Consider the following 144,179-nt stretch of genomic DNA (forward strand, 5'->3'; position numbering starts at 1 on the left):
GATGTTAATATGATCCAGACTGTCCACACACCCTATCCAAGAATCAACTTCCACAAAGCCCCTTTCTTTAGTGAACACTAATGCAAAATATTCATTTAAACCTCGCCCATTTCCTCTGGCTCAACACATAGATTCCCACCATTGTCCTTAGATGGTCCAATCATTTCCCTGGCCTCCCTCTTGCTTTTTACATATGAATAAAAAGCTTGGGGATTCACCTTAATCCTACTTGCCAAGGACTTTTCATGACCCCTCCTCGCCCTCCTAATTTCCCGTTTCAGTACACCCCTACTTTCTTTATACTCCTTCAAGGTTTTGACTGTTCCCACCCTTTTGGACCGTACAAAAGTCTCCTTTTTTTTTGACAAGGTTCACAATCTCCCTCGTTATCCAAGGCTCCCTAAACTTCCCATACCTATCCTTCATTCTCTCAGGAATGAGACTTTCCTGAATCCAAATCAACTGTCGCTTGAAAGACTCCCACATGTCCGCTGTTGATTTATTATCCAACAGCTGCACCCAATCCAAATCCTTCAATTCCTGTCCAATGTTATTGTAATTTGCCTTTCCTCAGTTTAGCATCTTAACGTGAGGGTTACCCTCATCCCTATCCAGAAGTACCCTAAAACGTACGGAATTGTGGTCACTCCTCCCAAAATGTTCCCCTACTGAAACTGCAACCACCTGTCCAGGCTTATTCCCCAATACCAGATCCAGAACTGCCCCTTCCTTAATTAGACTATCTACATATTGCATCAAAAAGGCTTCCTGGATACACCATCCAAACCCCGAGCACTAAGTGAGTCCCAGTCAATAGAGGGGAAATTAAAATCCCCGACCACAACAACCCTGTTACTTTTACACCTATCCAAAATCTCTCTACCTATCTGCTCCTCTACCTCTCGCTGGCACTTCGGGGGCCTATAATAAATGCCCAACATTGTGATTGCCCCCTTCCTGTTCCTAAGCTCTACCTAGATTGCCTCATTGTATGAGCCCTCCAAGGTATCCTCCCGCAGTACGGCTATAATATTCTCCTTAACCAGTAATGCTACTCCCCCACCCCTTTTACATATAGATACATAGAAGATAGGAGGAGGAGGAGGCCTTTTGGCCCTTCGAGCCTGCTCCGCCATTCATCCCGATCATGACTGATCATCCAACTCAATAGCCTAATCCTGCTTTCTCCCTATAGTCTTTGATCCCATTCTCCCCAAGTGCTATATCCAGCCGTCTCTTGAATATATTCAAAGTTTTAGCATCAACTACTTCCTGTGGTAATGAATTCCACAGGCTCACCACTCGTTGTTTGAAGATATGTCTCCTTATCTCTGTCAGAAATGGTTTACCCTGAATCCTCAGACTGTGACCCCTGGTTCTGGACACACCCATCATTGGTAACATCTTCCCTGCATCTACCCTGTCTAGTCCTGTTAGAATTTTATAAGTCTCTATGAGATCCCCCCTCATTCTTCTGAACTCCAGCGAGAACAATACCAACCTAGTCAATCTCTCCTCAGATGACAGTCCCGCCATCCCTGGAATCAGTCTGGTAAACCTTCGCTGCACTTCCTCGAGAGCAAGAACATCCTTCCTCAGAGAAGAAGACCAAAACTGCACACAATACTCCAAGTGTGGCCTCACCAAGACCCTGTACAATTGCAGCAACACATCCCTGCTTCGATACTCGAAACCTCTTGCAATAAAGGCCAATATACCATTAGCCTTCTTTACCGCCTGCTGCACCTGCATGCTTACCTTCAGCGAATGGTGCACAAGGACACCCAGGTCCCGCTGCACACTCCCCTCTCCCAATTTACAACCATTCAGGTAGTAATCTGCCTTCCTGTTTTTCTTCCAAAATGGTTCTGGTCACCGCATTATAGGAAGGACGTGGAGGCTTTGGAGCGGGTGCAGAGGAGATTTACCAGGATGTTGCCTGGTATGGAGGGAAAATCTTATGAGGAAAGGCTGATGGACTTGAGGTTGTTTTCGTTGGAGAGAAGAAGGTTAAGAGGAGACTTGATAGAGGCATACAAAATGATCAGGGGGTTGGATAGGGTGGACAGTGAGAGCCTTCTCCCGCGGATGGATATGGCTGGCACGAGGGGACATAACTTTAAACTGAGGGGTAATAGATATAGGACAGAGGTCAGAGGTAGGTTCTTTACGCAAAGAGTAGTGAGGCCGTGGAATGCCCTACCTGCTACAGTAGTGAACTCGCCAACATTGAGGGCATTTAAAAGTTTATTGGATAAACATATGGATGATAATGGCATAGTGTAGGTTAGATGGCTTTTGTTTCGGTGCAACATCGTGGGCCGAAGGGCCTGTACTGCGCTGTATTGTTAAAAAAAAAAAATAACCTCACACTTATCCAAATTATGCTGCATCTGCCATTGGTTTGCCCACTTGCCCAACCTGTCTAGATCTGGCTGTAGGATCGCTGCATCCTCGTCACAATTCACCCTCCCACCTAATTTGGTATCATCTGCAAACTTTGAGATGTTACAATTTGCTCCCTCATCCAAATCATTCATATATATTGTGAATAGCTGGGGTCTCAGCACCGATCCCTGTGGCACCGCAATAGTTGCTGCCTGCCAGTTTGAAAAGGACTCATTAATCCCTACTCTTTGTTTCCTCTCTCCCAACCAGTTTTCTATCCACCTCTATACATTTCCCCCAAACCCATGCACTTCAATTTTGCACAATAATCTCTTATGTGGGACTTTGTCAAACGCCTTCTGTAAGTCCAAATATACCACATCGACTGGCTCCCCCTTGTCGACTGTACTGGTTACCTCTTCAAAGAATTCCAACAAATTTGGCAAGCATGATTTTCCCTTCATAAATCCATGTTGAATGACTGATCCTGCCACTGCTTTCTAAATGTTCTGCTATAAAGTCCTTGATAATGGATTCAAGCATTTTCTCCACTACCGATGTTAGGCTCACTGGTCTATAATTCCCTGCTTTCTCTCAACCTCCGTTTTTGAATATCGGAGTGACGTCAGCTGCCCTCCAATCTGCAGGGACAGTTCCATAGTCTATAGAATCCTGGAAGGTGCATCCACTAGTGCATCCACTAGTTCCAGAGCCACCTCCTTAAGCACTCTGGAATGCAGATTATCAGGCCCTGGGCTTTTATCCGCCTTCAGTCCCATCAGTTTTCCCAGCACCATTTCTCTACTCATGTTGATCTCCTTCAGTTCTTCATCCCCCTGTATCTCACCTGAACCATCCATATCCTCCAACGTTCAGCTGCCAATCCTTCCCTTCCTTTAACCATGTTTCTGTGATAGCCACACCATCGTAATTCCAAGTACTAATAAGTGCTCTGAGTTCATCTGCTTACCTGCTGTACTTCTGCTATACTCAGCCAAGGTCTCTCCACATTTTTCTCCAACTTCTCAGTATCCAACTACAAACCATTTTGTATTCTCTGCCCTTGTTTGCCCTCCCAAATAGTTTACCTCATACTTCCCCCAACTGAATTCCATTTGCTACTTTTCTGTCAACCTGACATGACCATCAATGTCTTTCCAAAGCTTTTGAAACAAATACACTTCAAACCACTGTGTTTGAGCAGACAGGGTGATGTTGTTCTCTTATTTTTGTTCTCTATTTCCCCTTCAGTTATTACACCTTCTAAGCTAGCCCTCTGGTTCCCCCTGCCATACTAGTTTAAATCCTCCTAAGTGACTCTAACACACCTCCCAGCCAAGATATCAGTGCCCCTCCAGTTTAGATGCAACCCATCCTTCTTGTACATATCACATCTGCCCCGGAAGAGATCGCAGTGGCCCAAAAATCTGAAACCCTCCCTCCTGCACCACCAGCTCAGCCACGTATTTAGCTGCACTATCCTCCTATTTTTAGCCTCTCTGGCACGTGGTACAGGGAGTATTCAATTCAAGGACATTTAGGGATTGGCGACAAAGACTGGCCTTACCAGTGATACCCACATCCCATGAAAGAAGAAAGAAAAAAAATACAGCCAAGATCCCTCCACATTTTTCTTCAACCTCTCAGAACATCAATGTGTTTCCAAAGCTTTTTCCCTCATTATCAAACACAGGACCAATTTTGATGTGTCCACGACCGAGATTAGACTGACTGGATTGTAAATACTCACTCCATAATCCCTTTCTCCCTTTATAAGCACTGATTTAGCATTAGGGTTCCTCCAGTTCTCCAGCACAATCAGGTCCTTTGGCCCGATGCTCTGGAATTCCTCTCTGCCTCTCTTCCTCTGTCTCTCTTCTTGATCTGATTGGCCAGGAGCTCCAGCAATCCTGACAGTGCCAGGGCTCAGTGTTGGGCACTGCCAGGACTGCAAGGAGGTGCAGGAAAGGGAGAGGTAACTCACGGAGCTTTAGGACAGAGAGGGATCACAGAGCCTAGGGAGGGGAGAGAGCAGGCTTGGAGGGATGTTTTTTTTCCTGTCAACTTAGACCCGGTCACCATGCGTCATCAAAATGAATTGGGGGCTGACATTAGCGCTGATGTACAATGTCCTTCCTTCCCGCATATTCAAAGGAGCTTTTCAAAAATGGCGTTCGCACAATGGCACCTGCCACTGCCTAGTAAAGGATCTTTATGGCAGTGGATGCATAGTGGATTGGATTTGTTTATTGTCACGTGTACCGAGGCACAGTGAAAAGTATTTTTCTGCGAGCAGCTCAACAGATCGTTTAGTCCATGAAAATAAAAGAAATTTAAAAAAAAATACACAATAGGGCAACACAAGGTACACAATGTAAATACATAGGCACCGGCATCGGGTGAAGCATACAGGAGTGTAGTATTAATCAGGTCAGTCCATAAGAGGGTCGTTTAGGAGTCTGGTAATAGCGGGGATAATAGAGGCCTCTGATTGCCAATTAATTGGGCAGTTAAGGTCTTCAATAGACCGAAGGATCGGTGGACTAGTTGGTGACTTTCTGTGCTTCTCCCCACCCACCAGAAACACGCCTCGTGGAGGTATTTAAAACCCAACTCTGCATCCGATTTTAAAATGCCCAAATTCCCAAACTCTGAGCTTGACAGAGATATCGCAGGCATCTTCTGATACTCAACAAAGCAGAGGCTTGTTTAGGTAATGTTATCAGACAATTTTACAAAGGAGCACCGAGCAGAGCTTGATCCTTTATTTTGTTCAGACCCTTTGTGCACACGTGAGCACTCCCATATATATATCAGTTTGCAATAGTGATGGCAAAGCATACGTTGACAATATCTGCGAAAGCAACCCATCCATTCATTTTTCAGCCTTCTGTGTGTAATGCGGGAGGAGTTCAATTTTGTTGGAGTTAAATTCACCCTGAAGGCAGCATTTTTCAAAGGATAATATCTTCTTCCGGAATTCATTACGATGCTGAAGAACTCGATGTGAAATTTGGGAAATCCCACTTCCCTTTCTCGTTACATGAAGGAAGATAAGAAAAGATTTTACATGTTACACACGGAGAATCTTAATACTTTAGAATTGCCTGATGGTGATGTGTTGTTTTATTTATACATTACATGAGACCTGCTTCCTTTAACTTCAGAGTCAGTAGTTACCTTACTGCCCGTGACAGTATCTTTGACACGGTTGATCACTCTGTTCTCTGAGCCCTCTCCCCTGTAGGGTGAGACAGTGTTATGGGCCAGGGTTTAGAGAACCCCAAAGAGTATCATGGAGTTCACCTGACCCACAATTTTTAATAGATTGTGGTGTGGGGAGCACACGGCCCACTCTACAGGTGTGGTACAGCAGAAATGGAAAAGTAATTTTTAAAGCAAAACAATGTTTATTCTATGAACTCAAGTTAACCTTTTTAAAACAGTGAACATCTTAGCAACCATTAATTCAAATACAACCCCCAAATAATACAACGCTAAGTAATCCGTAAGCTGTCCTTTTAACATCCAGAAGACTTAAACAAAACTTTTAAACAGAAGAACATCAGATTAAAGTCACTACTGAAAACATTTATAATTCTGAATTCACCAAATGATCAAGATATAGGGCGAAATTCTCCCCCAACGGCGCGATGTCCGCCGACTGGCGCCCAAAACGGCGCCAATCAGACGGGCATCGCGCCGCCCCAAAGGTGCGGAATGCTCCGCATCTTTGGGGGCCGAGCCCCGACATTGAGGGGCTAGGCCGGCGCCAGAGGGATTTCCGCCCCACCAGCTGGCAGAAACGGTGTTTGTTGCCCCGCCAGCTGGCGCGGAAATGACATCCCCGGGCGGCGCATGCAGGGGAGTGTCAGCGGCCGCTGACAGTTTCCCGCGCATGCGCAGTGGGGAGAGTCTCTTCCGCCTCCACCATGGTGGAGGCCGTTGCGGAGGCGGAAGGGAAAGAGTGCCCCCACGGCACAGGCCGTCCCGTGGGTGGGACCCGATCGCGGGCCAGGCCACCGTGGGGGTACCCCCTGGGGCGAGATCGCCCCGCGCCCCCCCCCAGGACTCCGGAGCCCGCCCACGCCGCCTTGTCCTGCCGCTAAATACCTACTTTAATTTACGCCGGCGCGACAGGCAATTTCTCGGCGGGACTTCGGCCCATAAGGGCCGGAGACTTGAGCGGGGGGGCCCACCAACCGGCGCGGCCCGATTCCCGCCCCCGCCCAATCTCCGGTACCGGAGACTTCGGCAACCGGCGGGGGCGGGATTCACGGCGGCCAACGGCCATTCTCCGACCCGCTGGGGGGTCGGAGAATGACGCCCATATTCTTTTCATGGCAGAGGGATCAACAGTACACCTGCTCTGTCTGGCTTCAGCTCCAACACGGAAAATGAAACTAAAACATACCCTGCAGCCTGCTCAAAAACAAAAGTAAAAAGCTGACAGACAGCCCAGCTCCACCCACTCTCTGACATCACTGCAGTAGTAAACACCCATTTCTTAAAGGTACTCTCACTACAGATATTTATAGACACACCAATTTATAAACACCCATTTCTGAAAGGTACTCTCACATGACAACTGCTTTTTCTTTATCCATTTAATTACAGCTAGAGAATCAGCTGAAATAGCTTCACTTCCTGCTCCCACACCGTTATCCCTGCTGCCCCTGAAGGATCTAACCTTATCCCTCCTATTTGTCATCTGCATGTTGTCCCTTAATGAAAACACAGCGTTAGTTTTCTCATACATGCTGATACACCAATTTCTACCTCACCACCTTCCCTCTCTGAAACCCTCCATTGTTGCTAAATTATCAGATTATTTACCTGACATCCAGTGCTGGGTGAAAAACAATTCCTCCCATTAAATATTGGGAAGACCAACGCCATTTTCTAGAGGTGGTCCCCACTACAGAGTTCATTCCCTCGTCAATCGCTCCATTCCACTACCTGTTAACTGTGTAAGGCTAAACCAGACTGTTCATGACCTTGCTGTCGTAGTAGACCTTGAGATGGGTTTCTGGCACATATCTGGATCAACCCTCAGGCTATTGTTTCCACCAATATTATTAACTGGCCTGTGTCAGTGCATCTACAGATGAAAACTACCTCCATACCTTTGTTACCTCGTGATTGACTATTCTAATGCAATCCTACCAGCCTCCCATGTTCCGCCCTCCATGAACTGGAGGTTATCCAAAACTCTGCTGTCTTTGGCCTATGTCACATTGGTCCTGTTCACCTTGTTTGCTGACCAACACTGGCTCCCAGTTAGGAAGTGCCTCAGTTTTAAAATTCCCATACTCGTTTTCAAATTCCTCCATGTGCTTGCCCCTCCCAATATCCGTCACCTCCTCCAATCCTCCAACCTTCTGAAAGACCTGCGCTCCTCCAATTGCAGCCTCTCGAACATCTCCAAATTTAATTGTTCCACTTTAATCGGTTGCCTCGGCCTTAAGCTCTGGAATTCCCTCACTAAAACTCTCTGTTTTGCTCCCTCTCTTTTCACATTTAAGAGGCTCCTTAAAATTATCACTTAGTTCAAACTCTTAGCCACCCACCCTAATATCGCATCATAATAAATAATCAAAGCAAATTGCTGCGGATGCTTGAATCTGAAACAAAAGAGAAAATGCTGGAAAATCTCAGCAGGTCTGGCAGCATCTGTAGGGAGAGAAAAGACCGAATGTTTTGAGTCCGATGACTCTTTTTCAAAGCCCAAACTGAGCCCAGAAGGAGCTTTGATAAAGAGCCATCGGACTCGAAATGTTAACTCTTTTCTCTCCCTACAGATGCTGCCAGACTTGCTGAGGTTTTCCAGCATTTTCTCTTTCGTTTCTAATATCGCATCATGTGGCCTAACGTCAAACTTTGCTTATTATTGCTCCTTGACATGCTTTGGAAAATTTGATTGGATAAAAGACGCTATGCAAATCCAAGTTGTTGTCGGTGATGTTGCGATAATGCATGGGTTTAAGTTAACAGGAAATTAATACTATCAATAAGTCAGTCTGACAGATCTCATTAAACATCACAGACCTGAAAGGTTATAATATAATAATCTTTATTGTCACAAGTAGGCTTACATAAATACTGCAATGAAATTACGGTGAAAATCCCCGAGCCGCCACATTCCGGCGCCTGTTCGGGTACACAGAGGGAGAATTCAGAATGTCCATTTCACCTAACAAGCACGTCTTTCGGGACTTGTGGGGGGAAACCGGAGCACCCAGAGGAAACCCACGCAGACACGGGGAGAACGTGCGGACTCCGCACAGACAGTGGCCCAAGCCGGGAATTGAACCTGGGACCCTGGTGCTGGAAAGAAATTGTGCTAACCATTGTGCTACCATGCCGTCCACAGTTTACTCTGATTTTCTCTCAGTTTGGATGAGGTTCCACCTACTCGATGATGGACTTGAGGCAGTCAATATTTAGTTTTAGTGGTATTTGAGTCTCTTGTGTCATTTGACTCTGATGCCATACTGCACTGTTGCTTCACAGTGCCAGACAGAAGTCCACAAGTCCCGACAGATAATAATAATCTTTATTGTCACAAATAGGCTTACATTAACACTGCAATGAAGTTACTGTGAAAAACCCCTAGCCGCCACATTTTGGCGCTTGTTCGGGTACACAGAGGGAGAATTCAAAATGTCCAATTCACTTAACAGCACGTCTTTCAGGACTTGCGGGAGGAAACCGGAGCACCCGGAGGAAACCCACGCAGACACGAGGAGAACGTGCAGACTCCACGCACACAGTGACACAAGCCAGGAATTGAACCTGGGACCCTGGCGCTGTAAAGCACCAGGGCTCACCACTGTGCTGCCGTGCTTTTTAGGTGAATTGGACATTCTGAAATCTCCCTCAGTGTACCCGAACAGGCGCCGGAGTGTGGTGACGAGGGAATTTTCACGGTAACTTCATGCAGTGTTAATGTAAGCCTATTTGTGACAACAATAAAAATTATTCTTATTAACACACGCATTGATGCTTTACTCACCACTCTCCACAATGCTGCCTGACCTTTTGTGTATTCCCACATTTTCAGGTTTTATTTCAGATTTCCAACATATTATATAATCTTTATTATTGTCACAAGTAGGCTTACAATGAAGTTACTGTGAAAATTCCATAGTCGCCATACTTCGCCGCCTGTTTGGGTACACTGAGGCAGAATATCCAATTCACCTAACAAGTGAATTGTTATGCCCACATGTCTGTTCTTGGCCTGCTGCAATGTTCCAGTAAAGCGCAACGCAAACTGGAGGAACAACATCTCATCTTCCGGTTAGCACGCTACAGCCTTCCAGCCTGAACATCGAATTCAACATCTTCAGATGATCAGCTCTACCCCATCTTGACCCATTTGTTTTCATTTCATTTTAACTGTCTTTTACCATTTCTCTCTTTCTTAATATACATTTAATTTTCCCCCCCCCCCCAATCTTATCCACCTTTCCTTCACCTTTCTCCTCTTTGCTTTCCCCTTTCCCTCCCCCCACATCTACAGTTCATCCTCTGATGTCAGTTTCCCTGCTGTTTGACCTTTCACATTTTTGTTCTCTCTGGGAACTGCCATTAGCACTCTTTCCCCTTGGTTTCTGTGGCCATTAGTGTGGTGATATACATCACTGTAAGTACACAAATGGTTAATGTACATACACTACACCGAGCTAGACACTAGAGGGAACACCAGAGACATGACACACAGACAGTCAACCAATAGATCAGTAAGATAGGACATGACCAATGGAGATTCACGATACACACAGAGGTGACACTACCACAGGGGGGCATTACACCAACCCATATAAAAGGTCACATCACACATGCTCAGTCTCTTTCCAGTGGAGACACTCAGTGAGTGGAGACATTCAGTGAGTACAGACACAGGGTTGATTAAACATCACACCCACCACATGGATTGTAGCAGACTGGTTCATCAGTCTGAGTAGCTATAGCAGGATTAACAGTAGCGTTGAATCCAAGTAGGAGAATTGTTAATAGTTTAATAAACGTGTTAAAGCTATCTCCAAGTCTGAACCTTCCTTTGTCAGAGTGCACATCAAGGAAGCAGCTTATGCTACATCAAGAGCATAACAAAATAATTAGCACCTGGTTTCCCTGGGTTTCTGTGACTATGACTCATCTTTCATTCTCACTCCAGTGTAAATATTTCCCACTTTCTCTGTCTGTTAGCTTTGACAAAGAGTCATCGGACTCGAAACATTAGCTCTTTTCTCTCCCTACAGATGCTGCCAGACTTGCTGAGATTTTCCAGCATTTTCTCTTTCGTTTCAGATTGCAACATCCGCAGTAATTTGCTTTTATCACCGAACAAGTACGTCTTCTGAGACTTGTGCAGTATTTTGCTTTGCAACAAAACAGCTCAGTTCCATTCCGGAACTGAATCTAAGCTCTTTAATAATTGACCCCGTGTGAGAGTAAAGGGGTGACAATGAATCAGTGGGCATTTTAAATCTCTGCTAATTTTTCCTTCCATTTTCTGCAGTCAGACAAAATTAAGATTCGACGTGTTTTAAGCTGCGTTTAATTTGAACACTGGAAAGGAAACATGCTTGGAAATGTGCTTAAGGTTAAATTAGATATTTTGATTATAAACGATTAGGAGTTGGGTATCTTGACATCAGACTGGAAGAAGGGAAGAAACAAAGGAAGTACTTACTTCCTCGGTGTTTTGCCTCAACATACTGCACTGTATCCTGGCATGAGAATTGAAGTACGTGAAGAAAATATGTCGGCAATAAATATATTAACACTCACTAGTTCAAGATATTTAATGTTTGCTGAAGGGTATATTCAAATTTAAAATGGGTTTTAAAATACGTGCAAATTGAACTTACCAAGAAACATATTAAATGAACAGATTTAGCATCTTAATTCACAAATAGTTGATGAGTAACTGAAGGCTTCATAGACATGAACTAATCAGTCAAGGAACACTGAACTCATTCAAAATAAGATTTTTCATAAATGACTTGAACAAATCTTCAGGTAAAAGATGAAACTCTTACGCGAATCGTGCAGATGGAGGCCATTCAGCCCATTATGCCTGTGTCGGTTATTTGGAAGAATCATATCGAGCACAAAGGAGGAGGGTTGCAGTTGCTGGAGGTTCAGCATCTCAGCCCCAGGACATTGCTGCAAGGGTATCTCAGTTTTTCAATTGCTTCATTAATGGCCTTCCTTCCATTATAAGGACAGAAATGTAGATGTTTGCTGATGAATTCCATTTGAAAGCTCTCAGATACCGAAGCAGAATATGTCCACATGCAGCAAGATCTGGACAACATTCAGGCATGGGCTGATAATACTCTTTATTACTGTCACAAATAGGCTTACATTAACACTTCAATGATGTTACTGTGAAAATCCCATAGTCGCCACACTCCGGTGCCTGTTCAGGTACACTGAGGGAAAATTCAAAATGTCCAATTCACCCAACAAGCACGTCTTTCGGGACTTGTTGGAGGAAACCAGAGCACACGGAGGAAACCCACGCAGACATGGGGAGAAATTGCAGACTCCGCACAGACAGTGACCCAAGCCGGGAATCAAACCCGGGTCTCTGGAGCTGTGAAGCAACACTGCTAACCACTGTGCTATCGTGATAAGTGACCAGTGTTGCACTAGTGCTGGGCAATGACAATATCCAACAAGAGAGAATCTAACCACATCCCCTTGACATCAATAACATCAATGGGTCCCCCACCATCAACACCCCTAGTTATTATTGACTAGAAACTTTACTGGACCATTGATATAAATGTTGTATCTACAAAAGGAGGTCACAGGCTGGGAATTCTGTGGTGCGTGACTCACCTTCTGACTCCTATCAATAAATGACATGCTGGCAATGAGATGAAACACATGCCACATGCCAGGATGAATGCAGCTTCAACAATACTCAAGAAGCTCGGCACCATCTAAGAAAAAGCAGCCCGCTTGATTTCCATCCCAGTGGCCGTCACCTTGAACATTAAATCCCTCAAACACCAATGCACAGTAGCAGCAGTGCGTACCATCTGAAAGATACAACACAGCAGTGTTTCTGTGATAACACCTCCCATCGGGAAGAACAAAGGCAGCATATGCATGGAAAACCCACCACATTCAGGCTGTGCTCCAAGTGGTACATAATCCTGACATGGAAATATATCGCTGTAACAGAATCCTGGAATTCCCATCCCAACCGCAAACGACAATTGATGCCAAATCTGATTGATCTTCAATTGCTAGCTACAGTTATCAAAGAGATATGGGGCAAAGGCGTGAGATGTTGTTCGGTCACATTTCAGCCATGATCTCATTGAATGGCACAGAACAGGCTCAATGCGTTTAATGAACCAGCCCTGACTGCATGACATTCCTATGTTGCTGTCGCAATAGTCTCTTTGCTAGTATGTTGGCCAACTTTTGTTAGACATTCTGGTAAATGTGGGGTCTGCTGACTGGCGCCAATCAGAAATTAGTTATTTATAAGCAGGGCAGATGAAAGGACCCCATGGCAGCCAATGAAAACTCAGTTCATTTGTTTTCTCCTTCTAAGAAAATTTCATGTGGGGCGCGATTCAACGGGAAGAAAACGAGTCGGTTTCGGGCACATTGAGTGGGGTGTTTCTTCTCAGCGCTGAGAAAGACCCCACTATTCAATTGCTGGTTTTTTGGGGTTTTGGCGAGGATTGTCCTGTCAAGGCCGCTCTTAGCTCGTTGCTGAAACCCCACAATCGTCAACCTCATCACAGAGCGGTAATCACACGCTTGAGTGATTAGAATGCACTTAGTGATTAGAGTGCACTTACCTCTCTTTGGTATGGTTGATGATTGTAAACATTGGGGTTTCAGCACTTCCAAACACTCATTCATAAAGGGAGATAAATGAATCAAGGCTGCAATTGGTTTGTGGAAGCTGTCAATCACAGCCCACCACCAGAAATGAATGAATGGCTTGCAGCTAATGGGGTTTAAAAACAGGTCACAGCTGTTCTCCTTCCAGGTACGTGTTACAGCTGTCATGTTGTTGCCTGCTCTTGTCTGGACTGCTCTCTAGCTTCAAGGGGGGTGCGTGGGTCCCGGGTGGGTGGGTCCCTCTGGTTAGGGGGTCTATGTAAGGGGGTGTTCCATTAGTTAGGGAGTCTTCTTGGCGGTCCTTCTAGTTAGGGGGTCTCCGTGAGGGGGTTCCTTCAGTTAGGGTGACCCGGGGGGTGTCTCATTATTAAGGGCAAGGGGCTCACTGGGGGGAGGTCCTCTCGAGTTAAGGAGTCCCGGGTGGAGGATTAATTATGTCACCCTCTGTACTTGTGGGGAGGGGCACCCAGGCAATGTTGAGGTGGGGGGCTGTTTTGCGTTGCAGGAGGGGTAGTGGGGGGGTTGGTTTGTTGCACAAGGGGTGGCCTACTGCAGGACATCGCTATCAGGCCAGCCGCTCGAAATGGCCGCCCAATAGCTAATTCCCTCGGAAATCCCTTATATTCCTCGGCATGCATAAATTTGCCATGCGGAATTACCAACAGCGAAGTTCACTTATGTTATTAAAATTGCGAAGCAGGCGCAGTGGCTGCTGATGGAGAGAGAGGAGGTAGGCCCTGTTCCAAGAAGTATGACCATGGGCTGCCGGTTCCCGCTGCCATGGCTGGCTGGGGGATTAGGTGGCTGCCAGGGCAGGCGTTGAGTAGTGGTGGGGTGGGGTGACCAGGAAATGGGCCGTGCCATCAAGATGACCCCTGGGACCGGGGTTATCAGGCATGGATTGCCAGCTGCGCACCCCACTGACCACCCACCATGGGACGTGGTTGCACAGAGCGACACCAGGCGTATGAGCACACCCACCCAACCCAGCCCCCCCACCATCCACCCCAGCAGCCCCACCCCCCCAACCCACAAACGGGTGCCACTCACCAGCGGGGCATCACATGGCCCACCCACAGGCAATGCCCATGGTAGCCCCTCAAGGGTGTCAGACGGGGGCTGCAGAGTGTATCTCTTGCATGGGCTGTCTGTCGGGCGTCCCAGGTGGCATGGTGCCAGGGACAGGAGGGGGGAGTCCGAGATGCTGCGGTGTTCCAGGACCTCCCTTGCGGGAGTCAGCAGCAGGGGCACCATCATCTCCTCCTCCCTCGTGGTGCCCGATGGCCCCGGGCTACTACTTGGGGCGTGGGTGTAGCCGGAACGAGCTCCAGGGGCTACCTCGCCACCTGGTGCTGCCAGTCATGGAGGGCAAGTCTCGTCTTAACCAGGGCCTCAATGCTCGTGGCCATGGAGCACAGGGACTGTGCCTCGTCTCTCTGTGGCTGACACAGGCCAGCCAGCACTTGGGCAATACCGTTGACGCCCACAGCCATGACTCGTTGCGAATGAGCTAAGCTCTGCAGAGCTGCTGCAATGTCTGGTTTGCCCTGTTACATAGCTGCCTGTGACAGGACAGCCCTGCCCTGTTCCTCAACCCTCACAGAGTACCCCAGGCCTTGGACATATTGACCCATGGCCAATACCTTCGCCCCCAAGGTCTCCACCGCGGATGCCATCCGTGAGGTTTTGGCATGAGTAGCACAAATGGCCAGCCTTCTGCCCCTCTAGGCAGTTGGACTCCTCCAAGTACACTTGCTGATGCTGGATGGTTGCAGACAACTCCTCATGTAGTCCATGCCTCTGCGCCTGCATCTCCAGTATTGATAGGACGGCCGTTTCCAGAAGCCTGAGACCCTTCTGGACGGGACTGACTGTCCACCCACTCAGCGTTCCTACTTCCACCTGATGTATGTGATGCATGTGTGTGGTGCGCACCAAATAGTGCTCCAGGAGCCTCTTCACGAACATGCCCAATGAGGTGAGTGTCTCTGGGATGGTGGAGGGTGCTGGAGATAGATGTGATGAGATGACGGTGTCTTCCCCAGATTGGTGCTCCGGGGTGTTGTGGCTGATGTTTGGGGGCTCACGTCGCTGTCTAGTGCTGCTTCATCGCTGGGCATGTTATGGGGTTGTGGCCAGAGGTGGAGGCACCAGATTGGCCTGCCTCATTGCCAGGTGATCCTGAAAGACACAAGACATAACGTATGTTGGATTTCGGGTTGGAGCGGCATGGGGAGGTGGTGTGGGGGAGGTGGTGTACTGGATTTGGGGTGGTGTATGGAGGTGGGGGAGGCGCGGTGCTGGGGTTGGGGAGGCAGGGTGGGTGGGGTTTGTGGCAACTCAGCGGGGGCTCACATGGTTCCCCAATGCCGACAACCAACTCAGCGACTGCCTTCTCCCAGGCCCATCGACCAGATCCAGTGCCCACTGCTCCACGACGGTGAGGGGTCACAGGCCCCCTCCAGTCTCTCCCTCTCGTTGCAATATTGCACCACCTTCTCCTGGGGGGGTGAAACAGAAAATGCAGAGTGTTAGGCAGTCAGACACGGGCAACACAGGCGGTGGGCAGCTGGTGGCCTTTGTGAACAGGGCATTATGGGTGCTGTCATGTGGCGCAGGGTGGGGTGAGAGCAGACTGCCGGAGGCTGGGGTTCAGTCACCCTCCGGGTTGAAGGGGTGTGGAATGGGGATTGCTAGGAGCAGGGTGCTGACAACTCAGCCTGACCACCCTGAGGAGTATCTGCAGCTTCTTGTGACACTGCTGGCCTGGACTGGCATATGGCAGCAGGTGGCAACCTCCTTCCCACCCCGGGGAACAGGGTTCCCTGCCTCTCCTCCATGGCAACCAGCAGGGTCTCGAGCTCCGCATCTGCGGTGCGCTCTTTGGGCTGCCATCTTGTTCATTGGGATGAGTGCGTGTGGGGAGTGGAGCGCTCATACACGGCTGCAACTTCTCAGCATCTCGAGTATCAATCCCGACCCCGGCGAATCGGAGACCGTTTTTCATTGGAATTGTGCTAGTTCCACGTGGCGCTGGAACTAGCCCATTAACGGTTCCGGAATTGCACGGGACCGCTGCCAATTTCGTGGTCATAGAACACCACCGATCTCAATTTTGCTGCTATGTCTAGAGGAAGAGTCTGGTCTTATGACCAAAATGTTGCGCACCGATTCTCCGCCCGGTGGGGGTCTGCCAGTCACGGCACGTGGCTTTACCTGCAGATACGAACGGAGAATAGCCGGGTCCGTGGACGCCGAGGCGCACGGCGGCGACCTGCGGTGGTCGCCGCCACGCGCGGACCCGGCCTGCCAGTTAGTGTCCTCCTGTAACCCCTCTTGCAATCCCTGGACCACCCCGCAGCAGTCCCCCCAGCCCGCGCTGAAGACCCGCCTGCCAGCGGAATGGTCCCACCCCGCGACTGTGGCGGTGCAGGACACAGTCCGCAGCCGCCACGTGAGGTCCCCGAAAAATGAGAGGACACGCGACCGACACTGTTGGGAAGTTAGCCCATCGGGGGGGGAGCATCTGGGAGGGTCTCTGGTGACGTCCTGAGGCCGTCCCGACAGCGTACGGCGTACTCAGCAATTACTCTGTTTTTGAGAGGGCGGAGCATGCGAAAAACGTCGCTGCCCCCGATTTTGGCATAAAAACAGATTCTCCGACCAATCGCCAAATGCGATTTTGCCGTCGGCAATCGGAGAATCCAGTCTCCCAAATGGAGAATCTCGTCCTATGTCATTCCTATGAAGACCAAGGTCTGATTGCTATTCGGGTTCGGACAATAATGTGCATCTCGAGCACTTTCTGTTGTCATCTCAGCTGCTACAATACTTGCTGGAAGATTGACATGAGGCAGACAACTGTGTGAGCTTGCAGAGGGAAGAAGTTGGTGCCTGTCGTCTTGAAGATTCCATAATCAGTTTTTCTCCAACAAATTGATTGAAGTGCCGGACTGATTTCCGTCCCGCCAGCTGGCAGAAAAGGCCTTTGGTGCCCCAGCCAGCTGGCGTGGAAATGACATTGCCGGGCAGCGCATGCGCGGGAGCGTTAGCGGCCGCTCACGGCATCCCCGCGCATGCGCTGTGGAGGGAGTCTCTTCCGCCTCTGCCATGGTGGAGACCGTGGCGAAGGCGGAAGGGAAAGAGTGCCCCCGCGGCACAGGCCCGCCCGCGGATCGGTGGGCCCCGATCACGGGGCAGGCCACCGCGGGGGCACCCCCCGGGACCAGATCACCCTGCGCCCCCCCAGGACCCCGGAGCCCGCCCGCGCTGCCTTGTCCCGCCGGTAAGAGAGGTGGTTTAATCCACGCTGGCGGGACAGGCATTCTAGCATCGGGACTTTGGCCGATTTGGGCCGGAGAATCGCGGGGGGGGGCCGCTAACCGGCGCGATTCCCGCCCCCGCTGAATCGGCGGGGGTAGGATTCACGCCAGCCCCCGGCGATTCTCCGACCCGGCGGGTGGTCGGAGAATCTCGCTCCAGCTCTTTTTTCGTGGTTAGGCAAAAAACTATTGACCACAACACCATGGAAAACCTTTTGAAAAAGTGTGCTGGAATGTTTAACATCCATCTGAAAGAACAGATGGAGCATTGGTATAGCGTCTCATCCAAAAGAGGAACATTAATCGCTGGTTGGTTGGGAAGTTTTAATCGCCATGTAAAAAACTAATTTTGTTTGTATTGAGCATTTAACTGAAATTTAGGGCGCAATCGAATGGCCTCGCCGTGCCCAACCCGGTGACAAGAGTGTTGTGTTATGCTTCTTGACAAGTACCATAAGCTGCTTCCGTGATGTACACTCTGACAAAGGAAGGTTCAGACTTGGAGATAGGTTTAACACATTTATTGAACCTACATTAAGTTCGACTATCTTGCTAATCTAACTGTAATAACTATATCTAACGAACCAGTCTGCTCTAATCCATGCAGTGGGTGTGATGCTTTCCTGATCTGCCCCTGTCTCTCTGAGTGTCACCTGTGGAAAGAGAAAGAGCATGTGTGCCCTGTCCTTTTATATGGGTAGCCCCCTTGTGGTAATGTCACCTCTGGCTGTGTCGTGACTGCCCATTGGTCGTGTCGTATCTTACTGGCCTATTGGTTGAATGTCTGTGTGTCATGATGTCTCTGGTGCTCCCTCCAGTGTTTACCTAGTCTAAGTGTATTTACATTAACCCCTTGTGTATTTACAGTGTCCTAGTGTATCCACATTAACCCCTTGTATATTTACAGTGATGCATATCACCACAGAGAGGAGGCCATTAAATCTTGCGAGCCGCCTCTCGCGGGATTTGCGACACTCACTGAGCAAGATCCAGATTTACATATTTACGTGAGCAGTTAGGCTCATTTAAATATCTCAGCGGTGGATTTGCCCAAGGCCCGGGTGCTAATGCCCGCACCTGGGGGACTTCACCATGGCGCAATCGTCCACACAAATGTGGACAAGGTGTAATGGCACCTGGGGGGGTCTCCCAGGCCATGGTCCAGCTCTGAGCAGGATGGTGGCCTGGTACTCCCGCTGCCACCTGGGAACCTTGGCACTATCAGCCACAATCCCTTGACACTGCCACCCGGGCACTCGGGCAGTGTCACCTGAGCACTGTCTTGGTGCCATGGTGACACTGAGAGGCTGGCAAGACAACTGCCAGGCTGGCAGTGCCAAGGTGCCAGGTTGCCCATGGATCGGGCCCGGAGGTCCTTATGGAGGTGGGATGAGGGGTGCTCGAGGATCCCTTAACTGGTTAGTTGAGGCCTTAGGGATGTCCGGAGGCAGCGGGGGCGGGGATAGGGGGTGGGGGTGTGGGTGCCATCGAGAGATCGGGGCAGCATTAAAAAATTTAAAGCTGTTCAGTGCAGGAAACAAAGGTATGATCTATAATAATCTTTATTAGTGTCACAAGTAGGCTTACATTAACACTGCAATGAAGTTACTGTGAAAATCCCCCAGTCGCCACATTCCAGCGCCTGTTCGGGTACACTGAAAGGTGATATGGGGAATGGTAAGCAGACTGAGACAGGAAGGCAGAAAGAGTGCCAGCTAAGAGTACATCAGCAGGTAAGACCTTAGGTTACAAAATTAATTAAAAAGACAAAACTTAAATCTCTGTAGCTAAGTGCACATTGCCTACGTCGCAAAACAGATGAACTGAGAGTGCAAATAGAAATAAATAAGTACGTTGGGTTAGCCATTACCGAAATATAGCTGCAGGATGACATTGCTCTGAACCTGAATATTGAAGGGTACATAACATTGAGGAAGGACAGGAAGCAAAGCAAAGTTGGATGCTGGCTCTGTTAATTAATGATGGTATTAACAAAATAGAGAGGGATGATCCAAGTTCACAAAAGCAGGGTGTAGACATGGTTTGGTTGGAGATGAGGAATAGAACATAGAACATAGAACAATACAGCGCAGTACAGGCCCTTCGGCCCACGATGTTGCACCGAAACAAAAGCCATCTAACCTACACTATACCATTATCATCCATATGTTTATCCAATAAACTTTTAAATGCCCTCAATGTTGGCGAGTTCACTACTGTAGCAGGTAGGGCATTCCACGGCCTCACTACTCTTTGCGTAAAGAACCTACCTCTGACCTCTGTCCTATATCTATTACCCCTCAGTTTAAAGTTATGTCCCCTCGTGCCAGCCATTTCCATCTGCGGGAGAAGGCTCTCACTGTCCACCCTATCCAACCCCCTGATCATTTTGTATGCCTCTATTCAGTCTCCTCTTAACCTTCTTCTCTCCAACGAAAACAACCTCAAGTCCATCAGCCTTTCCTCATAAGATTTTCCCTCCATACCAGGCAACATCCTGGTAAATCTCCTCTGCACCCGCTCCAAAGCCTCCACGTCCTTCCTATAATGCGGTGACCAGAACTGTACGCAATACTCCAAATGCGGCCATACCAGAGTTCTGTACAGCTGCAACATGACCTCCTGACTCCGGAACTCAATCCCTCTACCAATAAAGGCCAACACTCCATAGGACTTCTTCACCACCCTATCAACCTGGGTGGCAACTTTCAGGGATCTATGTACATGGACACCTAGATCCCTCTGCTCATCCACACTTCCAAGAACTTTACCATTAGCCAAATATTTCGCATTCCTGTTATTCCTTCCAAAGTGAATCACCTCACACTTCTCTATATTAAACTCCATTTGCCACATCTCAGCCCAGCTCTGCAGCTTATCGATATCCCTCTGTAACCTGCTACTTCCTTCCACACTATCGACAACACCACCGACTTTAGTATCGTCTGCAAATTTACTCACCCACCCTTCTGCGCCTTCCTCTAGGTCATTGATAAAAATGACAAACAAGCAACGGCCCCAGAACAGATCCTTGTGGTACTCCACTTGTGACTGAACTCCATTCTGAACATTTCCCATCAACCACCACCCTCTGTCTTCTTTCAGCTAGCCAATTTCTGATCCACATCTCTAAATCACCCTCAATCCCCAGCCTCCGTATTTTCTGCAATAGCCTACCGTGGGGAACCTTATCAAACGCTTTGCTGAAATCCATATACACCACATCAACTGCTCTACCCTCGTCTACCTGTTCAGTCACCTTCTCAAAGAAGGTTCTCAGCGCTGGCATATCCAATGTCTCCCTCCCTTCCCGTTCCCTCCCATCCTATCTGGCTGCATCACAGCCTGGCATCACAGCATCACATCACTGCTCGGTCCAAGACCGCAAGAAACTACAGAGAGTTGTGAACACTGCCCAGTCCGTCACACAAACCTGCCCCCCATCCATTGACTCCATCTACAGCTCCCATTGCCTGGGGAAAGCGGGGAGTATAATCAAAGACCCCTCCCACCCGGCTTACTCACTCTTCCAACTTCTTCCATCGGGCAGGAGATACAAAAGTCTGAGAACACAAACGAACAGATTCAAAAATAGCTTCTTCCCCGCTGTTACCAGGATCCTAACCGACCTGGATTCACCTGATTAATATTACATTCCTGTATGCTTCACCCGATGCCTGTGTCTATGTATTTACATTGTGTACCTTGTGTTGTGTTGCCCGATTACGCATTTTCTTTTCATGTACTAAATGATCTGTTTGAGCTACTCGCAGAAAAATACTTTTCACTGTACCTCTGTACACGTGACAATAAAGGCAAGACGTCACTTGTGGAAATAGTGCACAGGTCCCTGACCAGTAACCATATGTTATGGCAAAGTGTAAAAGAAGAAATAATGAGAGTTTGTCGTAAAGATACAGCAATAATCATGGGAACTTAAATCTATATATGGGACAAAATCTTACTATAAAATGGCAAAGCGTCAGTCCCGGAGAGGAAAACGGAATGAAATTTCTCACGGAATCTTGAACCTCTTAGAAAAGAAAGTGTGTGGGCATTGTTAATGCCATCACTCTTGTCAGGTGGGGCACGGACAGCCCATAACCATCTTCAAACAGATCGGGGGCCAATCTTAAAGGATGTCCTGACCAGCACTACAGCCGAACGGCCTACAGGCCACATCACAGAGGTCTCGGGGCACATTGCGTCGCTCGCCCCCAACAGTCAGCGCTGGCATATCCAATGTCTCCCTCCCTTCCCGCTCAATGACCACGCAACCCACACCCACCATACATACATGCACTCCCTGCCATGGGGTTCCCATTAGGGTTCTGCCCTGGTGCTGCCCTGGCAGAAGTTGGCGCTTGCAGTGCAAACCTAGCAGTGCCATCCTGTGCTAGGGGGCAATGCCCTCCATGTTACTCTACCGCCAGGGGCTACATCTGTGCCTCCTGAGGGATCGCCTCGGCTGCCTCACGCCTGGTTAGAATTGGTGCAAGTTCACCACGCTGGCGTCGGGTCCAGATTCCGTGAGGCGGGAAGCTCAGGAGCAGGCTCTCGCTAATGACATGGTAATGTATTAAAATGGGGTTCCCGGCCTAAGTCATTACACCCATCTGTATTGAACTTTCCAAAATGCATTACGTCCCATTTGTCTGGGTTGAACTCCATCTGCCTCCTCTCTGCCCAAGTCTCCAACCGATCTATGACCTACTATATCATCTGACAGTCCTCATCATTATCCTCAATTTCACCAACCTTTATGTCATCCGCAAACTTACTGATCAAACCAGTTACATTTTGCTCCAAGTCATTTATTTATATTACAAACAGCAAAGGTATCAACACTGATCCCTTTTGTTCATGTGTCCTTGTTTTGTCCCAAGTCAAGCAACCCCCCACGCCCCACAGTACCATGTGTCCCTTGTTCTTGTGTTTTGCTTTCACTGAGCTTTGCTCTCCTACTAATGCATTCTGCTATCTTACCTTTATGCCACTATCAACACCTTCTTCAGTCCTTAATGCAACTATTAACACTACATTATCCTGTATTCATGACATCTTTGTCAATTCTTCCTGAACTCTGACCAGTTCATGACATTCTTTTCTGCCCCTTTCCAAATACAATCTCTGACATTTATGCTCCTCTTTAGTTCTGAAGAACCCGTACGGACTTGACTCCACAGGAGCGGCACGGTGGCTAGCGCAGTGGTTAGCACTGCTGCCTGACAGCACCAGAGACCCGGTTTGATTCCGACCTCGGTGACTGTCTGTGTGGAGTTTGAACTTTCTCCCGTGTCTCTGCAGGTTAGGTGGATTGACAATGCTAAATTGGCCCCAGGTGGGGTTACGGGGATAGTATCGAGCTTGGGCCAAGATAGTTTCAGAATGTCGGTGCAGATACGATGGGCAAATGACCTCCTTCTGCACTGTAGGGATTCTATGACTCTATGCTGCCAGAGTGATAGTTTATCTGCTGCTCCATAACTTTGATGGGATCCCTTCTGATCTTAAGGCTGAATGACGTTGCAAGCCAGACAGGCCATTCAGTCTGTGAGTCTCAGTGTATTACTTTAAAGTACCATCCATCCAGTCTAATTACTATGAATACCTCCCTAAGGGGCTTATTAAAAACTGTTCTGAACATCCATCAACTCCGACACATTGTTCATCATGTGAGTTTTTATTCTGGTGAATTTGATTGGTGAACTATTTATCACCAGAAAAGGAAGACCTATTATAGAGTGTGATAAAATGAACAGGTCTAATTCAGAAGAATATTTTAACCTAATCAGGTAATTTATGTATTTAAATATGTGATGACAATATCACCAAACTGTTTATCGCTGAAGAAGAGGGTGTTTTTCAGTAATGTTTTCAGGCTCTAAAGATCCTCTTGAGGTGGCCAAGCCATCTTTTTAAAGGAGATGAAACCTGCACTGGGAAAGGTTACTGTTTGTGAAGATTGAGACTTAATATACCTATTGACACTCAGTAACACGCATGGCATTTTGGTGGTTAACGTTTGTCCTAATTCCATCTCCTGGTATAGATTTCAAGCACTGCTTAAAGAGATACTTGCTGCTTGTGCTGTTGAGAGAAGTCTCTTTAATGCACATTGGAAGACTTTCTGGGACACTTTGTTGAGGCTTCACCAACACTTATTCTGAAAATCCTCAGAGGACCTCACCACTTCGCTAAGAAAGAGTAAATGCAGTATTACCCCATAAGACATAGGAGCAGAATTAGGCCACTTAGAGGTTTTCTAGAATTTACAGTGCAGAAGAGGCCATTCGGCACATCGGGTCTGCACCGGCCCGTGGAAAGAACTCCCTACTTAAGCCCACACCATCATATCCCCTTAACCCAGTTACCCCACCTAACCTTTTTGGACACGAAGGGCAATTTAGCATGGCCAATCTACGTAACCTGCTCACCTTTGGACTGTGGGAGGAAACTAGAGCACCCGGAGGAATTCCATCCAGACAAGAGGAGAATGTGCAAACTCCGCACAGACAGTGACCCAAGCCGGGAATCGAACCTGGGACCCTGGTGCTGTGAAGCAACACTGTGAAGCTAACCACTGTGCTACCGTGCCACCCTATCTGCACTCGGCCCATCGAGTCTGCTCCTCCATTCAATCATGGATGATATTTTCTAGTTCCCATTCTCCTGCCTTCTCCCCATAACCCCTGATCCCCGTATTAATCAAGAACCTATCTATCTCTGTTTTAAAGACACTAAGTGATTTGGCCCCAGCCTCATGGAGGTTGCCAGGAGAGAGGGGAATGCTTTGTCACAAGCATCTTGCTCGGCATCCCCATCAGGTCCAGGGTAAAGAGTACAAAGCCGGACAGAGCAGCTGCTGCAAGGGAGAGGAAGGGGAAGTGGGCAACCATGTGGCCTTCCAGATTCCCGACAACCAAGTGGCCTTCCAGGGAGCAGATAAGCCCTATGTCTTGCAATTGGGCATCCATTCTTCTGAGGACATCTACCACCAGGGTTTCCAATATCATGTCCGTCCTCTTCCTCTGCCACTAAGCTATCTTGCAAATTGAGGGAGCGCAGCCTGAACCTCAGTAGAAGTGATGTGGAGATGCCGGCGTTGGACTGGGGTGAGCACAGTATGAAGTCTTACAACACCAGGTTAAAGTTCAACAGGTTTGTTTCGATGTCACTAGCTTTCGGAGCGCTGCTCCTTCCTCAGGTGAATGAACAGACCTCTTCATTCACCTGAGGAAGGAGCAGCGCTCCGAAAGCTAGTGACATCGAAACAAACCTGTTGGACTTTAACCTGGTGTTGTAAGACTTCGTACTGTGCTCAGTAGAAGTGGGTGTGGAGATTCCCACATGTATTGTTCCGCAAATATTGCATCTAATCTTCACTGGAGTGCTCTGCTTGCAGGTGCCTGAGTAAGAATCTCTTGCTGAGGTTAAAATTATGGTCATCAGCAAATAGGACCTTAATCCACTTTCAGACAAGCATGCCTTGTTAACACCAATTTAGCACCTGTTTTCACCCTTCAGCCAATATAACTCCCATACTTTTCACCATTTGATTCCTGATGTTACCTGATTCGCCAATCCAACTTGCACCTATCATTGATGCTTTTCTGAGAATGTTCAAGGAGAACATCTAAACAGGACTGGAAATACTAATGACTCAGTTCAAATAGCATATTTTACCATGCTCCCTTTGGTTAGTAGAGCCAAGCCCTCAGAACCCCGTCAGAACAGAAGGAGGCTTTTCAGCACGTTGAGTTGGGCAGCACGGTAGCATTGTGGTTAGCACAATTGCTTTACAGCTTCAGGGTCCCAGGTTCGATTCCCGGCTTGGGTCACTGTCTGTGCGGAGTCTGCACATTCTCCCCCGTGTGTGCGTGGGTTTTCTCCGGGTGCTCCGGTTTCCTCCCACAGTCCAAAGATGTGCAGGTTAGGTGGATTGGCAATGCTAAATTGCCCTTAGTGTCCAAAATTGCCCTTAGTGTTGGGTGGGGTTACTGGGTTATGGGGATAGGGTGGAAGTGTGGACCTTGGGTAGGGTGCTCTTTCCCAGAGCCGGTGCAGACTCTATGGGCCCAATGACCTCCTTCTGCACTGTAAATTCTATGATTCTATGAGTCTGCACCAACCCTCTGAAAGACCCGAACGAGGCCCACTCCCTGCACTATTCCCGTAACCCCACCGAACATTCACATCTTTGGACACAAAGGGACAATGTAGCATGACCAATCCACCCAAAGCACACAACTTTGGACTGTGGGAGGAAACTAGAGCACTCAAAGGAAACCCACACAGTGGTTCAGCCTCCTTCAGTATTCTGGGGTAGATCCCATCAGGCCCTGGGGACTTATCTACCTTAATATTTTTCAAGACACCCAACACCTCGTCTTTTTGGATCACAATGTGACCCAGGCTATCTACACACCCTTCTCCAGACTCAACATCTACCAATTCCTTCTCTTTGGTGAATACTGATGCAAAGTATTCATTTAGTACCTCGCCCATTTCCTCTGGCTCCACACATAGATTCCCTTGCCTATCCTTCAGTGGGCCAACCCTTTCCCTGGCTACCCTCTTGCTTTTTATGTACGTGTAAAAAGCCTTGGGATTTTCCTTAACCCTATTTGCCAATGACTTTTCATGACCCCTTCTAGCCCTCCTGACTCCTTGCTTAAGTTCCTTCCTACTTTCCTTATATTCCACGCAGGCTTCGTCTGTTCCCAGCCTTTTAGCCCTGACAAATGCTTCCTTTTTCTTTTTGACGAGGCCTACAATATCACTCGTCATCCAAGGTTCCCGAAAATTGCCGTATTTATCTTTCTTCCTCACAGGAACATGCCGGTCCTGTATTCCTTTCAACTGCCACTTGAAAGCCTCCCACATGTCAGATGTTGATTTACCCTCAAACATCCGCCCCCAATCTATGTTCTTCAGTTCCCACCTAATATTGTCATAATTAGCCTTCCCCCAATTTAGCACATTCATCCTCGGACCACTCTTATCCTTGTCCACCAGTACTTTAAAACTTACTGAATTGTGGTCACTGTTACCGAAATGCTCCCCTACTGAAACATCTACCACCTGGCCGGGCTCATTCCCCAATACCAGGTCCAGTACAGCCCCTTCCCTAGTTGGACTGTCTACATATTGTTTTAAGAAGCCCTCCTGGATGCTCCTTACAAACTCCGCCCCGTCTAAGCCCCTGGCACTAAGTGAGTCCCAGTCAATATTGGGGAAGTTGAAGTCTCCCATCACCACAACCCTGTTGTTTTTACTCTTTTCCAAAATCGGTCTACCTATCTGCTCCTCTATCTCCCGCTGGCTGTTGGGAGGCCTGTAGTATACCCCCAACATTGTGACTGCACCCTTCTTATTCCTGATCTCTACCCATATAGCCTCACTGCCCTCTGAGGTGTCCTCTCGCAGTACAGCTGTGATATTCTCCCGAACAAGTAGCGCAACTCCACCACCCCTTTTACATCCCCCTCTATCCCTCCTGAAACATCTAAATCCTGGAACGTTTAGCTGCCAATCCTGCCCTTCCCTCAACCAGGTCTCTGTAATGGCAACAACATTATAGTTCCAAGTACTAATCCAAGCTCTAAGTTCATCTGCCTTACCCGTAATGCTCCTTGCATTAAAACATATGCACTTCAGGCCACCAGACCCGCTGTGTTCAGCAACTTCTCCCTGTCTGCTCTGCCTCAGAGCCACACTGTCCCTATTCCCTAGTTCTCCCTCAATGCTCTCACCTTCTGACCTATTGCTCCCGTGCCCACCCCCCTGCCATACAAGTTTAAACCCTCCCGTGTGACACTAGCAAACCTCGCAGCCAGGATATTTATGCCTCTCCGGTTTAGATGCAACCCGTCCTTCTTATACAGGTCACACCTGCCCCGGAAGGGCTCCCAGTGGTCCAGGTAATGGAAACCCTCCCTCCTACACGAGCTGTTTAGCCACGTGTTTATCTGCTCTATCTTCCTATTTCTAGCCTCACTGGCACGTGGCACAGGGAGTAATCCCGAGATTACAACCCTCGAAGTCCTGTCTTTTAACTTTCTGCCTAGCTCCCTGAACTCCTGCTGCAGGACCTCATGCCCCTTCCTGCCTATGTCGTTAGTACCAATATGTACAACGACCTCTGCCTGTTTGCCCTCCCCCTTCAGGATTCCCTCTACCCGTTCGGAGACATCCTGGACCCTGGCACCAGGGAGGCAACATACCATCCTGGAGTCTCTTTCACGTCCACAGAAGCGCCTATCTGTGCCCCTGACTATAGAGTCCCCTATTACTATTACTCTTCTGCGCTTTGACCCTCCCTTCTGAACATCAGAGCCAGCCGTGGTGCCACTGCTCTGGCTGCTGCTGTTTTCCCCTGATAGGCTATCCCCCCCGACAGTATCCAAAGTGGTATATCTGTTCGAGAGGGGGACAACCACTGGGGATTCCTGCACTGACTGCCTGCCCTTTCTGGTGGTCACCCATTTCTCTGCCTGCACCTTGGGTGTGACACATTTACATAACTGCGATCTATGACGCTTTCCGCCACCTGCATGCTCCTAAGTGCATCCAATTGCTGCTCCAACCGAACCATGCGGTCTGTGAGGAGCTGCAGTTGGGTGCACTTTCTGCAGATGAAGCCATCCGGGACGCTGGAAGCCTCCCGGACCTGCCACATCTCACAGTCAGAGCACAGCACCCCTCTAACTGACATTGCATCAATTAATTAAAATTAAAATTAGTCTTTTTTTTTATTTTAAAAAAAATTTCAAAGTTACTGTCAACTATCTGTTTCCTAGCACTAGATTTCTAATAGAAATGCGATAGCTAACTATAGTACTCTCCGATCTCTGGCTTAGATATCCCTCTAAATTTTAATTAAGTTATTATGTTTAATTAGTTGCCAAATACTAGCCACTCTGGCCACAGCTTTTCTGTGATGTCACTTCAGTTTCCCCCCGACACACACAATTTGAAAAAAGGAATAAAAGTAAAAATAAGTAAAAATCACTTATTTACCTTCTTACCTTCTGAGTGTCTTAGATGTTCTCAGGTTCTCTCGCTGACAGAGACTGCTCCTCCACCTCCGAACCTTGACCTGCACAATGCTAATAATATAATAATAATATAATATGGCACTTACCTCACACCAATGGGACTTATTATTAGGTTAGAGGAGGAGGGCGGGTGGGAGACACTACACGTGTAGTGTCTCGGGTTTCCTCTCCACCAGAATTTATTGGTTGGGGGGGGGGACTTCCCAGAGGTCCGCGGGTCGAACTTCCGGTTCCCGCCTTATATAAAAACAAATAAAACAGAAAAGAAGAACAGACACGGGACCAGGTAAGGCTTTTTAAATTCACTACTCACCTCCCAGAAGGCCCCTCCCAGAAGGCCGCTGCCGCCGAAATCCAAAGGGCTGCTCCTGTAAAGGTAAGTGGTTTTAAAGTCTCTACTCACCTCCCAGAAGGCCCCTGCGCACCGCTGCCGCCGAAATCCAAAGGGCTGCTCCTGTAAAGGTAAGTGGTTTTAAAGTCGCTACTCACCTCCCAGAAGGCCCCTGCGCACCGCTGCCGCCGAAATCCAAAGGGCTGCTCCTGTAAAGGTAAGTGGTTTTAAAGTCTCTACTCACCCCCCAGAAGGCCCCTGCGCACCGCTGCCGTCGAAATCCAAAGGGCTGCTCCTGTAAAGGTAAGTGGTTTTAAAGTCTCTACTCACCTCCCAGAAGGCCCCTGCGCACCGCTGCCGCCGAAATCCAAAGGGCTGCTCCTGTAAAGGTAAGTGGTTTTAAAGTCGCTACTCACCTCCCAGAAGGCCCCTGCGCACCGCTGCCGCCAAAATCCAAAGGGCTGCTCCTGTAAAGGTAAGTGGTTTTAAAGTTGCTTCTCACCTCCCAGAAGGCCCCTGCGCACCGCTGCCGCCAAAATCCAAAGGGCTGCTCCTGTAAAGGTAAGTGGTTTTAAAGTCGCTACTCACCTCCCAGAAGGCCCCTGCGCACCGCTGCCGCCGAAATCCAAAGGATACAAAGAAAGTGAGGGAGCAAGACATTGAGAAGCAAAAGGGGGCGGCACAATGGTTAGCACGGCTACCTCGCAACGCCAGGACCCAGTTTCAGTTCCCGTGTCTGCGTGGGTTTCCTCCGGGTGCCCCGGTTTCCTCCCACAGTCCAGAGATGTGCAGATTAGGTGGGGTTATGGGGATAGGGAGGCGGTATGGGCCTAGGTCGGGTGCTCTTTCAGAGGGTCGGTGCAGACTCGATGGGCCTCCTTCTGCACTGTAGGGCTTCTAGATGGAAAGCAGGACATAAATTAAAGTGATGAGCACTGCGCCTGAATGATTATGTACAAACACTGAACTAGGAGTAGTACATTGTGCCCTTGAACCTATTCCACCATTTAATTACATTGTCGCTGACCTGTACCTTAACTCTAGCTTCTTGTTCTGCTCCCACAATCCTTATAAATTTGCCTGGCAAAGCTTGCTCAATCTCAGCTTTAAAATTTTCAATTGACTCCCCCCTGCCCCCCAGCTTTTTGGGGGGGGAGCTAGTTCCTGATTCCAATTACCCTTTGTGTGAAGAAGTGCTTCCTGACATCTTGAACAGCCTACTATAAGAAGAATTTTAAGCATCTTTCACAATAACTCTTGTATCGGACTGCCCCACCAGAGGAAATAGATTCTCTCTGTCTACCCCATCAACTCCCATCGACATCATTAACACCTCAGTCATGTTACTACTGAATCTTTTAGACACAAACCAGGTCTAAACAACCCATCTTCATGCTTCAACCCTTTTTGCCTCTGCATCATGCTGGTGACCCGTGCTGCATCCTTCCCAGAGCTGATATATCCTTTGTGAGGTTTAGTGCCTGGCATTCAATGCAATACTCTAACTCTGCGGAGCTTTACTTAACTACAGCATAACGTCTAAATCTGCATAGAACAGAGAGAGGAACATTCAACAGGGATGACCACTCATAATACCTAAACCATTGTGACTTGGAACAGAAGGAAACTGAATAGGGGGCCTGGTTCTGTAACAGACACTTAAATTTGCTGTCTGACCTCCTGATCTGTTGGGATGACCCGGTGAAGTCAAAACTCTGCCCGGCAGCTCGAAACAAAAAAATGCACAAGTCTTTTAAAATGGGACGAGAAATTAAGTAACCATTAAACCCAGGAGCCAGAACTTCCTGGCCGTCCTTGCCGGCGGGATCATCCTGTCCCGCTGAGGGCGCACCCCTGTCGTGGGTTTTCCGGCAGCGAAGGGTGCATTCAACAGGAAACCCCTGTTGACAACAGCGGGGCCGGAAGATCCAGCCGCCAGCCAATGGCGGGCTGCCTCTGCTGCCGCAAACACGCGGCGGGACGTGAGGAGCATCCAGCAGAAGGTCTTTGCAGCAATAAAAATGACTTGCATTTGCATAGCACCTTTCATGACCACAGGACATCCTAATGCATTTGCAGTCAATGAAGTACGTTTTTACAGAGCCCTCACTGCTGTCATGTAGCAAATGCATGCGGCAATTTGCATACATCAAACTCCCACAACGAGCAACGCGATCCGAATCAGATAAATCTCTTTTTGGTGATGTTGATTGAGGGATAACTGTTGAGCAGAAATCTGTGATAACTCCCCTATTCCATTTGAAATGAAATGAAATGAAAATCGCTTATTGTCACAAGTAGGCTTCAATGAAGTTACTGTGAAAAGCCCCTAGTCGCCACATTCCGGTGCCTGTTCGGGGAGGCTGTTACGGGATAATAATAGTGACTTGAGATCTTTTTACACCCACCTGATTGAGCAGCTGGGACCTCGGGGTAATGTCTCATTCAGGAGATAGCACCTCTGACAGCCAGCACTGCCTCGTCACTGCACTGCAGTGTCAGTTTTGCGCTGAGGCCCTGGAGCGGGATTTGAACCCACGCCTTGTGACTCAGAGGTGAGAGTGCTACCAATCAAAAAGAAAACTGAAGAACAAGAAGCAAAGTCTTTATTCTGCATTTTTTCTTTTGCCTCACTTGCTTTCCTTTTTTTAAGATTGCACAACAACAGGTAAATTACCCTGCTCTTCACACATATCAGTGATGGATACTGGCACCTCCACTTACCCACTACAATACTTAATAGCAGCGCACAATGAAACATCACTTAATTTTTGTCTCACTTACACTATACAAGAATGTCCTGTGCACAAAAGGGCAATAACAAACAACAAGGCTGTGAATATGTAATTTTATTCACTGAGAACAGGGCCGGGATTCTCCCCTACTTGGCGGGGCGGGGGAATCCGGCGTAATGGAGTGGCGGGAACCACTCCGGCGTCGGGCCGCCCCAAAGGTGCGGAACTCTCCGCACCTTTAGGGGCCAAGCCGTCACCTTGAGGGGCTAGGCTCGCGCCGGAGTGATTTCCGCTCCGCCGGCTGGCGGGAAAGGCATTTGGCGTCACGCCAGCCGGCGCCGAAAGGACTTCGCCGGGCGACGCATGCGCGGGAGCATCAGCGGATGCTCACGGTATCCCCGCGCATGCGCAGTGGAGGGGGTCTCTTCTCCCTCCGCCATAGTGGAGACCATGGCAAAGGCGGAAGAAAAAGAGTGCCCCCACGGCACAGGCCCGCCCGCCGATCGGTGGGCCCCGATCGCGGGCCAGGCTACCGTGGGGGCACCCCCCGGGGCCAGATCGTCCCGCGCCCCCCTCAGGACCCCGGAGCCCGCCCGCGCCGTCTGCCCCTGCCGGTAAGGTAGGTGGTTCAATCCACGCCGGTTGGCGAGGGTTGACAGCGGCGGGACTTCGGCCCATCGCGGGCCGGAGAATCGCCGGGGGGGGAAGCCCGCCGACCGGCGCGGCGCGATTCCCGCCCCCGCCGATTCTCTGGTGGCGGAGAATTCGGGACACGGCGGGGGCAGGATTCACGCCAGCCCCCGCCGATTCTCCAACCCAGTGTGGGGTCGGAGAATCGTGCCCCAGGAGTTGATCATTCTGACTAATGCACACTAATGTCCTTTAGGGAAGGAAATCTGCCATCCTTACGTGGTCTGGCCTACATGTGACTTCAGACACACGGCAATGTGGTTGATGCTTAAATGCCCTCTGAAATGGCCTAGCCAGCCACTCAGTTATATTCAACTGCTACAAAAACACAAAAAATAAATGAAACTGGACGGACCACCCGACATCGAACCAGGCAGTGGAAATGAGAACGGCAAACCCAGCCCTGTCGACGCTCCAATGTCCTCCTTAATAACATCTGGGGGCTTGTGCCAAAGTTGGGAGAGCTGCCTCACAGACTAGTTAAGCAACAGCCTGACATAGGTATAATCAGAATCATACCTTACAGACAATGTCCCAGACACCACTATCACCATTCCTGGGTATGGCCTGTCTCACCGGCAAGACAGACCCAGCAGAGGTGGTGGCACAGTGGTATACAGTCGAGAGGGAGTTGCCCTGGGAGTCCTCAACATCGACTCTGGACCCCATGAAGTCTCATGGCTTCAGGTTAAACATGGACAAATAAACCTCCTGCTAATTACTACATACCGGGCCACACTGGGCTAAATCGCTGGCTTTTAAAGAAGACCAAGGCAGGCCAGCAGCACGGTTCGATTCCCATACTAGCCTCCCCGAACAGGTGCCGGAATGTGGCGACTAGGGGCTTTTCACAGTAACTTCATTGAAGCCTACTCGTGACAATAAGCGATTTTCATTTTTTTTTTTCATTTCATTTCATTTTTCATTAGCTGGTGAATCAGTACTCCTCCATATTGAACAGCACTTGGAGGAAACACTGAGGGTGGCAACAGCACAGAATATGCTCTGGGTGGGGGATTTCAATGTTCATCTCCAAGAGTGGCTCGGTAGTACCACCACAGACTGAGCTGGCCGGGCCCTAAAGGACATAGCTTCTAGACTGGGATTGCAGCAGGTGGTGAGGGAAGCAACAAGAGGGAAAAACATACTTGACCTCATTCTCACCAATCTGCTGCAGATGTATCTGTCCATGACCATATCGGTAGAAGTGACCACCGCACAGTCCTTGTGGAGACAAAGTCCCGTCTTCACATTGAAAGAATATCTCCATCGTTTTGTGTGGCACTACCACTGTGCTAAATGGGATAAACTTCGAACAGATCTAGCAACTCAAGATTGGGCATCCATGAGGCGCTGTGGGCCATCATCAGCAGCAGAATTTTATTCAACCACATTCTGCAAACTCATGGCCCGGCATATTGTGATGCATTTTGGAAGGTCTAAGAAAAGGGAGGGATTATACAGTGAATGGTAGAACCGTCAAGAGTATTGACAGTCAGAGTGATCTCGATGTACAGATCCACAGGTCACTGAAAGGGGCAACACAGGTGGAGAAGGTAGTCAAGAAGGCAAATGGCATGCTTGCCTTCATTGGCCGGGGCATTGAGTATAAAAATTGGCCAGTCATGTTGCAGCTGTATAGAACCTTAGTTAGGCCACACTTGGAGTACAGTGTTCAGTTCTGGTCGCCACACTACCAGGAGGATGTGGAGGCTTTAGAGAGGGTGCAGAAGAGATTTACCAGGATATTGCCTGTTATGGAGGGCATTAGCTATGATGAGAGTTTGAATAAACTCGGTTTGTTCTCACTGGAACGACGGAGGTTGAGGGGTGACCTGATAGAGGCCTACAAAATTATGAAGGGCATAGACAGAGTGGATAGTCAGAGACTTTTCCATAGGGTAGAGGGATCTATTACTAGGAGACATAGGTTTAAGGTGTGAGGGGCAAGGTTTAGAGTAGATGTACGAGGCAAGTTTTTTACACAGAGGGTAGTGGGTGCCTGGAACTCGCTGCCGGAGGAGGTGGTGGAAGCAGGGATGATAGTGATGTTTAAGGGGCATCTTGACAAATACATGAATAGGATGGGAATAGAGGGATACGGACCCAGGAAGTGTTGGAGATTTTAGTTTAGACGGGCAGCATGGTCGGCGCAGGCTTGGAGGGCCGAAGGGCCTGTTCCTGAGCTGTACTTTTCTTTTGTTCTTTGTTATTTGTTCTTTGTTCTTATATCCCCCACTCTACCATTACCACCAGGCCAGGGGATCAATCCTGGTTCAATGAAGAGTGCAGGAGAGCATGCCAGGAGCAACACCAGGCATTACGAAAAATGAGGTGTGGACCTGGTGAAGCTACAACACAGGACTACTTCTGTGCCAAACAGCATAAGCAACAAATAATAGACAGAGGTAAGCGATTCCACAACCAATTCATCAGATGTAAGCTCTGCAGTCCTGCCACACCCAACCGTGAATGGTGGTGTACTATTAAACAACTTACTGGAGGAGGAGACTCCACAAATATCCCCATTCTCAATGATGGAGGAGTCCAGCACACATGTGTAAAGGACAAGGTTGAGGCATTTGCAACAATCTTCAGCCAGAAGTGCTGAATGTTTAATCCATCTCGGTCTCTTCCAGAGGTCCCCAGCATCACAGATGTCAGTCTTCAGCCAATACGATTCACCCCACGTGATATCAAGAATTGGCTAAAGGCACTGGATACAGCAAAGGCTATGGGTCCTGATAATATTCCAGTAATAGTTGTACAGAACTTGCTGCAACCCTCGTCAAGCTGTTATAGTACAGCTACAACATTGACCATCTACCCGGCAATGTGGAAAATTGCCCAGGTGTGTCCTGTACACAAGAAACAGGACAAGTCCAACCCAGTCAATTACCATCCTATCAGTCTACTATCCATCATTTCATTCATTTTTTTTCATTCATCAGCAAAGTGATAGAAGGAGTCATCAACAGTGCTATCAAGTGGCACTTACTCAGCAATAACCTGCTCATGGATGCTCAGTTTGGGGTCCGCCAGAGTCACTCAGCTCCTGACCTCATTAAAGCCTTGGTTCAAACATAGACAAAAGAGCTGAATGCCAGAGGTAAGGTGAAAGTGACTGCTCTTTACATCAAGGCAGCATTTGATCAAGTATGGCATCAAGGAGCCCTAGCTAAACTGGAATCAATGGGTATCAAGAGAAAACCTCTCCGCTGGTTCTGGTGGCTGGACGTCAATCATCTCAGCTCCAGGACATCACTGGAGGAGTTCCTCAGGGTAATGTACTCAGCCCAACCATCTTCAGCTGCTTCATCAATGACCTCCCTTCCATCATAAGGTCAGAGGTGGGGATGTTTGTAGATGACTGCACAATGTTCAGCACCATTTGCGACTCCTCAGATGATGAAGCAGTCCGTGTCCAAATGCAGCAAGACCTGGGCAATATCCAGGCTTGGGCTGACAAGTGGAAAGTTACAGTCACGCCACACAACTGTCAGGCAATGACCATCTTCTACAAGAGAGGATCTAACGATCGCCCCTTGACATTCAATGGCATTATCATCGCTAAATCCCACCACAATCAACATCCTGGGGGGTTACCATTGATCAGAAAGTGAACTGAATTAGCCACATTAATACTGTGGCTACCAGGGAAGGTCAAAGGCTAGGAACCCTACAGCCAGTAACTCACCTGCTGACCCCCCCCAAAGCCTGTCAACCATCTACACGGCACAAGTCAGGAGTGTAATGCAATACACTCCGCTTGCCTGGATAGGTGTAGCTCCAACAACACTCAAGAAGCTGGACACCATACAGGACAAACAGCCCGCTTGATTGCTCCTCCTTGCACAAATATTCATACCCTCCATCATCGATGAACAGTGGCAGTTTTGTGTATCATCTACAAGATACACTGCAGTAACTCACAAAGGTTCCTTAGTCAGCATCTTCCAAACCCACGGCCACTACCATCTAGAAGGACAAGAGCAGCAGGTATCTGGGAACCCCACCAACTGGAGGTTCCCCTCCAAGTCACTCACCATCCTGACTTAGCAATATATTGCCGTTCCTTCGCTGTCGCTGGGACAAAATCTTGGCACTCTCTCCCTAACAGCACAGTGTGTGTGCCTGCACTTGAAGGACTGCAGCGGTTCAAGAAGGCAACTCACCACCACCTTCTGAAGGGCAACTAGGGATGAGCAATAAATGCAGCCTAACCAGCGTCGATCACATCCCGTAAATGGATTTTATAAAAACATGACCATTCAATATCAGTTCTGGACACCACGCTTTAAGATGGACACCAGGGCCACAGAGAGGGAGGAGAAGAGATTTGCCAGAACGGTATCTGGTTTGAAGGAGTGACTGGAGGAGGTGGGATTATTCTCCTTATGGCACACAAAGTTAAAGGGTGATTGAGTTTCCTCAAAATGATGATGGGTTTTGATCGAGTGAAGAAGGAGAGACCAGTTCCAGTGGCAGATGGGTTAGTAACCAAAGGACAATGATTGATAAGATAGACAATTGAACCAGAGGTGACATGAGGCAAACACAATTTATGCAGCAAATCTTTGTGAACTAGAATGAATTTGTACGAAGAAGATTCAATACTAATTTTTAAAATGGAATTGGATAAATATTTGAATAGCATAGATTAGCAGGACTATGGGAAAGTAGCAGTGCGGAAGTGTAGTATAAGGGTCTGGCACATGTAGGGTTAATGTGGGACTGAGTACAGTGCTGCCCACACAGTGATGTAAGAAAATACCTCACCCATATCTAGGAATCAGTGTAGTGTTGGACAGAGCCACGTGCAAAAGTATGGAGTCCAGAGGCTGTAACGTGCCTAATCAGAAGATGAGGTGTTGTTCTTCCACATTATGTTGGATCACAGCTATACCTGTCTTTTTGTTGGGTATGTGGAACATTCTTTATTCTAGTCCTACTCAAGCCCCTCCCACAACTCGTTTCTGTTACATCGACGACGGTATCTCTCTCCACAGATGCTGCCCGACCTGCTGGATTTTTCCAGCATTGTATGTTTCTATTTCAGAGTAGCATATATTTGTACTCATTCGGTAAACTTGTTAAGAAAGTAATCCGAATACAATATGTTGATGAAGCCTCAGCCAGCTTCAATGGAACATTAAAAGCCTTTGACAAATACTTCAACCTTCAAATTGTGAAGCACACAGTATAAAAAGAGGGACAGAAAACCCTCAGTAAAACTTTGAAAGGGTGAAAGTTACTATCTAAGTCAACCATGTAAGGGCACTAGAGAGGCAGGGAAACTTCTAGAAGTCTTAAAAATTCAATGATGCAAGATGATACTTTGAATGCGAGTCTCATTACATTCACCCCCCACCATCTGGCCTGGGGTTGCGAAATCCTACCAACTGTCCTGGCTTGAGACAATTCACACCTCTTTAACTTGTGTTTATCCCTCTCACCAGTCGTACCGTTTGGACCTGTAAAGAATAAATTACCCACAAAGACTCGCATTCAAAGTATCATCTTATATCATTGAATTTGTCTATATATGTGTTCATGGAACCCACCTCTTCATTCACTTGATGAAGGAGCTGCGCTTCAAAAGCTAGTGATTCAAAACAAATCTGTTGGACTTTAACCTGGTGTTGTAAGACGTCTTACTATAGAAATAAAGGTGAGGGTTAGGGTTAGTTATGCACAGCATTAGTGAGGACACATCTAGAATACTGTGCACAGATCCTGAACAGTATTGACAAGGTGGACGTGGGAAGAATGTTGCTTCTTGTGGATGAATCTAGAACCAGGGGACACTGTTTCAGAATTCGTGGTCACCCGTTTAGGGCAGAGGTGAGGACAATCTTTTTCTCTCAGAAAGTTGTGTGATTTTGGAACTCCCTGCCTCAGAAGGCAGTGGAGGCAGGATCATTGAATATTTTCAAGGTGGAGGTAAATAGATTCTTGTTAGGAAAGGGAATCACAGGTTACTGGGGGTAGACGGGAATGTGGAAGTAGAAAAACAAACATCAGTCATGATCTTAAATGAAATGAAAATCTTTTATTGTCACGTGTAGGCTTCAATGAAGTTACCATGAAAAGCCCCTAGTCGCCACATTCCAGCGCCTGTTCGGGGAGGCTGGTACGGGAATGGAACCATGCTGTTGGCCTGTCTTGGTCTGCTTTAAAAGCCAGTGATTTAGCCCAGTGTGCTAAACCAGCCCCTGGATGGTGGAGAAAGCTTGAGGGGCCAAATTGCCTTGGTTTGCATCTATTTCATATGCTCATATGCATGAATACAATTTAAAAGTTAAATGACTCATTGCGGTGTGGATATATTGCTCTTTTACATCAGTGTAAGCCAGCCCCATGTACACGTCAATGCAAAAGTGGCAGCATAATTTGTGACTCAGTTCAACAATGTGAGTCCCGTCCCGAACACACAAAGGTAAGAGCAGTGATATCACCTCTCAAATGCAATCTGACCCGATTTGGTGAGTATACCATGTGTGGCATAACTCCTGCTTCATCCAAATTGCAATTTAAAAGTGGCTCATACAGTTCTTTGAATCTCTTTGGGAATTTCCACAACTTACTTTTGGCTGTTGCGAATGTTCTAATATAAGGGTTGTTCTTATCAAAGTTCTCATAACCTCACAAATTAGTTGCCAAGGGAGTGACCCTCTGCCACAGGCAGAGAGTTCATTCATCATTGACCTCAGTTAGCAGTAGCATTCAAGTTTGCCAACAGAGAATCATCCTGTACAGATGAGCATGGTAACTGACCTGGATGTTTTACGATCATGATTGTGGCAAGATGGTGTTGTAGTGGTAATATTATTGGATTAATAATCCAGGGGCCCAGGCTATTTTTCAGGGTGAAATAATCTAGCCAACCACTCAGTTCTAGATTACTTAAGGATGCACAACATACACTGGCATTGCCAATGATGCCCATCACCCATGAAAGGAAGGAAAACTCTGTGACCGGATTCTCCGTTCTTGAGACTAATTGTTGACGCTGTGGAGCATCGTGGAATTCTGGTGCTGCACCTGGACCCGTTCAACGATGCTTAAGGGGTTGGCACCGGTGCCCGCGTTGCAATCATGCATCTTGTCTTGTGTCTTGCAGGAGCTGCTAGTGATGGGGAGGGCCCTACTGGTGTCCCCTGTCCCCGACACCAGCCACAGCCAGAACCCTAGGTGCTGAGCAGCGATGAGGACAACACTGACACGAACGGGAGCACTCGACTCACATCCCAAGACACCCTGGAGCTTGAGTCCAGGGATGACACTGATTTCCGTCACAACTGTCTCCAACAACCTCCACCATCCCAGAGACAGTTACCTCGGTTGGGCACCTTAGTGAAGAGGCTCCTGATCTGGTGAGAACCACACAGCTGCTTCGGTACGGTAGGTGGATGGAGGAACCCCCGAGGGGGCAGACGGTTGGAGGGGCGGCCGGCCCCAGGGACTAACTGCCATCTGGACACATTTCGGGCTTCAAGAATGGACGGTCCCATTGATTGTGGACATGCAGTCGCAGAGCCAAGGACAACATGAGGGGTTGTCGGCAAGCATCCAGAACCTACGGGTGCAGTTGGAGGAATCGAAACGCTTGCAGGAGTAGGAGGTGGTGCCAACCATGCATGACACAGACACAGAGGGAGGTGGCACCTCACTGGCTAATGTGACACACATCCAAAAGGTAGTGGCACAGTCCTAAGCGGAGGTGGTGCATTTGTTGTGCTCCAGGCCACTGGGCATCCCGGGAGAGGAGAAGGTGATAGGGCCTGTGCAGATAACTCCCGCAGGCGAGATGCCGGATCACAACAGCAACTCGGACTCTTCCCTCCAATCACTTGAGCAGTGGGCGGGCGGAACAAGGCAGTATGATGCCACCTGGGACACCCGAGCAGCAGTCGGGCCCATACAGTACCGGTCGGACCGGAAGATGGCTACCAAAGGTACCCAGGTCACAGGGCGGGAATCACAGCAGGCCACCTCCACTCCTGATGAACCATAGGGACATCCACCTTGGCGTAGCATCAGGGTCTGAAAAGTAGACACCAGTTAAGTTGTCATGAATGCAGGGGGTAAGCTTGGCTAAAGGACCGCAGTTCAGCCAGCACTCACCCTGCCCCCACCTCCGCCGCCCCAGGGAATCGGTGGGACCATCTGATGGAATTGTCAGGGTGGTCAGCTCGCATGCAGGTATCACCCAGCTGGACGATGGGATGTGCTACCGTGGGCAGGAGTGAGACGTTGTCTATTAATGCGGGGCACCAGAGCTCATCGCAGTGGGGGTTGTCATTATCCTCCATCCCATGGACCATACCCGCTGCTACTGCCAACCCAGGGCTTGTACCCATGGTCAGTGAACCTGCCTCTGGCCAGTCCCTGCCCTCCCAGTTGGTGAACCTGGAGGCGATCAGCTTGTCCCATTTGGTTTGGCCCTGGCACACGCATTGTGTGGCCTCCTATGCCTACCCAGGCTCCATGTCCTTGCCATCATCGCACTTCCCCGCACCCTCCTCATCAGATGAGGACTGGCAATCATCCTCCTCCTCCAGCACGTCACCCCTCTGCTGCATGATATTATGGAAGGCGCAGCAGGCCATCTCGATGTGGGCCACCCTCCCAGCATCATACTGGAGGCCCCTTCCAGAGCGGTGCAGGCACCTGAACCTCACATCTTCAGGATGCCCGTGCACTGCTCGAGCACATCCCTGCTCGCAGCCTGGGCTTTGTTGTAGTGTGTCTCCGCATTGGTCTGCGGCCTCCGGATAGGTGTCATAAACCACAACCTCAGTGGATAACCCTTGTCACCCAGGAGCCAACACCCCAGCCGAAGAGGCCAGGAAACGTCGAGTGTGTTAGGGTGAAGTCGTCGTGCACACTGCCCGGGTATCGGGCGCAGACATCATGATGCACATCTCATGGTCACACGCCAGCTGCACATTCATTGAGTGAACCCCTTTCGGCTTGTGATGGACACTGGGTTTGGGTGTCCTCCCCCATTCCTTCGCAGTGCCAGGGGTTCCATGATCTGGCAGATATGTTGAAATTATCTCCTGCTCATCCGGAGGCTTTGGTGGTTTGCCCGATCCGCCAAGTCCTCGAATGAAAGGCGCTGCCTCATGCTGCACCTCCTTTGCACCTCCTCCTCCTCCTCAGCCTGTTGGCGGCTGGCTCTCCATCCTCACCATCTGCCTCCTGTTCATCTGGGACAAGGTCAGTTGCTGCAGCGTCGTCTTTGAGCAGCTCCAGCTCGTACAGCCACAGTGCACACCCCAGGGCCGTGGTGCCTAGGAGGACGGTCACCATTGGATTGGATCTGCATTTGTTTTATTGTCACGTTTACCAACGTACAGAGAAAAGTATTGTTCTGCGTTCAGTCCAGGCAGATCATTCCATACATGAAAACAACGTAGGGTATATATAAATACACAATGTAAATACATAGACATATACATCGGGTGAAGAGTACAGATTAACTTGCTTACCTTGCAGGTCAGCTGTTGAGTTCGGGAGTGAGAGCTGGGACCTTAGAATCAGCGCGGGAATTTTGAAAAAGCGCGGGGGCTGCGAGGCAGAGGGGGCCATTTAAAAGGTCGCTGTCTGTGGTGAGGTGAGTACAGATTAACTTGCTTACCTTGCAGGTCAGCTGTTGAGTTCGGGAGTGAGAGCTGGGACCTTAGAATCAGCGCGGGAATTTTGAAAAAGCGCGGGGGCTGCGAGGCAGAGGGGACCATTTAAAAGGTCGCTGTCTGTGGTGAGGTGAGTACAGATTAACAACTTACTTACCTTGCAGGCCAAGTCGATTTCAGCCGGAGCGGAGCAGGCTAGTCCATTTCAGCGGGGGCTGTGCGGAAGTGATTTCTGGGAGGTAAGTTTCTCCTTTAAATTTTTTTTTAAAAATTCTAGTGATTAAGGTGGGAACAGGAAGTCGACCCGCGGACTTCTGGGAAGACCCTCACCAATAAATTCTGGTGGAGAGGAAACCCGAGACACTACACGTGTAGTGTCTCCCACCCGCCCTCCTCCTCTCATCTAATAATAAAACCCTTTGGTGTGAGGTAAGTACCATATTTTATTATTGTTATTAATAATTTTTTTTTTATATATAAAATTTTTTAATTTAGTTGTTAGCCAGATCTTGGTAGAAAGTTAGAGGAATGGCAGGGAAGGGAGTGCAATGTTCCTCCTGCAGGATGTTTGAGGTGAGGGATGCCGTTAGTGTCCCTGCTGATTTTACCTGCAGGAAGTGCTGCCATCTCCAGCTCCTCCAAGACCGAGTTAGGGAACTGGAGCTGGAGTTGGAAGAACTTTGGATCATTCGGGAGGCAGAGGGGGTCATAGATAGCAGCTTCAGGGAATTAGTTACACCAAAGATTGGAGATAGATGGGTAACTGTAAGAGGGACGGGAAAAAACAGTCAGTGCAGGGATCCCCTGCGGTCGTTCCCCTGAGAAACAAGTATACCGCTTTGGATACTTGTGGGGGGGGGGACTTACCAGGGGTAAGCCATGGGGTACGGGCATCTGGCACAGAGTCTGTCCCTGTTGCTCAGAAGGGAAGGGGGAGAGGAGCAGAGCATTAGTAATTGGGGACTCTATAGTCAGGGGCACAGATAGGAGATTTTGTGGGAGCGTGAGAGACTCACGTTTGGTATGTTGCCTCCCAGGTGCAAGGGTACGTGATGTCTCGGATCGTGTTTTCCGGGTCCTTAAGGGGAGGGGGAGCAGCCCCAAGTCGTGGTCCACATTGGCACTAACGACATAGGTAGGAAAGGGGATAAGGATGTCAGGCAGGCTTTCAGGGAGCTAGGATGGAAGCTCAGAACTAGAACAAACAGAGTTGTTATCTCTGGGTTGTTGCCCGTGCCACGTGATAGTGAGATGAGGAATAGGGAGAGAGAGCAATTAAACACGTGGCTACAGGGATGGTGCAGGCGGGAGGGATTCCGATTTCTGGATAACTGGGGCTCTTTCTGGGGAAGGTGGGACCTCTACAGATAGGATGGTCTACATCTGAACCTGCGGGGAACAAATATCCTGGGGGGGAGATTTGTTAGTGCTCTTTGGGGGGGTTTAAACTAATGCAGCAGGGGCATGGGAACCTGGATTGTAGTTTTAGGGTAATGGAGAATGAGAGTATAGAGGTCAGGAGCTCAGATTTGACGTCGCAGGAGGGGGCCAGTGTTCAGGTAGGTGGTTTGAAGTGTGTCTACTTCAATGCCAGGAGTATACGAAACAAGGTAGGGGAACTGGCAGCATGGGTTGGTACCTGGGACTTCGATGTTGTGGCCATTTCGGAGACATGGATAGAGCAGGGACAGGAATGGATGTTGCAGGTTCCGGGGTTTAGGTGTTTTAGTAAGCTCAGAGAAGGAGGCAAAAGAGGGGGAGGTGTGGCGCTGCTAGTCAAGAGCAGTATTACGGTGGCGGAGAGGATGCTAGATGGGGACTCATCTTCCGAGGTAGTATGGGCTGAGGTTAGAAACAGGAAAGGAGAGGTCACCCTGTTGGGAGTTTTCTATAGGCCTCCAAATAGTTCTAGGGATGTAGAGGAAAGGATGGCGAGGATGATCCTGGATAAGAGCGAAAGTAATAGGGTAGTTATTATGGGAGACTTTAACTTTCCAAATATTGACTGGAAAAGATATAGTTCGAGTACATTAGATGGGTCGTTTTTTGTACAGTGTGTGCAGGAGGGTACCCTGACACAGTTTGTTGACAGGCCAACAAGAGGCGAGGCCACATTGGATTTGGTTTTGGGTAATGAACCAGGCCAGGTGTTGGATTTGGAGGTAGGTGAGCACTTTGGGGACAGTGACCACAATTCGGTGACGTTTACGTTAAGGATGGAAAGGGATAAGTATACACCGCAGGGCAAGAGTTATAGCTGGGGGAAGGGAAATTATGATGCCATTAGACGTGACTTGGGGGGGATAAGGTGGAGAAGTAGGCTGCAAGTGTTGGACACACTGGATAAGTGGAGCTTGTTCAAGGATCAGCTACTGCGTGTTCTTGATAAGTATGTACCGGTCAGGCAGGGAGGAAGGTGCCGAGCGAGGGAACCGTGGTTTACCAAAGAAGTGGAATCTCTTGTTAAGAGGAAGAAGGAGGCCTATGTGAAGATGAGGTGTGAAGTTTCAGTTGGGGCGATGGATAGTTACAAGGTAGCGAGGAAGGATCTAAAGAGAGAGCTAAGACGAGCAAGGAGGGGACATGAGAAGTATTTGGCAGGAAGGATCAAGGAAAACCCAAAAGCTTTCTATAGGTATGTCAGGAATAAGCGAATGACTAGGGACAGAGTAGGACCAGTCAAGGACAGGGATGGGAAGTTGTGTGTAGAGTCTGAAGAGATAGGCGAGATACTAAATGAATATTTTTCGTCAGTATTCACTCAGGAAAAAGATAATGTTGTGGAGGAGAATGCTGAGCTCCAGGTAAATAGATTAGATGGCATTGAGGTACGTAGGGAAGAGGTGTTGGCAATTCTGGACAGGCTGAAAATAGATAAGTCCCCGGGACCTGATGGGATTTATCCTAGGATTCTCTGGGAGGCGCAGAAGGGTGGGTGAGTAAATTTGCAGACGATACTAAAGTCGGTGGTGTTGTCGATAGTGTGGAAGGAAGTAGCAGGTTACAGAGGGATATAGATAAGCTGCAGTGCTGGGCTGAGAGGTGGCAAATGGAGTTAAATGTAGAGAAGTGTGAGGTGATTCACTTTGGAAGGAAAAACAGGAATGTGGAATATTTGGCTAATGGAAAAGTTCTTGAAAGTGTGGATGAGCAGAGGGATCTAGGTGTCCATGTACATAGATCCCTGAAAGTTGCCACCCAGGTTGATAGGGTGGTGAAGAAGGCCTATGGAGTGTTGGCCTTTATTGGTAGAGGGATTGAGTTCCGGAGTCAGGAGGTCATGTTGCAGCTGTACAGAACTCTGGTACGGCCGCATTTGGAGTATTGCGTACAGTTCTGGTCACCGCATTATAGGAAGGATGTGGAGGCTTTGGAACGGGTGCAGAGGAGATTTACCAGGATGTTGCCTGGTATGGAGGGAAAATCTTATGAGGAAAGGCTGATGGACTTGAGGTTGTTTTCGTTAGAGAGAAGAAGGTTAAGAGGAGACTTAATAGAGGCATACAAAATGATCAGAGGGTTAGATAGGGTGGACAGTGAGAGCCTTCTCCCGCGGATGGAAATGGCTAGCACGAGGGGACATAGCCTTAAACTGAGGGGTAATAGATATAGGACAGAGGTCAGGGGTAGGTTCTTTATGCAAAGAGTAGTGAGGCCGTGGAATGCCCTACCTGCTACAGTAGTGAACTCGCCAACATTGAGGGCATTTAAAAGTTTATTGGATAAACTATGGATGATAATGGTATAGTGTAGGTTAGATGGCTTTTGTTTCGGTGCAACATCGTGGGCCGAAGGGCCTGTATTGCGCTGTATTGTTCTATGTTCTATGTTCTAATACAGGAGTGTAGTACTACTCAGTAGAGAAGATGTTTGAAGAGATCAGATCAGTCCATAAGTCCATCAGTCCATAAGAGGGTCGTTTAGGCTCTGGTAACAGCGGGGAAGAAGCTGTTTTTGAAATGAAAATGAAAATCACTTATTGTAAAATCAATACAGGCCCTTCGGCCCACGATGTTGCACCGAAACAAAAGCCATCTAACCTACACCATTATCATCCATATGTTTATCCAATAAACTTTCAAATGAAGTTACTGTGAAAAGCCCCAGTCGCCACATTCCAGTGCCTGTTCGGGGAGGCTGTTACGGGAATTGAACCGTGCTGCCAGCCTGCCTTGGTTTGCTTGCAAAGCCAGCGATTTTGCTCTGTGCTAAACAGCCCCTGGTTTTTGAATCGGTTTGTGCGTGTTCTCAGACTTTTGTGCCTCCTGCCCGATGGAAGAAGTTGGAACAGTGAGCAAGCCGGGTGGGAGGGGTCTTTGATTATGCTTCCCGCTTTCCCAAAGCAGCGGGAGATGTAGATGGAGTCAGTCGATGGGAGGCAGGTTCATGTGATGGACTGGGCTGTGTTCACGACTCTGGAGCTTTTTACAGTCTCAAACCGAACAGTTGCTTTACCAGGCTGTGATGCAGCCAGATAGGATGATTTCTATGGTGCATCTGTAAATATTGGTTAGAGTCAATGTGGGCATGCCAAATTTCCTTAGTTTCCTGAGGCGCTGTTGTGCTTTCTTGGTTGTCACACCAATGTGGGTGGACCAGGACAGATTGTTGGTGATGTGCACATCTAGGACTTTGAAGCTGTCAACCATCTCCACCTCGGCACCATTGATGCATACAGGGGTGTGTACGATACTTTGCTTCCTGAAGTTAATGACTAGCTGTGGAAGGGAAATTAATGAGTTGCCCACTTAGAAGCATGCTGGGAATATTGTCTATATTTTAACACTGCTTTTGAACGAAAATAAGTAGGTCAGGTAACGTAAACAAAATACTGCTTATTATTTTGGACTCGGCCTTATGTTGATAAGAAATTGTTCTTCCGAAGGACAACAAAATGCGCACTCGAGTTGTTTTAAAACCAAGGGCAAAACATTTGTATTTCCTCTTGCGTATATTCTAAGGTTTTATCTCTTTAAAGATGTTTATTTCACACGATAAATATAATGGTTTTTAACTGTATAATTCAGAGTGTTGTGGATTGGCTATGCAGTCACACCACTCCCCTCTCCGCAAATATTTGTGTAAATAAATTTCCTTAAATCGAACCTCAAAGAATTTGTCATTATTATAATTTCCACGACACCAGCTCTTTAGTTTTTTCTTGACAGGAGGGAGCGATTGTGGTCGTTACACCACTCCACCAAGTTCTCTATCGCCCTCTCGTTCGAGATCCGACCCACTACGGTGATGTCATCAGCAAACTTGTCGATGATGTTGGAGCCAGATATTTGCCACGCAGTCGCGTGTGTACAGGGATTATAGTAGGGGGCTAAGTACGCAGCCTTGCGGGGCTCCAGTATTGAGGACTAATGTAAGGGGGTGTTGTTGTTTATCTTTACTCACTGTGGTCTATAGGTCAGACAGTCAAAGATCCAGTTGCAGAGGGAGGAGCCAAGTCCTGGGTTTGGGAGCTATGAAATGACCTTGGCTGGTATTATGGTGTTGAAGGCGGAGCTGTAGTCAATGAATAGAAGTCCACCATTGCTGCTTGTATTCCAATCTCCATTGTCTGCAAGGGGTGAAAGGCCCATATGTTAGTATGGTGCTTACCCCCATGCCCAACCAGGACTACACGGTGGCCCCAGTTGGCATTGTGGTCCCTGCCCCTGCATGCCCCCCTCTCCCTCCAATCACCGCACACATGGCAATGCCTCTAGCACTGGCGCACTTCCCTGTTGCCAAGGGTTCTGATACCTGAAGACAGGGAGTGAGGACCTTGCCGGTGGTACGCTTCACTGCACCCATCCGGCGCAGACCTGTAGGAGACTACCGTGGGCATTGTCGTTGGGTAAACCGCATGATGACCCGGTGGCAGGTAACGGTCAGATGGGGGGGTGGTGGTATAGCGGATGACGGGGTGTTATGGCGAAGGTTGATGTGAGGGGGTGGGGGCTGGGGTGCAGGTGTGGTGGGGTGGAGGGTGAGGGATAGTGTGCGAGGGTGGGGGCACCCACATGGCCGGTTGCACTCTGCAGGACCACGGGCCATGAAGGCTGGTCAGTGAGGTGTGCAGCATGATGGTTGCCTTGCAGGCTGTGGCAAAAGGTGGTCCGTACTGGACACCACCCCAGTCCCCCCATCACCAACCCCCCCCCCCACACCTGGCCCTGCCAGGGCCCCCCCCCCCACCCCCCCAGCCAGCCTGGCCAGATTCAGGACCGGCAGCACACGATCGCACCTCTGCATGTCCTACCTCCTCTCTCCCTCATTAGCCACGGTGCCTGTTTCCTGATTCTTAAAAGAACAAATGAACCTCACCGTCCAAAATTGCCCCCAGTGGAGATGAAGAATCGCGGAGGCCCTGGAAAATATGGGGTCAGGCCAGCTAATGATATGCAAACAGCATTTACTGTACGTGCACACCTGGAATGTTCTGGGCAGTTTTGGTCTCCTTAGCTGAGGAAGGATCTAGCTATGGCGGGAATGCAGCGAAGGTATACCAGGCTGATTCATGGGATGGCGGGACTGACGGACAAGGAGAGATTGAATCGGTTAGTATTGTATTCGCTGCCGTTCAGAAGGATGAGGGGGAGAAGGATCTCATAGAAATCTAGAAAATTCTAACTGGACTGGACAGGGTAGATGCAGGAAGGATGTTCTCGATGGAGGGTGTGTCCAGAACCAGGGACAACAGTCTGAGGATACAGATGAGACCATTTAGGACATAATGAGGAGACATTTCTTCACCTATAGAGTGGTGAGCCTGTGGAATTCGATACCACAGAAAGTAGTTAAGTCCAAAACATTGTATCATTTCAAGGAAAATTAGATATAGCACTTAGGGCGAAGGGTCAAAGATAGGGAGGAAAGTGGGATTAGGCTATAGAGTTGGATGATCAGCCATGGTCATAATGAATGGCGGAGCGGGCTTGAACGGCTCAATGGCCTCCTCCTGCTCCTGGTTTTTCTGTTTCTGTGCTGATTGGAAGCCGCTATTGAGGCACCAGGGAATCGCGATTTGTTGTGAACCCGACACCGGCCGCAATTTAGCGTCAAAGCCGATTCTCCGACCAATCGTCTTTCCTGATTTTGGGACGGCCGATGGAGAATCCCGGGCTGGATTCTGCGGGAATCGACGGGTCGGGTAACTTTGGCGCGAAGGAGTGGCGTGAACCACTCTGGCGTCGGGCCGCCTGAAAGGTGCGGAATCCTCTGCACCTTCAGGGACTAGGCCGGCGCCGGAGTGGTTTGCGCTGCGCCGGTCAGCGGGGAAAGGGGCTTGGTGCCACGCCAACCGGCGCCGAAGGGCCTCCACTGGCCGGCGCGAGTTGGTGCATGCGCGGGAGCACCAGCGTGTGCTGGCGTCATCCCAGCGCATGCGCAGGGGCGGTTCATATCCACGTCGGCCATCGCGGAAAACCACAGCGGCCGATGCGAAAGAACAGAGTGCCCCCATGGCACAAGCCCGCCCGTGGATCGGTGGTCCCCGATCACGGGCCAGGACACCGTGGGGGCACCTCCCGGGGCCAGATCCCCCTCCGCCCCCTCTCAGACACCCGAGGCTGCCCGCGCAGCCAGGTCCCGCCAGCAAATACCTGCTGTAATGTACACTGGCGGGACTGCCCGAAAACGGGCGGCCACTCGGCCCATCGCGGGCCGCAGAATCACCGGGGGGGGCCACTGCCAGCGGCCGCCGACCGGCGGGTCGCGATTCCCGCCCCCGCCAAATCCCCGGCGCCAGAGAATTCGGCAGCCGGCGGGGGCGGGATTCACGCCGCCCCCCGGCGATTCTCCGACCCAACGTGGGGTAGGAGAATTGTTCCCCCCATCTCAGGGGCGTCATTCTCCGACCTCCAGCCGGGTCGGAGAATGGCCGTTGGCCGCCGTGAATCCCGCCCCCGCCGAAGTCTCCGGTACCGGAGATTGGGCGGGGGCGGGAATCGGGCCGCACCGGTTGGCGGGACCCCCCGCTCAATTCTCCGGCCCGGATGGGCCGAAGTCCCGCCCAGAAATTGCCTGTCCCGCCGGCGTAAATCAAACCTGGTATTTACCGGCGGGACCAGGCGGCGTGGGCGGGCTCCAGGGTCCTGGGGGGTGGCGCGGGGCGATCTGACCCCGGGGGGTGCCCCCACGGTGGCCTGGCCCGCGATCGGGGCCCACCGATCCGCGGGCGGGCCTGTGCCGTGGGGGCACTCTTTCCCTTCTGCCTCCGCCATGGCCTCCACCATGGCAGAGGCAGAAGAGACTCTCCCCACTGCGCATGCGCAGGAAACTGTCGGCGCCCGCTGATGCTCCCGCGCATGCGCCGCATTTCCGCGCCAGCTGGCGGGGCACCAAACGCCATTTCCGCCAGCTGGCGGGGCGGAAATCCCTCTGGCGTCAGCCTAGCCCCTCAATGTTGGGGCTAGGCCGCCAAAGATGCGGAGCATTCCACACCTTTGGGCAGGCGCGATGCCCGTCTGATTGGTGCCGTTTTTGGCGCCAGTCGGCGGACATCGCGCCGTTGGTGGAGAATTTTGCCCCTGATGTTTCAGAACAGGTGAAAAAGCAGCAACTTACTGTGAGATCGCAAAATAAAATTAATACCTGGGAGTCAAAATTGTCTCTTGCCTACTAAATATTACATTGTATTAGTTTTTCAACTACTTAACTCATGGAGCCTGATAAAGTGCAGTGAAAAAAAATGTAGTCTGTCAGCATTATTTGTACTTATTAATACAATGGATTATTGATAGGAGCAAATTATTATGACTCAAGTCTGATCTCCTCCCAAATTACATATATATTCAAATTTACATGCAAGCACATGAGATATTAACTGGTTCATATCTAAATCTGAGAACTCGATAGCAGAAGGTCCTATATCTATGCAATGATTATCAATATCCAATATTTATTATTAATCATTGGCGGCCTCCTCTGGTCTTACTTGCAAATATTCCCCTCTCAGATTGGCGAACAGCAAGATTTGCAATGTCCGATTCCCAACAGCATGTTCACAACTCAGAGAAACCATTTGATTTTAATGTAATTGGGCACGACTCAATGGGTGTACATTCATTTTGCCTCTTGGCTGCATGATTTTGTTCAGAATTGACATCGAGAGGCTTGGATCAAAATAGCCTGAATGGTATTATAATAAACTGAGCAAAGGTTTGGGCTGAGTTTCCTGATACCCCTGGGCATTGGTAATGCCCATTTTCTACAGGTCAGCTGGCGAGGTGAGTGTTCTTTTTACCAGATCTGCACCACTTTGAGACTTTCTCTGTATTGCTGCTGCTTTTTTCGAGGGGCACACCGAGAACTGCAGTCAGGACAGGTAAAACTAAGCCATGTGAATGAGGACGAATATTCCTGGTCGTCTATCAAATTGCCTGCTGCCCAACATTCACGCTCCAAATGTTCCACGGTGATCCATGCTGAAGTTAGTAACTCCTGTCCAGCCACTGTTTCATGGGCGAAAGCACCATGGCTCAGAAGAGCTACTTTCACACCGTGCAGACCCAGTTTCTGATACCCAAGGACTGTGCAGCAATCTGTAGACAGTCCTGGTATAATCGACATGCAGCGGCCTATGCAAGAATTAGAAAAAAAAAATCTATCGGTATGTGTTCTGTGTAGCCACGACAGGGAACTCTGAAGGTTGTGCATTGCCAGGGTTAGAGACATCTCGCCGCCAGAGAGGAACAGGGAGTGTGAGGGGGAGGATCCAGCTGTTGTGATCCACATGGGAGCCAAAGACAACGTTGTCTACCTCATACGCTGCAGGAAAGGATGTCCCGAAGCGTGGTACATTGGCGAGACCATGCAGACGCTGCGACAACGAATGAACGGACATCGCGCAACAATCACCAGGCAGGAATGTTCCCTTCCAGTCGGGGAACACTTCAGCAGTCAAGGGCATTCAGCCTCTGATCTCCGGGTAAGCGTTCTCCAAGGCGGCCTTCAGGACCCGCGACAACGCAGAATCGCCGAGCAGAAACTTATAGCCAAGTTCCGCACACATGAGTGCGGCCTCAACCGGGACCTGGGATTCATGTCACATTACATTCATCCCCCACCATCTGGCCTGCAAAATCCTACCAACTGTCCTGGCTTGATACAATTCACACCTCTTTAACCTGGGGTTACCCCATCTCTGGATCTATAAAGATTTAATCACCTGCTAATGCTCGCATTCCTAGCATTGTTTGGCATCTTTGAATTTGTCTATATATGTGTTTCTGGAACAGACCTCTTCATTCACCTGAGGAAGGAGCTGCGCTCCGAAAGCTAGTGACATCGAAACAAACCTGTTGGACTTTAACCTGGTGTTGTAAGACTTCGTACTGTGATCAGTACTCAGGGAAGAGTAAGCTATTCCATTGGTATGGCCTCCATTTGAACCGAGTTGACACCAGTATCCTGACCAATCATATAACTAGAGCTGCGGACAGGTCTTTAGACGAATAATGGCGGGGTGGGCATAGTGGTTGATGGGGGGGGTGAGGGTGGGAGGGTTTGGATAATGGGAGATTTAGAAATCTAAATAGAAAGGTTGAGGTATTGAAACAATATGGTGCTGTGGGTAAAATAAAGCAGAATGGTGTAGAAAGCATCAGAGTTCAATGGAAAATATACATCAGCAGCGTCAGGAAATACAGATAGTTTTACGTCAGTTATATTTGTGTTGTCGGTGTGAACGATCGGCTACAGTTTTCAGTTAACTTTGTATTTCTGTGCTTTTATGTTGAGAAAAGACGAACCTGAGTATTGGTTTCACTTGAAAAATTGCCCATATGTCTGTTTTTCTTTGTATACCTGCACATTAATGTGGGGCTGTATTCCCCGCCCCACCGCGGCACATTTCTGCCTCGACCCGCCGGCGGGATTCTCCGTTACCCCGGCTGGTCAATGGGGTTTCCCACTGTGGGGGCAGCCCCATGCCATTGGGAAACCCCTGGGCGCTGGCAAAACGGAGAATCCCGCCCATGGTTTCTATGACCCAGTGGTGGGTCACTTAGAAAAGCATGGTAGGAGGTATGTTGATTCCATGTTTTTTCCTTTCTGTATTTTTGCTGTTTTCATTTTGGTCCACGGATGCTTCACGGATCTCCATCTTTAGGTCGAGCAGGGGAAGTGAGGAATTGAAAAATTACAATTGGCTGGTGGCAATGAATTGGCCAAAAGGCCATATTGTGCCCGGTAACAGGTGGTGATTTGGGCATGCTTGAGTGGGATGATTTTCAGAGAGCCAGGGGAAGACCAGTTGGAGTCCTGGACAGATGAAAGAAGGCTCTCTCCCTCCATCGTGTTTTCTCCAGTAAAGCTGCATGGCTCTACACAGGATGTGCATGAATCTACAGTGGAAACCTCGCACTGAAAGCCCAAATTGAAGGAAGGTGTGCTATAAGACAATGATCTAAAATAAAAAAAGCTCATTCCTTTTCCTTATTATTTTACACCCCTCTTCTCCCCTTTGTGTTTGACTGTCTTATGTGTGTGTGTGTAGAGGGTGGGATAAGGTTAAGTGAGGGGGGTTTAGGAATTGGATAATATTTAACCGGTTGTATTTGCTGCATATTTAATTATACTTACTGTTGTCAATAAAATTAATTGTGTTTAAACTTACAAACCTGGTGACTGTAGTTATTGGGCAGTTAAGGGCCAAAAACATTGGGGGCGGGATTCTCCGTGAGCCGACGCTGAAATCGGGAAAGGGGATTGGGCAGAAAATCGGTTCTGACGCCAAAATCGCAGCAGGCGCCGATTTGACATCAAACCCCAATGCTACAGCACCTCGACAGCAACGTCAATGCATGTACAGTAGTCGCCATTTGCATATCATGAGCGGGCCCGACCTGGTATTCTCCGGGGCGCCCGCTATTCTCCGCCTCTGATGGGCCGAGTTCCCGACGGCGTGGTTCGCTTGTACTTTTAACATTTGTGAAACCGGCGTGGCGGCTGCTAAGGGGGGGAGAGGGTGTACGGAACATGTCCAACATCGCCATAGTGTGCTGACAGTAGTGCCGCTGGCCGGGGCGGGGCTTCTGTCAGGGCCGGAGGGAGTAAACATTCTCCAAACTGCTTCCAATGCATTTGCATCTTCCCTTGAAAAGGTGACCAATACTGTGCACATTACTCCAAATGTGATCTCAATGGTGTTCTGTATAAACATAACCTGCCTACTTCTGTGTTCAATTCTCCTCGCAATAGGTGATAACATTCTGTTAGCTTTCCTAATTACAGACTGTGCCTGCACACTAGCCCTTTTGGGATTCATGCACTAGGAGACCCAGATTCCTCTCTACCCTCTGCACCTCAGAGCTCTCAAACCATGTTGACTTGTTTTAATTGTGTTTTGCTTTTCTGTGCATTGTTAAGACTCCCGTAATAGTAGATTCCAGTATTTTTCCAACAACTGACATCAGGCTAATTGACCTGCAATTCACCGGTTTCTCTCTCCCTCATTTTTTGAAATGCAGTGTCACACGGCCAAGTTCCAATCTAGTGGGACAATTCCTGAGTCTAAAGAAGTTCGGAAAATCATAGCTGGCACATCCACGATCTCTGCAGCTATCTCTTTCAGAATCCGAGAATGGAGGTCTCGGGGATTTGCCGGATTTCACTCCCAGTACATACTGTGTCAGGATTTTGTTATGGTATTTCATCGCCCCTGTAACACCTTACTCATGGACATTATGGCCTCACTACTCCTGACAAGATGTGATGCAGAGTTGACGTCAACAATCTCAAGCCGTATCATGCCATGTCTGAACTCCATTATCAGATCAGCATGTGCCTGGCCAAAACCTGTACTCAAGCGTTGGAAGGTCATATGCCAACCACTTGCCATTTAGAACCATAGAACCATAGAATTCCTACAGTGCCGAAAGAGGCCATTCGGCCCATCGGGTCTGCACTGACCCTCTGAAAGAGCACCCTACCTTGGCCCAGTCCCCCGCCCTATCCTTGTAACCACTTAACCCCACCTAACTTGCCCAGATTTGGGCACTAAGGGACAATTTAGCATGGTCAATCTACGTAACTTGAGTATCTTACATTTATAACTGCTTGGGGTGCACAATGGCATGGTTAAGAACAGCTGTGCATTGTGCAAACATGCAACTTTGGACGAGGAGATAATCTCAAACACCTGCTACATTCGCTTGCTACACCTGCCTCACACTGGACCTAATATTGCTCATTGTCCTACGTTTTTCATGTATGGAGCGATCTGTCTGGGCTGTACACGGAACAATACTTTTCACTTTACCTCAGTACACGTGACAATAAATCTAAATCTAAATCATTCTGATGCCATGCTCACCCATGACGATTTCATGAGGTCATTGTACCTTTGGTGGCACTGCGGACCAGGTCATCCTCTCCACATCCACACAACACACCTCAGCCACCTCCTCCAACACAGCCTGGCGTCCCTCCTATTCCCACAACTCAGAACGATTGGATGGTGTTTCCTCTCCAACTACATAGTGGAGGGCATTAAGTTCAGCCTTGATGAAGCTGGGGCCATCTTTTCCCCTTCTGGACCACCTCTCCCCATGCTCTGATGCACAGTAAGAAGTCTTACAACACCAGGGTAAAGTCCAACAGAATTATTTGAAATCACTAGCTTCTGGAGCATAGCTCCTTCCTCACCTGACAAAGGAGCTACACTCCGAAAGCTAGTTGGATTGGATTGGATTTGTTTATTGTCACGTGTACCGAGGTACAGTGAAAAGTATTTTTCTGCGAGCAGCTCAACAGATCATTAAGTACATGAGAAGAAAAGGGAATAAAAGAAAATACATAATAGTTCTAGGGATGTAGAGGAAAGGGTGGCGAAGATGATTCTGGATATGAGCGAAAGTAACAGGGTAGTTATTATGGGAGATTTTAACTTTCCAAATATTGACTGGAAAAGATATAGTTCGAGTACAATAGATGGGTCGTTTTTTGTACAGTGTGTGCAGGAGGGTTTCCTGAAACAATATGTTGACAGGCCAACAAGAGGCGAGGCCACGTTGGATTTGGTTTTGGGTAATGAACCAGGCCAGGTGTTGGATTTGGAGGTAGGAGAGCACTTTGGGGACAGTGACCACAATTCGGTGACGTTTACGTTAATGATGGAAAGGGATAAGTATACACCGCAGGGCAAGAGTTATAGCTGGGGGAAGGGCAATTATGATGCCATTAGACGTGACTTGGGGGGGATAAGGTGGAGAAGTAGGCTGCAAGTGTTGGGCACACTGGATAAGTGGGGCTTGTTCAAGGATCAGCTACTGCGTGTTCTTGATAAGTATGTACCGGTCAGACAGGGAGGAAGGCGTCGAGCAAGGGAACCGTGGTTTACCAAGGAAGTGGAATCTCTTGTTAAGAGGAAGAAGGAGGCCTATGTGAAGATGAAGTGTGAAGTTTCGGTTGGGGCGATGGATAGTTACAAGGTAGCGAGGAAGGATCTAAAGAGAGAGCTAAGACGAGCAAGGAGGGGACATGAGAAGTATTTGGCAGGAAGGATCAAGGAAAACCCAAAAGCTTTCTATAGGTATGTCAGGAATAAGCGAATGACTAGGGAAAGAGTAGGACCAGTCAAGGACAGGGATGGGAAATTGTGTGTGGAGTCTGAAGAGATAGGCGAGATACTAAATGAATATTTTTCGTCAGTATTCACTCAGGAAAAAGATAATGTTGTGGAGGAGAATGCTGAGCCCCAGGCTAATAGAATAGATGGCATTGAGGTACGTAGGGAAGAGGTGTTGGCAATTCTGGACAGGCTGAAAATAGATAAGTCCCCGGGACCTGATGGGATTTATCCTAGGATTCTATGGGAGGCCAGGGAAGAGATTGCTGGACCTTTGGCTTTGATTTTTATGTCATCATTGGCTACAGGAATAGTGCCAGAGGACTGGAGGACAGCAAATGTGGTCCCTTTGTTCAAAAAGGGGAGCAGAGACAACCCCGGCAACTATAGGCCGGTGAGCCTCACGTCTGTAGTGGGTAAAGTCTTGGAGGGGATTATAAGAGACAAGATTTATAATCATCTAGATAGGAATAATATGATCAGGGATAGTCAGCATGGCTTTGTGAAGGGTAGGTCATGCCTCACAAACCTTATTGAGTTATTTGAGAAGGTGACTGAACAGGTAGACGAGGGTAGAGCAGTTGATGTGGTGTATATGGATTTCAGCAAAGCGTTTGATAAGGTTCCCCACGGTAGGCTATTGCAAAAAATACGGAGGCTGGGGATTGAGGGTGATTTAGAGATGTGGATCAGAAATTGGCTAGCTGAAAGAAGACAGAGGGTGGTGGTTGATGGGAAATGTTCAGAATGGAGTACAGTCACAGGTGGAGTACCACAAGGATCTGTTCTGGGGCCGTTGCTGTTTGTCATTTTTATGAATGACCTAGAGGAAGGCGCAGAAGGGTGGGTGAGTAAATTTGCAGACGATACTAAAGTTGGTGGTGTTGTCGATAGTGTGGAAGGATGTAGCAGATTACAGAGGGATATAGATAAGCTGCAGAGCTGGGCCGAGAGGTGGCAAATGGAGTTTAATGTAGAGAAGTGTGAGGTGATTCACTTTGGAAGGAATAACAGGAATGCGGAATATTTGGCTAATGGTAAAGTTCTTGAAAGTGTGGATGAGCAGAGGGATCTAGGTGTCCATGTACATAGATCCCTGAAAGTTGCCACCCAGGTTGATAGGGTTGTGAAGAAGGCCTATGGAGTGTTGGCCTTTATTGGTAGAGGGATTGAGTTCCGGAGTCGGGAGGTCGTGTTGCAGCTGTACAGAACTCTGGTACGGCCGCATTTGGAGTATTGTGTACAGTTCTGGTCACCGCATTATAGGAAGGACGTGGAGGCTTTGGAGCGGGTGCAGAGGAGATTTACCAGGATGTTGCCTGGTATGGAGGGAAAATCTTATGAGGAAAGGCTGATGGACTTGAGGTTGTTTTCGTTGGAGAGAAGAAGGTTAAGAGGAGACTTAATAGATGCATACAAAATGATCAGGGGGTTGGATAGGGTGGACAGTGAGAGCCTTCTCCCGCGGATGGATATGGCTGGCACGAGGGGACATAACTTTAAACTGAGGGGTAATAGATATAGGACAGAGGTCAGAGGTAGGTTCTTTACGCAAAGAGTAGTGAGGCCGTGGAATGCCCTACCTGCTACAGTGGTGAACTCGCCAACATTGAGGGCATTTAAAAGTTTATTGGATAAACATATGGATGATAATGGCATAGTGTAGGTTGGATGGCTTTTGTTTCGGTGCAACATCGTGGGCCGAAGGGCCTGTACTGCGCTGTATTGTTCTATGTTCTATGTTCTATAATAGGGCAACACAACATAGTGATTCCAAATAAACCTGTTGGACTTTAACCTGGTGTTGTAAGACTTCTTACTGTGCCTACCCCAGTCCAACGCCGGCATCTCCACGTCATGCTCTGATCGGTGCAGTCATCTATGCATGGAAATAGAAAAACAATGTGCAACTTCTCAATGTCTAAAGCTGGTCGAGTTGCTGATTTATTAAAGTTTGGGTTACATTTAATCTTTAGATGGTGTCAGACATTAGCACTAATTAAAGTTGACTTATCTAGGGTGGCATGGTGGTGCAATGGTTAGCACTGCTGCCTCACGGCGCTGAGGACCCGGGTTCTATGCTGGCTCCGAGTCACTGTACATGAGGAGTTTGCGCATTCACCCTGTGTCTACGTGGATATCACCCCCACAACCCAAAGACCAAAGATGTGGCGGGTAGGTGGATTGGCCACACTAAATTGCCCGTTAATTGGAGAAAAAAAAATGGACTCACCTGGATAGACTACAAAAGAGAGATTCCTCACAGCAGAAAGCTTCCTGCTCCTTGAGTATCATACAGTCAGTCACCTGACATTGTCCCATGTCAGGGGCCCTTTAAAGGGCTGGCCGTAACTTGGTTCCAGGTTGCGAACTCCAGCCTCAGAGCGGATACCCCGGCACATACTGGATGGAAAGTATGTCAATAACCCGCCATTGCCGCTAATTTGTGTGTTACCAGGGGGGTGCCGATAGCAGGCCCAGAGGCCAGAAAGCCCTTGACTTGTGGAACATTATTATTCAGCCCAATATCCAGCCTTGAGCGAAGTTGGAATTGAGCATTTGTTGTCTGCCCTCCATGACTGAAAAGCCTGCTAATATTCTCTTTCGAGGCTCAGGGATGAAGAAATGGCCGAGGGCAATGTCCCAGCAGGTGGCAAACGCCATTGGAAACTTTCCCCATTGGGAGCCAGCCTTTTCAGGAGGACAAACGATTGGGCAGGGAATGCCACGAGTATATCTCCTGCTTGCCGCCTGTAGGGACACAATTATTCATATCACTTGCAAGTGATAATGGATTTTTCTCTTCTCTGGTCCTCGCTAAATCTCATGCTGCATTAATGTGCTCTTCAAAACCACCCATGGAGCTGTTATTAGCCCCAAAGCAACACATCAAACTATCTAAGTTAAGCCAATATATTGTATAATATGGGAATTAAAAGTGCGAGTACTCCAAATCTAGCTGATTTTTTAAAAAAATGCTCAGAAAAAAGCAGATTCTACCTTATTGTTTTCCTCGTGTAAAAAATTGGAACTCAAAGACTCTTTAAATAATTCTGCCAATGGCCTCGCAATGTTAAGAAAGAAAAGTAACATATAAATCACAGAAATCCATTAGCAGTTTCTAATTTGCATACTTTGATGGTAGGAAAGACTGACACACTAATACCTGATGTTATGTTACAAGACACCAGTTTGGACCTTTGCCCCATTCACGATCCTCTCTGGTCGAAATGATTCTTCTCATCAATTAAACAGTTAACACAAAGAATAGGCTAACTGGACGTCCCAACGGTTTCAAAACATAATAAACTTAAAGGATGTCTGGCAGGCCATCTCTTTGAACTTTACATTCTCTGCTTTAAGAAATGACTTCCCAGGGGACACGGCGGTGCAGTGGTTAGCACTGTTGCTTCACGGAGCTGAGGACCTGGATTCGATCCTGGCCCTGGGTCACTGTCCGTGTGGAGTTTGCACATTGTCTGCATGTGCCTCACCCCCACAGCCCAAAGGTGTGAAAGGTGGGTGGATTGGCCACGCTAAATTGTCCCTTAATTGGAAAAATTAAACAAAGAATAAATTATTTCCCTGTTGTTATATCAGACAAAAGCCCAACCTGGACCACCTTGCATGCTTCAAAAGTTATTAAAGAACCTTTTGGCCCGTTGGGCTTTTTTTCCCCAATGTTAGGACTGTTACTGCTAGTTAGATCTCATTCAGGAGAATCTACTCGGCCAAAACTTCAGTTTAAAGTGTGTGGTTGGAACTGTGCTGTTCTTTGTGATTTTTATGATCGGGTGGATGTCGTAGTGTTCAGAAAGACCACAGAAGCTAAATTAAATAAAAAAGCTAACTTTTATTACACTACTTAATTTACAGCTCGACCACATACTACTATAGCAAGCAATAATCTAGTAATCTGCAATCTTCACTCTCCTAACCCTAATCTCTACACTCTATCTATAACTGTACTCTGCACTGTATAGACCTGTCCTCTGCACTCTCTCCAGCCCTCTACCGGAAGCCTGAGAGTCAGTGCTTTATATAAATCTGCATCTAGCTCCATCTAGTGGTCAATTATGATATTACATTAACCCTTTATATTCTATGATGTGGAGATGCCGGCGTTGGACTGGGGTCAGCACAGTAATGAGTCTTACAACACCAGGTTAAAGTCCAACAGGTTTGTTTCAAATCACTAGCTTTCGGAGCACTGCTCCTTCCTCAGGTGAATGAAGAGGTATGTTCCAGAAACAGATATACAGACAAAGTCAAAGATGCAAGACGATACTTTGAATGCGAGCATTGCAGACATATTCTAGACATTCTACATAATGCCACAGGAATTTTTTAATTGATTGGGAAGTATAAGTTGGCACAACAATATGTTTTAAAATGTTCTTTCACAGAATGCGAGTGCCATTGGCTCGGCCAACATTTATTGCCCATCGCTAATTTCCCTTGAGAAGTTGGTGGTGAGCTGCCTTATTGAACCACTGCATGAACACGTGCAGTGCTATTAGGGAGGGATTTTCAGGATTTTTACCCAGCGACAATGAAGGAACGTCAATATAACTCTCAGTCAGGACGCTTTGTGGTTTGGAGGGGAACTTGCAGGTGGTGGTGTTTCCCTGCACCTGCTGCCCTTGTCCTTCTCGGAGTTGGGGACATGGGTTTGGAAGATGCTGTCAAAGGAACCTTGATGAGTTGCTGCAGCACAACCTGTGCCAGTATGCCCGGTGCACACTGTGCCAGTATGTGCGTTGGTGGTGGAGAGAGTGAATGTTTAAGGTGATGGATGGGGCTGCTTTGTCCTGGATGATGTTGAGTGCCTTGAGTGTTATTGGAACTTTACCCATCTCGTACTGACATTGTGGTGATGCCATCCTATGAATTTGATGCAAAACCAAGACCCTAGTGGCCTTTTGTGGTATAAGTGGGCTTTATAGAAGTTGCAACATTATTTGAACAACTGTTTTACTGATGTTGTTTTACCACAAGAAAAAATTTGTCGATCATTTAGTTTGCAGTCTGTGGGACACTGATCTGCGGCTCACTCTATTTGCTTGCATTAGAACAATTACTGCAATTCAGAAAAGCAGCATATTGTAATAAAAACTTTAGGATGTTTCTCAGTAATGTCATAAAAAAGCATTTTCTTTTTAACAAGACCATTAACTCATTTATTTTAAATGAGCTAACACTTCTGCAAAAATTGCAGGGTAGATAGGTTCCAAATGAATACGTATATTTGCACATTATTAATGTTGTCCTCTCCTGTATAAATAAAATCTTTAAACACTTCCATAATTTTGTTTTTGTGGCTTGCCACCTTGCCGTGGTGGAGAAGCTTGAATGTTCCGTTGATCCCGAGAGCAATACCATCTTGAACTCCTGGCAGAGTCACCCATGACAGTAATGTTGGAGGGGAGGAACCAGACAAAACGCAATCCAAAACGAGTCCTCAACGGCGGATCAGGTGGAAGGTACTTGTGTGGTATCAACGGCTGCAATTGCAGATGGTGGCTGCAGCAGTGGGGAGATACCCAGTCATCGAGGTCCCTTTGCTACTCGAACTGGACCTATCTTCTGTCAAGAACCAGGGGCGAGATTCTTCATTTGGGAGACTCCCACCAGAGGAGAATTGCTACCAATTTACGTTCCACCTGGGAGTTGAAGTAAAAGATTCACCTCTATTCTTAGAATTCCCCCTGTACCAAAATAGGTCAATAAGACATTCTAAATGGTGAACAGGGATTCTCACTCCCTGACTCCTGTGCAGACTTAGGTGGGTGTTATTCAGGTCAATCTATATTTTCACGTTATCCCCCGGTATAACCCATACCTTCATAGAAGATTTTATCTACTTACCACTTAGTAGCATCGATCCTGGGTCCCACGTTGCTAAGTAAGTAAAGTAGACTTTGTTATAACCACTGTTTCAGGTTAAAACTTTAAGTTATTTTATTATTATTTTTTATTTTCTTTTAAAAGATAAAATCACTGTCTTTACAGAAAAGTAAAAAAGATCTTTCTTTGGATCCTCCTTGTCAGTTGTTAGACCTTCAGGTCTGCCTTGACAATCTTTCTTCTTTAACTTTTGGTCTTCCTCAGATGGATTTGCTGTTCTGCACGGTTTTCATGTTCTATCCATCCCATGACCAAGGGCAGCGAGGAGAGCTGACTCTGCTGGCCGCTATCGATTTTGGGTTTATATTGCCCTTCCAGCAGTTATTAAGTTTATATGACATTATCGTAAAGTAACTTCATTTTGCTCTTGACTGTTCAGTGTACCTTTAATCTTAATTACTTCTAACACAACTACGTATTCATGTTGAGCATGACTTTAGCTCATCGAACTCTGATTACATATTTTTCCCTTGTAATGTTCAAAAGTGCTTTGATCCGAGAGGTGTTCTGGTTCCTGTCACTTCTAAAGTTGTTTTATTACTCCGGCTTCCCATATTCACCTGTTGTCAGCAGGATTTTACACATAAACATTTGTCACCTAATTCAACTGAAGATCATGGCAATTCTTTAATAACTGCTTACTAAAATAATTAACTTCAAAGAAGGTGCAAAATATTGTTTCCCTTCATGTAACTAAAAGTTCAATCTGCTTTAACTTGAAAGACGCATCAGTTTTAAAGCATGAGCTGTTACAAGCTGTTTTCTTTACGCCTGTTTGATAAAGGCTATCTGCATTTCAAACTTCTTTTGCTGCTGCTGTTAACCCTTCGTGGGATTTTCCCCTACATTTTCTCATGTACCCTCAGGTCAGGTTTTGCCGGACTTCCATGTTTCAAATGACATATTTTCCCATTTTTACTTTACAGAGTGTAACTTGGGAAGGAATTCAGTAACCCTTGCCACACAAATTTATTCAGGGCGAGAATATGAGGCATTCCTGAGTGAAGCCTGCTATCGGGCCACCATTTTGAGCAGGCAGCCATGCAGTGAAGGCCAACGCCCCCCACCCCCATCCCCCCATCCCCGTGCAACCGCCAAACAACTCCCCCTGCGTACCACAAAGCAGCCCCCCATCCCCGGATTGCCTAGGTGCCCCCCTTCTGCCCAAGTACGGCGGTGATTGACCCGCTCCCCCCTCTCCGAGATTCTCGAACTAGGTAGAGCCCCTCCCACAAGGACTGCCTTAAGAGGGACACCCTCCCCAGGGACCCCCTTAATAGGGAGATCCCTCCAGGGACCCTATTAATAAGTTGCCCCCCCCCCGGGTCTCCCTTAATAGCGAAACCCCCGGGAACCCCTAATGAAGAGACCCCCTAACTAGAGGGACTCCCACAGAATCCCAAACTAAAGGAAGTCCCCTGCCCACAGAGGCTCCCTATCGAAAGGGATCTCCCACAGGAACCCACAGGAATGACCAAAGGGACCCCACACACAGGCAGCGCTCCCACCCCACCCCGCCCCCCCCGGATGCTCCACATGTCCATTCCTGGAAGGAGAACAGCTGCACTCTTTGTTTAAACCCCTCAGATCCGTTAGCTGCAAGCCATTCATTCATTTCTAATAGTGGTCTGTGATTGACAGCTTCCAAAAACCAGCTGCAGCCATGATTCATTCATCACCCTTCATGGATGAGTGACTAGTGTGCTGAAACCCCAATGTTTACAAACATCAACCATATCAAAGAGAGGTAAGTACATTCCAATCACTAAATGCATTCCAATCACTAGAGCTTGTCATCTGCCAGTGGCCGGTCCAGCAGTCATTTGTAGTGGTCATCGCTTTGGTGATGTGGGCATCCTTTTGGTCTCAGGATCGGATGGTGATGTAGTCGATCATGTGCCAATGCTTTGATTGTAAATGTCTACCAGAAGTCTTGAACTTGACATTTTGGTGCAAATTTATGTTAGTGATGATAAGTTCGTGTTCTGTGCATTTGGTGAGCAGGAAAACCCTTTTGAAGTTGCAATTCCCCCCACGGGGGTCCCTTTGGAGCTTCCTTTAATTAGGGGTCTCTTTGGGGGTTGCTCTAGTTAGGGGGTCTCTATGGGAGGTTTCATCAGTTAGGCGGTTCAGGAGGTCCCAGGGGGAGGGGTCTCCGGGAAGGTCTCCCTATTAAGGGGGTCACTTTGGGGGTTCTCACGTTTTGTGGGTGTCTGGGTGTGGTTTGAGGCGGGGTCTGGCAGAAGAGGGGTGGGCAGGTAGTGCATTTTGGGGGTGGAGGGTGGCCCTCGAATGGGCTTTGGGGCAACTCCCTTAAGGAGTTACTCCTTGGCCCACTGCAAGGCCCACCGAGTCAGGCTCACATTTGGTGACACCTGCAATAATTCCCGCCTGCATGATTTCTGGCTCAGAGGACTGGATAATCACGGGGGGGGGCAGAGAATAGAGCGCCGAGCCCACTAAATAGATGCAAATGATTCATTAAAATGGATATGCATTCATTTACATTCGCTGACTGGCGTGCGGGCATGAACCTCGACCCTGCCATCTGCGGGGCTCCGGAGCATCGCATTTGGATCGGTGCCCGCTGACCCCCAGCATCGATCCTGATTTTTTGTTTCTCTGCCACATCGGGGATCCCACTCATGGCAGCGGGCAGCGGAGAATGCAGGCCCATGTGTCTGCTTATGTGAAACAGCATATCCACATTAAAAGGTGTCCCGCACAAGGACTCTACCTCGCAGATAACAAACACAACCCCTACGCAAACATGCGGTGATTGGTGAGAGGTGACGGATCAAGACCATGAATCTGAAAGTCTGAGCTTCAGACCGGCACTGAGGTGATGGGGTTTGTTTCAGTCGTCGAACTCTTGGAGAGCATTTTTACAGCTGTCTTCACAACCGAGCAGTTGTCTTCAGGATCCTATCTGCTCAACCTGCATGGGGCTTGAGAAGGTGCCCTAAAAATAGCCTGTCGTTTCCAATCTGCAGGAAAACCAAAGGATCATCTACCTGTAGTCAGGAAAACAAAGTTAGACTCAATCTCGTAACCTGGAATGTACAAACCCTCATGGATAATGTGCAGAACAATCGACGGAAACGGAGAGCTGTCTTTGTTGCCCGTGAACTCAAGCACTTCAACATTGACGTTGCTGCCCTGTAAAAGACCCGAAGAGCAGGTGGATGGCAGCTGGAGGAAGAAGGTGATGGTTGCACATTCTATTGGAGAGGAAAAGATGAGGATACGCCCAAGACGCTTGGAATTAGATTCACCATCAAGAACGAACATGTCAACTGGCTCTGAACTCCTTGTCAACATCACCAAACACCTCATGGCTCTTTGTGTACAACTTGTCAAAAGCCCAGCAGGCAATGGTTGTGAGTACCTAAGCCTCAACCCCTAATGCCAATGATGAGTCCAAAGAAGGCTTCTATTCCACTCTGGACACCATATTCGCTAGCATTGCCAAGGAAGATAAGATCATCCTTCTTGGGGCTTCAACACCAGTGTTGGAAAGGACTGTCAACTCTGGAAAAGAATCATTGGAAAGGACGGGGTTGGGCATTGCAACTTCAACATGGTTCTTCTGCGTACCAAATGCACTGAACGCCAATTTGACATCACCATAGCACTGTTCCATCAAATAGACAAGTTAAAGACTTCCAGCAGACACCCACAATGAAAACATTGTCTGTTGGACAGACCACTGACATCGCTGAGCAGAGACTCGCTAAGCCATTTAATGCCTGCCCGGAAACATATCAAAGAATCGGTCTCAGCCTCACTCTCAAGAAGACTCAAGTCCTTTACCAACCTGACCAAGGGCAAGTTTTGGTGTCTCCCTCAATCAAGATCAAACCTCTCAAGCGTGGAACATATCCCTTAGCTAGGGATCCCCCTCTCATTTAAGGCTGATATCAATGCGGTAAACCAACATCATATCCAATCCATGAGCACCTCCTTTGGATGCCTCAGGATGACAGTCTTCGACGACCGTGGCATCCGTGCTGATACAAAGATCTTCATGTCCAAGGCAAGTATCCTCCCAACTCTTCTATATGGTTCAGCAACTTGGTTACGTACTGTGTCTACCGCAAGGTCCTGGAGAGGTATCATTAATGCTGTTTGAGAAGCATTTTCCACATCAGCTGGGAGGACAGGCGTACTGACATCAGCATCCTTGAAGGAGCCAAGAGCACCAGCACAAGACTATGATCATCCAAAGCCAACACCACTGGGCCAGTCACGTTCTTAAGATGCCAGAGTCCCTCATGCCAAAGCAAATCTTTGCTCAGATCAAGGAAGGCTGTAAACAAAAGTCGGACAAAGCTTTAAAGACACCCGAAAGGCATTCTTCAAGAAATGCAGAATAAACGTCAATGCCTGGGAGATCCTTGCTCAGAAGAAACCTACTTCGAGGAACCTCCTGATTGAAGGGACACAATTCTTCGATGATACGCGATGGCAAGAGGAGGCCCGAAAAGGAGCCTGAGAAAGGAATACCAGCGATTTTGAGTCCAAGGACCAATCCCACCTCCTGGAAACACCTGCCAAGTGTGCGGTCTGAGATACTGCTCATCAGCCACACATGACCAGTGACATGGAGTTTCTTTGGTAGATAATCATACTTGTTTATGAGCAATCGCCAAAGATTCTTGTTGCACGGTTAGATTCCACTCCACATGGTTCCAAAGGTCTGCACGTCCGAATTTGCTTATCAGTTTTATTTCATTTTATCAATATATGTTCCAGCATTTGAACTGCACAGAAAGTTGACAGCTTGACAAGAGAAGTTTACGAACTTCTGAAAAATGTACTGATCTACCTCTCACAGCATTGATTATATGGGAGTAAGAATGGGAGCAAATGAATGTACATGCGCGGAATTGGTGAACAATGCACAATCAAAGCAAACTTGAATGACAGCACAACAATTTGGCAAATGAGGAGGTTGATATGGAACTCGAGGAGAGAGACTTTGAGGTTCTTGAGCAAATTTTCACAGGGACTGACAAAGTATTGGAGGTGTTGGCAGGCTTAAAAGTGGACAAACCTCCAGGTCCGGATGAATTGTGTCCCAGGCTGCTGTGGGAGGTGAGGGAGGACATTTCAGGGCTTCCAACCCAAATGTTTCATTCCTCTCTGGTCACTGGGGCGGTGCCAGAGGACTGGAGAACAGGTAATGTGGTCCCACTATTTAAGAAAGGTTGTAGAGATAAGCCAGAGAACTACAGACCAGTGAGTATCACGTTCAGTGGTAGGGAACCTATTGTAGAAAATTCTGAAGGAGGGAATCTATCTCCACTTGGAGAGGCAAGGTTTGATCAGGGATAGTCAGCATGGCTTTGTCAGACGGAGGTCATGCCTAACAAATTTGATTGAATTTTTTGAACATGTGACCAAGTGTGTAGATGTGGGTAGTGCAGTTGATGTCGTTTACATGGATTTTAGCAAAGCCTTTGACAAGGTCCCACATTGGATTGGATTTGCTTATTGTCACGTGTACCGAGGTACGGTGAAAAGTATTTTTCTGCGAGCAGTTCAACAGATCATTAAGTACATGGGAAGAAAAGGGAAGAATAGAAAATAAATAATAGGGCAACACAAGATATACAATGTAACTACATAAGCACTGGCATCGGATGAAGCATACAGGGTGCAGTGTTAATGAGGTCAGTCCATAAGAGGGTCATTTAGGAGTCTGGTGACAGTGAGGAAGAAGCTGTTTTGAGTCTGTTCGTGCGTGTTCTCAGACTTCTGTATCTCCTGCCCGATGGAAGAAGTTGGAAGAGTGAGTAAGCCGGGTGGGAGGGATCTTTGATTATGCTGCCTGCTTTCTCCAGGCAGCGGGAGGTGTAGATGGAGTAAATGGATGGGAGTCAGGTTCGCGTGATGGACTGGGCTGTGTTCACGACTCTCTGAAGTTTCTTGCGGTCCTGGGCCGAGCAGTTGCCACACCAGGCTGTGATGCAGCCAGATAGGATGCTTTCTATGGTGCATCTGTAAATGTTGATCAGGGTTAATATGGACATGCCGAATTTCCTTAGTTTCCTGAGGAAGTATAGGCGCTGTTGTGCTTTCTTGGTGGTAGCGTCGGCGTGGGTGGGCCAGGACAGATTTTTGGAGATGTGCACCCCGAGGAATTTGAAACTGCTAACCATCTCCACCTCAGCCCCGTTGATGCTGACAGGGGTGTGTACAGTACTTTGCTTCCTGAAGTCAATTACCAGCTTTTTAGTTTTGCTGGCATTGAGGGAGAGATTGTTGTCGCTACACCACTCCACCAGGTTCTCTATCTCCCTCCTGTATTCGGACTCGTCGTTATTCGGGATCCAGCCCACTATGGTCGTATCATCAGCAAACTTGTAGATGGAGTTGGAACCAAGTTTTGCCACGCAGTCGTGTGTGTATAGGGAGTAGAATAGGGGGCTAAGTATACAGCCTTGCGGGGCCCCGGTGTTGAGGACTATTGAGAAGGAGGTGTTCATTCTTACTGATTGTGGTCTGTTGGTCAGAAAATCGAGGATCCAGTTGCAGAGTGAGGAGCCAAGTCCTAGGTTTTGGAGCTTTGATATGAGCTTGGCTGGGATTATGGTGTTGAAACTTATGGGAGACTTAAAAAGAAGGCAAATGCACATGGGATACAGGGTAACTTGATAAGGTGGATTCAAAATTGGCTTCGCTGTAGGAGATAGAGGGTGATGACAGATGGCTGCTTTAGTGGACTGGAAGCCAGTGTACAGTGACGTACCACAGGGATCTGTGCTGGGTCCCCTATACAGTGGGATGAATAGCTGGCTTGTAATGCAGAACAAGGCCAGCAGCGCAAGTTCAATTCCTGTACTGGCCTCCCCGAACAGGCGACGGAATGTGGAGACTAGGGGCTTTTCACAGTAACTTCATTGAAGCCTACTTGTGAGAATAAGCGATTATTATTATTATCAGCCATGAGTGAATGGCAGAGCTGACTTGATAGACCGAGTGGCCAAATTCTGCTCTCATGTCTTGTGGTCTTAAGGGTTGTTTTCTCCGGAGCAAAGGAGACTGAGGGGCGACCTGAACGAGATGTACAAGATTATGAGGGGCATGGACAGAATGAATAGGGAGCAGCTGTTCCCCTTAGTTGAAGGGTCAGTTACGAGGGGACACAAGACAGGAGGTGAAGGTGGATTTGAGGAAAAACGTCTTGAACCCAGAGACTGGTGACGGTCTGGAATGCACTGCCTCGGAGGGTGGTAGAGGCGTCTTGTCTCACATCCTTTAAAAAGTTCCTGGATGAGCACTTGGCACATCATAACATTCAAGGCTATGGGCCAAGGGTTGGCAAATTATATTAGGTAGGTCGGTCATGTGTTTTTCATGGCTGGTGCAAACGCGATGGGCTGAAGGGCTCCTGCTGCACATTATTAGTCTGTGATACTGTAATTCTGAAATACTATTCTGAAGAAAAATTCTGAAGACACTTTCAAAGGAGAAATCTCTGCTAACCATTTGGAACATGTATGAATGGAATGTGCACCAGATCAGGGAAAGCTCTACCAGTGCAATGATGTCATGATGATGAAGCCCCTGGCAATAAGTCAAGCTTCGGGCAAGTAGGAAAATTGTATCCTAAGGATCTCAGACATAAGTAGGCCTCTAGGAAGAAATAATAGTGCAGGAATCACACCCCATCCATCACCTTAACATTCACTCCCTTCACCACCAACGCACAGTAGCAGCAGTGTGTACAAGACATATAGCAGCAGCTCAGCAAGACTCTTTCAATTGCACCTTCCAAATGCGTGAACTCAATCACCTAGAACGAAGAGGGCAGCAGACACACGGGAACAGCACCACTTGCCAATTCCCCTCTCAGCCACGAACCATCCTGACTTGGAAAGTGTCATAGATAGGGGTTATAGAGACGTGGTCACATCCAAGGTGCAGGCATACAAATGTGTGACCGCTAGAAAGGGCAGGCACTCAGTGTAGGAATCCCCTGTGGCTATCCCCCTCTCTAACAAGTATACCGTTTTGGATACTGTTGAAGGGCATAGCCTATCAGGAGAAAAAAACAGCAGCCAGAACAGTGGCACCACAACTGGCTCTGTTGCTCAGCAGGGGATGGCAAAGTGCAGGAGAGCAATAGGTATAGTGGACTCAAGAGTAAGGGGCACAGATAGGCGCTTCTGTGGATGTGAAAGGGACTCCAGGATGGTGTGTTGCCTCCCTGGTGCCATGGTCAAGTATGTCTCTGAATGAACACAGGACATCCTGAAGGGGGAGGGTGAACAGCCAGAGGTCGTAGTACACATAGGTACTAACAACATAGGCAGGAAGAGTGATGAGGTCCTGCAGAAGGAGTTCAGGGAGTTAGGCAATAAGCTAACAAGCAGGACCTCTTGGGTTGTAATTTCAGGATTAATCCCTGCCCCATGTGCCAATGAGGCTAGAAATAGGAGGATAGTGCAGCTAAATACGTGGCTCGTGATGTCTTGAAGTGTCACTTCAGCAGACGGCAGCGGAGGGGGAATTGGTCGTGGACGTGTGATTTTCCAAAGTTCCTTTTAATTTCTTCGAATGATAGTGCCGTCAGCCAATTTTATCACGTAGGATCTGGGCGCGGCCTGTCTAATGATGACAGCTGGGCAGACCACCCGCCATCAGGTATCCTGATCCTGATGGTGTCTGCTGGAGATAGCGCATCCAGATCGGTGGCATGTGCGTCATAGTGGTGTTTCTGACGATCACAAAGCTGTTGCATCTTTTTTAGTACTGGTAGGTGATCTGGGTTGGGAGGTGTAGGGCCAGGAGCGTTGTTCTCAGGTCACTGTTCATCAGCAGTTGAGCCGGTGACATGCCAGTTGACAAGGGAGTCGCCTGGTACGATAGTAGTACAAGGTGTATGTCAGAGGCAGAGTCCGAGGCTTTGTGGATAAGTTGTTTGATGATGTGCACCCACTTTTCGACTTTGCCATTGGACTGCAGGTAGTGCGGACTGGAGGTAACGTGCTTGAAGTTGTAGCCTTCAGCAAACGTGATCCATTCTCGACTGTGGAAGCACGGTCCATTGTCGCTCATGACAGTATTGGGGATACCGTGCCGAGAAAACGTCTCTTTGCATGCTTTCATGACGGTCTTTGAGGTGAGGTCGGAAAGCTTCAGCACCTCAGGATAGCTGGAGAAGTAATCAATGAGTAGGATGTAATCGCGACCATTCGCGTGGAATCGGTCAATGCCGACCTTGGACCATGGCGAGGTTTCCAAGTCCTGTTGTTGAAGCGTCTTCTTACCTTGCGCTGGTTGGAACTTCTGACAAGTCTCGCAGCCAGGACCATGTCCATGATGTCCTGGTTGATGCCGGGCCAGTAGACAGCTTGTCAGGCCCTGCATTTGCATTTTTCTATGCCCAGGTGTCCCTCGTGAATTTGCTACAGTACCATGTGCTTCAGACTCAGTGGGATCACTATTCTGTCCATCTTTAGCAGGATTCCGTTGATCAGCATTAGGTCATCTTTGACATTATAGAATTGAGGGCATTGCCTTTTTGGCCACCCATTGTTGCGGTTGGAGATGGCTTGCTGCAGCAGGGGGTCTTTGTCCGTCTCTTCTCTGATGAGAACAAGTTTTTCGTCCATTGCCGGGAGGTTGCTTGCGGACATTTGTACCTGCGATTCAATGTGCTGGATGATCTTTAGTGGCTCACTCGGTGAGGTGACGGAGCGGGACAATGCATCTGAACTGATGAGCTCTTTGCCAGGCGTGTACACAAGATTGAAATCGTACCTCCGAAGTTTGAGCAGAATTCTCTGTAATTGGGGAGTCATGTCATTCAGGTTCTTTTGGATGATGTGGACCAGAGGTCTGTGATCCGTTTCAACAGTGGATGTTGGCAGGCCGTAGACGTAGTCATGGAACTTGAGAATGCCGGTGAGAAGACCTAAACACTCCTTTTCAACCTGAGCATACCTGGTCTCTGTCGGTGTCAATGCCGTGATGCGTATGCTATTGGGACCCATGATGATGTGTCGTCTTTCTGTAGCAGTACTGCTCCAATGCCATCCTGATTTGCATCAGTCGAGATCTTAGTTTCACGATCGGGGTCAAAGAATGCGAGGGCGGGTGCGGTGGTGAGTTTGGCCTTCAGCTCCAAGAACTCTGTCTGGTGTTCCGTCTTCCATTCTTGCGTGGTTGATTTCTTTATCAGTTTTCTTAGGGACGTTGAGTGTGTGGCCAAATTCGGGATGATTTTGCTGAGGGTGTTTACCACTCCAAGGAAGTGCAGTACTGCTTTCTTGTCCTCGGGAACTTTCATTGCCTCGATGGCTTTTGTTTTGTCTATATCCGGGCGTACACAGTGTTTCGATATCTGATCACTCAGGAACTTGAGCATGGACATCCCAAAGCTGCACTTGGATTTGTTTAGCTTGAGGCCATGCTCATGTATGCGTCGGAATACTCTCTTCAGCCGCGACACATGTTCCTCCGGAGTCGAAGACTAGATAATGACATCGTCGATGTAGACCCGAACCCCATCTATTCCTTCCATCATCTGTTCCCTGATGCGGTGGAATATTTCAGGTGCCGAGATGATGCCAAATGGCATTTGGTTGTAGCAGAACCTCCAAAAAGGTGTGTTGAAGGTGCAGAGCTTTCTATTCTTCGAGTTGGATTTGCCAGAATCCTTGGGATACATCTAGTTTTGTGAAGAGACGTGCGTGTGCAATTTCGCTCGTGATTTCTTCCCTTTTTGGGATCGGGTAATCTTCCCGCATGATGTTTTTGTTTAGATCCTTGGGGTCGACGAAGATTTGTAGATCCCCCGAAGGCTTCTTGACGCACACCATTGAGCTGACCCAGTCAGTTGGTTCAATGACCTTAGTGATGACGCCTTTCTTCTGTAGGCTTGCGAGTTCTGATTTTAGTCGATCCCGCAGTGGAGCAGGAACTCTCCTTGGTGGGTGGACCACTGGTTTTGCATCAGTCCGCAGTAGAATTTTGTACTCGGATGGAAGTGTGCCCATTCCACTGAAGACATCTGGGTATTGGTTCATATGACGTCGATGCTAGCCTGGAGATCTTGATGAGGTGATGAGGTCACCCTTTGAATGAGGTTCAGTTGTTTGCAGGCTTGCGCACCTAGCAGGGTCGCCCTATCTGGTTGGACAATTTCGAATCTCAGGCTTGTCTCTGTGTGTCGGTTGGACACCGTCAAATGGCATGACCCAGTGCCGAGATTGCATTGCCATTGTAGTCCTGGAGTTTGCAAGCAGCTGGAAGGATTTTGGGAGCCTCCTTGATTTTCGTGAAGTCAAACTTTGAGATCAGGTTGGCAGAGGTACCTGTGTCCAGTTTGAACTGGATGAGGCATCGGTTGACATCCAGCACTACGTTCCATTCAGCCTCGGAATCAACGGCAAGGATTGATTTGACTTGCGAGGTGTCCGGTGTGGCGTTTTCGCACTTTGTTATGATTCCCACTCGGAGTGTTTTGTCCAGGTAGTCATCGTTTGGATCTGTTGCACTACGTTGATCAGAGTAATCTGTTTGGTGTTGCACACGTCTGATGCGGTTCTGCTTTAAATGCGGTCGCTGACTCCTGAATTGTGGTGCAGATCTGCATTGGGCAGCATAGTGGTTGAGTGTCCCACATTGGAGACATTGTTTGCCTTTTGCAGGGCATTTATTTCTAAAGTGGGCGGTTTCATACTTTGTAAACGTCATGACGTTCCGTGCATCGTCGCGCATGCGCGGTGTGGTTCTCGGCCGATTTGTGTTTCCAGACGTACTGCGCATGCGCCGGACCCAAGGAGGAGCGCGCAAGATGGCTGCCGTCGGAGATATGGAGGCACTGCATTCGGGAGATGGCCTGAACGCTCTCACCTCATGGAAGGTTTATCACCACTTTCAGCGTTTCTGTATTGTAAGTAGCGATTTTTTGAATGTTCATTTACAGTGCACGTTTCGATAGCGATCTTTAGAGTCAGATGTTTAATTTTTAGCAGTTGCTCTCTCAGAGGATCAGTGTGGATTCCAAAAACTATTTGGTCTCTGATCATGGAATCAGTGATGTCACCGAAGTTACAGGATTGGGCTAGCAGTCTAAGGTTAGTGAGAAAACTGTTGAAGGATTCACCTTTACCTTGAATCCTTTTGTTAAAGATGTAGCGCTCAAATATTTTGTTTGTGTCGACCTCGCAGTGGCTATCGAATTTTTGCAGGATAGTTTCGTACTTAGTTTTATCCTGCCCTACTGTGTATTGAAATGAGTTGAAGATCTCTATCGCGTGGTCACCCGCAGTGGTCAGCAGTAGAGCTACTTTCTGAGCATCGGTCGCGCTGTTTAAGTCAGACGCTTCGACATATAGTTGAAATTTTTGTTTAAACGAGCGCCAGTTAGCACTAAGATTACCGGGGGCCCTGAGGTGACGAGGAGCTTGTGTCTTGTCCATCGTGCCTGGATTCGGTAGCTTTGATCCGGACGCGATGCTTGTGTTGCTTCTATTGCCAAAGAGCTGTCTGAGTTTGTCTCTGAACTTACTGAGTTTAACTAGGTAGATGAAATGAAAAATGAAATGAAAATCGCTTATTGTCACAAGTAGGCTTCAAATGAAGTTACTGTGAAAAGCCCCTAGTCGCCACATTCCAGCGCCTGTTCGGGGATGTTGTTAGGGGAATCGAACCGTACTGCTGGCCTGCCTTGGTCTGCTTTCAAAGCCAGCGATTTAGCCCTGTGCTAAACAGCCCCTGCAGTAGATGCAGTAGCCACACCTTGTACCATGTGTTGTTATGTTTTTTTGAGTAACATAAGCCGCTACTTGCTGTAGGCGCTGTTGAAGATTACTCCCGACTTTGAGGTAAGTTGAACGTATTTATTGAGCAATTAACAAAGTTCCTAACTGAGTTCTACACTCTACCAGTCTGACTCTAGTAACACAGTAAACTCTACGAGCTTATATGAACTTGCTCTAAACCACATGTGGTGCTATGATGGTGATACTTGCTACACACGTCTTGCTCTCTAGTTTTCTGCCAGTGGAAGGGGCTGAGGACCTGTGTGTCTTGTTTTTTATAACATATGTGTGATGCCCTCTTGTGGGGATGCCACCGCTGGGTGTTCTGATTATCCATTGGTTGTGTCTGGTTCTGATTGCTCATTGGTTACATGTCTACATATTATTACAGGTTAGATGGGGTTGCAGGGATACGGGGATAGGGTGATGGTGTGTGCTTAACTAGGGTGCTCTTTCCAAGAGCCGGTGCAGACTCGATGGGCCGAATGGCCTCCTTCTGCACTGTAAATTCTATGAGATTCTATGAGCATCTGTAGGGAGAGAAAAGAGCTAACATTTTGAGTCCAGAGGACCCTTGTCAACCTTTGACAAAGGGTCATCTGGACCCGAAACGTTAGCTCTTTTCTCACCCTACAGATGTTGCCAGACTTGCTGCGATTTTCCAGCAATTTCTCTTTGGTTTCAAATTCCAGCATCCGCAGTAATTTGCTTTCATCCAGGAAGGCTTCTTTTTTTTTTTGAATAATCTTTATTGTCGCAAGTAGGCTTACATTGACACTGCAATGAAGTTACTGTGAAAATCCACTCAGCACCACATCCCGGCGTATGTTCGGGTACACGGAGGGAGAATTCAGAAAGTCCAAATTGCACATCTTTTGCGACTTGTGGGAGGAAACCAGAGCACCAGGAGGAAACCCACGCAGACACAGGGAGCACGTGCAAACTCGACACAGACAGTGACCCAAGCCGAGAATCGAACCTGGAACCCTGGTGCTGTGAAGCAACAGTGCTAACCACTGATGCAATATGTAGATAGTCCAGCTAGAGAAGGGGCAATATTGGTTCGGGTATTGGGGAATGAGCCTGGACAGGTGGTTGAGGTTTCAGTAGGGGAACATTTTGGGAGTAGTGACCACAATTCCGTAAGTTTTAGGGTACTTTTGAATAGGGGAAAGGCAAATTGTGATAACATTAGACAGGAATTGAAGAATTTGGATCGGGTGCAGCTGTTGAAGGGTAAATCAACATCGGACATGTGGGAGTCTTTCAAGCGACAGTTGATTAGGATTCAGGAAAGTCACGAGAGTCAGGAAATGAAAGGATAAGTATGGGAAGTTTAGGAAGCCTTGGATAACGAGGGATAATGTGAACCTCGTCAAAAAGAAAAAGGAGGCTTTTGCATGGTCTGGAAGGGGGGGGGGGGGGACAGTCAATACTGTTGTCAACAGATAGGTTGGAGACTTGGGCAGAGAAATGGCAAATGGAGTTTAATCCGGACAAATGTGAGGTAATGGATTTTGGTAGGTCTTATGTCGAGGGGAAATATGCCGTGACTGGCAAAGCTCTTTGGAATATAGAAAGTCAGAGCGATCTGTGCATGGAGGTCCACATGTCTTTGAAAGTGCAACACAAGTGGACAAGGTAGTCAAGAAAGCATACAAAGTCCTTGCCTTCATTGGACAGGGCATCGAACTGGCAAGTCATGCTACAGTTGTATAGAACATTGGTAAGGCCACACTTGGAATAATGCACGCAATTTTGGTCGCCACACTACCAGAAGGATGTGGAGGCTTTAGAGAGGGTGCAGAGGAGGTTTACCAGGATGTTGCCTGATCTGGAGGGTGTTAGCTATGCGGACAGGCTGAATAGACAATAGACAATAGAATATTGCAATAGAACATTACAGCGCAGTACAGGCCCTTCGGCCCTCGATGTTGCGCCGACCTGTGAAACCAATCTAAAGCCCATCTACAATATTCTCTTATCGTCCATATATTTATCCAATGATCATTTAAATGCCCTTAATGTTGGCGAGTCCACTACTGTTGCAGGCAGGGCATTCCAGATTTAATTAGAACAACCGAGGTGAGGGGTGAGCTGATAGAGTTTACAAGGTTATAAGTGTGGTAGTATGTATTGGGGGTCATGTGGGACTGGAAGCCCTAATGTCATTGGCTGACAGATCCCGGGTCCTGGTTGGCTGTTGACCTCATACTCCGCCCTGAAGGCGAAGTATAAGAAGCCGGTGCCTTCCCCCGCATGCCAGTTTACTATCGGGCTGCTGGGGAACAGACACGCTTAATAAAGCCTCATCGACTTCACTCTGTTTGTCTCATGTTCGATAATGCACAGCGGGGCAAGATCAAGAACGACAAGATCTTGCGGTGGAGGATCGAACTCTCCACCTTCAACTATGAGATCTTGTACCGGCCCGGAAAGCTGAACGAGCCGTCTGATGCCCTATCCCGCGGGACATGTGCCAACGCACAAATTGACCGCCTCCAAGCCCTCCACGAGGACCTCTGCCACCCGGGGGTCACTCGGTTTTACCACTTCATCAAGTCCCGCAATCTCCCCTACTCCTTAGAGGAGGTCCGTACAGTCACAAGAGACTGCCACATCTGCGCAGAATGCAAACCGCATTTTTTCAGGCCAGATGGAGCGCACCTGATTAAGGCTTCCCGTCCCTTTGAACGCCTCAGTCTCGATTTCAAAGGGCCCCTCCCCTCCACCGACCGCAACGCGTATTTCCTTAATGTAGTGGACGAATACTCCCGCTTCCCTTTTGCCATTCCCTGCTCCGACATGACCGCGGCCACAGTCATTAAAGCCCTGAACAGCATATTCACACTGTTCGGTTACCCCGCATACGTCCACAGCGACAGGGGGTCCTCTTTCATGAGTGACGAGCTGCGCCAGTTCCTGCTCAGCAAGGGTATAGCTTCAAGCAGGACGACCAGCTACAACCCCCGGGGGAACGGGCAAGTAGAAAGGGAGAACGGCACGGTCTGGAAGGCCGTCCTACTGGCCCTACGGTCCAGGGACCTCCCAGTTTCACGGTGGCAGGAGGTCCTCCCGGACGCTCTCCATTCCATCCGGTCGTTATTATGTACGAGCACTAATCAAACGCCTCACGAGCGTCTCCTTGTCTTCCCTAGGAGGTCCTCCTCTGGAACGTCGCTGCCGACCTGGCTGGCGGCCCCAGGACCCATCCTGCTCCGAAAGCACGTGCGGGCACATAAGGCGGACCCGTTGGTCGAAAGGGTTCACCTCCTCCACGCAAACCCCCAGTACGCCTACGTGGAGTACCCCGACGGCCGACAGGACACGGTCTCCCTGCGGGATCTGGCGCCCGCCGGCACCACGCGCACACCCCCGGCACCATCAACCCAACCGCCCCCCTTCCTGCCACCGCCGCACCCCGCGACCGCCCCCTTCCCAGGAGGATCAGTCCCCCTCCCCTTTGCACCGACAGCTAAAACCGTGCGGTTCCCGGAGGCGACAACGCTGGTACAAGCACTACCACCACCGCCGGGGCCGAGGCGATCGACACGGACGACCAGACCGCCCGACCGACTCGTGGCGTCGATGTAAAACAAAGATGGACTGTCCAATGAACATTTTGTTTTCCTACATCCTCTGTAAATAGTTGTAACAGGACGATACTGTCCAATACGGTCCTACCATGTAACTGTTCTCTCCTCCCAGGACCAGTACTGTAAAACCTTACCACCATACGAAGCATCACCCCGCCGGGTTCATTTTTGACAAGGGGTGAATGTGGTAGTATGTATTGGGGGTCATGTGGGACTGGAAGCCCTAATGTCATTGGCTGACAGATCCCGGGTCCTGGTTGGCTGTTGACCTCATACTCCGCCCTGAAGGCGAAGTATAAGAAGCCGGTGCCTTCCCCCGCATGCCAGTTTACTATCGGGCTGCTGGGGAACAGACACGCTTAATAAAGCCTCATCGACTTCACTCTGTTTGTCTCATGGAGTCTTTGTGCGCCACAATAAGGGGCATGGATAGAGTGGATGGGCAGGCACTCTTTCCCAGGTTGGAGGGGTCATTCAACAGGTGCGTAGGTTTAAGGTCCATGGGGCCAAGTTTAGAGGAGATGTGCGAGGCAGTTTTTTACACAAAGGGTGGTGAGTGCCTGGAACGCGTTGCCAGGGGAGGGTGTCGAAGCAGATATATTAACGGCGTTCAAAAGGCATCTTGACAAATACATGGAAAGGATGGAAATAGAGGGATACGACACAAGGAGGTGCTGAGAATGTTGGCCAAGGTAGGCACCATGATCATTGCAGGCTTGGAGGGTTGATGGGCCTGGTCCTGTGCTGTATTGTTCTTTGCCACCGAGTAAAAATCCTGGAACTCGCTCCCTCGCAGCACTGTGGATGTACCTGCACCACAGTGGTTCAAGAATGTGGCTCACCCCCAGCTTCAGAAAGGGCAGTTAGGATTGAGCAGCAAACACTGATCTAACCAACGGTGTCTGCATCCTGCGAAAGAATGAAGAATTAACTTTGAATCGCATAGAGGGATGAATATAATTCTCTGACAAAATTGTAATATTTATTATGGATTTCTATATATTCAGTTGGAAGCAAATAGAAAAAGTAACTAATGCAGATTGAAGTTGCAATGGTTGTGTTCTCTACAATCGTTGCTGATTGATATTTCAGCAAACCAGTTTGCTTAAATTACTTAGTTCAACCATTGAGAAAAGCGCAACATGTAATTTTTTTCTGCTCTAGGCAGATTTAACGCACCAATTTACACATAATGTTTAATCACATTATGTGCCAGACATTTAATCATATAACTATACATTATTCAGCTCATATTTTAACAAATAGTCAGTTTGCTTCTCCTGGTGTACGGCAGCTACCCTTGGGATAATGTTTTCTCAGTTTCCAGTTTCGTAAAGATTAATATTCTTAATATTCCGTGTAAACACGGATGGGATTATTGCTGCAAGTCCATATTAGTGAATTAGGCCATGATAGGTTGGAGGGTAGTTGATGCAATCCCACTTTTTAAAAAGGGAGGTAGAGAGAAAACAGGGAATTATAAACCAATCAGCCTGATGTCGATAATGGGGAAAAGGCATCCATGTTAAAGGATATAATTCAAAGTCTGGTTTTGGGCGCGTTTGACAGGGTGTTTCGCAGCCCGTAATCGACGGCACTTAATGCTAAAAATAAACCGCCACGAGATTCCCGTCATTACCTGCTGCCTTGCCATCTGATTCCCCCAACTCGCACCTCAGCAGCTCACAGATAACAAGGGGGAGCTACATTTAAACACTCCCTCACCACTCACCCCCACACAAGCATGACAGAGCGCAGACCTGCTCCTTGCTTTGGGGATGGCAACCGTACAAGGCTTCGAGACGGTGTAGATGAAAGGCGGGCCACTCTGTTTCCCCCAAGGGGTGCGGAGGACCAACAGCAGGGTCAGCATTGTCGCCTGGGATTCAGTGGCAGCAGCTGTCAGTGCAGACAGCACGACCAGGAGGACACCAGTGCAATGTAGGAAGAAGACAAACAACCTCCACCGAGCTGCAAGGGTAAGTTACCACCTCTCTCCTGGCATCAATTCCGCCTGCCACCCCTCAAATTCTCAATAATAAGAATAATAATCTTTATTATTGTCACAAGTTGGCTTACATTAACACTGCAATGAAGTTACTGTAAAAATCCCCCACTATGGTGAAGGGTACACTAAGGGAGAATTCAGAATGTCCAAATCACGTAGCAGCATGTCTTTCGTGACCCCCCTCCCCGCAAATCACTGGCTGATACTTCGCACCCTCCCCACATATGATTTTGGTGCTTGTTGCTCAGGACCCCCTGGCATCCACCAGCACAACTCTTCATGTCCAGGTGCAGTGCCCACACATGCCACCTGCTGTAGACCCCCGTGAATCATCAATTATCCTCACTCCCAGTGAGGAACAGGCCCTGGAGATCACGGGGTTGCCGGGGAGAGAGCAGTCACTGAAAGTCATGTTGACCTGCGCTACAGAGGTGAAGATCCACTTAACCCAGATAACTTGGCTCAAGTGAGTAGTTCATGTCAGACAAATTGATCCTTCCCTCTCACTGACAACATGTCCGTTGTCTTGTAGGATCTCCATCTGATGAGGCTGGGCCATCCGGACTCGCTCCCCCCTCGCCCCCGCCACCCAAGAGAACACCACGGTCCACCGAGGAGTCCACCCAGCTTGACGCTACCACAAGAAAACACAACAGCATCTATACTTCCTCAGGAAACTAAGGAAATTCGGCATGTCCACATTGACTCTTACCAATTTTAACAGATGCACCATAGAAAGCATCCTATCGGGCTGCATCACAGCCTGGTACGGCAACTGCTCGGCCTAAGACTGTAAAAAGCTCCAGAGTCGTGACACCGCCCAGTCCATCACACAAACCTGCCTCCCATTCATTGACTCTGTCTACACCTCCAGCGCCTTGGGAAAGCGGGCAGCATAATCAAAGACCCACCCAGGGTATTCTCTCTTCCAACCTTTTCCATCAGGCAGCAGATACAAAAACCTGAGAACACGCACTAACAGATTCAAAAACAGTTTCTTCCCCACTGTTACCAGACTCCTGAATGACTCTCTTATGGACTGAACATCTGTCTCCATGGATCTTCTCCAATGAGTAGCACTACACTCCGTGTGCTTCACTCAGTGACTGTCCTTACATTGTGTATTTATTGTATGTCCAGGGCGGGATTATCCATTGGGTGATGCCAAAACCGGGAAACGTGATTGGGCGGAGAATAGTTTCCAACGCCAAAATCACGGAGGTGCCGATTTGACGGCAAACTGTAATTCAACGTCTCCTCGACAGCGGAGTCAAAGCGGTTTGGAATGCACGTACAGTAGTACAGTAAACACCGTTTGCATATAATGAGCGGGCCTGACCCGGTATTCTCCGGGGACGCCACGATTCTCCGCCTCCAATGGCCGCGGTTCACTTGTGCTTTTAAAAATTGTGAAAGCAGCGTCATGGCTGCTGAGGGAGAGAGAGGAGGTAGGACATAGAGAGTCGTGACTGTGGGCTTACAAGCCTGACACTGGCTGGACTGGGATGTGAGTGCCCTGCCTGAGTCGGGGGGGGGGGGGGGGGCGGGGGGGGGGGGGGGGGGTGACTGGGAAACGGGCCGAGTGGCTGGGATGATGCCCCCATGGGACTCGGGTGGTGTCCAGGCACAGATCACCTGACTGTTCACCCACCTTGGCCCCTGGTTCTGCAGAGTGTTATCAGCCGTATGGGTACTCCCAATCCCATACCGTCCGCACCCCACACTCCATTATACCCGCCCCCACTTGGCATGGCACATATCGGCATGGCATCAGGCAGCCCACCCAGGGCAACACCCACTGTGGCCCCTACGGAGACACTGGACCAGGGAGCATACCCCTGGCCTCAGGGATGGATGCTAGGTCTAGAAGCTGGGCACGATGGTGTGCGGGGATGGGGGAGTGACATGCGGGGGCAGATCTCGCAGTGCCAATCGCGGCCACCATGTAGACCATTGGACTTGGTTGGGCACGGGGGTACGCACCATGCTAACATGTCGGCCTTTCACCCCTTGCAGACAATGGATATTGGAATTCAACTAGCAACGGTGGCCTTCCGGCTAGCCGCCGCAGCCCTGGGGGATTCCCTGCGGCTGGACGAGCTGGAGCTGCTCGAGGAGGAGGAAGCTGCGGCAGCAGAGCGTGCAGCAGCCAGCCTGCCCCAGAGGAACTGAAGCAGCCACCCAGGATGGAGAGCCGGCTGCCCATCAGATGGGGAGGAGGAGGGGCCAAGGAGGAGGAGGTGCCCAGGAGGCACCGCATGAGGCCTTGCATGTACCGGCACTGCCTGTCATTCGAGGAATCTGGCAGAATGGGGCGACAGTGTGACATATCTGCCAGATGATGGCACACCTAGCACCGCGGGGTATGTGGGAGGACACCCGCTCGCAGTGGCCATCAAGATGACGGTCGCCCTAAATGTTTCTGCCAACAATAACGAAGACTTGAAAAACAACTACGGAACATTCCACGCATCTCTCTGAACATTAAACAGCAAGGAAACATCACCGTTCCATATTGGAACCAACACAAAGCTATATCAGCTCATCTTCACACAAAAACACCAGCACACAGAATCAACCTTCGCAAGTTCCTCAACAGAAACAGAGGATATACCTGAGAATGTGTTATCATGTCCAGAAATTGGTTGTAGAAATTATCTGGTCATCAATGTTTTACTTTTCCACGTATCAGTGCCATTCTCCGTCCAGGAACCGCAGCTGTGCAGGTCCCTCCCACACGGCCCAATCTCACCGGAACCAAATCCTGGCATTCACATATTCCACCGGCGCTCAAGGTGCAGTTGGACATCCTTGACTTCTAACGTGTTTAACCCATGTGGCATGCCAGTTACATGCAGCATTCACCACACCAGCAACAAAAGCACCAGCAATCTGCGAAAGCATTTCTTCAATGCCGTCATCTGGTGGCCCATTTGGATCAATCTCGTGCACCAGGTCCCTCAGTGTCGTCTTGCTTCAAACCGGGTTGACTTTTGGACTCATACGTCCCTGAGTCCAGTGTTCCAGGACCCAGGTATCTTAGAAAACATTGTCCTTCTTTCCATATACAGAACAGAAAGGAAACAGCAACACCAGCCTCCAGGCATCTGCAGCCACCAGCAGAAGCAAGCAGCAAGCACAACCTTCAAATATTTTTAGTTTATTGACAGTATCAAAATACAAAAGACAATACAATGAGGACAGCAATCACTTGGCACCCAGAACACACTCAGCACCACCCCGCTCCCCGCCCTCAGCGGGAAGGCACATCTGCCCCGCCCATCCCAGAAAAAATGGTTGCTCCAACACAGAGCACAGCGGAGGAGAGAAAAACAATCCACCCCTCCCAAGAGGAGCACAGTTCAGGCCAGACCAGGTCCAGTACATTATAAATGAAACCAAATACAGAACATTTTACACCGAAAGAAAACACAAAGCAGGCAAGAATATAACGAGGATGCCGGCTGCACACCAAAGACAAAATCGAGACAGAAACAAAAGAATATATTACCATCAGCTGTCGAGTCAGCGCTAGCACTGCCCCCCCACCCCCCTTCTCCACTTCCTCATGGACCCAGCAGCAGACCCACACAGGCAGAAAGGGCCATAGAAGCAAGAGGGGTCGCAGCAGACAAGTGCACAGCTGCCAGGCAAAAAAAGCAACCCCCCCCCCCCCCCTCCACACCCACACACAACACCACACCCCAGCCCCTCCAGTGGACCTGCATCAGTGGAAAGCCATTTGGTTAAGCCAACTACCAGAAGGTCTCACTGACAGGGAGCATAATGGAGGAGGGAGAGAGCGCAAAAAACACCTCTCCCTCTCCAAAACTAGCAGCCCCTTCGGCGACACCCAGGCCATAGAGGCAGGAAGGGCTGCAACTGGCGAAAGGATAAACAACGGTATCCATCATACAATTCCCTTCCCCCCGACAAACAGAGACCAAATGCAGTACGAAAAAGAAGAAAGGAAACCCCAAGACTCGCACGGCTCCCATAACGGGAGCAGCAAGTGGCTACTGAACATCAAAAGTCACAGGTAATCCCATGAAAATCTCCGGGCTGTGCAGACGAACTGAGCCAGATCATCTCTCCTCTCCTACAGTATCGCCATCCTGATCTTCATCACCATTGTGCCCGAGGACCAGGCCACAGGAACACAGGGGCCGTTAACAGGTGACCGTCAGGTCCAGAACAGAATACATAGTCAACACACAAAACAGGCTTTTTAAAAATATCCACAGACTCCCCGAACAAACCCTCCTGTATCCTTAGCCCGGTAGTCGGGCCGTCAAAATCCTCCCCTCGCCGCACACCAGGTAAAAGAGACCAAAGGGCAACTACCTTCTTTCTTCCTTCTCTTCAACCAGAAAACAGAAAATAAGTCCAAGGGCAAGAGATAGCAGGCAAGCAGGTAAGGTAGCAGGAAGCAGCAAACAAACTCACAGCTACAGCAGCCTCCAGGCATCTGCAGCCACCAGCAGGCGCAAGCAGCAAACACATTCTGCAGCTGGAAAGTGCTCTCACAACGAACAAGGCTAACTACTCAATTGAAATAGTCTTAGCTGTGAAGCTGGAGGCTGCTCACAGTCAAAGGCAGTGAAATTGAATTTCAGACAGAAGCAACAGCAGGGCTCTCTCCTGAAAGTGTGTGGCAGAAACAGACATGCTCGTCTCCACAATATTGAAAGATGGATTGAAAGCCTCGCAGATGCAAAGCCCCTCAGCCACCCCCTCCCCAATCCGGCCCAGGGCTGATCCCCGACCTCGAACACTTCAGACTCCTGACCAAGCCCTCCATTTCCCTTGAGCTGCATGTCGGAAAATGGCAAAGGGTTACTCACTTCCTCATTTCCCCTCAGTCGCCACTGTGCCAGCTTCACATTTTGAAAAGGTGTATTAAACGAAGTCCACATGAGTTCCCGGGAGGCTGCTGAATTCGACTTCAATCTCATTAATAAGGCTGAAATGAGTACAAATGAGAGTTAATGATATTGCCATTTTTGAGCGTGTCCTGGAACTCACCATTGGGAGCAGGTCGGGTGAATCACAAAATGGTTCGATCCCGGCGTTAATCTCAATGTTGACCTTTCCCACTATTAACCCGGCGTACCCCGATCCGCGCCAAGCGCAATACAGCTGCTGAAACATGCCCCTAATAGCAGAGCACTGGTGCCACACCTAGATCGACTCAGCGACTATTCAGGGGCTGACACCGGTGCCACATGGACCACAATCAATTCCAATGAGAAACGGTGCCTGATTCGCCGGGTTCGTGATTGACACTCAGGAGGCTGACAAGCTGCAGGCGCATCTACACCCTTCACTCCCCACACACACAGCATCCCAGCCAACAAGACGGCAGCAAGGAGTGAGGCTCCGAGATTTACGGACACAGAGCTCGAGACCCTCCTGGACGCTGTGGAACAGAGGTGGACCACCCTGTACCCTGGTCTGTGAAGGAGGCTGCCAGCCACCACCGTTCGCTATACCTGGGCGCAGCTGGCAGAGGCCGTCAACGGCACCAGTAACACCACCCGGGCCAGTCTACAGTGCCGTAAAAAACTGCACAACCTCCTCAGAGTGGCCAGGGTGAGTAGGCAGCACTGTGCCCCGGCACCAACCCCTGTACCATGCACCAGTTACTCGACCCTCCCCAACCTGGAGGTCGGCTGAACACCCTGGCCACTGAAGCCAGCAGCTACCCACCCTCTAGGATGCATACGTCGGACTGTCTCACACTGTGCGCTTTCTGTTTCCTCCCCGACTCCCCCCAGGAGGAGACCACTCATAACTGCAGGGAGTGGGAAAAGACTAGAGGGGGACGAACGGGCCTGTGGTCCCTCACCATGGCAGAGCAGAGGGTCCTGAACGTGATTGGCATCCTGGAAAAAAGGGAGGTTGCCGAGGTGGAGATCGATCATGGGCGCTGACGTGAGACCCCGCTCAGTTGCGGTTCCCCTTGACACGTGTGTCAACACCCCCCCGAATACCACCCTCACACCATCCTCACACCCACACCACCCTCACCCCCACACCACCCTCGCATTCATACCACCCTCACACATTCCCCCACCAATCCCACCATCTCCCATCCCACGGTCTAATCACGCGTCTTGTCGTGTGTCTTGCAGGAGCTGCTGGTGATGGGCTGAGTCCTTCTGGTGTTCCCCACCCCCAGCCAATGCCACTGCCAAACCCCCCCCCGCCATGTGGGGTGGCACAGTCGCGCAGTGGTTAGCTCTGCTGCCTCACGCCGCCGAGGTCCCAGGTTCAACCCCGACCTTGGGTCACTGTCCGTGTGGAGTTTGCACATTCTACCCGTTTGCATTGGTCTCACCCCCACAACCCAAAGATGTGCAGATTAGGTGGATTGGTCACGCTAAATTGTCCCTTAATTGGAAAAAATTAATGGGGTACACTAAAAAAATTTTTTTTTTTAAAACCATGTGCCAACAACCAGTGATGGAGGGGACGCATATGCCTGAGACCCAGGGCACGCCGGAGATCGATTCTGATGTTGACACAGCTTTCCCATCACAGTTGTCTCCAACGGCCTCGGCCATCCCAGAGGCACTCACCTTGGTTGGGCACTTCAGTGAAGAGGCCCATTGGGACACTCCCTGATGCTCACCACACAAATGCTCCAGTACACCAGGTGGAGGTAAGTACTCCTGAGGGGGTGGAGAGTAGGAGGGCAGGCCGGTCCAAGGGATTAGCTGCCGTCCAGACAGGATTCGGGCTTCTGGAACGGACAGTTCCATCTATTGTGGAGGTACAGTTGCAGAGCCAGGGACTACATGAGGGGTTGTTGGCGAGCATCCAGCACTTGCAGGCACCGGTGGAAGAGTCCAACCATGTGCAAGAGCAGGAGGTGGTGCTGATCATGCCTGTCACCCAAGCCAACTCCGCACGGCTGGCGTCCACGGTGGAGGTCTTGGGGGCGAGGCCTTCGGGTATGGATCAGCATGTGCAAGGCCTGGGGCAATCTGTGCATGCCGTTGCCGAGGCCCAGGACAGGGTTACCCTCTCACAGGCAGCCAAGTGCCAGAGCCACCTGGACATTGCAGCGGCCCTCCTGAGCGTGGCCCAGTTACTGGCCCAGTCACAGCACGCCATGGTTGGGAATGTTGGCGGCTTTGCCCAATCATTGGCTGACGTGACCCAGTCCCAGAGGGAGATGACGTACTCACTGGCTGATGTGACACAAACCCAGAAGGTAGTGGCATAGTTGCAGCATGATGTGTCGCAGTTCCAGATGGATGTGGTCCACTCCCTGTGCTCCATGGCCGCGAGCAAGCAGACTCTCGCTGAGACGAGAGCGAGCCTCAAGGACTGATGGTGTCAGGTGGCGGGGGAGCTTCAGGAGATAAGTCCACACGCACCCACGTCCCATGGAAGTAGTCTCAGGGCCATTGGCACCCTGAGGGAGGAGGCGGCGATGGTGCTCGTGCCTGAACACCGCAGCAACTAGGACTCCCCCAGCCCCTAGCCCTAGTGCATTTGGTGGGCAGCGGGCAGAACAGGGCAGCACCATGCCACCTGGGATACGAGAGCAGCAATCATCTAGGGCCAGTCACCCCAGAAGACGGCCGCCAACAGGGGCCCAGGTCGCAGGGTGGGAATCACAGCAGGCCGCCTCCATTCCTTATGCACCATCATAGGACAAAAGTAAGGTAGCATAGGGTGCATAAGGCCAGAAGGGTGGACACCACTTAAGATGGCATGGGTGCAGGGCACAGTTTAGTAATGGGGCTAGGGCCCAAATCTGTATATGTTTGTTCACAAATGTTGCATCCTGTCTCGGTGCTCTGTCTGAAGGGTGTTGAGTGGTGGGCTCGTCAGGGCTGGCCAGAGAGGGTACGGAGGGTGGATGGGGGGAATGGGTGGACGTTGGGGGGTGGGCTTTCCTCAGAGGCCGTAGTTCATGTAGCGGGTCTTCGCGTCGGTCTGTGGCCTCCGGATAAGTGTCATCAGCCACGACTGCAGCAGATAACCCCTGGCGCCCAAGAGCTAACCTCGCACCCATGAGTGCGCCTCAAAGTTGTCAGGACCGTCGAGTGTGCCAGGATGAAGGCGTCGTGCACACTGCCTGGGTATCAGGCGCAGACGTGCATGATGCACATCTGATGGCCGCATATCAGCTGCACATCGATCATGTGGAACCCCTTTCGGTTTGTGCAGAGCAGGCTGTCATCTGCAGATGCTCGAAGCTTAGTCTTCCCAAGAGGAATCTTACTGAGAAGTAAAATCATCTCAAAAATGTTTTCTTCAGCAGCTGCACCTAAATTAATGGAAGCAGGAAATCATTCCATCATATTTACAATGTTGCTGACACATAACGACCTAAGGAGATCTTTATCTCCTCTGTTATTCCAATGGGACTGCTCAGCAAAACAGCACAGCCTCCCTACAAATTTGTGAGCACTGGCGTTCCCACTTTGTGCGGTATCAACATAGTTGACTGCTTTATTGTTTAATTTGAGATTAATTGTCAGCACACAAGAAGGAAGAGTGCATAGTTTGGTCCCCGATAGGGCAGCATGGTGGCGCAGTGGATTAGCCCTGCAACCTCACAGCGTCAAAGTCCCAGGTTCAATCCCAGCCCTGGGTTACTGTCTGTGTGGAGTTTGCACATTCTCCCTGTGTTTGCGTGTGTTTTGCCCCCACAACCCAAAAGATGTGCAGGTTAGGTGGATTGGCCACGCTAAATTGCCCCTTAATTGGAAAAAATGAATTGGGTACTCTAAATTTATTTAAAAAAAATTAAAAATAATAAAAAGTTTGGTCTCCGATGGTTGATACCTTTTCACTCAGTTATTTTCACATTTGCAATCAGTCTGCTCTGCCGGGAAAGCATTAACCCAACTCATTAAAACAGAATTAAACTCATAATTTCTCAAATTGGTTACTGTAAAGTAGGACTGATTAAATCAAATACCTGCGAGTTATCAATAAAAACGGTTGCAAGTTCTCCCATTTCCCTAGGGGCTGGTTTAGCACACTGGGCTAAATTGCTGGCTTTTAAAGCAGACCAAGGCAGGCTAGCAGCATGGTTCAATTCCCGCACCAGCCTCCCCGAACAGGCACTGGAATGTGGCGACTAGGGGCTTTTCACAGTAACTTCATTGAAGCCTACTTGTGACAATAAGCAATTTTCTTTTCATTTCATCTCTATCGTTATGAAAATGGTGCATGAAAAGGTTACAACATGTGCTGTTGGCAATTTCTTTAAACTTTGAAAAAGATTGTGATCAATACAGCCTTTAAAAAAAAGCTTGCAAATTCAATTGGACATTGACAGCTCATCATTTATATTCAGACGTAAATTGTATAAAAATTCTTTTCTCTCCTGCACCTTGATTTTATGATTTTTCTTATTCCTCAACGTGTCAGTTTTCCTTTAATTGCATATCAATTTTCACTAAAAGACGATTCATTCTTGGAACAAGCAATTGAAGTTCTTATTCTTCCATTTCCATTCCCCTTCTGTTCTGCCCTGTTCTTAACAGACAGATAGAACATATGTTCATACTGTGCCTGTTTCAGTGAAACAAAATAAGTTGATGCATTCCTCAGAGCAATGCCTTGACCAATCAGAGTCGTGCTGCCTGGTTCAAATGTCAAACCGTGCTTGGCAGTTAACTGTCCATTCTCCAAGACAATGGGCAAAATTCTCCCCAACGGCGCGATGTCCGCCGACTGGCGCCAAAAACGGCGCCAATCAGATGGGCATCGCGCCGGCCCAAAGGTGCGGAATGCTCCGCATCTTTGGGGGCCGAGCCTCAACATTGAGGGGCTAGGCCGGCGCCGGAGGGATTTCCGCCCTGCCAGCTGGCAGAAATGGCGTTTGTTGCCCCGCCAGCTGGCGGAAATGGCGTTTGTTGCCCCGCCAGCTGGCGCGGAAATGCGGCGCATGCGCGGGAGCGTCAGCGGCCGCCGACAGTTTCCCACGCATGCGCAGTGGGGAGAGTCTCTTCCGCTTCCGCCATGGTGGAGGCCGTGGCAGAGGCGGAAGGGAAAGAGTGCCCCCACGGCACAGGCCCGCCCGCGGATCGGTGGGCCCCAATCGTGGGCCAGGCCACCGTGGGGGCACCCCCCAGGGTCAGATCGCCCCGCGCCCCCCCCCCAGGACCCCGGAGCCCGCCCACGCCGCCGGTAAATACCAGCAATGATTTACGCCGGCGGGACAGGCAATTTCTGGGCGGGACTTCGGCCCATCCGGGCCGGAGAATTGAGCGGGGGGTCCCGCCAACCGGCGCGGCCCGATTCCCGCCCCCGCCCAATCTCCGGTACCGGAGACTTCGGCGGGGGCGGGGGCGGGATTCACGGCGGCCAGCGGCCATTCTCCGACCCGGCGGGGGTCGGAGAATGACGCCCAATGTCTCTACCAATCACAGTCCACTTTCCAACCAATCAACACTTTCTTCTCTTCCAGTATAAAGTACTTGCCCTTGGATTCGCATTCTTGCAAAATGTCCTGATGGGTGCGAGATAAAAAGTTTTGACAAATAATCTATTTTTTTCACTAATGTTCATTCATTTTCCTTTGCTGACCCTGTATGTTCAATGTGTACATGTTTAATTATGGGCTATTCCTAGATATTACGCACCAGAGATTGAACATAGATCATTGATTTGCCAATTGCCATTGCTGTAGGTTAATCAATCTCAAAGAGTAACTCTGTTTCTAGCTCCACAGATACTGCCTGATCTGTTGAGTATTTTCAGCATTTTCTGTTGATAAGTACTTGTTACAGACATATGTTTCGATCTGATAAGAACACTGCTGTTCTCTGACTAGCCCCAGTTCGCAATTTCTTTGAAGTTGGTTTATATATGGCTCCACATGTGGCAATTTAATGTACAATATTGTAATTTAGCATTCTCTGATTACATAGATTTGAAATCCTTTTTCACATTTGTCAAGATCAAATCAGGTTTTGGTTTCCTTCAATGATTGTGCAATATATTTATATCAAATGGCAGTTGGATTTCAAGGATTCATTGGGTGGCTGATTAAACATTTCACGCAGCCAAGAAATTTAGACGAAATGCATTTTATGAGTTGGAGAGGAGTTCCGTGCCATGCAATCACTTACAAATTAAATGTAGATAGTAATGTAATATCAGACTGTGCCATGATACACGTCAATGCAATGAATTCGGCTCTAAGTTACTTTAGTCACTGAATTGAAAAATGTCCTTAATCAATCCTGTTCCTTTCTTGCAGTCTAATGAGTGTTTGCTTTCTTTAATATTAATGGGCTTTAATATTAATGAGGTTGCTCTGTTTGAAGTTTTTGATAAGGGCAACTTTAACATCATACAATTAAATCAATACCCATACAGGCTAACACTCAAATTCAGCAAGGTGGAACCGGAGCTCTCTCACACAAATTCTCTAATTACGTCTCCTATAACCGTACTAATCTCTTAAAATTGAATTCCAGCACTATCACTATCACTCGCCTTTCTCTTTTATGTTCTCTTGCAGGTTTGAAGATCCTCAGAGGCCCGTGGTTTGGACCTGATGACTCAGCCCCACCCGGCAGGACTCCGAGAACGACCCGACCCAGAGGTTGAAGAGGACCAAAAAGGAAGTCCGACCCCGACCTCGATTTGGACCCGACCGGGCCCTCGGAGGGCCCGCCCGGGCCTAGGAACCAACACCAGCCCCCGGACTGCCCAATCCCGCCGCCGGAGCACCCGACCCGACTCAGAGAGGCCCACCCAGCGACCCGACCCGGAGAGGCCCGTCCAGCTACCTGACTTACCGAAAGATGGAAGGAAGAATCCAAGTGGAGGCCCGACCAGGGTTACTCCATGGCCCCACTCCAGGAGCGCCCGATCAGCCCACCAACACTGGAGCAGAGCACGGGACCCAGCCCAGCCTGACCCAGGAAGCCCCTGCCTGCAACCCAAGAGCCCTGGAACAGCGGAGACCCCACACGAGGACCCGAACGGGGCGCAAGTAGAACCGTCCTCGGAGAAGGCCGGGGTCTGACCGGATCGCAAACATGCCCCACCGGCAACCCCAAGATTGCAACCAGCAAACCTTGCAAGACACGACCCCGAAAACGAAACTAATGCCCCGGCCCTCGCCAGACTCAACCACCTACCTTCCACAAGGGCTGTCTTCTCTCATCAGATCCCTGGCCCACCCAGACACAGACACCGAGGAAGAGAGGGAACGCAGCCGTCTGCAGGTGAGACTGAAGCAACGCGGTTTCAAGTTTCCTCTCACCAGCATACTCCTGGCAAACGTCCAAGTGATCGAAAACAAGCTGGATGAACTTAACGCTAGACTTACCTCTCAGAGGGAAATAAGAACCTGCTGTGTGCTCTGTTTCACAGAGATATGGCTCACCCTTTGCCTCACCGGTCTGTGCCATACAACCTGAAGGCTTCTCAATTCACCGGGCGGACCGCACGGCATCATCAGGCAAAACGAAGGGTGGAGGGGTTTGCCTCCTCATCAACTCCTCCTGGTGCTCAGATGTGGCGACCCTGGCAACCTACTGTTCCCCTGGCTTGGAATACCTGACCGTGAAGTGCCACCCATACTATCTTTCACATGAGTTCACTTCAGCCATTATCACAGCGGTCTACATCCCACCCCAGGAAGTGGCGAGGAAGGCGCTGGATGAACTATACACAGTAATAAACAACTACAAAACAGAACACCCGGAGGCCTTAATAATAATAATAATAATCACTTATTGTCACAAGTAGGCTTCAATGAAGTTACTGTGAAAAGCCCCTAGTCGCCACATTCCGGCGCCTGTTCGGGGAGGCCTGTACGGGAATTGAACCCGCGCTGCTGGCCTTGTTCTGCATTACAAGCCAACTGTTTAGCCCACTGTGCTAAACCAGCCCCTTGTTCATTGTGACCGGGGACTTCAACAAGGCCAACCTCAAAAGTGTACTGCCAAAATTCTCCTGTCCCACCAGTGGTGACAACACTCTCAACCACTGCTAAACAAAAATCAATGGTGCCTATCGATCCATCCCCTGATCGGACCACAAGACAATGTTCCTTCCCCAACAGACAAACAGAAACTTAAGCGGGAGAATCCTGTTAAGAAGGTCGTGCAGTGGACTGGTCCATATTTAAGAACTCAGCGACCAACCTAAATGAGTATGCCACCAACGTCACAGATTTTATCAGCAAATGTGTAGACGACTGTACGTAGTAAATACGTTCCCCAACCGGAAACCATGGCTTAATCGGGAGATTGAATCCCTACTGAAGGCCAGGTCTGAGGTTCAAGTCAGGCGACCCTGACCTATACATGAAATCCAGATACAACCTCCGTAAATTCATCTGAGATGCCAATAGAGAATATCAGACCAAGCTGGAGTCACGGACTAGCGGTACAGACTCTTGGCGGTTGTGGCAAGGCCTAAACAACATATCGGGCTACAAAGCAAAGCCGAGCAGAATCTCCGCCAGCAGTGCACCCCTCCTCAATGAACTCAATGCATTCTATGTTTCGTTTGAGCAGGAAACCATCAAACCGTTGTTGGCTGCCCAAGCAGTCCCGGACACACCCACACCCACGGTCCCAGCTTCTGAAGTGAGATCGGCCCTCTTTAAAGTGAACCCGCGGAAGGCGATGGGCCTGGAGAGGGTTCCAGGTCATGCACTCCTATCCTGCATGGACCAGCTGGCAGCGGACACCTTCAACCTCTCCCTTCTCCATTCCGAGGTCCCAACCTTCTTCAAGAAAATCACCATCATACCAGTGCCAAAGAAGAACCAGATAATGTGCCTCAATGAATATCGTCCAGTGGCCTTGACAGTGATCATAATGAAGTGCTTCGAGAAGTTGGTCATGAGGCTCATCAACTCCATGCTCCCAGAATGCCTAGATCCTCTGCAATTCACATACCGCCACAACCGGTCCACAGCAGACGCCATCTCTCTGGCCCTACATTCATTCATGGAGCATCTCGACAACAAGGATTCCTACATCAGACTCATATTTATTGACGACAGCTTCGCCTTCAACAGCACAATCCCAGCCAAGCTCATATCAAAGCTCCGAAACCTAGAACCTGGCTCCTCCCTCTGCAACTGGATCCTCGACTTCCTGACCCATAGACCACAATCAGTAAGGATAAACAACAACTCGTCCTCCACGATAGTTGTAGCGCACAAAGACTCCATGAGACGAATAGAGTGAAGTCGATGAGGCTTTATTAAGCGTGTCTGTTCCCCCGCAGCTCGATAGTAAACTGGCCTGCGGGGGAAGACTCCGGCTTCTTATACTCCGGCTTCAGGGCGGAGCTTGAGGTCAACAGCCAACCAGGACCCGGGATCTGTCAGCCAATGACATTAGGGCTTCCAGTCCCACATGACCCCCAATACATACTACCACATTCACCCCTTGTCAAAAATGAACCCGGCGGGGTGATGCTTCGTATGGTGGTAAGGGTTTACAGGGCTGGTCCTGGGAGGACAAAACATTCACATGGCAATACAGTATTGGACAATTTCGTCCTGTTGCAACTATTTACAGAGGGTATAGGAAGAAAAGCAAAATGTTCTTGTGAACAGTCCATATTTGTTTTACATCGACGCCACGAGTCGGTCGGGCGGTCTGGTCGTCCGTGTCGATCGCCTCGGCCCCGGCGGTGGTGGTGGTGCTTGTACTAGTGTTGTCGCCTCCAGGAGCCATACGGTTTCAGCTCGGGTCGGTGCTGAGGGGAGGGAAACCGATCCTCCTGGGAAGGGGGCGGTCGCGGGGTGCGGCGGTGGCAGGAAGGGGGGGGTTGGGTTGATGGTGTCGGGGAGGTGTGCGTGTTGCCGGCGGGCGCCAGATCCCGCAGGGAGACCGTGTCCTGTCGGCCGTCGGGGTACTCCACGTAGGCGTACTGGGGGTTCGCGTGGAGGAGGTGAACCCTTTCGACCAACGGGTCCGCCTTATGTGCCCGCACATGCTTTCGGAGCAGGATGGGTCCTGGGGCCGCCAGCCAGGTCGGCACTGACGTTCCAGAGGAGGACCTCCTAGGGAAGTCAAGGAGACGCTCATGAGGCATTTGATCAGTGCTCGTACATAATAACGACCGGATGGAATGGAGAGCGTCCGGGAGGACCTCCTGCCACCTTGAAACTGGGAGGTCCCTGGACCGTAGGGCCAGTAGGACGGCCTTCCAGACCGTGCCGTTCTCCCTTTCTACTTGCCCGTTCCCCCGGGGGTTGTAGCTTGAGGCTATGCCCTTGCTGAGCAGGAACTGGCGCAGCTCGTCACTCATGAAAGAGGACCCCCTGTCGCTGTGGACGTATGAGGGGTAACCGAACAGTGTGAAGATGCTGTTCAGGGCTTTAATGACTGTGGCCGCGGTCATGTCAGAGCAGGGAATGGCAAAAGGGAAGCGGGAGTATTCGTCCACTACATTAAGAAAATATGCGTTGCGGTCGGTGGAGGGGAGGGGCCCTTTGAAATCGAGACTGAGGCGTTCAAAGGGGCGGGAAGCCTTAATCAGGTGCGCTCCATCTGGCCTGAAAAAATGCGGCTTGCATTCCGCGCAGATGTGGCAGTCCCTTGTGACTGTACGGACCTCCTCTAAAGAGTATGGGAGATTGCGGGACTTGATGAAGCGGTAAAAGCGAGTGACCCCCGGGTGGCAGAGGTCCTCGTGGAGGGTTTGGAGGCGGTTAATTTGTACGTTGGCACATGTGCCGCGGGATAGGGCATCGGACGGCTCGTTCAGCTTTCCGGGACGATACAAAATCTCATAGTTGAAGGTGGAGAGCTCGATCCTCCACCTTAAGATTTTGTCGTTTTTGATTTTGCCCCGCTGTGCACTATCGAACATGAAGGCTACCGGCCGTTGGTCGGTGAGGAGAGTGAATCTCCTGCCGGCCAGGTAATGCCTCCAATGTCGCACAGCTTCCACTATGGCTTGGGCTTCCTTTTCTACTGAAGAGTGGCGGATTTCTGAGGCGTGGAGGGTCCGGGAGAAAAAGGCCACGGGTCTGCCCGCTTGGTTAAGGGTGGCCGCTAGAGCTACGTCGGAGGCGTCGCTCTCGACCTGGAAGGGGAGGGACACGTCGATGGCGCACATCGTGGCCTTTGCGATAATCGCTTTGATGCGGCTGAAGGCCTGGCAAGCCTCTGTCGACAGAGGGAAGTTTGTGGTCTGTATTAGGGGGCGGGCCTTGTCTGCGTACTGGGGGACCCACTGGGCGTAGTACGAAAAGAACCCCAAGCAGCGTTTCAGGGCTTTTGGGCAGTGTGGGAGGGGAAATTCCATGAGTGCGCGCATACGTTCGGGGTCGGGGCCTATTATCCCATTGCGCACTACGTAGCCCAGAATGGCTAGCCGGTCGGTGCTAAAAACGCACTTGTCCTCGTTGTACGTGAGGTTCAAGGCTTTGGCGGTCTGGAGGAATTTTTGGAGGTTGGCGTCGTGGTCCTGCTGATCGTGGCCGCAGATGGTTACATTGTCGAGATACGGGAACGTGGCCCGCAACCCATGTTGATCAACCATTCGGTCCATCTCCCGTTGGAAGACCGAGACCCCGTTTGTGACGCCAAAAGGGACCCGTAGGAAATGGTATAATCGCCCGTCTGCCTCGAAGGCTGTGTACTTGTGGTCACTTGGGCGGATGGGGAGCTTATGGTAGGCGGACTTGAGGTCCACGGTGGAGAAGACTTTATATTGGGCAATCCGATTGACCATGTCGGATATGCGGGGGAGAGGGTACGCGTCTAGTTGTGTGTACCTGTTGATGGTCTGGCTATAGTCTATGACCATCCTTTGTTTCTCCCCTGTCTTCACTACTACCACCTGCGATCTCCAGGGACTATTACTGGCCTGGATTATGCCCTCCTTTAGTAGCCGCTGGACTTCAGACCAAATGAAGGTCCGGTCCTGGGCGCTGTACCGTCTGCTCCTAGTGGCGACGGGTTTGCAATCCGGGGTGAGGTTCGCAAACAAGGACGGGGGTTGCACCTTGAGGGTTGCGAGGCCGCAGATAGTGAGTGGGGGTATGGGGCCGCCGAATTTGAACGTAAGGCTCTGTAGATTGCATTGGAAATCTAATCCCAGCAAGGTGGGGGCACAGAGTTGGGGAAGGACGTTTAGTTTGTAGTTTTTGAACTCCCTCCCCTGCACCGTTAGGGTAACTATGCAGAATCCCCGGATCTGTACGGAGTGGGATCCTGCAGCTAGGCAAATCTTTTGTGCGCTGGGATAGGTGGTCAAGGAACAGCGTCTTACCGTGTCGGGGTGTATAAAGCTTTCCGTGCTCCCGGAGTCGACTAGGCATGGCGTCTCGTGGCCGTTTATTAGTACCGTTGTCGTCGTCGTCTGGAGTGTCCGGGGCTGGGCTTGATCGAGCGTAATCGAAGCGAGCCGTGGTTGTAGTAGTGGAGTGGGGTCCATTGTTGCCGTCCAAGATGGCGTCGGGGATGAACAAAATGGCCGCCCTCATACATCGCACGTGGCTGGGGGGTCACAAGATGGCGGTGGGGGTGGACAAAATGGCCGCCCCAATGCGTCGTACAGGTCTGGGGCGGTCCAAGATGGCGGCGCCCCTCCTCCCCTCGTGGTGGCCGGGACCCAAATTGGCGGCGTGCAGGGCTCCCAGTTATCCCGGGACCGCGGTGGTCGGGACCCAGAGCGGCTGCGCCTGCGGGTCGTACATGGCGTGCTGGGGGGGTTGGGGCGCGTAAACTGCTTGCAGGGCTCCCTGTGCTCCCGGTACGGCGGCGACCTCGCGGGACCGGCACACAACCGCATAATGGCCCTTTTTCCCGCAGCTTTTGCAGATAGCTGCGCGGGCCGGGCAGCGCTGTCGGGGGTGTTTCGCCTGGCCGCAGAAATAACAGCGGGCGCCCCCAGTGCGACTCGGCGTTTGGACCGCGCAAGCCTGTGGGGTGTCCGGGGGGGGGGGGGGTAGGGGGTTTGCCGCGACGGGTACGTACGGGGCCCAATGTTTTGCCGTGCGGTCGGGGCCGTAGGCGCGGGTATTACGCGCGGCCACGTCTGGGGAGGCTGCTAAGGCCCGTGCCTCTGAGAGTCCTAGCGACTCTTTTTCTAGAAGTCTTTGGCGGATTTGGGAGGATTGCATACCAGCCACAAAAGCATCGCGCATTAACATGTCCGTGTGTTCGTTTGCGTTCACCGACGGGCAGCTGCAGGCTCGTCCCAAAATCAGCAGCGCGGCGTAGAACTCGTCCATCGATTCTCCGGGAGCTTGCCGTCTCGTCGCGAGCTGGCAGCGAGCGTAGATTTGGTTAACTGGGCGAACGTAGAGACTTCTCAGTGCTGCGAACGCCGTCTGGAAATCGTCCGAGTCTTCGATGAGGGAGAAAATCTCCGTGCTCACCCTCGAGTGCAGGACCTGCAGTTTTTGGTCTTCTGAGACTCGGCCGGTGGTCGTTCTGAGGTAGGCCTCGAAGCAAGTCTGCCAGTGCTTGAAGGACTTCACTCTATTCGTCTCATGGAGTCTTTGTGCGCTACAATTTATTAAGCGTGTCTGTTCCCCCGCAGCTCGATAGTAAACTGGCTTGCGGGGGAAGACTCCGGCTTCTTATACTCCGCCTTCAGGGCGGAGCTTGAGGTCAACGGCCAACCAGGACCCGGGATCTGTCAGCCAATGACATTAGGGCTTCCAGTCCCACATGACCCCCAATACATACTACCACAATAGTCCTCAATACTGGGTCCCCGCAAGGCTGCATACTTAGCCCCATACTCTTCTCCCTGTACACACACGACTGCTGGGCAAAATGTGGTTCAAACTCCACCTACATGTTTGCTGATGACATGACCATACTGGGTCAGATCTCGAACAACAACGAGTCAGATTACAGGAGGGAAATAGTGAACCTATTGGAGTGGTATAACGACAACAATCTCTCCCTCAATGCCAGCAAAACTAAAGAGCTGGTCATTGACTTCAGAAAGCAAAGTACTGTACACACATCTGTCAGCATCAACGGGGCCGAGGTGGAGATGGTTAGCAGTTTCAAATTCCTAGGTGTGCACATCACAAACAATCTGTCCTGGTCTACCCACGTCGACGCTACGATCAAGAAAGCACAACAGCGCCTATACTTCCTCAGGAACCTAAGGAAATTCGGCATGTCCACATTAACCCTTACCAACATTTACATTTGCACCATAGAAAGCATCCTATCGGGCTGCATCACAGCCTGGTATGGCAACTGCTCAGCCCAGGACCGCAAGAAACTTCAGAGTCGTGAACACCGCCCAGTCCATCACACAAACCTGCCTCCCATCCATTGACTCCATCTACACCTCCCGCTGCCTGGGGAAAGCGGGCAGTACAATCAAAGATCCCTCCCACCTGGCTTACTCACTCTTCCAACTTCTTCCATCGGGCAGGAGATACAGATGTCTGAGAACACACACGAACAGACTCAAAAACAGCTTCTTCCCCACTGTCACCAGACTCCTAAATGACCCTCTTGTGGACTGACCTCATTAACACTACACCCTGTATGCTTCATCCGATGCCAGTGCTTATGTAGTTACATTGTATATGTTGTGTTGCCCTATTATGTATTTTCTTTTATTCCCTTTTCTTCTCATGTACTTAATGATCTGTTGAGCTGCTCGCAGAAAAATACTTTTCACTGTACCTCGGTACACGTGACAATAAACAAATCCAATCCATAAAGAATGATGGAGTGGGCTTGAAAGGCTAAATGGCCTCCTCCTGCTCCTATTTTCTATGTTTCCATGTTTCTAATTGGATGATGAACGTCATAGATACGTTGCAGGCTCGCTAACATGGATGTGTAAGGGTGGCACAAAACAGACGACCGTGACATACCATGACAGCAGATCTCCTGGTAGGAGTAACAACTAGCATCAGCAGAGATGCTAAACATCTGCAGTTTTAACACTTAAGCACCGATGAGGCACCATTTTCATGGAGCAGCGCGTATGGAGTATGCTGGCCGACATAGTGTGGGATGTTGTCGGAGGACTCAGCGATCAGGAGAGAAGGTGAACAAGTTCTCGGACACTTCACTGAGGCTCCTGGTGAAGATCCAGATGAAGAGGTATATCCTGTACCTGAAGGAGATCCCCTCATCCTCTTAACCCTCCTGTCACTCTCAACAGCAACTGGTGTCACACTACCCGGTCTCATGTGGTCCCACTTCTCCTGCAGCTCAAATGCGGATGTCTAGTCTAATGCTGATGAGCAATCACTCCCTTTCTCTTGGTGTCTATAATTTAGCAAAGCAGCACAGCAGTTAAACTTATTCAGGGAAGGTCTCAGAGAAAATCCAGAATAGAGTTTGCTAGAATGAAGCCAAGGAAAGGTGTCCCAGAAAGTCTCCAGTTGTGTTTCAAAAGTCCTCTTCTAACGCCCACGAGCAAGGATGATAAAGCAGCAATCAAGAGCCTCTGAAACACTTGTTTACTCCCAATTGGCCAGTTGCTGTTACGAGAGGCCATTGCCAAAAATGTCTTTCAGCCTCTTAAAATACATTAAAGACACTTAAAGTAGCAATTATTCCTTGATGATCCTTGCGACAGCTCTCTGAGCACAAACTCCTTTACCAAAATGGTGATTCACAAGAGATAAACTGGTGATTCAGCTGAAGATCGCATATTGCCCACCCTGGAGACATGTTAGCATTAAAAGATCAAAGCAACGTGGACCCCTCTACCTTTAAATACATCATTTTGATTCAGCAATCACAAATTCACTCTTCTTGGATGTGAAGATTTTGCAGTAAATAGTTTCTTTTTTGTGACTGTTAACATTATAAACTCATAAAAAGGTGCCCAATGCAAATGTCTATTTTAAAACATTATTGAATCGGGGGCGTCATTCTCCGACCCCCCAGCGGGTCGGAGAATGGCCGTTGGCCGCCGTAAATCCCGCCCCCGCCGGTTGCCGAAGTCTCCGGCACCGGATATTCGGCGGGGCGGGAATCGGGCCGCGCCGGTTGGCGGGCCTCCCCGCTGGATTCTCCGGCCCGGATGGGCCGAACTCCTGCCGATAAATTGCCTGTCCCGCCGGCGTGGATTAAACCACCTTTTCAACGGCAGGACAAGGTGGCATGGGCAGGCTCCGGGGTCCTGGGGGGGGCGCGGGGCGATCTGGCCCCGGGGGGGTGCCCCCACGGTGGCCTGGCCCGCGATCGGTGCCCACCGATCCGCGGGCGGGCCTGTGCCGTGGGGGCACTCTTTCCCTTCCGCCTCCGCCACGGTCTCCACCATGGCGGAGGCGGAAGAGACTCCCTCCACTGCGCATGCGCGGGAAACTGTCAGCGGCCGCCAACGCTCCCGCGCATGCGCCGCCCCGAGATGTCATTTCCGCGCCAGCTGGCGGGGCAACAGAGGCCGTTTCCACCAGCTGGCGGGGCGGAAATTCCTCCGGCGTCGGCCTAGCCCCTCAATGTTGGGGCTCGGCCCCCAAAGATGAGGAGCATTCCGCACCTTTGGGGCGGCGCGATGCCCGTCTGATTGGCACCGTTTTGGGCGCCAGTCGGCGGACATCGCGCCGTTTCGGGAGAATTTCGCCCCAGGTTCTTAAATTAAATCAACATGTTTTCATTTACATTCAAACTAAACCTACTTAATAATCTCAATTGGAAACCTTACAACACCAGGTTAAAGTCCAACGTGTTTGTTTCAAATCACTAGCTTTCGGAGCACTGCTCCTTCCACAGGTGGATGAAGAGTTGGTTCCAGAAACATATATATAGACAAAGTCAGAGATGCAAGACGATACTTTGAATGTGTGCATTTGCAGGTAATTAAGTCTTTACAGATCCAGAGATAGGGATAACCCCAGGTTAAAGAGGTGTGAATTGTCTCAAACTAGAAGATTGGTTGGATTTCGCAAGCCCAGGCCAGATGGTGGGGCTGAATGTAATGCGCCATGAATCCAAGGTCCCGGTTGAGGATGTACTCATGTGCGCGGAACTTGGCTTTCGGTTTGTGCTCGGCGATTCTGCGTTGTTGCGCGTCCTGAAGACTGCCTTGGAGAACGCTTACCCAAAGATCAGAGGCTGAATGCCCTTGACTGCTGAAGTGTTCCCCGACTGGAAGGGAAGATTTATGTCTGGCGATTGTCGCGGGACGTTCGTTCATCTGTTGTCGCAACGTCTGCATGGTCTCGCCAATGTGCCGCGTTTCGGGGCATCCTTTCCTGCAGCGTATGAGGTAGACAATGGGTACCACCATTACACGTGAGAACATGGGTACCACTATTACACGTGAGAACACCATCTACCAGGTAAGCGGTACATACTCGTGCGACTCGGCCAACGTTGTCTACCTCATACGCTGCAGTCGGGGAACGCTTCAGCATTCAAGGGCATTCAGCCAGAGACTTATAGCTTGGGCGGGGTACCACTTTAACATCAAATATGGCTGATCAAGCATCTCTCCTGCTCTTACTGCCAGCCATTGCCATGTTGGAAGTAATGTGCACGTTAGCACACGCAACCTGCTTGAGGCATCATGAACGCGCCTTTCTCCGCCATCAATCGTAGGGTGGGACTCAAAGCCGGAGCCTCTAGCTCAGAGACAGCGACGCTACCCACTGCACCTCAAAACCGCCTATGCTTAGCCTGATAGGAGGGACTAAAGTACTAAATATAGACAACAGTTTCTTTATTTAAAATAAATATCATGAAGAGAGAGGGCACGATTGAACGGCCATGCTGCGTCCGGAAAGCAGTGCGCCGCGCCGCAGTGTGGCCGATAGAAGCCAGGAGACCCCACTCCCGGGACATACCCGGCTCGCAATGCCTCGCGAGATCTAACGTGGTACCCAGGTGGCACTACCAGGGTGGCACCCTGGCCTTGCTGGTGCCATCTGGGCACCCTGGCACTGCCAAAATGGCACCCTGGCAGTGCCACCTGGGTGTCAACCTGGCATTGCCAGCTGCCATGGGCACCAGCAGGTTGGCACTGCCAAGGTGCCAAGTTGGCATTTTCCTTGCATGGCGATCAGGCTGGGGGTACCCTTAGCGAGTGGTGGGAGGGGCCGGGATCCTCCCATAGTGCTTGGGGGAGGGGATAGGGAGAGGCGCCGGGGATGTCGGAGATCAGCGGCGCAAATCAGTCGGGCATCGCGCCGCCCCAAAGGTGCGGAATGCACTGCATCTTTGGGGGCCGAGCCCCAACCTTAAGGGGCTAGGCCAGCGCCGGACGAATTTCCGCCCCGCCAGCTGGCGGAAAAGGCCTTTGGTGCCCCGCCAGCTGATGCGGAAATGACATCTCCGGGCAGCGCATGCGCGGGAGCGTTAGCGGCCGCTGACGGCATTCCCGTGCATGCGCAGTGGAGGGAGTCTCTTCCACCTCCGCCATGGTGGAGACCGTGGCAAAGGCGGAAGGGAAAGAGTGCCCCCACGGCACAGGCCCGCCCGCGGATCGGTGGGCCCCGATCGCGGGCCAGGCCACCGTGGGGTCCAGATCGCCTCGCGCGCCCCCCAGGACCCCAGAGCCCGCCCGCGTCGCCTTGTCCCGCCTGTAAGGTAGGTGGTTTAATCTACGCCGGTGGAACAGGCATTTTAGCGGCGGGACATCGGCCCATCCGGGCTGGAGAATCGCGGGGGGGGGGGGGGGCCGCCAACCGGCGCGGCGCGATTCCCGCCCCCGCCGAATATCCGGTGCCGGAGAATTCGGCAACCGGCGGGGGCGGGATTCACGCCAGCCCCCGGCGATTCTCCGACCTGGCGGGGGGTCGGAGAATCTCGCCCCAGGACACCATTTAAAAATAGTGTTCCGATCCCTCGCTATTCTGAGGATTTCCGGCGAGCAGAGCACCTCTAGCGCACCTGATGAGATATGTGCGGCCTAGGCCGCGCTTTCCCAGCTGAGGACCCTTATCTAACGCGAGTGCCGTTTTATAGCCATGTCTTTCTCAGTAAGCAGCGGAAAACACATGGTTAAATGCGTTGGCTGGGGCACTTTGTTTCCTTTTAGTAAAATTTCATCAGAGGGTGAGACAATATCAAATGGGATATATATTCCTGGAATAAAAAACTGTGCCAAAGGTTTATCATCATCTACTTTGGATAAATTATACAAAAGCCATGTTTCCCAGAGGGTGACTTTAACTTTAATCTTAGCATCTCTCGCCCAAAACGTATAACTTATTCAGTCATGTGGTTCTATGAGGCTGCACGATAGATTAATTCTGAATCCTGTATTAAAGAATGGCCAATGTAATCTTCAGGATTATACTGTATAATGGGCACAAATAACATGCAAACACTGCTTCCATCAGGGAGTGGTTTGTTGACATTTTGATTTGATTTATTATTGTCACATGTATTAGTGTACAGTGAAAAGTATTGTTTCTTGCATGCTGTACAAACAATGCATACCGTACATAGGGAAGGAAGGAGAGACTGCAGCATATAATGTTACAGTTATAGCAAAGTGTAGGGAAAAGATCAACTGAATACGAGGTAGATCCATTCAAAAGTCTGATGGCAGTCGGGAAGAAGCTGTTCTTGAGTCGGTTGGTACGTGACCTCAAACTTTGGTATCTTTTTCCTGACGGAAGAAGGTAGAAGAGAGTATGTCCGGGGTGCATGGGGTCCTTAATTATGCTGGCTACCTTTCTGAGGCAGCGGGAATTATAGATAAAGTCAATGGATGGGAGGCTGGTTTGCGTGATGGACTGGGCTACATTCACAACCTTTTGTAGTTTCCTGCGGTCTTGGGCAGAGCAGGCTCCATACCAAGCTGTGATACAACCAGAAAGAAGGCTTTCTATGGTGCATCTGTAGCAGTTGGTGAGGGTCATAGCTGACATGCCAAATTTCCTTAGTCTTCTGAGAAAGTAGAGTCGTTGGTGGGCTTTCTTAACTATAGTGTTGGCATGGGGGGACCAGGACAGGCTGGTGGTGATCTCTACACCTAAAAACTTGAAGCTCTCGACCCTTTCTACTTTGTTCCCATTGATGTAGACAGGGGCATGTTCTCCACTACACTTGCTGAAGTCGATGACAATCTCCTTCGTTTTGTTGACATTGAGGGAGAGATTATTGTCGTTGCACCAGTTCACCAGATTTTCAATCTCATTCCTATACTCTGTCTCAACATTGTTTGAAATCCGACCCACTACCGTTGTGTCATCAGCAAATTTGAAAATCGAGTTGGAGGGGAATTTGGCCACTCAGTCATAGGTGTAGAAGGAGTACAGTAGGGTGCTGAGGACACAGCCTTGTGGGACAACGGTGTTGAGGATGATCGTGGAGGAGGTGTTGTTGCCTATCTTTACTGATTGTGGCCTGTGGGTTAGAAAGTTCAGGATCCAGTCGCAGAGGGAGGAGCCGAGGCCAAGGCCACGGAGTTTGGAGATGTGTTTTGTACGAATGATGGTGTTGAAGGCTGAGCTGTAGTCGATAAATAGGAGTCTGAGATAGGTGTCTTTGTTATCTAGGTGTTCCAGGGTAGAGTGCAGGGCCATGGAGATGGCGTCTGCTATGGATCTGTTGCAGCGGTAGACGAACTGTAGTCGATCAAGGCAATCCCGGAGGCTGGAGTTGATTCGTGCCATGACTAACCTTTCGAAGCACTTCATGATGATGGATGTCAGAGCCACTAGACGATAGTCATTACGGCACGCTGCTTGACATTTTTTGGTACAGGGATGATGGTTGTTTTCTTGAAACAGATAGGGACCTCAGATTTTTGGAAAGAGAGGTTGAAGATGTCTGCGAATACCCCCGCCAGCTGATCCGCGCAAGACCTGAGTGTTCGTCCGGGTACCCCATCCGGGCCAGTGGCTTTCCGTGGGTTGACCTTCGAGAAGGCTGCTCTGACGTCTGCAGTGGTGATCTCAGATACAAGTTCATTTGCGGCTTCTGGGGTGGAGGGCTCGCTCTCGCTGACCTCTTGCTCAAAGCGGGCATAGAATGCGTTGAGCTCATCAGGGAGGGGTGCGTTGGAGCTGACGATTTTACATGCCTTCATCCTGTAGCCCGTTATGTCTTGCATACCTTGTCATAGACGGCGGGGATCCGTGTGGCTAGCCTGGGACTCGAGCTTGGTCCGGTACTGTCCTTTGGCATCTTTGATGGATTTCTTTAGATCATATCTGGCTTTCTTGTAGAGGTCAGGGTCGCCTGACTTGAACGCCTCAGACCTAGACTTCAGCAAGCAGTGGATATCTCTGTTCATCCAGGGTTTCCAGTTGGGAAACACGCAGATTTACTTCTTTGGCACACAGTCTTCTGCACACTTACTAATGAAGTCAGTTACTGTAGTGGCGTACTCGTTCAGGCTGGTCGCAGAGTTTCTAACAGAATATAATGTTAGTCATAGCAAGGTGTAGAGAAAAGATCAATTTAATACGAGGTAGGTCCATTCAAAAGTCTGCTGGCAGCAGGGTAGAAGCTGTTTTTGAGTCGGTTGGTGCATGACGGAAGAAGGTGGAAGAGAGTACGTTTGAAGGGTGCGTGGGATCCTTAATTATGCTGGCTGCCTTTCCAAGGCAGCAGGAATTGTAGACAGAGACAATGGATGCGAGGCTGGTTTGTGTGATGGATTGGGCTACTTTGATGACCTTTTGTAGTTTCCTGCGGTCTTGGGCAGAGCAGGCTCCATACCAAGCTGTGATACAACCAGAAAGAATGCTTTCTATGGTGCATCTGTAATGGTTGGTGAGAGTCGTAGCTGACATGCCAAAATTCCTTAGTATTCTGAGAAAGTAGAGTCGTTGGTGGGCTTTCTTAACTATAGTGTCGGCATGGGGGGACCAGGATAGTTTGTTGGTGATCTGGACACATATAAACTTGAAGCTCTCGACCCTTTCTACTTCTTTCCCATTGATGTAGACAGGGGCATGTTCTCCACTACACTTCCTGAAGTCGATGACAATCTCCTTCGTTTTGTTGACATTGAGGGAGAGATTATTGTCGTCGCACCAGTTCACCAGATTCTCTATCTCATTCCTGTATTCTGTCTCGTCATTGTTTGAAATCCGACCAACTACGGTGGTGTCATCAGCAAATTTGAAAATCGAGTTGGAGGGGAATTTGGCCACACAGTCATAGGTGTTTCAGGAGTATAGTAGGGGGCTGAGGACACAGCCTTGTGGGGCACCGGTGTTGAGGATGATCGTGGAGAACGAGTTGTTGCCTATCCTTACTGATTGTGGCCTGTGGGTTAGGAAGTTCAGGATCCAGTCGCAGAGGGTGAAGCTGAGTCACAGGCCGCGGAGTTTGGAGATCAAGGGCGATATTCTCCCCCAACGGCGCGATGTCCACCGACTGGCGGCAAAAACGGCGCCAATCAGACGGGCATCGCGCCGGCCCAAAGGTGCGGAATGCTCCGCATCTTTGGGGGCCGAGCCCCAACATTGAGGGGCTAGGCCGGCGCTGGAGGGATTTCCGCCCCGCCAGCTGGCGGAAATGGCGTTTGTTGCCCCGCCAGCTGGCGGAATGACGTTTGGTGCCCCGCCAGCTGGTGCGGAAATGCGGCGCATGCGCGGGAGCGTCAGCGGCCGCCGACAGTTTCCCGCACATGCGCAGTGGGGAGAGTCTCTTCCGCCTCCGCCATGGTGGAGGCCGTGGCGGAAGGGAAAGAGTGCCCCCACGGCACAGGCCCGCCCGCGGATCGGTGGGCCCCAATCGTGGGCCAGGCCACCGTGGGGGCACCCCCCGGGGTCAGATCGCCCCGCGCACCCCCCAGGAACCCCGGAGCCCGCCCACGCCGCCTGGTCCTGCCGGTAAATACCAGCTTTGATTTACGCCGGCGGGACAGGCAATTTCTGGGCGGGACTTCGGCCCATCTGGGCCGGAGATTTGAGCGGGGGGTCCCGCCAACCGGCGCGGCCCGATTCCCGCCCCCGCCCAATCTCCGGTACCGGAGACTTCGGCGGGGGCAGGGGCGGGATTCACGGCGGCCAATGGCTATTCTCCGACCCGGCGGGGGGTCGGAGAATGACGCCCCAGTTTTGTCGGAATGCAGGTGTTGCAGACTGAGCTGTAGTCAATAATGCTGCCATTTGTTAAACTCTTCGTTTAAGTTTGAAATTGTGGCACAAAACACCAATGAAAATAGAAGGGTTGTTTCCTCCAGAACTCAGCTTCATATCGCGTTAACTGATCTTACTGAGGCTGTCTTTAGGTTTTCTGCGTCTAATGTCCGTCTAACCCCTGCTGCAAATTTGGTATGTGAGGTGCCCTCAATAATGATGCTAGAGATTAAGCTGTAAAGAAGGCTTTATTAGGCTAATAACTATGCTACAGATTTGGACGAGAGCTGACTGCTATACAGACCATGAGGCAGGCCTTTATGTATGGCTCCCAGATGGGCGGAGCCAGAGGCGGAGTCTCCAGGGTTCCAAGCCTGGTCTTAAAGGGGACATCACCTTACATGATGATAAGGCAGTAACAGTTCATCACATTCACCCCTTGTTTAAAAAGGAGTCCGGCGGGGGTGAAGTGCCATCATAGGTCCATCCGTATCGGCAGCCGGATCGTCCTCCTCGATCTCCTCAGTTCGGGCGGTGGTGCGGCGGGCACGGACGTCCCGGTTGAGGGCACATCCGGGAGCACAGCGGTCGGAGCTTCGGTCTGGGTCGGGGCAGAGGAACTAGGCAGGGCCGGGGGTAGTGGAGCCAGGGCAGAGGAACTAGGCAGGGCCGGGGGTAGCGGAGCCGGCGCCGGCGGGGTGTGTAAAGGGGGGGCGCAAGGGGGGGGCGCACGGTAGGAGCTCACCAACGGGGGTAGGGCCGGAAGGGGGTGTGTTGTAGGGGGCGACGGGTCCTGCAGGGGAGCGGCGGGGGAAGGGGCGTCTGTGGTGGAGGATCCAGCGGGCGCCAGATCCCGGAGGGAAACCGTATCTTGCCTGCCGTCGGAGTACTCCACGTAGGCGTAACTGGGGTTGGCGTGGAGCAGTCGGACCTTTTCAACTAGGGGGTCCGTTTTATGGCTCCTCGCGTGCCTCCAGAGAAAAACAGGTCCCGGAGCCGTCAGCCAAGGTGGAAGCGAGACCCCGGAGGTAGACTTCCTGGGGAAGCGAAACAATCGCTCATGAGGGGTCTCATTTGTGGCCGTGCAGAGGAGTGACCTAATGGAGTGTAGGGCATCGGGTAGGACCTCCTGCCAGCGGGTGGTTGGGAGATTTCTCGACCGCAGGGCCAGAAGGACAGCCTTCCACACGGTCGCGTTCTCCCTCTCCACCTGCCCGTTTCCCCGTGGGTTATAGCTGGTCGTTCTGCTCGAGGCGATGCCTTTGCTGCGCAGATACTGACGCAGTTCATCGCTCATGAACGATGTACCCCGGTCGCTGTGGATATAAGCAGGGAAACCGAACAGGGTGAAGATGCTGTGCAGTGCCTTAATCACCGTGGCTGAGGTCATGTCGGTGCAGGGAATGGCGAATGGGAAACGGGAGAACTCATCGATCACGGTGAGGAAATAGGCATAACGGTTGGTGGACGGGAGGGTCCCCTTGAAGTCCACGCTCAGTCGCTCAAAGGGGCCCGAGGCCTTCACGAGCCGAACCTTGTCTGGCCGATAGAAGTGCGGTTTGCACTCCGCACAGACCTGGCAGGCCCTGACCATGGCCTTGACCTCCTTGGTTGAGTAAGGTAGGTTGCGGGACTTGATGAAATGGACGAGCCGGGTAACCCCCGGGTGGCAGAGGTCATTGTGGATGGCTTGCAGGCGGTCCTCCTGCGCGTTGGTGCATGTGCCGCGGGACAGGGCATCTGGGGGCTCGTTGAGCTCCCCTGGACGATACTTGATATCGTACGAGTAGGTGGAGAGTTCGATCCTCCACCTCAAAATTTTATCGTTCTTTATTTTGCCCCGTTGCGTGTTATCGAACATATAGGCGACCGACCATTGGTCGGTGACTAGGGTAAACCTCCTACCGGCGAGGTAGTGTCTCCAGCGCCGCACAGCCTCCACAATGGCTTGTGCCTCCTTTTCGACTGCAGAGTGTCGAATCTCGGAGGCAGTGAGGGTTCGGGAGAAGAACGCTACTGGTCTGCCTCCTTGATTGAGGGTAGCAGCCAGGGCGATGTCTGATGCATCGCTCTCTACCTGGAAAGGGATGGTTTCGTCCACCGCGTGCATGGCGGCCTTGATGATGTCGGCCTTGATGCGGTTGAAGGCCAATTGGGCCTCAGCCGAGAGGGGAAAAGTGGTGGTCTTTATGAGTGGGCGGGCTTTGTCCGCATACTTGGGGACCCACTGGGCGTAATAGGAGAAAAGCCCCAAGCACCGTTTCAGGGCCTTGAGGCTGCGGGGGAGAGGGAGTTCCTTAAGGGGGCGCATGCGGTCGGTGTCGGGACCTAGGACCCCGTCTTCCACGACATAGCCGAGGATGGCCAGCCGGGTGGTGTGGAAAACGCATTTGCCCTCGTTATAGGTCAGGTTAAGGGCTCGGGCGGTCTGGAGGAACTTTTTGAGGTTAGTGTCATGGTCCTGCTGATCATGGCCGCAGATGGTGACATTGTCCAAGTACGGGTATGTAGCCCGCAAACCGTACTGGTCCACCATTTGGTCCATCGCCCTTTGAAAGACGGAGACCCCATTTGTGACACCAAAGGGGACCCTGAGGAAGTGGAAGAGCCGGCCGGCTGCTTCAAAGGCAGTATAGGGGCGGTCTTTTGGTCGGATGGGGAGCTGGTGGTAGGCAGATTTGAGGTCGACCGTGGAAAAGACTCGGTATTGGGCGATCCGATTTACCATTTCCGCGATGCGAGGAAAGGGGTACACATCAAGCTGCGTGAATCGGTTTATGGTCTGGCTATAATCCACGACCATCCGTTTCTTCTCCCCGGACCGGACTACCACCACTTGCGCTCTCCAAGGGCTGTTGCTAGCCTCGATGACCCCCTCTCCCAGTAAACGCTGGACCTCTGACTTGATAAAAGCCATATCTTGGGCACTGTAGCGCCGGCTCCTGGTGGCGACGGGCTTACAGTCAGGAGTGAGGTTAGCGAATAGCGAGGGGGGTACGACGTTCAGTGTCGCAAGGCAGCACACCGTAAGGGGGGGGCAAGGGTCCGCCGAACTTCAGTGTCAGGCTTCGGTGGCTGCACTGGAAATCCAGTCCGAGCAGCAGGGGGGCACAGAGGTGAGGGAGGATATAAAATTTGAAACGGGTGTATTTGGCACCCTGGATCGAGAGATCCACAATACAGTACCCCGTGATTTGTACCGAGTGGGACCCAGATGCGAGGGCTATGGTTTGGGATGTGGGATGGGTGCGTAGGGAGCAGCGCCTTACCGTTTCAGGGTGGATAAAGCTCTCCGTGCTCCCGGAGTCGAAGAGGCATGCAGTGTCGTGCCCGTTGACCTGGACCTGCATCATGGAGTCCTGCAGGTGTTTTGGCCGAGTTTGATCGAGGGTGACCGCACCCAGTCGCGGGTAGTCGGAGTCATAAAATGGCCGCTGCCGTTGGTCGCACGTGTCGGGTCGAGAAGATGGCCGCTCCCATGATTCGCACGAGGCTGCTGACGCGTCAGAAGAGGACGTGTCGGGTCGGTGCGCAGCAGCATTGCGAGGCCTTTGTTCTTTGTTTTTCTGGCCCCTGGGTCTGGCCAGGCAGACCCTCGCAAAGTGCCCTTTCTTCCCGCAGTCGCTGCAGATCGCGGAACGGGCTGGGCAGCTTGGGCGTGGGTGCTGCCCTGCCCGCAGAAGTAGCAAGGTGTGCCCCCATGGTGAGCGGGTCGCCGCGTGGCGCAGGCCTGTAATACGGGCGAGTCTGAGGAAGTCCGGGGGGGGCTGGCAGAGTCCGCGGGGTACGTACCCAAGTTGTGTCGGGCCACCTCCAGCGAGGAGGCGAGCGTTAGCGTCTCCTGGAGGTCTTTTGCCCCGTTTTCAAGCAGTCGCTGCCGGATGTAGGTCGAGCGGATGCCGGACACGAAAGAATCTCTGATGTGTAGGTTCATATGGACTTCCCCTGTCACATCCTGATGGTCACAGTCCCTGGCCAGCGCGGTGAGTTTCTCAACAAACTCGTCGAGCGATTCCCCCGAGCGCTGCCGGCAGGTAGAGAGCAGATGCCGGGCGTGCACCTCATTGACGGGTTTGACAAACCGCTTGCGGAGCAACTCAATCGCTTCCTCATAACTCGTCGCCTTTTCGAGCGTGGCGGAGATTCTGTGACTCACCCGTGCGTGGAGTAGACGCAGCTTGCGTGGCCCCAGGATGGGAGTCTCTGCGGAGTCCAGGTAGGCCTTGAAGCACCGCAGCCAGTATTTAAAAATTTCCTTTGCCTCCGGCGTTCGTGCTTCCAGATTGAGCTTCTCTGGTTTTAGGCCTGCGTCCATCCTGAATCTAGTTTAGCCTAATAAATTGAGGTACCCTCAATAATGATGCTAGAGATTAAGCTGTAAAGAAGGCTTTATTAGGCTAATAACTATGCTACAGATTTGGACGAGAGCTGACTGCTATACAGACCATGAGGCAGGCCTTTATGTATGGCTCCCAGATGGGCGGAGCCAGAGGCGGAGTCCCCAGGGTTCCAAGCCTGGTCTTAAAGGGGACATCACCTTACATGATGATAAGGCAGTAACCGTTCATCACAGTATGCAACCTTCTGATTTTGAAGTTGGGAAGCCAAAATCTTCACGCCATAGAATACACGTAGCTGCATTTGTCTTCAACTCCACTGTTGCAATCCAAGATTCTTTTGACACTCACATTGCGAAAAAGATATTTCCTGTCAGAAATGAGACATGAAAGAGAATCACCTCAACTTGCTGATTCCGTTGAAAATACTTGAAGTTATATTGCGCTTTTTCTACCTCAGTACGTCTGAAAGTGCCAATTAAGTACTTCTGAAGTGTCGTCGCTGTTGTAATGTGAGAAGCACATACGCCAATTTGTACACAACAAACTGTCACAAACAGAAATGTGATAAGGAGCTGATGCCCTGTTTTTGTGATATTGATTGAGGGATAAATATTTGAGACAATGCTGAGGAATAACTCTAGGGATAGGACGAGCCCTGCTCTTACTCCAAATTGTGCAGTGGGACCTTTTACCTCAATCTGAGCAGATAGATCAGGGGCGGGTTTCTCCCCTACCCAGCGGGGCGGGGGGTCCCGGCGGGATGGAGTGGCGTGAACCACTCCGGCGTCGGGCAGCCCCAAAGGTGCGGATTTTTCTGCACCTTTAGGGGCTAAGCCCTCAGCTTTAGTGCTGGAGTGGCCTATGGCACCACGCCAGACTGGGCCGAAGGGACGCCGCCGGCCGGCGGAAGTCTGTGCATGCACGGGAGCGTCAGCGGCTGCTGACGTCATCCCCGCGCATGCGCGGGGGGGGTGGTCAACTCCGCCTTGGCCATCGCGGAGGCTATGGCCGACGCGGAGGGAAAAGAATGCCCCCACGGCAGAGGCCCACTCGCGGATCGATCGGCCCCGATCGCGGGCCTGGCCACCCCCCCGCAGGACCACGGAGCCCATTCGCGCCACCTGGTCCCGCCGGTAAGGGAGGCGGTTTGATTCGCGTCGGCGGGACCGGCATTACAGCAGCGGGACATCGGCCCATCGCGGGCCAGAGAATCACCGGGGGGGGGGGGTGCCCGCCGCTTGGCATGGCACGATTCCTGCCCTCGCCGAATCCCTGGTGCCGGAGAATTCGACGGCCGGCGGGGCCGGGATTCATGCCGCCCCCCCCCCCCCGCCGATTCTCCGACCCGGCGGGGGGTCGGAGAATCCCGCCCCAGGATCTTGGTTCAACATCTCACCCAAAATATAAAGGGTGGGATTCTCCGACCCTCCGTGCCGAAATCGCGCTCGGCGCGGGGGCGGAGAATTACCCAAAATAGGCTCCCATGCCGGCACGCGATTCTCCAGCGACCGGAGAATCACCACCATTCACGCGTGCACGATCGACGTGGCGCCTGTAGGGGGCCATTGGAAAAGGCCCCCCCCTCGGCGATCCTCCAGCCAAATTCCCGCTATATGGTACAAATGTGGTTCCACCCGGCGGGAACTCGCAGTCGCGGCTGATGTGGGCGTTGTGGTGAGGGGGATATGGGGGTCGGACATCGGTGGGGCCTCGACGACGGGCAGGCCTGCGATCGGAGGCCAGCCACCGATCGGCGGGCTATCGCGATCTGGGGGCGACCTATCTTCCTCCGCGCTGGCCCACTGTGTGACTCCGCCATGTCGGCGGCGCCCACGCTGAGGTGGGCCGCCGCGTGCTTGCGTGGACCCGCTTGCGGCCGCCGAGAGCATGCACGGCCGCATGGTCTGTACAGCAGGACACCGCCGGCAGCCAGAGCTGCGGGACGCACGCCGGGGTCCTGCTAGTCCCCTGGAAAATGGGGAATCACCCCAGGCTTTCTAGGAAAATGTCCGGAGTGATTCCCGCCCGTTTTCCGGCGGGCGTGGGGACTTAGTCCCCAGAAGGGAGAATCCCGCCCAGTATCTTTGACAGTGCTGCACCTCTTCAGTATTGCCAATAAGTGGCAAGCTAGATTTTGTGCTCATGGCCTGGGAATGAAATCTGAACATACAGCCTTCTGACTCAGAAGCAATAGTAGAACCAACTGTGCCGCAACTGACATACCAGAGTATCGATAACAACTTACGCAGTTTTCTATTCAGGTATTATACAAATTAACTTGAGTTCCGTTGACTGAGTGAGGATGAAGCTAATTTGCTCTTCATAGCTCGTATAAGGTGCTGTAGTAAAATTACTTCATGTCTCCTTAAGGTCCAGTATTCTTGCCAACTGAATGAAAGCAAACACATAGCGTCGTGAATTCAAAGGAAGTACCGACATAAAAGTTATAGTGAATAACATAAGATGTGAATTACTTTACTGACACTTAAAATCAGGCAATGCATATTCAGTGCATTTCCCTGTACATAATTAAAAGACAGCAAAATCACTGTCGATGTGAGCAGTTCATTATGATGGTTTTGTGGTATATCACAAGACAGATAATGAAGCTCACCATTTTGGGTCGTTAGGAGTTACCTATTCTATTTGTGACTGCAGTTTGCAAATGATGGTATGTGCCCAGAGCAAAAAATTATAAACCTGGAGGATTGTCTTTCTATGAATTGGCTGTCATGGAAGTAAGAAAAACCTGTTGAAGACAGACGATGAGGCTACCGTGGAAGAGGATGGAAGGGGGAGGTTTATTACCAAATGAAGTCAGCTTGAGAGGCTTCGTATTTGCAGTAAGGATTTAAAATGCACTGAATGTAAAATTGAACACCTGACAAAGCACTGCTTAACGCAGCATAGGCCGAGAATGTCATTAAATGTGATCGATTGCATGTCGGCAGGCAATATTTTGTTGGAATGGCTTTCCATGTAAGATATTAGACACATTAATGTGAAATGCGTAGCTTATGCCTTCATGGGAGATGAGATCCATTTCACGGAAGAGGAAGGTTATGAAATCTTTTGAAGGAACACAGGTACATTAAGAAAAAGTTTTCACGAAAATACATTCAGAGAGTTTCTTATTGTACTGAGATTGCTAGGATACTTCACTGCCATGTAGTAAAGATCAGCAAGTTAGGAATTAGTTAAAGGGAACTTTCACTACAGTATCCATTAAAAAGTCAGCTCTAAAGCCATTCTTTTGAAGAGTTTGAAATCAAGTTGGAGAAGAAATGAGTTGGATTTTTATGGAGAAAATTGTACTGGGGCAGGTTATTGATGGATCAGTGTGAAGACAACAGTGTTTGTCAGTGATCTGGATAATAGAATTGAGTGGAGTCAGCGGTATACCCAAACCTTGAAGATGATATCGTGGAAAAGCAAGTGTCAGGACCTTAGAGGAGAAAAACAGATTACAGGTAGATCTTGACAGACAGATCTTTAATCAGTAAGAGAATCAAGAGTTAGGGAGATAAGGCAGGAAAATGGAGTTGAGGATTATCATATCAGATCAGTCATGGTTTCATTGAATAGCGGAGCAGCCTCAGAAGTACATCCCTGCTCTTGTATTCTCGCCCTCTCGACATGAATGCTAACATTACATTTGCCTTCCTAACCGAATGGCCGACTCAATGTGAAATGTGTGGTCTGTGGTAGTATGTATTGGGGGTCATGTGGGACTGGAAGCCCTAATGTCATTGGCTGACAGATCCCGGGTCCTGGTTGGCCGTTGACCTCTAGCTCCGCCCTGAAGGCGGAGTATAAGAAGCCGGAGTCTTCCCCCGCAGGCCAGTTTACTATCGAGCTGCGGGGGAACAGACACGCTTAATAAAGCCTCATCGACTTCACTCTATTCGTCTCACGGAGTCTTTGTGCGCTACAATTTATTAAGCGTGTCTGTTCCCCCGCAGCTCGATAGTAGAAAAGGAAGCCCAAGCCATAGTGGAAGCTGTGCGACATTGGAGGCATTACCTGGCCGGCAGGAGATTCACTCTCCTCACTGACCAACGCTCGGTAGCCTTCATGTTCGATAATGCACAGCGGGGCAAAATCAAAAACGACAAGATCTTAAGGTGGAGGATCGAGCTCTCCACCTTCAACTATGAGATTTTGTATCGTCCCGGAAAGCTGAACGAGCCGTCCGATGCCCTATTCCGCGGCACATGTGCCAACGCACAAATTAACCGCCTCCAACCCCTCCACGAGGACCTCTGCCACCCGGGGGTCACTCGGTTTTACCACTTCATCAAGTCCCGCAATCTCCCATACTCTTTAGAGTCTCATGTGCCGAAGGACGAGTCCACATTTGACAAAGAAGGCACTGTTGCCTCACAGAACCACGGACCTAAGTTCCATTCCGACCTCGGGTGACTGTCTGTGCACAGTTTGCACGTTCTCCCATGATTCTAGGAAAGAAATAAAAGCAGTTTTATGTATATGGATAGAGGTAAAGCCAGGCAGAAATGCACCTTGGAGGGTTGCATGCTTGAAGCTGGGACTGAATTGGTAGTGTTCTACGACAGAATTTGGTGTCATTCCCAGTCCAATTACTCGACCGTTAATGGGCTAGCACCGGCGAACTGTGGAACACGACCGATTCCAGTGCAAAATTGTGTCCAATTCGCCGGAGTCGGGATTGACACTGGAGAGGTTGACGAATACAGTTGCATACAAGCACTCCACTCCCCACACACATTCGTTCCAGCCAACAAGATCGCAGCACGGAGAACGGCACCCCGTTTCACTGACTCGGAACTGGAGACACTGCTGGATGCCGTGGAGGAGAAGAGGGTCACCCTGTATCCTGGGGAGGGGAGGGGGTTGCCACGCATCACTGTGCACTGGGTCTGGTTACAGGTTGGAGATGCTGGGAGTGCTGTGGGAAACACCGCCAGGAGCGGCCAGCAGTGCAGGAAAAAACTGCACAACCTCTTCAGGGTGGCCAGGGTGAGTCGGCAACACTGTGCCCCAACTCTAAACCCTGACCCGCACATCATAACCCCCCTCCACCTCCCCCAGCCCTCTCCAACCCGGAGGGCGGCGAACGCCCACCCTGCACCACCTGCTGGCATCCTTAGCGGCCGCCATGGCCGGGTGTCCTGGCCATGAAGGCCACCAGCTACCCACCCCCTGTGCTGCATGCAGCCGACTGCCTAACACTGTATTTTCTGTCTCCCCCACCCCCACACAGGAGATTGCGGCCCAAAACTGCCGTGAGATGGAAAAGAGTGGAGAAGGATTGCCGAACCTGCGGCCCCTCACCGCATCAGAGCAGTGGGCACTAGGCCTGATCGCTAGGCCCGGAAAGAAGGCAGTTACCGAGGTGGAGGCCGGCATCGGGCGAGCAAATCAGACCCCGCAGAGTTGCGGTTCCCAATGGCATGTGTGTTATCCTCCCTCCACCACCCCCACCACCCCCTCACCCCCACACCACCCCTACATCCCCTCCACCATCCCCACACCCCACTCCACCACCACCATTTGCCACCCCAACCAGAGGTTCAATCAGACATCTTGGGCGAAATTCTCCGGAAACGGCGCGATGTCCGCCGACTGGTGCCCAAAACAGCGCAAATCAGTCGGGCATCGCGCCGCCCCAAAGGTGTGGAATGCTCCGCATCTTTGGGGGCCGAGCCCCAACCTTAAGGGGCTAGGTCGGCGCCGGACGAATATCCGCCCCGCCAGCTGGCGGAAAAGGCCTTTGGTGCTCCGCCAGCTGGCGCGGAAATGGCATCTCCGGGCGGCGCATGCGCGGGAGCGTTAGCGGCCGCTGACGGCATTCCCGCGCATGCACATTTGGAGTCTCTTCTGCCTCCGCCATGGTGGAGACCGTGGCGAAGGCGGAAGGGAAAGAGTGCCCCCACGACACAGGCCCGCCCGCGGATCGGTGGGCCCCGATCGCGGGCCAGGCCACCGTGGGGGCACCCCCCCGGGGCCAGATCGCCCCGCGTCCCCGGAGCCCGCCCGCGCCGCCTTGTCCCGCCGGTAAGGTAGGTGGTTTAATCTACGACGGCGCAGGCATTTTGGCCGCGGGACTTCGGCCCATCCGGGCCAGAGAATCGCGCGGGGGGGCCCGCCAACCGGCTCGGCGCGATTCCCGCCCCCGCCGAATATCCGGTGCCGGAGACTTCGGCAACCGGCGGGGGCGGGATTCACGCCAGCCTCCGGCGATTCTCCGACCCGGTGGGGGGTCGGAGGGGGTCGGAGAATCGCGCCCCTTGTCTTGTATCTTGGGTTGGATTTGTTTATTGTCACGTGTACCGAGGTACAGTGAAAGTATTTTTCTGCGAGCAGCTCAACAGATCATTAAGTACATGAAAAGAAAAGGAAATAAAAGAAAATACATATTAGGGCAACAGAAGGTACACAATGTAACGGTATCAGATGAAGCATACAGGGGTGTAGTGTTAATGAGATCAGTCCATAAGAGGGTCATTTAACAGTCTGGTAACAGCGGGGAAGAAGCTGTTTTTGAATCTGTTTGTGCGTGTTCTCAGACTTCTGTATCTCCTGCCCGATGGAAGAAGTTGGAAGAGTGAGTAAGCCGGGTGGGAGGGATCTTTGATTATGCTGCCTGCTTTCTCCAGGCAGCGGGAGGTGTAGATGGAGTCAATGGATGGGAGGTAGGTTCGTGTGATGGACTGGGCGGTGTTCACGACTCTATGAAGTTCCTTGCGATCTTGGGCCGAGCAGTTGCCAAACCAGGCTGTGATTCAGCCAGATAGGATGCTTTCTTTAGCGCATCTGCAAAAGTTGGTAAAAATTAATGTGGGCATGCCGAATTTCCTTATTTTCCTGAGGAAATATAGGCGATGTTGTGCAGCGTCGACGTGGGTGGACCAGGACAGATTTTTGGAGATGTGTACCCCTAGGAATTTGAAACTGCTAACCATCTCCACCTCGGCTCCGTTGATGCTGACAGGGGTGTGGACAGTGCTTTGCTTCCTGAAATCAATGACCAGCTCTTCAGTCTTGCGAAGTATCCTGGCAATGAGTCGGGCCGGGTTAGTGCCCCCAGTCCCCTGCTCCAACCACAAACCCAGGAGGAGATCAGAAAGGATGGGCAGGATACGGACAGTGACAGGAGCCCTCGACCCGCATCCCAAGATACCCTGGAGCACCAGTCCGGCGACGACACTGGCTTCCCATCACAGCTGTCTCCAACACCTCCACCATCCCAGAGTTACTTACCGCGGTTGGGCACTATCTGGTGCACACGCACACATGCAGTGTACAGCAGGCAGAGGTCGGAACCCCTGAGCGGGCAGACGGTTGGAGGGTGGCCTAACCCCAGGGACCAGCTGCCGTCCAGCCAGACCTCACGGTGACACTGTTGTTTCACAGCTCCAGGGTCCCAGGTTCGATTCTTGGCTTGGGTCACTGTCTGTGTGGAGTTTGCACGTTCTCCCCGTGTCTGCGTGGGTTTCCTCCGGGTGCTCCGGTTTTCTCCCACAAGTCCCAAAGACGTGCTGTTACATAATTTGGACATTCTGAATTCTCCCTTGGTGTACCCAAACAGGCGCCGGAATGTGATGAGTAGGGGCTTTTCACAGTGTTAATGTAAGTCTACTTGTGACAATAAAGATTATTATTATTATTTTACTGCAGACACAGATGGAGCAGTCCAACCACCTGCAGGAGCAGGCGGTGGTGCTGACCATGCATGACACTCAGGTCAACACCACACGGTTAGCGCCCGTGGTGGAGGCCTTGGAGCAAGTGTTTCGGCCAAGGGGTAAGATGCTGAAGGCCTCGGGGTCTCTGTGCAGGTGGTGGACAGGCTGCCCTATCACAGTCAGCCATATACCAAGGCCACCTGGACATTGCAGTCGTGCTCCAGAGTGACGTCCAGTCACAGTGGGCCATGGCTGAGGGCAGTGGCAGCATTACTAGGGCGCTGGTCAATGTGGCACAGACCCAGCGTGATGACTGTGCCATCACCTCCCAGTCCATCCCAGTGGCAGTCATTGGCTGATGTGGCAGAGATCCAGAAGGTGATGGCACAGTCATTGGCTGATGTGGCAGAGATCCAGAAGGTGATGGCACAGTCACTGCATGGTGTAGTGTAGTCCCAGAGGGAGGTGGTCCTCTCCCTGTGCTCCGTGGCCACGAGTATCGAGACCCTGGTCGGCAGGGGAGTGGGCCTTCAGGACTGGCATCAGATGGCGGAGGGGGGTTGGGGAGGGAGGGGGGGGGGTGGTGGTCCTCAGGGTTTATCTCCGCTCACACTCCCATCCCATGGAGTACCTGGGGGCCATTGGGGCACCCATTGGGAGGAGGATATGATGGAGCCTGTGCCCGTGGCTCCCGCAAGGGTGTTGCCGAAACACCACAGCGCCTCGGACTCCCCCTCCCCTTCTTGTCCCTGACTCATCTGATGGGCAGTGGGCAGAACAGGGCAGAAACTTGCCACCTGGGACACCCGAGCAGCAGCCGGGCCCAACCAGCCCAAGTCACCCCAGAAGATGGCTGCCAAGGTGGACCCAGGTCACAGGGCTGGAACTGCAGTAGGCTGCCTCCACTCCTATTGTACTGCCTGTGGATCCACCAGGCATAGCGTTGAACCCATTAGGCCAACAGACCACAATCAGTAAGAATGAACAACAACACCTCCTCCACAACAGTCTTCAACACCGGCGCCCCGCAAGGCTGCGTACTTAGCCCCCTACTCTACTCCCTGTACACATAAGACTGCGCGGCAAAACCTGGTTCCAACTCCATCTACAAGTTTGCTGACGATACAACCATAGTGTGCCGGATCTCGAATAACGATGAGTCCGAATACAGGAGGGAGATAGAGAACCCAGTGGAGTGGTGTAGCGACAACAATCTCTCCCTCAATGCCAGCAAAACTAAAGAGCTGGTAATTGACTTCAGGAAGCAAAGTACTGTACACACCCCTGTCAGCATCAACGGGGCCAAGGTGGAGATAGTTAGCAGTTTCCAATTCCTAGGGGTGCACATCTCCAAAAATCTGTCCTGGTCCACCCACGTCGACGCTACCACCTAGAAAGCACAACAGCGCCTATACTTCCTCAGGAAACTAAGGAAATTCGGCGTGTCCACATTAACCCTTACCAACTTTTACAGATGCACCATAGAAAGCATCCTATCGGGCTGCATCACAGCCTGGTATGGCAACTGCTCGGCCCAGGACCGCAAGAAACTTCAGAGAGTCGTGAACACAGCCCAGTCCATCACACGAACCTGCCTTCCATCCATTGACTTCATCTACACCTCCCGCTGCCTGGGGAAAGCGGGCAGCGTAATCAAAGGTCCCTCCCACAGGCTTACCAACTCTTCCAACTTCTTCCATCGGGCAGGAGATACAGAAGTCTGAGAACACGCACGAACAGACTCAAAAACAGCTTCTTCCCCACTGTCACCAGGCTGCTAAATGACCCTCTTATGGACTGACCTCATTAACACTACACCCTGTATGCTTCATCCGATGCCAGTGCTTATGTAGTTACATTGTATATGTTGTGTTGCCCTATTATGTATTTTCTTTTATTCCCTTTTCTTCTCATGTACTTAATGATCTGTTGAGCTGCTCGCAGAAAAATACTTTTCACTGTACCTCGGTACACGTGACAATAAGCAAATCCAATCCAATCCAATCCATAAAGGTAGACACCAGTTAAGTTGGAATGGGTGCAGCGCATAGTGTTAGGGGCTAGGGCACAAAGATGTATAGATATGTTCATTTGTTCATATTAAACATGTGTTCAGAATGTTTCAACCTGCCTCGGTACTGTCAGAAGGGTGTGAGGGATAGACTAGACTGGGCTGGCCACAGAGGGGGCGCTAAGGACGAGGATGGATCGGTGGACGTTGGGAGTGGGCTCAAGCCAGGGACCCCAGTATGGCTACTGCTAACCGCTCCGGTGTCCCACCCCCATCCCATCCCCACCTCCGCCACCCCAGGGATCCGATGGGACTGTGTGTGGAATGGCCAGCCCACATGCAGGGCTCACCCTGATAGACGGTGGAAAGTGCTACCGTTTGCAGGAGTCAAATGTTGTAAAATGATGCGGAGTACCAGAGCTTATCGCAGAGCGGGTTGTCATCACCCTCCATCCTATGGGTTAGGCCCACTGTTACTGCCAACCCAGGACCTGCACCTCATTGTGAGGAATCACGGAGGGGGTTGCAAGGGGAGGGGCTGCTGGTGGCACAGGGAGGGTGTTCATGCGAGAGGGTGGCTCACTGGGGGTTTGGGTGAAGGTGCACGGGTGCGATGGGATGTCTGGCCAGGCCCTTTAGACAGTGAACTTGGATGTGATTGGAGATTCACGTGTGCGCCGGCCCAGGGCACACGTTGTGTGACTTCCTGTGCCTGTCCCAGCCCCGTATTCTGCCCATCCTCAACTTTCTCCACATCCTCCTCGTCGGACGAGGCCTGGCTTTCACCTTCCTCCTCTAGTACGCCGTCTCTCTGCTGCGCGATGTTGTGGAGGACACAGCAGGCCACCACGATGTTGGAGCCTCTTCTAGCGTTATACTGGGGGACCCCTCCAGCACGGTCCAGAAACTTGAACCATATCTTCAGGACACTGAATCGCCGCTCGATCACCCGTGGCCACACCATGGGCATCGTTTTAGCGGGTCTGCACGCCGGTCTGTGACCTCCGGATCGGCGTCATCAGCCGCGACCACAGTGGAAAACCCCTGTCGCCCTAGAGCCAACCCCTCCACCAGGGGTGCACCTCGAAGATGTCAGTAACCATGGAGTGTGTCAGGATGAAGGCGTCGTGCACACTGCCCGGGTATCAGGCGCAGATGTTCATGATGTGCAGCTAATGGTCACACACCATTCCCCCCGGCGGAAGCAGAGCATCGCTGAGGCCCCAGTGAATACCGCTTGCTAATGATGTGCATTACAGCATTTACTGTACGTACAGAGTAGAACACATCGACGTCGCTGTCGAGGCACCGGAGCGTGGGATTCTGGCATGCGCCACGATTTTAGTGTCACGACCGATTCTCCGCACAATCATTCGTGATTCTGATGTCGGCCAACGGAGAATTCCAACCAGTAAATCTCTGACCTTGCAACCACCAACGCAAGAAGATGTCAGCATGAACAAATTGACAGTTAGATTGTATCTGTTTAACTCCACCATAAAGAGCTCTGTACTATCGAAGGACTCAGTTAAGCCATATCCAGAATACTGTGCACAGTTTAGATCCCCTTGCATGGTGGTAATGCTGAACCCCTGGATAAAGCTTACAAAGGGGTCAATAAATGAATATATGGTCTAAAATTCCTTGTTGCCACATTAGGTTGAGAGAACTGCGGACTTTTACTCCAGAAAAGCGGAGGCTTTGAGGAGTTTTGATTGAGATTTTTAAGTTAATGAGAATTCTAGATTTGTGAGAAAACAGAATTTGACTGAGATAGATAAGAGAGGACCGGGGATATGAATATAATTTGCATCAGCATGGAACTAGGTTAGACATCAGGGCACACCTCTTACCACAAAGAGCAATCGATCTATGAAATGATTTGCCAGTTCCTTGACAGTATTGCAAATTCACTGTCAGCTTATGAAAAAGGACTATACAAGTTACTCAGCATGGTCAGCATGCTGTATGTAAAATATTGTTTTATTCATATGGCCGGGGAAGCAGTTCTAGTTTGATGTCAGGGTTAACAATCCATTCGAACGACTTCAGCTGATGCAGTGGGAATGGTTGTGAGTCCAACGGGAATGGATCAGTCAGGGCAGAAGTTCAGAATATGAGGATTGCCTGACTTGGATGGCTGCAGTCACATTTTTAACTGTTCCTCATGCTCCACTTGAAGAGCTAGCGGCCACATCTTCCCTCAAGCAATCAAGGGTTGTCCAGATATTCCATGCAAGTTTGAAACCTGGGAGTTTACCTCTCAGGTCAGTTGCCAGGTCGTGACTGGTGATGTTTGCAATCAACCAGGACATGCCTTGTCAGGAAATGGGGCTGTGATCTGTTTCTCAGCTGTGGATTGTGGCCTAGTTGCGACTGCAGGATTTACGGTCTGTGCATGAGGGTTTTCTGAGGTCCTGCGTCAAAATGAGTGTTTCATTAGCTTTTAGCTGGTGATGTTCTTTGAGGAAGATGTTTTCCCTGCAGGCATCAGGAAGTTCAGTATGTGCTGACACAGCTGCGTTGGTTTCAATGTCAAAGGAATAATCCTCATGGACTCTCAGCGATGGACATCGACCACATTTGAGTCATGGCCCCGTGAGCTGGGTTGAGCAGCAGTACTCTGCTGTTAGGTAGATCAGAGTGAGTGAAGCAGTGCGTAGTGCATTGGCTCTGCTGCCCCACATGGTACCCACCAGTTTCTGTCTGAGATTCATTCTCAGAGACAGCAACCCTCACATGGTCCTCCTGTTAAAATACATTTTCCAACCTGATTGCCTGTGAACTGATGCTGTCAACAAGACCGCCAAACCTAGGCCACCAAGGATTAAAAGCCAACTGGAAAATATAAAAGAAAAGGTGGGATTTTGGAGGGATTTCTCTCCCATGGAACTGTTTGACTGGATACTGTGAAAAACCCCTAGTCGCCACATTCCGGTGCCTGTTCGGGGAGGCTGGTACGGGAATTGAACCCGCGCTGCTGGCATTGTTACAAGAATGAAACTGCCAGAAAGTTTCCCGAAATGGGCTTATTTTTTCTTCCTGTCTACTGTTGGAGATTTTGCAACTGGGAGATGGTTTTGTGGGTGAGGATGGCGGGTAAGGATCAGTGTCTGGATATTGGTAGCCCAATGGATCAAATGGTCTTCTGCTATTGTACATGAGACAATTTTTATCTACTGCAAATGTCTCTTTACGTCAATTAATAAAAAATATGTTTACTGTGTGTAATATCCCACACGTGACCTACGAGGTGGAAATGTTTGTCTTTCCTGGGCTCCTTGTGGAGTACGAGCTCCTCTGCTAAGGGTGGGGTATCTCAACTATTCCATGAATATAAGGTCGGCCAGTAAGGCACAGACCAAGCAGGAACCCTATAGGGGTCTACTGGAAGTGTATATATATCATTTATAAACAAAACTTTGTTCTTATTTTTACTCGGTGTGGACTCCCCATGTCCTTATTAAACTGCCGACGAGGAGTAAACTGGTTTGCTGTCGACGCTGAGACCTGCTCAGCTGAGCCACCGCTCCGATTTTCTGGACCCAGGTATTTGTATTTCTTTGATTCGCCGTGTCTCGGTTTGGGTTGTCCGATGCATTTGACGCCAGTGTTGAAGACTGGAATCACTACACTAAATGAATGCGTTATTTCTTCCGGGCCAACAATATCATAATGAACGAGCACCAGATGGCCATTTTGTTGATGGCCTGTGGACTGCATACGTTCAGAGTGATCAGGAGGCTCACGTACCCAGCAACGGCAGATACGCAAATATTTGACCAGCTCGTGACATTTGTGGTGCAACACTTCAATCCAACCCCGTTGATAATCGTTCAAAGATATCAGTTTGATATGATAGAAAGGTCCACTGGTAGGTCCGTTGCCGAGTTTGTGTCTCGGCTACAAAGACAGCCGAGTTTTGTGAGTATGGAGCTGCTTTGCACAATATGCTCCGCGATCGCTTAGTCTGCGGTATGAATATTATGGACACTCAGCAAAACATTTTCGGTGAGGCCTCCCTAACATTTTAGCAGGTGCTGCAGATCTCATTATCCCAAGAAGGTGTGGAATGTGACATTCAAAAAATACAAGTGTTGGAGATGAACGTTTTGGGGCATCACCCATCACGTGGTATCCCTGCAGTCCAGACTGAATGCCGCTGCGACTCTGGCGTCTGGGCAAAGAGCCGGCTGCTGAGATGGGAGCCATCCCTGAACTCAACTGAAGACAATTCCGGCCCACGTGCTGCATATGGATGTCAGTCGAGGCATACTCGCCGGCAGCAGGATGGAGATGGATACGGGAGTGGCTGTTTCTGTTGTGGCGCAGAGCACTTTTGAACTATCAAACAAGGAGTGCATACTTTGTCATTGGCTGACCCGACGGCTCGCTTGGTCACTTATACAGGGGAAACGGCTGAATATCGTGGGGTCGACCCTCATTCCGGTGGTTTATGGGCACCAGTCAGTGCATCTTCCCCTCATTGCTGTGCACAGAAATAGTCCTATCCTGTTGGGTCATGATTGGCTACATCAGCTGCAGTTGGATTGCCAGCATATCCTCCAAGTGGGGTCTGGCGGTTTGTGTACGGGTCTGAGCAAATTCCTGGAGGTTTTCCAGCCTGGTTTAAAGGGGAGGTGACTAATACCCAGATGCACCCAAACGCTCAGCCTCAATATTTTCATGCCTGCCGGTTCCCTGTGCTGTAGTGGGGAAGGTTCAGACCTAACTTCAGAGTTTGGAAAGTTTGGGCATTATTCGGCCTCTGATTGAGTAGCGCCGGTGGTCCCCGTCATGAAGCCTGATAAGGTAGTCTCCTTCTGAGGAGACTATAAATTGACACTGAACACGACTTCAAGATTGGACGGTTACCCTTTACCTCCCATCGAGTATATGTATGCAATATTGGCCAGCAACTGTAGATTCATGAAATTGAACATGAGCATCGCTTATCTACAGCTGGAACTCGATGAATACTCACGGAAGTACAAGACAATTATTATGCGCAAGGAACTCTATGAGTACGCCCGGATTCCGTTCGGAGTCTCCTCGGCATGCGCAGTCTTCCAGCGCATCAAATAGAACATACTTGGAATGCCGCGCATTGCGGTTTACTTGGGCGACGTGTTAGTCACAGGGACCACGGAACAAGAACATTTGCAGAACCGCAAGGAAGTGTTGAAGCGGTTTTCTGAATATGGGGTCCACCTGCACCGTGCAAATGGCGTGTTTTACGTGAATGAAGTGGGATATTTGGGATAGCGGGTGGACCGACATGGGCTGCACCAAGTCGCAGAGAAGGTTCGGGAAATCAAAATGGCCCCTGCTCCACGAGACGCCACGCAACTACACACTTTTTTTGGATTAGTGAATTATTGTGGGCGCTTATTCCAAATTTGGCTCCCACCTTCGCACCCTCCACTGGCTTTTTGGAAAAAGCACCAGCCTTGGGCTTGTGGCAAAGCCCAGGACATGGCTTTTTAACAAGGTGAAGGGTCTTCTTCAGGGGTGGTGACACATTTTGACTCTTCAAAACTGTTGTAAGCCACGTGTGATGCTTCATCGTATGGTACTGGGGCAGGTTTGTCCCATCGAATGAACGACGGCCATGACCATCCAATTGCTTTTGCCTCCTTGACGCTGACTGTGGCCGAAAGAAACCATGCCCAGAAGAAGGTCCGGCGATCATATTTGGTGCAAAGTAATTTCATCAATATGTCCATGGCCGCATTTTTTTATTGTCACTGATCACAAGCCATTGCTCGGCCTCTTCCGTGAAGACAAAGCGATCCTGCCAATAGCATCTGCAAGGATTCAGCGCTGGGCTCTGTTTTTCGCTGCTTAAGAATACTCTTTTGAGCACTGCGCAGGAACCCAGGTTGAATGTGCTGATGTGTTGACCACCTTCCCCTGCAGATCAAGGGATGGATTCTCCGCCAGCGGTATGCTCCATTTTGCCCAGCAGCCTGGGGGTTTCCCGACAGTGTGGGGCTGCCCAACAATGGGAAACCACATTGATTGGCCGGCGTAACGGAGCATCCCGTCGGCGGGGTGAACCTGAAATGTGACGCGGCGGGGAGGGGAATCCAACCCCAGATTCATGAATCCTCCTACGACGGACAAAGGGATTGCTGTCATGAATTTCATGGAGTCCTGTGTTCATGTTTGGATGCAAGCCAGTACTTGTCAAAGTGCTACATCTGGTGCTATACGGTGGGCAACATCAGTAGCTACTAGGGGAGATGAAGGCTTTCTCCTCAAAACTGTCGGGGTTGACCATGGAGTATAGAATTTATAATGCAGAAGGAGGCCATTCGGCCCATCAAGTCTGCACTGGCCCTTGGAAAGAGCACCCTACTTAAACCCACCCCTCCACCCTATCCCCATATCCCAGTAACCTCACCAAATATATTTGGACACGAAGGGTAATTTAGCACAGCTAATCCATCTAGCCTGCACATCTTTGGACTGTGTGAGGAAACAGGAGCACCCGGAGGAAATCCACGCATACACGGGGAGAATGTGCAAACTCCACACAGACAGTGACCCAAACCAGGAATCGAACCTGGGACCCTGGAGCAACTGTGCTGACCACTGTGTAACTGTGTCCTTATTGAACTGTGAATCTATTGTAGCACAGGTGATAACTTATAAAACGTTGCACCTCGAGACGTCACACCTTCAAAGCACATTCATTGGGAATAAGAATTATTCAGCTCAAAGAACCACTTACTTTTTAAGTTACCAGTCGAATATCCAACTGGCTATTTGACAACAAATTAAGAAGCGCGATAAAAAGAGCAATGATAAATGAAATAAACACGACAAAAACAAAGTAATTAAATCATTTTGTTTAATTCAATGCAGCCATTCCCAGAAGAAATAGGGAATGGAGTTTCTACAGTTGTCACCCTGTTCCTAAGGAAATGTAACATGCAGAATGCACTGTATGAATGAAACATAAAATTATAAAGCAATAACTGTCAGTCACAAGTGGTGGGTAGGAACAAAATGTCATAAGTTCAAGGTCTCCTCCTTTCAGCATTCAATGTCATCTAAGTTATTCAGTAAAGATTTTGAAGGAACTCTGAAGTTTAAGATGAGATTTTAGTTGGTGTTTCTTCAAGAACTGTTATTTTGCACAAGTGTCAGGGAGAGATCTTGCTTCAGCAACAACGATAACTTATAACTTATATTCATATACCGCCTAAATGTAATAAAATGTCCCATGGCCCTTCACAAGAGCATTCTCAACACCGAGCCGCATAAGGAGATATTCGGTCAGACGGTTGTAGGTTTTAAGAACTATCTTAATGGAGACAACATACGAATTAGGAGCTAAATTAGGTCACACGGCCCCTCAAGCTTGCTCCATATGATCATGGCTGATCTGATTGTAACCTCCTGCCTGCTCCCGATAACATTTCACCTCCGTGTTTATTGAGAATCTATCAAACTCTGCCTCAAGGGATCTACATTTTGTGGAAGAGAGTTCCAAAGGTTCACTACTCTCTGACAGAAAGAAATTCTCCTCATCTCTGTCTTAAATGACCCTCTTATGGATTGACCTGATTAATACTACACTTCTGTATGCTTCATCCGATGCCGGTGTCTATGTATTTACATTGTGTACCTTGTGTTGCCCTATTATGTATTTTCTTTTTTTTTTAATTTTCATGTACTAAAAGATCTGTTTGAGGGCTGGAATCGGATAATGCAGCCCCGATTTTCACTGTACCTCGGTACACATGACAATAAACAAATCCAATTCAAACCGGTGACTCCTGGGGCTGGATTCTCCGATTCTGGTGCTATGTTCCCAAGCCAGCATAGAAACGGTGGTGTTTTACGTCAGAAAAGGTGGCGCAAATCAGCCACCGATTCCCCGTTTTGCTGGGGGCTAGCAGGACGGCAGTGTAAAGCACCCGACTCTAGCTGCCGATACGGCCCGGAGAATTGCCCGGTCCGTGGCCGCGCATGCTTCACGGCAGCGGCCTCTCGTGGACCCGGCCCGCAAAATAGTCCCCCCTTCGGCCAGCTCGCGCACCCCGGACCGCCCCACCTCAGTGCCTCCAGCCCCGAATAACGTCCCACCCTGCCCGTGGATCGGCCTTCCCCCGAATGTGGCAGCGCTGGACTGAGTCCGCAGCCGCCACGCTGAGTCCCCGACGGATGAGGCCACACATGCCCCGCGCTGTCGAGAACTAAGCTGGTCGGGGGCGGAGCATCGGGGGGCTCAGGCCGTCGATGGCGAGTACATCTGCGCGTACGCCGCTTTGGAGGGGACAGAGCATCGCGAAAGCAGCACCGCCCCCGATTCGGTCGGGAAATGTGATTCGCAGGCCGTTCGCCGAACGCGATTTCAGCATCAGCGACCGGAGAATCCAGCCCCATATTTTTAAAGAGTGATTCCTAAATTCTAGATTCTGCCACAAAATGAAACATCCTGTCAAGGATCCTTAAGTTTTTATTATATGTTTCAATCAAGTTGCCTCATACTCTTTTGAATTCCAACAATTGCCCGGGTAGGATTTAAACCCTCGCCCTCACAGCATTTACCTTGAGTCTCTAAATTATTAATTTACGGAAGTAACTCACCTCTTGATCCCCCAAGGCCTGTCCACCATCGACAAAGCACAAATCAGGAGTGTGATGGAATATTCTCCACTTGCCTGGATGAGTGCAGTTCCAACAATACTCAAGAAGTTCGGCACCATCCAGGACAAAGCAGCCCGCTTGATTGCGCCCCCTTCCACAAACATTCAAACTCTCCAACACCAACGAGCAGTGGCAGCCATGTGTACCATCTACAAGATGCACTGCAGTAATTCACCACGGTGCCTTAGACAGCACCTTCCAAACCCACGACCACTACCATCTAGAAGGACAAGAGCAGCAGACACCTTAGAACCCCACCACCTGGAGGTTCCCCTCCAAGTCACTCACCACCCTGACTTGGAAACATATCGCCGTTTCTTCACTGTCGACAGGGCAATGTTCTGGAACTCCCTTCCTAACAGCACAGTGGGATTACCTGCACTTCAAGGACTGCAGCGGTTCAAGATGACAACTCACCACCAACTTCTGAAGGGCAACTAGTGATGGGCACTAAATGCTGGCGCGATGCCCACATCCCGCAAAATAATTTTTCAGAACTTGTCACATTATCACTACTATCTCCTCATTGTATTCTATCAATATGCACAGTACGAAGTCTTACAACACCAGGTTAAAGTCCAACAGGTTTGTTTCGATGCCACTAGCTTTCGGAGCGCTGCTCCTTCCTCAGGTGAATATGCAGGTCACCATTACTCTGAGTGAACTATACCCTCAAACCTTGGACTACCAATGAAGCAACATGACAGGTGATCAGCCTGAAGTTATTAATTTAAGATCAATGAAATTCTGTTTTTATTGTCAGTTACAAATGCATTAAATGTAACACAACAATTTACACTGCTAGGATCCCAGTCTTCCTGAGTAACGAGATCATTACTGGTGGATGTCTGAAATATCTCTACTTATAATGTTCTGTGTCACCACACAATCCACAGACATTTTTACTGCTTGGTTACAGACAAGTGTGAAGCCCCAGTAGCTTCCCCCAGTGGTAAATTTGGAATGTGAATTGAGTGTAAAGGCCCTTAGATCGCCCTGACACTACCTCTTCCAGTCAGTCTTGACCCACTTCATTCCCCAGCCCCAGAAGAATGCTTAGGGCAAAATGTCCCCACTGCATGTGGTCACACCGTTGTACTGTGAGTGCAACCCAGGTTAGCATTTGAAAATAAATTTAGCTTGCTGTTTCTTCGCACAACAAGGCGCAAATGTTGTTGGAAGAATTACTTCAGAGTGCAGCCAATGGCAGCTAACATGAGAACAGCATTGGCAACAGTGTGGAAACATGTGGTTAGACCATCGCTTTCTGGAAATGTTACAAGAACTTAGGCACAAAAGAGGGGAAAGCCAAGATGGCCAAGAAAGCGGTCAACTATATTGTTTACAAATTTAAGCTCTCCCTCCACAATGGATAGAAATAAAATTAATGTTTTCTCACAGGTCTTTTCCCTCATCTATCATGAATTAATAGACCAATGTGTATGGTCAGTGAAGAATTGACAGTGCTTGTGCTATGATCGCCATAGAGACAAATAATGACTGAAGAGAAATCCTTAGCCGTATGTTTAGAACAAAATAAAAGGGGGTGATTTTGATCCGGGCTAGCCGTCAGTGAGAATGGCGACATGGGAGAGAATTGGAAAACGCGCATCTCGCCTTTGACATCTTGATTTCCAATTTTTAACCTCCTTCACTGGCGGAGAATTGCAGAGCACATTCCGAAACCCGGGAAAATCAATTTGACACATTAGCATATCATTAGTGAGCCCTCTCTCCGGGACACCCCCCCCCCCTCACTCATTTATAACTGGTTTTTATGTATCGAGTCATAGAATCATAGAATTTACACTGCAGAAGGAGGCCATTCGGCCCATCGAGTCTGCACCAACCCTTGGAAAGAGCACCCTACTCAAGCCCACACCTCCACCCTATCCCCGTCACCCAGTAACCCCACTTAATCTTTTTGGACACTAAGAGCAATTTAGCCTGGCCAATCCACCTAACCCGCACATCTTTGGACTGTGGGAGGAAACTGGAGCACCCGGAGGAAACCCATGCAGACACAGGGAGAACGTGCAGACTCTGCACAGACAGTGACCCAAGCCGGGAATCGAACCTGGGACCCTGGAATTGTGAAGCAACTGTGCTAACCGCTATGCTACCGTGCTGCCCCTATAAACGTGAACCTGATGACCTCACAACCCAAGGGGGATTTTGGGTGTGAGCTCTCAGACAGCCATCATTGGGTGTTAAATTCTCAAAGGACACTGGAGACACATAAGGGGCGGGGATCAGTTTTGCAATCTCGGGGGGGAGATTGCAAACCTTAACTTTGTTTCATGTCAGCGTATCCCTTTCTATAAGGGGGTCTGGAGGCTGGCATGCAGGCATCTCTTCCTGTATCCTCCTTGCTGGGTTTGTGTCCTAATCACCACTGGCGGAATCCGATTCCTTGGTGGGAGCTGGAAAGTTGGTGGGAGGAGGTGAATACAGAGGGTCAGCACTGGGGGCAGTAGTGGGGTACCTGGGTGGGGTTCCACGAGAGGCCAGGCTGTAAAGGCAGAGTGGAGGACTCAGGAATGGGGCGCATGCTCTGCATCATGTGGCCTGAAGACCTTCTCACTGGAGTAGAAGACGACTGCAATGGGAGGAAAACCGAACACTCAGGGAGCAATGTCAGGAAAAAGGAGGAAGCTACCTGGAAGTTCTGATCCACTTTTCCAAGAGGTTTGAGTGTCAGGAATTAGTATACGCGTGGGTGGCTGTGGCTGATGGAAGGTTGGTCAAGAGATGCGCGAAACATGCTAAAAAGGTCTTCACACTAATTAGTTGTGCCTTGTCTGCCACAAGGTAGGCAGCATGGTAGCACAAGTGGTTAGCACTGTGGCTTCACAGCGCCAGGGTCCCAGGTTCGGTTCCCCGCTGGGTCACTGTCTGTGCGGAGTCTGCACGTTCTTCCTATGTCTGCGTGGGTTTCCTCCGGGTGCTCTGGTTTCCTCCCACAGTCCAAAGACGCGCAGGTTAGGTGGATTGGCCATGATAACTTGTCCTTAGTGACCAAAAAGGTTTGGAGGGGTTATTGGGTTACGGGGATAGGGTGGAAGTGAGGGCTTAAGTGAGTCGGTGCAGTCTCGAAGGGCCGAATGGCCTCCTTCTGCATTGTATGTTCTATGTTAACAAGAGGCAGTGAGTTACCTGATCAACTCCCTCACTCTTCATTGAGTAGTCAATGGGCCAATTAAATTAGGAGAGCTAAACCTGAGTGCCACTGATTGGGACCAAGTACTTAACCCTTTGGAAGTGTTGGCCCCAAGCATTGAACTCCAATGTTCGTACAAGCATTAACATTACACAGATGTGTACCCCGATGCAAGGCGTACTCACCCCATTCAAGGCTATGATGTGGTTATTGAAGCCCACCGTGATGATGCAGATGCTGGTCCCGTGCATCCACTGCCGTTTCCTCTAATTCCAGGTCTGGGATGCCGGGGAGGGTGGTGGAGGAATGGACAGGGGTTAACTGCCACTGGGACTCTTGAGGGTCCACGTGCTTCATCCAGGTGGAGTTGAGAGGGACAACTGTGGGAAAAGTGGCTCCAGAGGGAAGTGTGTGAGGCTTAACGGAGAGGCATTCACTAAGATGGAAGCGCATGGGGGAATGTCTCCGAGGCGTGGAGGGCTGAGGGTCAGATGGGCTCTGTCAGGAATGCACAGTTCTCACTCTGGTGTTCTTTCCTTTTCAGTGCATGATTCTGGAGGATCGTGGAGCCAGTTGAAGTGGCGATTGTACTCATAGCGATTGAGCAACAGCAGAGACAGACACTTGCCGCTGCACACGGCCAGGACCACAGCCCTACAGAGGGGAGGAGGCTGCACCTGAAGCTGTTCTGGGATCAGCACTGCAGAAGGGTCAGCTTCGTAGGAGGTAGTAGTGACAAAGGGTCTTCCAAGGACAGCACCCTACCTGCAGATGTCGGAATTTCAGTGCCCGAGAAGTCTGCGTCCGTCCCGGGGGGACCACCTGTGCCACATCCTGACACATCCTGCAAGAACTAGAACCACATGGAATGGGAGGGCACCCACTGCCTGTGGACCTTAACATTACCACCATTCTAATCTTCTATGCAAGTAGCTCATTTCAGGGCAGCACTTGTGATCTGTGTAGCATTTCCCAGTCAGCCACACACTTATGTATCAGGGAGGTTACAGATGCCCTTTTTAAGAGGGCCCACTTGTATATAAACTTTGACTGGGACCAGATGAACGAGGCCGCTAGAGACCTGGGGCATGCCCGTTCAGCAGGCTTGACCCAGTTGCAGGGTATGATCAACCTGCACCCACTTGGCTCTGTGGTCTCCATGGCATATTGAGTGCCATTCATGAACCCCAAAGGATACCACTCCCTCAATGTCCAACTTGTCTGTGACCACATGATGTGCACACTGCAGGTGTGTGCCCATTTCCTACGGAACAACCGTGACAGTTACACCTTGGGGTGCTCATAGATCCCAGACATATTTGATGGAGAGCAGTGTCTGGTGGGATGGCTCCTCGGGACAGGAGTACCGATGCCAGTCCTGAGGCCACAAACACCTGCGGAGACTTGCTATAAGGAGGCTCATGCTTAAACACGTGAACTAGTTGAGCAGGCGATGGTGCCTGGAGTGGTGGTGGGTGCTGCCCAGTATAGCCCTCAGAGGGTGTCATGAATCATTGTCTGAGGAGCAAGGTTTAAAGGAGATGTACGGGGCAAGTGTTTTACACAGAGGGTGGTGGGAGCCTGGAACTCGCTGCCGGAGGAGGTAGTGAAAGCAGTGACTTTTAAGGGGTGTCTAGAGGGATATGGTCTCCAGAAGGGTAGGGCGATTTAGTTCAGACGGGCAGAATGGTCGGTGCAGGCTTGGAGGGCCAAAGGGCCTCCTCCTGTACTGTAATTTTCTTTGTTCTTTGTCGTCTGCTGTGCTCTCCACAACTTGGCGATGCAGAGGGGGGACAGATGGAGCAGGGGGAAATGGGGGAGCAACACATCTACTTGCATCAGGAGGAGATCGAGGAGGGTGGCAAGGGTCAAAACGCGGAGGAGAAGAAGGATGTACCTCGAGCGATAACTAGGGCCCGCACAGACTAAAGAGCCAGGGACATCCTCATAGCCTCTCCATTTGGGCAGACCAGGACAAGGGATTGAAGAGCTGTCCCACCGTGAGGTGTGACATCTTATCAGTAATATGGTGCCAGCGGTTGGTTCTCATGATGGTGCCCAATTCCATGGGTAGGGCGCTCAAGCAATTGGCCAGACTCTGCGGGGAGAGCGGTGATGACTTGCATTGAGGACTGAGCGAAGCTCCTCTCATCCTCAGCGATAAGTCTGACTCCTGCCTGACAGAGAGCTGAGCCATGACCTGTCAATGAACGGGCTTCTCATGGAGTCCAGAGATGCTGAATGACTTAACTTAGCTCCTACAGTCCCCTCCGAGGTCAGGGGTATTGTTGTTCACACCCACCTTAGATCCAAGGTGGGCGGGTCTCAGCACTTCATCAGACCATGGCTTCCTCATCACTGGAGAAAGGTGGTAGACATGAGAGGCCTGAGCATTGATGAAGCACGGTGGGGAGTGAGGGGGGAGCGGAATCACCTTCCATGGAGTGGGGTTTGGGTGAATGGATCCGGGGGAGGGGGAGCGGGGGCAGGTGTGGACCCATGCCAGTAGCAGCACATATTTACTGAGTCATCAGTGTGGGAGGTGGGAGATAAATAGCGCTTCAATTCTCACACTTCACAGGGATGAAGCACCGAGTGTGAGCGGGGGTTCGCAGAGCTTGGTGCCATGAAATGACAGGGTGGAGGCTCTGTGACTGAACAAAGTGATGTTTAATTCGAGAACTATATAACAAGGGTGACCTATCCATACTGTTGCCCAGGTTCATTGGTGCCCGCTAAATGCCTCCAATCTCTTACATTCCTTCACCCTCCTATTACGTCAAGGTGCATCCTCAAGATCCACAATTGAGGTTGAGGCGCCATGCTCTGTAGCCAGAGATGAACTTGGCAGTCTTACCCTGGGGACCTGGACATTGGGGGTCCCTGCCTACTTCTGGGCAGCACGTGTGTTCCAGTACTGCCCTCCTGGATATGTGGGGCGGGAGATGTGCTGTTCACAGGGAGGAGGTTGTCAGATGAGCTAGACACCCCGAGTATTGCCTGGGTGAAGGGCCCTGAGCTCTGATTCTGCTGATCCTCTTCAGGTGCCCAGGGGCTCCTGTGCTCCTCGATGGGATAGAGGAGCAGCTGGAGTGAGATTTAAAAGCCCTGCCACCCTCTGGCGCAGACACTTGTGGATTCCCATTAGAGCCGATTCCATGCAGTAGAAGCCCTGCATCATGGAGCTCATGCCCTCAACCATGGAGTTCATGAGCTGAGCCATGGACCTGGCAGTCCCCGCCGAGGAGTGCAGTCCTGTTCCAAGTTCTTCACCGCGGATTCCACTCTCACCGAGTTGGTCTCTTTGCATAGGAATGACACCACAATCTCATTGTATAGAAGGCAATGGGACTCCTCCAGTCAGCCTTGCAATCCAAGGACAAGGCTGTCAGCCCTTACTGATGCTCACGACTCTGCCCTTCCTGATCCAGCTGCTTAGGAATGACCAAGCCCAATGGAACATCATCTGCCAGGGGATCAGCAGAGTCCTGGGCTCCAGGATCCCTCCTAGTGCCAGAGCCCTGGGATTGCACTGCCTCCCCCTGCTGTAAATCATCAGCTGTGAAATGAAATGAAAAATGAAAAGAAATTCACTTATTGTCACAAGTCAATTCCCGTACCAGCCTCCCCGAACAGGCAGTGGAATGTGGCAACTAGGGGCTTTTCACAGTAACTTCATTTGAAGCCTACTTGTGACAATAAGCGATTTTCATTCATTTCAAGTAGGCTTCAAATGAAGTTACTGTGAAAAGCCCCGAGTCGCCACATTCCGGCGCCTGTTCGGGGAGGCTGATACGGGAATTGAACCGTGCTGCTGGCCTGCCTTGGTCTGCTTTCAAAGCCAGCGATTTGGCCCTGTGCTAAACCAGCTTCTTGTTCACCGGTGCTCACCAGTGAGTGACCCAGAATCCTGCCTGTGAGGTAATGAGTTTATGAGTAACTGCTGATGGAGGGTGCGGGTGACAGAGGTGACGCCTCTGCAATGGTGGTGTCCGAGAAGTCTCCCTCAGAGCTGCACCTGTCTGTCATCACCAAGGGCTTGACTGCAAGGGAAGGGAGGTGGCATTAGTGCATCAGAGGGGGTTTACTCACATGAGGCTTGAGGAATGACTGCGTGTTTTGAGGCTTCTTTCTTTTGTCCGCTGCCCCCACTTCACCCTCTGCACAGACTGTGCCCACTCACGTCTGCTATGCTCGGGTTTGTCCTGCTTGAGACAGATGTGGAGAGTATAATGGGGAGACCTGCTAGTTCAGAAGATGATGAGGTGTGAAATGCGTAGACCTTCAGTGGGAACAGGGATGTGAGGGGCAAAGTAGCATCTGGGAGGAAACCACTGGGGTGGGTAGGGGGGCTGGAAGGGCCGTACGATAGGTCTTGGCAACTCATGAGGTAGTTGGGTAAGAGACCACCTTGGAGGTATGAGGGGTGGATGAGGAGGTGCAGCAAGAGACTCGAGGAAGCAGACTTACCCTGGCTGCACATAGAACAAAGAACGAAGAACAAAGAAAAGTACAGCACAGAACAGGCCCTTCGGCCCTCCAAACCCGTGCCAACTATGCTGCCCGACTAAACTACAATCTTCTACACTTCCTGGGCCCGTATCCCTCTATTCCCATCCTATTCATCTTTTTGTCAAGATGCCCCTTAAATGTCACTATCGTCCCTGCTTCCACCACCTCCTCCGGCAACGAGTTCCAGGCACCCACTGCCCTCTGTGTAAAACACTTGCCTCGTACATCTCCTCTAAACCTAGCCCCTCGCACCTTAAACCTATGCCCCCTAGTAATTGACCCCTCTACCCTGGGGAAAAGCCTCTGACTATCCACTCTCCCTATGCCCCTAGAAAGTCATTGGTCTTCTTGCAGCACTGCTGCTTCATCCTCCTCTGCAGTGAGCTGGCACTAACTGAGACTGCCACTGCCTCCCGGGCAGTCCTGGTGGCTTTGCTGGGAGAACGCCTGCATGACTGTGGGTAGAGGATATTCTACTTCTGCTGCACACCATCCAGAAATTTGGCTCGGGTTCCCTCTGAGAAGTTGTCTCAGGGCGAGCGAGTCAGAGGGAGGCTTCCACGAGTGCGGCATGATTCACATGGTAAAAATGTTTTTCTTGAAAGAGGCTGAATACTTTGCCGGGATTCACGTTGATTTTCTCGCTGGAATCAACACTTTGCCAAATTCTGGTAAGTTTCACCCGGAATAAGCACTAATACAACACCAAAGGTTGTTCAGACTTTGAATATATTCACCAAGTATGCCACAGCTCTCCTGAATTCATAATTGCTCCTCAATGTAATAGTTATTTATCTGAGGTACAAAATTTCATGATGTTCTTTCTATTAGCTTTTGGCGAAGCGATCTTACAAATTTTCATCAAAACCTCATGACGATGGCCTTCTCAACTCACGCTTCGGCTTCATTCCATACTGTAAATACAGTTTTCACTGTGAGGGTTGCTGTTATTTTTTCTTTCCTCTAGCTACAACTTTGGAAAATCTTCCAGTCTCTATTCCCTCATCAACTCTGTCTCTAAACTAAACTCGAGCTCTGATTTGTATTCCGCATGGTGAACGATAAGGTTTGCTTGTTCTCTGCTTGAGGTGTAGACTTTATCTTTTTCTGCCTCAGGTGCAACTGTCTCTCTTTGTTCCCAAACTGAAATGCTGATGGCCTGATTCTATAAGCAAACATACATACAGATAGATTAAACAAAAGGAACCTCCGTAACCGCCATAGGCTATCTCCATGGCAATCTGGCAGACTTGCGATGTTCCAAATATAAATTTAAATTAACTATTATCTTCAAACAACCAATAGATTTTGTGGCACACATGACAAATTTATAATTCAAATAGATATAATTACCCTCTCTGAAGACTCCTGGTTCCACTAAGGTCCGCCTAACTATTTTGATCAGGCTGGTTTAGCTCAGTGGGCTAGACAGCTAGTTTGTAATGCAGAACAAGACCAGCAGCGCGGGTTCAATTCCCGTACCGATTGTGTATATAGTCAAAGTTCAGGCCAAATTAAGTGATTTATAACATTTCCTCAGTGAGGATTCAACATCACATCCTGTGGTGGAGCGATGAGTTACTGACGGCAACTTCCACATTTCCACATGTGCAGACGACAGGAGCTGCTGTCAGTTTCATACTTTAGATTGATGGTGAATGTTGGCAGTTTTGCCATCGCAAAACCCAGGCCAGCAGATCTGAATTGGGCCCCAGTCTTATTCTAGGCACCTAGTTGTTCCTCTGGATAGGAGAATTTGTGGGCATATTTGTCGACAGGGTCAAGCGAGGAATGTGGGGCTGGATTCTTGTTCCAGAGACTAAGTGCTGACGTGGGGTGAATGAGTGGTCTCCACGACAACAAAAGTGGTGCCTGGCCCAGACCAATTCATCAACCGTTAATGGGCTATCGCCTGAGCCACGTGGAACATGGACGGTTCCAAAGAAAAACGGTGCCTGATTCGCTGGGTTCGAGATTGACACTCAAGAGGCTGACAAGCTGCAGCCACATATTAGCACGCCCCTCCCTACACACACCAACCCAGCCAACAAGGTGACAGCATGGAGAACGTCGACCCTTTTGGCAGATGCGGAGCTCGAGACCCCGTTGTAGCCATGGAGGAGAGGTAGGCCACCTTGTACTCTGGGGTGGGAAGGAGGTTGTCCTACACCGGGCCTGGGTGCAGGTGGCAGAGGTCATGAGTGCCCTGGGCCCCTACTCCAGGACTCGACAGCAGTGCCGCAAAAAATCTGCATGACCTCCTCAGGGATGCGAGGGTGGGTAGGCAGCATGGTGCCCCTCACACAAACCACCATTCCAAACACCCAGAACTCCATCCCACCCGGAGGGAGGCCGAACCCCACCCACTGGCAGTATGTGTGCTCCCCTCCCTGCACCACACCCATGCTGGCCGCCATGACTGGGTGCCCTGGACATGGATGCCATAGCCTGCCAACTCCTGTACTGCATGTGCCCCAATGCCTATTAAGTTGCCCTTTCTGCCAGCACCTCCCCCACCCCTCCCACCCCCCACCCCCCAGGAGAGGTCAATGCATTACGGCCAGGAGAGAGAAAAGACCGGAGGGCGACTGCTGGCCCTGCGGCACCTCACCACAGCAGAGCAACAGAGCAGCAGGCACTGGACCTTGTTGGTAGCATGGCAGGACAGTGGTTAGCACTGTTGCTTCACAGCGCCAGGGTCCCAGGTTCGATTCCCGGCTTGGGTCACTGAGTGGAGTCTGCACGTTCTTCCAGTTTCTGCGTGGGTTTCCTCCGGGTGCTCCGGTTTCCTCCCACATGCCCTGGAAGTGCTCCCACTGTGTACCCGAACAGGGGCTTTTCACAGTAACTTCATTGCAGTGTTAATGCCAGCCTACCTGTGACAATATAGATTATTATTATAAGTGAGCCGCCACAGAGTTCTTGATCCCCACAGCACGTGTGACATGACCCCGTCACCACCCCGACACCACAGACACACAACCCCCTCACCACCCCCTCACCATCCCCATACAAATCCCCACACCACCCCACACCATCCCCACACCACCCCCTCACCACCCCCTCACCACCCTCTCCGGGGTCCTGAGGCACCGTCCAAAATGGCGCCAAAGATGGCGGCGCCCACAGGGCGTACATGGCGGGCGGCATTAAAGATGGCAGCTCCCACGGGCCGCACGTGGCCTGCGGAGAAGAAGATGGCGCCGCCCACGGGTCGCACGTGGGGGTGTAGGAACGCTGGGCTGAGAAACAGCGGCGACTGACGGGGCCTGGCACACAGCAGCAAAATGTCCCTTCTTTCCGCAGCCCATGAGGGTGCCATGCTGTCGGGGGCATATGACTGGATGTTCCTGGAGGCCACTGGTTCCCACAAGATCAAGCGTACCCCCCTCCAATAGGCGCTGGCAGGTGTACGCTGACTCCATGCCCAAAACAAAAGCGTCTCTGATTAAAGGTTCTGTACGCTGGACTGCCGAAACTGCCTGGCAGTCACAGTTCCTCGTCAGGATGTGCAGAGCACGCCAAAAATCATCTAGGGACTCACCGGGGAGTTGCTGTCTCGTGGACAGGAGGTGCCTGGCGTATAGTTTGTTGACCGGCCGAACGTAATGTCCCTTCAGGAGCTCCATTGCTTCAGAGTAAGTGGGCACATCCCGGATGAGAGGAAAACTGTCAGGGCTCACCCGTGTATAAAGGACCTGGAGCTTCTGTGCGTCCGAGGGTTCTTCAGTGGATGTTCGGAGGTAGCTTTCGAAGCAGGCGAGCCAGTGGTCAAAAGCGGACGTAGCATTGGCTGCTTGAGGGCTCAGCTGTAGGCGATCAAGCTTGATGCGAAGTTCCATCATTTAAAAATCTTTGCTCAATAAATTGATGCACTATCAATTACTATAAAGACGAGAGTAGTGAATAATCGAGGCTTTATTGAGCAAATATGTGTGGCCTCCTGTAGCTGCTACCAGAATGGCTGCAGCACCGGCGAGCACACACATTCATACGCCGCCTACTGGGCGGAGCCAGCAGGCAGGGATTTACCCATGTACCTCTAATACAGGGGTCTTACCGTACTACATCTAATATACATCTAATACAGTTAGTGGTGCCTACCACATTGAATTTGATCAATTGTGACTTCCGGGCATCTAGGGCATCCATTATGGCACAGATGCACCTGTGCACTGAGGTCTGTGAGATCCCAGACAGGACCTCACTCGGTGCCTGGAAAGACCTCTTGGCGTAAAGGTACCGTCATATTGACAGCTACCAGGAGCTGGTTTCCTTCTCCATACCCCGCGATGCCAGGTGTGTCATGATCCGGCAGAAATGTTGTATGGTCCCCCTACTTGGATGACAGGTGCTGCCGATACATACGAGGCTTCATGGTGGCACCACCTTCTCTTTGAACTGTTGGGCAGCTGGCTCTCCATCCTCACCCGCTGCCTCCCATTCCTCTGGACAGAGTCTGCTGCTGCAGCATGCCCCTCAAGCATCCCTTAGTCGTACAGTCTCAGTGAATCCCTCAAGGCTGTGGTGCCAGGATTAAGGCCACCGTTCCTGGTTGGATTCCAATCCTCATTGTCTGCAGGGGGTGAAAGGCAGACATGTTTGCATGTTGCGTACCCCCATGCCCAGTGAGGTCCAATGGGCTACATGGTGCCCCCGGCCTGCAGTACAGCCCCTGCCCCCGCATGTCCCCCTCTCCCCACCCCACTCCCTCCACCCCAACCTCATGCCCCTTTAAGAAAGGTTTAGTCTCTTATCATATGACTTGTAGCACATTGGGCTATCAGGTCAGGGTTCTTTTTTAAGGTTTCAGTTCTGCAGAAGGAGAAGTAAGTGTTTTGTCTGCTTTTCTCTGTTTTCATTTTAAAAGCTGTTCCAGTGAAAAACACAGTGGGTGTGGCAAACCGCGTTGGTAATTTTAAAGATAATGTTGTTTTCCGGAAGGAGTTTGAAACTGCTGGTTGAAACTGAACCATAATTT

Source organism: Scyliorhinus torazame, chromosome 2, assembly GCF_047496885.1.
Source record: "Scyliorhinus torazame isolate Kashiwa2021f chromosome 2, sScyTor2.1, whole genome shotgun sequence".
NCBI classification, from domain to species: Eukaryota; Metazoa; Chordata; class Chondrichthyes; order Carcharhiniformes; family Scyliorhinidae; genus Scyliorhinus; species Scyliorhinus torazame.